Source organism: Saccopteryx bilineata, chromosome 12 (assembly GCF_036850765.1).
Source record: "Saccopteryx bilineata isolate mSacBil1 chromosome 12, mSacBil1_pri_phased_curated, whole genome shotgun sequence".
Classification (NCBI taxonomy): domain Eukaryota; kingdom Metazoa; phylum Chordata; class Mammalia; order Chiroptera; family Emballonuridae; genus Saccopteryx; species Saccopteryx bilineata.
Window position 1 is genome coordinate 23,231,971 of NC_089501.1, and position 114,053 is coordinate 23,346,023.

At 37.4% G+C, this 114,053-nt stretch overlaps 2 protein-coding genes and 1 non-coding gene across 16 annotated transcripts; 2 read left to right on the plus strand and 1 right to left on the minus strand.

Moving 5' to 3' along the window:
- The first annotated feature begins 8,993 nt into the window (after positions 1 to 8,993).
- On the plus strand, positions 8,994 to 28,976 carry RNF146 (ring finger protein 146). Of its 9 annotated transcripts, XM_066248193.1 has the most exons (6): positions 8,994 to 9,149; positions 11,229 to 11,333; positions 19,146 to 19,249; positions 20,702 to 20,839; positions 25,232 to 25,358; positions 27,245 to 28,976. In XM_066248193.1, exon 6 carries the CDS (start codon positions 27,246 to 27,248, stop codon positions 28,314 to 28,316), a length of 1,071 nt encoding a protein of 356 aa, XP_066104290.1. In that variant the 5' UTR covers positions 8,994 to 9,149; positions 11,229 to 11,333; positions 19,146 to 19,249; positions 20,702 to 20,839; positions 25,232 to 25,358; position 27,245; the 3' UTR covers positions 28,317 to 28,976. The 9 variants fall into 9 exon arrangements, with proteins under 9 accessions (XP_066104290.1, XP_066104289.1, XP_066104284.1 ...); XM_066248192.1 differs by lacking the exon at positions 20,702 to 20,839; XM_066248187.1 differs by lacking the exons at positions 20,702 to 20,839; positions 25,232 to 25,358 and having other exon boundaries at positions 9,001 to 9,149; positions 19,151 to 19,249.
- Positions 28,977 to 30,738: 1,762 nt separating this feature from the next.
- Positions 30,739 to 82,146, minus strand: ECHDC1 (ethylmalonyl-CoA decarboxylase 1). Of its 6 annotated transcripts, none has more exons than XM_066248264.1 (6): positions 82,060 to 82,146; positions 62,952 to 63,173; positions 57,872 to 58,014; positions 49,431 to 49,483; positions 47,549 to 47,629; positions 30,739 to 31,455 (listed from the first exon to the last, which is right to left on the minus strand). In XM_066248264.1, the coding sequence occupies exons 2-6, from the start codon at positions 63,169 to 63,171 to the stop codon at positions 31,047 to 31,049; spliced, it is 906 nt and encodes a 301-aa protein (XP_066104361.1). In that variant the 5' UTR covers positions 63,172 to 63,173; positions 82,060 to 82,146; the 3' UTR covers positions 30,739 to 31,046. The 6 variants fall into 6 exon arrangements, with proteins under 6 accessions (XP_066104361.1, XP_066104360.1, XP_066104359.1 ...); XM_066248263.1 differs by lacking the exon at positions 82,060 to 82,146 and adding an exon at positions 66,956 to 67,708; XM_066248262.1 differs by lacking the exon at positions 82,060 to 82,146 and adding an exon at positions 66,449 to 66,762.
- Positions 53,279 to 53,407, plus strand: LOC136316529 (small nucleolar RNA SNORA46). Its single transcript, XR_010727759.1, has one exon. It is a non-coding gene; the product is annotated as a small nucleolar RNA SNORA46 (small nucleolar RNA).
- Positions 82,147 to 114,053: the final 31,907 nt, after the last annotated feature.

Here is a 114,053-nt window from a genome sequence, read left to right on the forward strand (position 1 = left end):
ACTCACATAAATGCATAAAGCAAGCTGGCGCAAAGTCGGAGGTAGCAAGAACCTTGCCAAATTATAGAGCACTGGGGGGCGGGAGGGAGGTGGCACCACTCTTCTGTTCTTGCCAAATACTGCCATCTGGGAATGTGGGCCATTGTTGCTGTATCTTCTAAGTTACTTTTTCCCCAATCCTCTTTTTTTTAACATTTATATTTTGATAAAAATTTTTCTGATTTTTAAATATCAGTATGTTATTGTGGCCCAGTTATGGTACAAGGGTGGCCATTTTGCAATCTTTGCTGTATAATATGTGAACGTGATATATTATTTTCTCCAGGTAACCAATGTTTCCCCAAAACTGTTTGTTTATAAACAGCTTTTCTTGTTAAGAGCTTATTCTTTCTTCATTAAACATTGTACTTGTTTCTTAGCAACTGTCTATTATTTCCTACATATTTGGGTACATTTAAGAATAACTTGTCCACCTCTAACAACATCCTTTCAGATTTTGATTTGAAATTTGATTTTAAATTAAATCCTTATTAATTCAAAATTTTCAAATATTAAAAAATAAACATTCTAAATATTTTAATTAAAATATTTAATTATACATTTATTTTATATCTAAAACCTTTAATGAAGTTTTCCTGGTTCTGAGAATTTTGGCATTTATTTATAAACTCTAAAATATAATTAGATGACCAATCATCATTTTCTGGGCTATCAAACATTTTATATAACATAGTTTTTATTTATTTTTTTTCTATAGTTTTTATTTATTGAAAGCTTAGAAGGGCTCACAGTAAAACTGTTCTGCCTTGAAACTATTTTGTGAAGTAATTCCATAATTATTGGATATATATTTTGTGATTCTAGTCATTTTTAGTTTCTTAAAAAATTATTTTACTTAAGACTTTTATTGATACCAGCTATGTGATTGTGTTTTATGATCATTAGGCAATAAAGGTATACAAAGCCCCTATTCTAAAGCAACTTACATTCTCAGAAGCAAAGGCAGATAATAAACCAAGAACTAAATTTTTAAAATGTCAAGAAAAATATGTACTGGTGAAATTAAGTGTGATATGGCCTAACCAGGGTGTGGTGTAGTGGACAGAGCTTTGACCTGGGATGCTGAAGATCCAGGTTCAAAACCCCAAGGTTGCCGGCTTGAGTGTGGAATCATAGGCATACCCCATAGGCAACCTGGCTTGAGCCCAAGGTTGCCAGCTTGAGCAAGGGGTTACTGGCTCAGCTGGAGCCCCCCTGCTGGGTCAAGACACATATGAGAAAGCAATCAATGAACAACTAAAGTGCCACAAGTATGAGTTGATGCTTCTCATCTCTCTCCCTTCCTGTCCCTGTAGATTCCTCTCTCGCTCTCTCTCTCTCCTTCTCACTTAAAAGAAAAAGTGATATAATAGGGGGTGACAAAACTTAGGAATGTTGGGGAATCACACACAGGTAGTCAGAAAAAAAAAGAAAACTCTTCGAAGATGTGACATTTAAGCTGAGGCTCATTGACTGAACGAACTATCAAAGATATAGGGAAAGGAATTCATCTTAGTCCATTTCAGCACAATAACAATAAATCCAGATTGGGTAGTTTATAAACAACAGAAATATATTCCTCACAGTTTTGAAGTCTGTAAGTCCGAGATCAGGGTGTTGCTAGCAGAGCTGGGAGAGAGCCCCCTTCCAGGTTGCAGACTTTTCTGTTCTCATGATCTAATTAATCTCTTCCCCAAAGGCCCACCTACTAATACACCATCCATCATCTTTGGGAATTCGAGATTTCAACATAAATTTGGGGGGTTGGGGAACACAAACATTCAAACCATACCAAGAGTCTTTGTAGAAGGTACATTTAGTCCAATGTATAGAACAATTTCTTTGTGTACAAAGAAGACTGTTATGTTCCAAGTTACTTGTGTAACTGGAATTTTCAAATTTATTAATAGCATTTCCACAAATTATTAACTTCTTACATGTCAATGGCTGTGTTTCCTCCTCATTCTTGATAATGTTTATTTGTATTTTACATCTTTTTCTAATAAAGTTTGTCTAACATTTATCTGTTTTATTGTGCATTTCTTTTCAAATCAAACAAAACTTTAGGATTATTAATTCTATTGCAATTTTTTATTTAAGATTTTATTCCTGTATTCTTGTGTCCTATTTTAATTTTATTTTTGTTTGCTATTTTTAGTAATAAATTATAAGACTATAAAATTTTCTCTGGCATAAGTTTTGCTCACATTAAGAAAATATTAATGCTAATACATTGTGTTCTTGTTATTCTTGTTTTGATCTTATTGTTGGCACAAGATTTAGATCCTTTGATCTTTGAAATGGTAGGAAATTTTTCCCATTTCATACTTTGTTTTTTTTTAAATTATTTTTTATTTATTCATTTTTTTAGAGAGGAGAGACAGAGAAAGAGAGAGAGAGAGAGAGGAGGGAGGAGGAGCAGGAAGCATCATCTCCCATATGTGCCTTGACCAGGCAAGCCCAGGGTTTCGAACCGGCGACCTCGGCGTTCAAGGTCGATGTTTTATCCACTGTGCCACCACAGGTCAGGCTTCATACTTTGTTTTAATATCCAGTTTAACTACATTGTTATCAGAAAATATGACCCAATAAATTAATGATTTATGAAATTTATTGAGCCTGGCCTGCGGTGGCACAGTGGATAAAGCGTTGACCTGGAAATGCTGAAGTCGCCAGTTCGAAACCCTGGGCTTGCCTGGTCAAAGCACATATGGGAGTTGATGCTTCCTGCTCCTCCTCTTGCCTTCTCTCCCTCTCTCTCTCCCCCCTCTAAAATGAATAAAGTCTTAAATATATATATATATATATATATATATATATATATATATATATATTGAAATATACTTTGTAGTCTAAGTATACTAGTTTTCTTTTTCTTTTTTCCCCTCTTTCTCTGTTTGGTAATTATTACATGAGCACTTAGGAAAAAAGGTATATTCTTCTTTTATAGATATAAAATTTATTGTATATCTATTAATACAATCTTAAAATATCATGCAATTTCTCCTCATCATTACCTTTTCTTATTTTAATTTATGTAATCTACCAAAAATTGAGAGATGTATCAGTTGTGCAAAACAGGCCTTTTTGTGGTTTTGTTTTTTGTTGGGGTTTTTTTTTTTTCATTTTGCCTTATACTTCTGACAGTTTACTGTGAGAGCCAGAAATATGAAAATGGTATGGGATTTCTTTTTGTAAATACTACAGGAAAAGTTAACACAAACTGACACAAGAAACGGGCTATATGTGCTCAAATAATAGAGAAATTCAGAGAAAAGGCAGTCGTTAAGTGCATGTCAGCAAGGCCTCTGCCATTCTCTCTGTCCCACCGTCCTCCATCTATCACATGGTAGCATTTCGGTTGAGGCAGCTCAATGTATGAGACTTGTGTTTGATGCCATCCAGAGGAGAGGGACTGTATTCCAGAACTCTCTGCAAAAGTCTCAGAATTTCACACGATTGCACTTAGGTCTCATGCCTACATCTTATACCTACCGACCCCTAGATATCCGGGGTTGGTATCTACTCATCGACTTAGTCCAGTTTACACGTTCCAGTTACAGGAATAGAATGCTTTCCAGAATTTCATTATCTCTATGGAACCCAGGATAAGGGGGAAGAACAAAAAGGGAAACTCAGTTCTAGAGAGAGTAGCAGCATATTCCTTGTCTGTTGATTCCCAGCCTCGTGGAGCACTTGTATATTCCACTTTTTATCTCAGGGAGCTGGAAAATGTCATTTTCTGAACGTTGGTTTCCTATGTCATTCCACCAATGGCAGGGACTCAGAAGCAAACAAAAGGTGGGAGTGAGGAGATGATTCTTTTCTTGTTCCTGTCTCTGGCAGTGACAGGGGTAGGAGATTGCTGGTGGTCCTGAGACCCTGATTCCTGCAACCTCTGAGCATGTGGTCTCCCACTTCCCACCGCAGCAGCTCACAGAGCCGTGCCCCTGCAAGCTGAGAGGAGGCTTCTGGGACCCAGGAAACCCTCTGTTATTCCAGCCTTAGGAGAACTAGTGACTTGCTGCAGTTACTGGTATCAGGGTATCCTCGTCCTCCCTTTATTGGCTCATCCAGTTTATAATACTTGTGCAACAAATTCACTGCATTAAATCCCCTTTGTTTGAAACACTTAAGGTGATTTCTGTCTTCTAAAACAGGACACTGACTGACATACTGCTGTGAAAAATATTTCAAGTATCTAGGTTATAATTTTATTAAACTGAGAGAATTGATTTGCATAAATAGTTCATCTCAAGCCCAAATATGTGTGATTACAAAACAATTTAACATAGATTTGCAAAATCCTAATCCACTGTGAGGAAAACGTGGCATTGAAAACATATTTGCTTCCTGTACAACTTTAAGTTTTCTCCGATATGGAGTAGGGCAAACTGTTTAAGTGCCATTTTTATTAAAATAATAAAAATAACAAGTTATTCTGTCAAAAAATAAAATAGAGCATTTATCCTTATCTTTCAATATCATTCTCAGTGAGAGGTTGTGTCCTGTAATGAAATAAGCATGGGCTTTGAAGATAATATAGTAGACCATATTATCAATATAAGACAAAAATAAATACATATATGATGAATATATAAAACCAGGATTAGAAAAGGCATGTTTGACTCTATGGCCGAACTGTAAAATTTGACTCAGTGACTGTTTTGGGTTGGGTCATTTCCCAGACATACAATTCTCATAATTCACTTGTAACTTCTGGGGTTGCAGCAGGAACACTGAGAGCTAGTCGAAGAGAGAGCATCAATTATCACATTAGGTAAAGGAAAAACATGAGGAAAATTATCTATTATACTGTTATTTACAAAGAAATTCTACTAGAAAAGTAAGTATTATTTGATTTCTGTAAGTAGAAGAACATCAGATGGTAGGATAGAGACCAAGCGATGTATCAGCTCTTGGAGCGGAATCTTCAACTGAAATGGAAAAGTTTTCTTTCCAGACTTCCCTTTGGCTTTATTTCTATTCATCTGCTAGCTATAATGACTGGTACATTCCTGAATCCGGTTTGTTCTGTTTCCAGACATATGAGAAAGTTGTGTCCACAGTTATCAGATGATTGTTGGCATGTGGGAAGAAATTTAGCTTAGGGGTGGTACACAAAATAGCCTCAGTCCAATGTTCTCAAACTTCTTGGTCTTGGGAGTCCTTTAAACTCTTAAAAATTATAGAAGAGTCAAAAGAATGTTGTTTATATATGTTAATCTATCAAGATTTACCAAATTAGAATTTAAAATTGAAAACTGTTCAAAATATTTATTAATTCATTTAAAAATAATAAGCCCATTAAGTTAACATAAGTACCTATATGTTTTCTGAAAAATAACTATATTTTGCAAAACAAAGTTAACTTAGTGAGAAGAGTGGCATGATATTGTGTTTTGTAAAACTCTTTAATGCAGGTGTCCCCAAACTACGGCCCCGTGGGCCACATGCGGCCCCCTGAGGCCGTTTATCTGCCCCCCCCCCCCGCCGCATTTCTGAAAGGGGCACCTCTTTCACTGGTGGTCAGTGAGAGGAGCACTGTATGTGGTGGCCCTCCAATGGTCTGAGAGACAGTGAACTGGCCCCCTGTGTAAAAAGTTTGGGGACCCCTGCTAATGCCTGGCTTAAGTGATATAGGCAAATTCTAATATCTGCCTCTATATTTATTCAGCCTGTTGCTATATCACACATCATGTAGCTTCTGGAAAACCTGACTATACCCTGGAGATAGAGAGTGAGTCAGTGAACAAGGCAGCGAGAGTCTTAGTATTCTTACTGAAATAATGTTGACCTGTGAATCCCTCTGAAAGGATCTCAAGAACCCCAAGGACCAGTAGAAACAGTTTGAAGACCACTGCCCTAGACTAGCTACACCAATGGTTTTCAATACAGTTTCCACTATAAAACATAATTTTCTCAGGCATGTTTTCATGGATGTCTTCAGATGTTAAGGAAACAAAAAGAATATTTTGATCATTAAGCAAAACAAGTAACACAAACATTTTTGGGTGTTGAGAGGTAGGAGGAGGGGAAGGGGGGTGCCTGGAGGAGATGTGTGGTATTAATAAGAGCATTATATATGCTTGTGGGAAGTAGACAGTGGGTTATGAATAATGAGCAATTCTTAGTAGTCATGTTGCAACTCCTTTATCTTCGATTCAATGAAGCAAAATGTAATAGATTATCAGTGACAGTAACATTATTACAGTGATACCTTAAAACTGTTAAGATTTAAGTAAATCATTTGAAAGCTAGGGCATTTTACCAATTACTTTTAAAACACTTTTGACATTGTTGAGATGTGCTATCCTGTAATATTCAGACATAAAAACTCATCACTATGTTTCAGGTGACTAGTGGAGTTGGGGCCCATACCACTCCATACATTCAGTTCTCTTCTTTATATACAATTGCTTAAAATAACAAGAAGTTTTTATTCATTTATATATTATTTGGTATATAACTGTATGTGCACATATTCATTCATTCATTTAACATATAGTTACAAAGAGCCTCTCTAAATGTGTTGGGACACTATTCTAGGAAGTTGGAATACAAAATAGAATACCAATTCCTGCCCTGGAAAGATCTGTGTTCTAAAGATACACAATAAAGATGAATAAGCAAACTAAATCATCCCTTACGTTATGAAAAGTATTAGGGAGATAAAGTAGAATAAGAAATATTGGACCTGACCTGTGATGGCGCAGTGGATAAATCATCGACCTGGAATGCTGAGGTCGCCAGTTCAATACTCTAGGCTTGCCTGGTCAAGGCACATATGGGAGTTGATGCTTCCTGCTCCTCCCTCCTTCTCTCTCTCTAAAAATGAATAAGTAAAATCTTTTAAAAGAGGAAATATTGGTAATGGAAGATGCCATAATATAAAATAGGGTGGTAAGTGGAGAACTGACTGAAAATATGGCATTTGAGCACAGAGGAAGGAAGCCTTTATGGAAAAGAGGATACTAACTGCAATGACTGAGGTTGAGAGTTTGTGCAGTTTTCGTGGAACACTAAGCTGAGTATGCAGTTTGTGAGGTCAGAGAGGTAATGAGGGGTATCTTAGAGCCAATAAGGACTTTAATTTTCCTTTGTTTTGGGAAGCCATGGGAGACTTTGAACAGAGGGTGGTCTGATCTGAATTCTTTTTTATTGGTTTACTTTGACCTCTGTGTTGGAAACAGAGTCAAAGGAAAGTAAGGGCTGTAGCAAGAAAACCAGTTCCTGGGCTAAGGCAGTAATTCAAATAAGAGATGCTGTAGGTTGTAGCAGAGGTGGGAAGTAGTTGGATTCTCCGTGTGTTTTAAAACGAAGGAAAAACCAACAGATTATGTGCAAAATAGATATGGAACTAAAAGAGGGGAGGTAAAGATGGGTTTGGACAAGAAAAGGTGGAGCTATTCATTGAAAGAACTAAAATTATGGGTGTGGCTGAGAGAAGGTTGGAAACCTGGATGGATGTGTTCGTGGAATTCCCATTGGTTAATTCCTTTTTTGCTTGCAGCTGGATAAATGAGATTAGATAGATAGATAGATAGATCGATAGACTATAAATTATAATATTCATTTAGTGACCTGTTCTATTAAATATGTGCCTAGAGCAACTAAAGAACTCTGAATAAGTTCTCCTAAATTAAATATATTTATGAATCAGGAAACATGCTGTGTTCTGATTCTGGTTCTATCTTCAATAAAGTCTTTAAGTCATTTAACTTTGTTATATCTATTGTATTTCTTAATCAAAGAATGAAGAATTGGACGAGGTGAACTCTGACAGTTGCTGTCTGAATTCAAATCCTAGTGTGCCTGTTTCTGAAAGATGGGAGTAACAACAGCCTCTACATCATAGTTTATTGTGAGCTAATATGTGTAAAGCACTTAGAACAAAGCCTTGCACATTGTTAGTTAATAGTAGTATTATCTCTTGAAGCTGGAATCTTCAAGTATATAACAATTTTTTGCTCTTATGTGTTCTGGGGTATGTAGGGTAGAGGGGTAAAACTAAATGGTTAAGGTGAACATAAAGTTAGGTTAAGTTTAGAACTGAAAAAACATACAATTCAATATTACTGCATTTTAAAAAGTTAAAAAATACTGTTTTTACATAAATATGTAAGCATCACTGAGTTAGATGGCACTCTTCAAAAATTGTTACATATTAATATCTATAAATATACGTTCATTTCAGAGGAATATGAGAAAATGTATACATGTCTATATGTTTCAGGACACTGAAAATTTCCAAACTTGAATGATCAATGACATCTCAAATGCAACAGCATTGCAAAGAAGAAGGTCGTGGTACGGAATGTTTGATTTTTTAGGAGAAAAGCATCCTCTTCCGCACTCTTCATTTTCCTACCTACTCCGTCAGTTTCATAAAGGGAAAAGAATGTGCTAAAATGAAACGGAAGATATTGCCTAGATTTTGATGTTTAAAACCACTTGTTTAGTTTTAGATTCTTAGGCTAACAAATCTCTTCCTCCAGGTACCTATGACCTAGCTAAGAAAAATGAGTCCAAAAAGAAAGATTCATTTTTTTCCGATTAAGTTATCCAACCTTCCAGAAAACGAGTAAGTTGGGGCGTCAGAGAGGACCTTGTTTGTTGTTGTTTGTTTGTTTGGTCTCAAAGTTGAACAAACTGTGCTCTTCGCCCCCAAATCCAGCTAGGCAGCCAAGGGCTTCTTTTGGGTCTGGAAACAGGGATTCTAGGCAGCGCCACCTGCTGGTCCTGTGCGTGTCCTACTTCCTCAGTCCCAAATCTCTCTCTGCGGGACCCGCACTCCTTCAGACTTCTGCACACCAATTACAAACTAAAGCAAAATACAAAGCTGTTAGCAGGACCCAAGAAGTGAAAAACTGCAGATCCGCCAAGTCAGGAGAAAGCGGGCAGCCAGCAGCGCGCTGGGGGTGACAGGAGAAGGAGGGCAGCGAGGAGCCCGCCGAGCACCCCGCCGCTCGGCGCTGTTTCCGCCCCGCTCGGCCCGCCCCCCGCGACGCGACGGGCGGTCACGTGACGGCCGCGCGCGTCCTCGGCCGCTGCGGGCTCCGAGGCCGAGGAGAAAAGACTGCGAGGTGGCCGCAGCAGTGGCCCGAGAGGTGGGAGTCAGGACGGAGTCCTCGCGGGGGACGGGGGGCAAGTCAGCCCCGCCGGGGTCCTCCCTCGCGGAGCGGCGCCATGAGCCGCGTGTCACCTGAAGCCGCGCCACGCTCCGGGCCGGCCCTGCGCTCCGGGCCCGAGAGGGACGGCGCGGGGTCAGGGGCCGGGACGGAGGGGGACGCCCTTGGGCCGGCGCGGCCGCGGTTGTGCCCCGCGAGGCGGGCGAGGACAGGGCAGCGCGGCCTTTCCCGCCGCCCCCTCCGCGGCTGCTGTCGCAGGCACGGAGACTGTGTGGGCTCCGTGTGGCCGGCGACCGCCGCAGCCCCTGTCCCGGGCGACGGCCCGGAGCTGGTCACGGTCCGGGTGCGAGAGGCGTAGCAGCGGCCATTATTACTACGCAGCCTCTTCCGCTGGGGTCCTCGTCGCTGCCTTCGGTGGCAGCCGGGTTCCTCTCCTCCCCGCTCGGCAGAGGTGTCAGGCCTCCGCCCGGGTCCCTCTGGCCGCAGGACTCAGGGGCGCCTGTAGTCTGGGGGGTGTCCTGTTCCCTGTGGCCCGTGCGGAGGCCTCTACCGGACCTTGGCTCAGGTCGCAGCCTCGGTGTCCAGTCCCTGCAGTTTGTGTTTTCCGGAGTGTTTTTGGCTGCTTCTTTCTGTTCCGTCTCCCCCTCCCCCTGCTCAGTGTCTGGGTCTTGCCTAATACGAAGAGTAGTCCCTCCACCTTGTCCTGCTTTCAGCCCAGCGCTGCATATTCTAAGTTGTTTTGATGATTATTAAAACATCGGAACAATTCAGAGGCCTCGGAGTACCGGCCGAGCCTCCAAAACCTCAGTGCATCCTAAAAGCCGGGGCTGTTGCTTTGTTCTGGTTGCTGGATGCGGAGTTCTCTCCCTCCCCACCATCCCGTCTGAAAGAGGACGGGTCTTCCATTGTTGTCGCTGTTTTATTTTCCATATGCGTCTAGAGAAAGGTTGCAAAATTGTTTTTGAGTCTACACACACATTTTGGCAACTGGATCTCTTTTTCTCCCCTTGGTATCCATTTTCATATGTTTTTATTTATTTTCCCTAAATGCCATTTTAGTGAGCATTTATTTGGTAAGTTTTCGAAAGTACGTACATTTTGTTTAAATAATATTTTTTGCAATATTGAAACTAGAATTGAGAGCGAGAAGTAAGCCAAGAAATGTTAGAAAACGCTTTGTCTTTGTATGATTGACATTTTGAGTGCACCCCCACCACACACACACACCCCGTGTGTTGACTTTTTAAATAGGTATAAGTTGGCACCGAAAGCAAAGCCGTTCATAATACAGAACTTGGAAGACTTAATACTATTTTTAAATAAATTAATCTATATTTAGATTTTTAAAAGACATGGTGTAGTGTGTGGGACACATGAAGAAAATGACCTGCACAAATTTGATTTAGAATATTGGTTTTGAGGTTTTTGTGACCAGCAAATACTGTTTGTGATGAGTGCCTGGGTGTTCTAAAAATACATGAAAATAGGTCAAGTAAATCTCATTTTAAAGAGAAAACCAAAAGAGTGAAAGCCTCTCTAGAAATAGGGTTTGGATGTGTTTGTTTTATGCTTTTCTATCTTAAATTGGAGCATTTTGTTCAGCCCATTCTTTGATTTAGAATTTGTTTAAGATGGGGCACCCTAAGTTGTAGGCAAAGTGAAAATGGTAGCAATTGGAAGGTTTTTGTTATTTATTGGTTGTTTAAAACTTGTTAGTATCATAATCCTCCAGAAAATTATATTTCTAAAAAACTGGTCATTAGACAAGAGGAAGTAAAAAAAATGGAAATGTATCAAATGTTAAAATACTTTTAGTTTCCACCAACTTGAATTGTCAGAAGAATGGGGCAGATTTTCTTTTCTTTTTTTTTTTTTTTTTTTTTAATGATCCAAAAGTGATTTCTTGGCTTAGTAGAAGGAAAAAATAGTGTTAAATCTTTTCTTTTCATGATATTGATCTGTTCGATAACATTATTCTATGTGTTAGCCATTTACTACCATGAAATACCTGACACACTGTCAGTTGGATATTTGAATCCTTTTTATCTTTTTCCGCAGTAACAGAAGGTGCAGAGCCTTTTCCATTCTCTTGTCTGGTTTCTGATTGTGCGTAAGGACCTGAATTTGTGAAGCAACAGGCTGGATTAGGAGCAATCTTTGTGGGTATGGATGCCATCCTATTAACATTCTGCTTCAACCACTTGTGCATATTTATGGACTATTTAGTGTTCATGGCTTATTACCTTTGGGTTAATTGAAACAAAACCTGTTGTTAAATGACTGTTAAAGTATTTAAAATTTAGAATTACAGAAGTACAGAATGAGGTGAAGTTACTAAGACGCAGAAGTTATGACTTGACCAAGGTGGCACAGATAGCACTAGAGCCTTCCTTATCTACAAAGTAATTACAAGCGATGACATTTGTGTTTAATATGATTAAAAGACAGTATTTGTTCACATTTATGTTATCATGCCTTGTTAAAATGCAGAGCCCACATTTTTGGGGGTGAAAATATAAAGGTTTAATGCTTGAGTATGAAGATTTTGAAGGTTATAGCCACCCACTGATGTTTTTTTAAGGCAAGTGCTATACAATACAGAAAATAATTCTTTAAAGTAACGTATTGGACCCCATTAGTTGAAATGAGTTTTCAAGGTTCCCAATATAATCTGTGTTTTTTGCAAATTGAGTTTTAACAGGAAATGGGAGGGAAAGCTAAAAATGGAAACATTAGGACATTTAGTTACATCTCAGTTTGGGACTTTCTTAAGAAATACAGAGATGTATATGCTAAATTACAGCCCATCTCTATTTCTTCTTTACTGGTCCTTTCTTTAAATTTTATTTTATTTTTTTGAGTTTGTATATCAAAACTTGGAAGATTTGAAGTATTTTTCTTTTCCATCACGGATTGCTTCTATGTAGAATATTTCCTGTTTTAGGTATTGTGAATAAACAAGAGTAAATACTATTTTGTTAAGCATTAGCTGTTAGTAATTGGAAATTACAGGTAGTCTTCAAATCTCTATAATTCAGTGTTTTAACTGTTACATGCTTATCTATTTCTTTGGTTCTTTAAAAAGATACTTAATTGAATTGACTCTGAAAAATAAACTTGATTTTTTTTTAATATTTTTACTTTGTGACTGACTTGTAAAGTGGAATTGTAATTAATACTGGATATTGTCAGAAAAAATAACAGTATATAGGAATAATAGGAGTGTGAATTTGTTGAGTGGTCACAAGTTACAAATAATACAGTATAACTTCATTTTCAGTGATACACATTTAATTAGTTGAGTGGGTAAATGGTTTAAATTCACTGATGATCTCTAAACTTTTTTATTTATTTTTAAATGTAGTCTGTCTCTTCCCCCCACCCCCACTATTGTTAAGGGAGAGAAATATCTAATTTAGTTTTAAATCTTTTCTCTTTTTATGTTTTTCATGTTACTTTCCTAGTCATTTCTGTGTAAATTTGCACCTAAAGGAACCTTAAGCCATTAACTAATTGGCATTTGCATAAATTTTATATAGATTTTACTGTAGTGATTCATAAATTGTATTGAGTTTGGTTTATAATTTCCAAATCATTCATTGCAGCAGTAATTATGTATATTTGAATTATTTATGTTTGCCAAATTATTTCTGGCCTGTACTTAAAATTACACTATTCTATTTTTGGTGGAAAGTAATAGCCTCTCCCTACCCCCACTGAAGAAAAATCTTTTGTTTCAAATGTAGAAGTTTTCTGAGGCTACTTCACATGCTTGTTCTGAATATTACATTCCGTGTCCTGTTTTGTGCCCATTTCGTATTGTAATTTGCAAGGGTTACAGTTAGGTAATGGATCAGTTTGGCAGAATTGTGACCAGCTAAATCTCAATTTTGACACGAAGAATATGCAATTTTCTTTTTATCTGTGCCTGCAAAGGTATGGGTAAAGTAACATGGAGTTCATTCTTTTTTTTAAAGATTCTTGTAGTAAATGGCTAGTTTTGTGTTAAAAGGTAATTGTTAATATGCAGGACATTCTAAACCTGTATTGTTGTCCAGTAAGCTATCCACTAGCCGCATGGAATTACTGAGCACTTGATATGTGGCTGGTCTGAACTGAATTGTGCCATAAGTGTAAAAAAACATTGCTTTTGAAAGAATGTATACACACATATAAGAATGTAAAATATCACATTAAAAATTTCTTTATGGCCCTGGTCGGTTGGCTCAGCGGTAGAGCGTCAGCCTGGCATGCAGGGAACCCGGGTTCGATTCCCGGCCAGGGCACATAGGAGAGGCGCCCACTTGCTTCTCCACCCACCCCCCTCCTTCCTCTCTGTCTCTCTCTTCCCCTCCTGCAGCCAAGGCTCCATTGGAGCAAAGATGGCCCGGGCGCTGGGGATGGCTTCTTGGCCTCTGTCCCAGGCCCTAGAGTGGCTCTGGTCGTGGCAGAGCGACGCCCCGGAGGGGCAGAGCATCGCCCCCTGGTGGGCAGAGCGTTGCCCCTGGTGGGCGTGCTGGGTGGATCCCGGTTGGGCGCATGCGGGAGTCTGTCTGTCTCTCCCCGTTTCCAGCTTCAGAAAAATACAAAAAAAAAAAGTAAATAAAAATTTCTTTATATTGGATATACAGTGTGTCCGTAAAGTCATGGTGCACTTTTGACCGGTCACAGGAAAGCAACAAAAGACGATAGAAATGTGAAATCTGCACCAAATAAAAAGAAAACTCTCCCAGTTTCATACCTATTCAGTGCAGTTTGATGTGGGCTCACACACAGATTTTTTAGGGCTCCTTAGGTAGCTATCCCGTATAGCCTCTACAGACTCGTCACTGACTGATGGCCTACCAGAACGGGGTTTCTCCACCAAACTGCCGGTTTCCTTCAACTGCTTATCCCACTGAGTAATGTTATTCCTATGTGGTGGCGCTTCGTTAAAAACACGCTGATATTCACATTGCATTTTGGTCACGGATTCGAATTTAGCAAGCCACAGAACACACTGAACTTTCCTCTGTACCGTCCACATCTTGACTGGCATGGCCATGGGCTGCTCCGCTGTATACATGGTGTTACGTCATCATCTGCACATGCACACATGCTGCCACATCATCCTACAGAAGCTGGAGGGTTTTCCTTTTATGTGGTGCAGATATCACATTTCTATCATCTTTTGTTGCTTTCCTATGACTGGTCAAAAGTGCACCATGACTTTACGGACACACTGTATGTGGAAACGGTAATGTTTAGAATGTATTAGGTTAAATAAAATATATTTTAAAAATTAATTTTACCTATTTCTTTTTATTCTTAACATGGTTCATAGGAAACTTGGATTTACGTATGTGGCTTGCATTATATTTCTATTAGCTATTGATATCCTATACCTTTTCTCTGAGATATAGTACATTGAAGAAAAGATTTTTTAAAGGTACTTGAATTTGAAACCCATTTTCCAGTATTGATTTGGGGTTAAATCCTTGTGGACTTGGGTTTCCTCCTTTATAAAATGATAGAATCCTCTCTCACAGGGTTGTTTTGAACATTAGTGATGTGGGTCTAATAGTGCTTCCATCCTATAATATGCATGTGACTCACCTGAAGGTCTGATTCTATAGGTACGGGGTGGGGCTCCAGAGTTTTCATGTGTAAGGAACTCCCAGGTAATGCTGATATTGCATAGCTAACATCTGGACTACTATGTGGATTTGTGTTCATCTTTCTTACCCTAATTGTTGTTATCCACTTATAGTCTATTTTGAAAATTTTCCATGGGATATAGAAATTGGAAAAGTCACCATAGCTTTCAAGATTTACTAAAATCAGTTTTATTCATGGATTTTTATCTGGAGAATTCATTGTCAGTGAACAATAGCTGGGTAAATTTTGTGCTTTTCAAAAAATATATCAGTGAACAACCAAGGTGCTGCAACAAAGAATTGATGCTTCTCATCTCTCTCCCTTCCTGTCTGTCCCTCTCTGTCTCTGTCACAATATATATTTGTAAATGTAGTAGTAACTCCCACTGTTAGATTTTAAGTTCTTTAAAGAAAGGATTTTAAGAATGTAAAACTAAGGACAATGTTTCTCAGATTGTGTTTGTAGCACTACCTGCATTAGTATCACTTGAAGTGAGATTCCTGGGTTTCAACCCATGTCTGTTGGCCTAGATTAGAATTTCTAGGGTTAGGGCCAGAGAATGCGTATTTTTAACAAGCAGCTTTAGTGGGGCAATTTTAAGAACATCTGACTTATTATGTGTTAGATGATTTATTCTCAGGATATTTAAATAGTTTCATAGTGCTGTGTCTGGAGTTAGTGTGAAGAGAATAACCAATAGTAAGAAGATTAAGTCATTGCCTTAAAGGTTAAAAGAGAAGCACTGCAGGGGATTATAGCCAGTGGTAGAGACTGTTTTGTTAAGAGTGATGATGTTAGAGTAGGAGACTGTTTTCTTCCTGTAGGCACGCAGATGGTAAATAAAAGGGTTGGGTGGAGGGAATCAACAGTATAGTCCATGTCATGTAAAGACTAAGTTCTAAAGTCAGAGTAAAACAAAAAGGTTATTTAGAAACCCTTTTTAAGTTATTTTTGAAAATTCTCTGGTTTTGAAACATTATTATTCTATTAAACTTTTGGCAGGATAAGTTTTTTTTTTACTTTAAAGCCATACATCATATTTAAAATATTTATCTTTAAACACTAAAATACCAGATTGTCTAGTGAGATAGATTCCACACTATGAGAGGCACATGGACTAAAAGGAGATGAAAGGTTCTCCTGTCCTGTGGTTACTGTGAGGTTTGTCATCTCAGAGCGTTTGCATCATTCTGACTTCTGTGGAGTAGCACACCTCATACAGTGGGTGTGGTGAAATGGAAGGAGGAAATAAATGAGAAGAAAGAAGATTAGTGACTGAGCCTATCTTTGGTTGGTTACCCTGGATTCTTTGGACTAGAGGCTTCTTGAGAAGGTTGGCTTAATAGTTGTGAACTTGGACATACATGTAAATAGCAGGAGGTCTTAATGTAATGAGCTTTTCTTTGCACATACTACCTCCTTGTAGGAAGGCGATGGCTATAGAATACATTGCATATGGACTACTTTGTCCATAAAAAAGTTGTTTCACTTAAAAAAAAATTTTATTGTAGGCCCTGGCCGGTTGGCTCAGTGGTAGAGCGTCAGCCTGGCATGCGGAAGTCCCGGGTTCGATTTCCGGCCAGGGCACACAGGAGAAGCGCTTCTCTAGCCCTCCCCCTCTCCTTCCTTTTTGTCTCTTCCCCTCCCGCAGCCAAGGCTCTATTGGAGCAAAGATGGCCCGGGCGCTGGGGATGGCTCCATGGCCTCTGCCTCAGGTGCTAGAGTGGCTCTGGTCGCAATAGAGCGAGGGCCTGGATGGGCAGAGCATCGCCCCCTGGTGGGCATGCCGAGTGGATCCCGGTCGAGCGCATGCGGGATTCTGTCTGACTGCCTCCCCGTTTCCAGCTTCAGAAAAATACAAAAGAAAAAAAATTTATTGTAAAATATAACTAATGGAAAATTCATTATTTTAACCATTTTTAAGTGTATGTCAGTGTCATTAATTTCATTTACAATGTTGTACACCCATCACCATTGTATTCAATATTATTCCAAAACTTTTTATCACTTCTAACAGAAACTCCGTACCTCTCTAGCCCCTGGTAATCTCTAATCTACTTTCTGTCTCTGAATTTGCCTGTTGTTAATATTTCATATATGTGGCAGCATACATGTATCCGTATGTGTCTGGCTTATTTCACTTAGCATAATGTTTTCAAGGTTCATTCACGTTGTAGCATGTGTCAGAACTTCATTGCTTTTATGGCTTAATAGTCCATTATTTATGTGCCACATTGTTGATCCATTCTTCTGTTACTGGGCACTTCCCTTGTGCCTACCTTTTCACTTGTGAATAATTCTGCAATGGACATTGATGTACAGGTATCTGAGCCCCTGCTTCTAGTTCCTTGGAGATATACCTGCGAGTGGAATTGTTGGATTATGTGATAGTCTTACGTTTAACTTTTTTGAAGAACCTCCAAACCGTTTTCCACACGGGTTATACTATTTTTCATTTCCACCAGTGTGGTGCTTGAGGGTTCCGATTTCTGCATTCTCACCAGTGCTTGTTATTTTCTTTTTTTGTTTGTTTAAATTTTAGCCATCCAAATAGATGTGAATTGGCATGTAATTATGGTTTTCATTTACATTTCCTTAAGAACTATTAATAATAATGTTGGGTATCTTCATGTACTTACTGGCTACTTCTAAATCTTTGAAGAAATGTTTATTCAAGTCTCTTGCCTGTTTAAAATTTTTTGTGTTTTTTTGTTGTTGTTAAGTTGTAGGAGCTCTTTTTATATTCTGGTATTATTAAGCCCTTTTCAGAGACATGTCCTTTGATGCCAAAAAGCTTTAATTTTGATGAAGTCCAATTTATTTTTTCTTTTGTTGCTCTCCTGTTGGTGTGTAGTCTAGGAATCCATTGCCAAACCAAGATTATGGAGATTTACTCCTCTGTTTTCTTATGCAGTTTTACCTCTTCTATTAGAGTTGTTGATCCATTTTGTGTGAATTTTATATGTATAGTATGAAGTGTGGGAATCTGTTTTCATATTCTTCATGTGGAAATTCCGTTGTCCCAGCATTTGTTGAAGATACTATTCTTTCCCCATTGAATGAACTTGGCACCCTTTTTGAAAATGAATTGGCCATAGATATATGGGTTTATTTCTGTATTTTTTTTTTTTTGTATTTTTCCTAAGCTGGAAACGTGGAGGCAGTCAGACAGACTCCCACATGCGCCCGACCGGGATCCACCTGGCATGCCCACCAGGGGGCGATGCTCTGCCCAGCTGGGGCATCGCTCTGCTGCAACCAGGGCCATTCCAGCGCCTGAGGCATAGGCCATGGAGCCATCCTCAGCGCCCGGGCCAACTTTGCTCCAATGGAGCCTTGGCTGCAGGAGGGGAAGAGAGAGACAGAGAGGAAGGAGAGGGGGAGGGGTGGAGAAGGCGCCTCTCTTGTGTGCCCTGGCCGGGAATCAAACCCTGGACTTCCACATGCCAGGCCGACGCTCTACCACTGAGCCAACTGGCCAGGGATTTCTGGGCTCTTGTATTTCTAGTTTGTCTATTGTTATGCCAGTACCCCATTGAGTTAATTACTGTCGCTTTGTAGTAAGTGTTGAGATCCTGAAATGTACTTCTGCCTTGTTCTTCTTTTTCAAGATTGTTTTGGCTATTTAGGGCCCCTCACAATTCCATATGAATTTGAGGATTGGCTTTTCTATTTCTGCAAAAAAAGACAATTGGAATTTTTATAAGGATTATTTTGAATTTGTACATCATTTTGAGTAGTGTTGTCATCTTTGCAGTCTTCCAATTCATGAACTTTAGTTGTCTGTTCATTTACTTAGCTCTTTAATTTCTTTCAGTAGTGTTTTATAATTTTCAGTATACAAATCTTTTATCTCCTTGGTAAAGTCAACTCCTGGGTATTTTATTCTTTTAGATGCTGTTGTAAATGGAATTGCTTTCTTGAGTTCCTTTTTGGACTGTTGGCTGGTTGATATAATAGCAAAACTTTGTGCCTGAACTTGAAACCTGCTGCTGAATTTGTTTACTAGCTCTAGTAGCTTTCTTGCAGATTCTTTGGGATTTTCTACATAAATAGAAATGGTTTTACTATCTTTGCAAATTGAATAGTTTAATTTCTTTCTTAGCAATTTGTATGCCATTTACTATCTTTTCAATTCTGATTGTTCTGGTTAGAACCTCCAGTATAGTGTTGAATAGCAGTGATGAAACTAAGTATCTTTGTCTTAAATTTTTTCACTTATAAGTTAAAGTTTGCCACCAAATTATGTTAAATGAAAGGGTCATACATAATTGAATACTTTTGTTGATATTAATTAGTCCGTAGAGAATCTGATGTTGAAATTTTTTTCTTTTGCAGCACAGAATGAACCAGCAATGGAAGAGAAAATGTTATAGACTAGCTGATGGTGAAGATGATGTTTTATTTTTCTGACAAGCGTCTATGGGATCTGTGATAGAAATGTAAGTATGGTATCATGGTTTTTCCAAAGCTACTGTAAATTAAGTGTACTGATGTAAAATGCAATAAATCAAATATCTGTTATTTCTGATTATGCAAAATGAGCATTTTGTATTGATTTTTAGATGTTTTATTCAGTCAGCAATTTTATTTACATTAAATTATTGCTAATGTAGATTTCCAAAAATCCCATACAGAAAAGTATCTCTAAAAAGCGAAACCGAAGAAAGATAATTTGCTCATAGAAGGCTAAAAACCTGGAGATCTTCAGTTTCTTTAGATTCTTTCTCTTTATATAGTAATTTATTTACTTAAATAACCAAGTTAGGTAGACAATATCAGCTTTTATAAATAAGAAGGACTTATGGGTTATAAAATACTAGTTCCTAAAAACATTTAATTAAATTGAATTGATTTTTTTAAATGAATTGATTTTTTACAAAGTTTTGTATTTGTTGTATTTTCATTCATATTGGATTCACTCTAATCCCCAGTTTACTAGTTATTTTGTTATCACTTAGTATTTACGAAATATGCTGTAAAATGTTACAGTACCTTGATCTTGCCCATGTTGATCTTCATTCTATTCTGGATGAAACAGTTTTACACAGTAAACATATTTGCATTTTCCAAGTTAATATGTCCTACTTGATGTTTGTCATGAAAAGTGCAGTAAACATTTTACTGACTTTTGTAGTATTGATGGCTACAGTGTTTAAAATACAGGACAGATACTCATGTTCACATGCTCTTCCAGTTTGATATATAACTACTGGTTTTCGGAAAATTAGAATAGCTAATCATTGCGTGGTGCTCACAACTTATGTACCATATATTCCACTACAAAAGTGGAAATTCTCATGAGTCAAAGAGTAACTTTTATAAGGTCAAAGATGTCGTCGTTTGATCCTTTTTTTTTGCAAGTATCTCCCCTCGTGACTTTTGTAGTGGTGGTCTCCTTTTATTCCCTTTTGTCTCTGACCATTTATCTTACTTACAAATGTTGGAGTGATCCAAGGTTCTGTAATTGGCCCTTTTTTTTTTTTTTCCTGAAGCTGGAAACAGGGAGAGACAGACAGACTCCCGCATGTGCCCGACCGGGATCCACCCGGCACGCCCACCAGGGGGCGACGCTCTGCCCACCAGGGGGCGATGCTCTGCCCATCCTGGGCGTCGCCATGTTGCGACCAGAGCCACTCTAGCGCCTGGGGCAGAGGCCACAGAGCCATCCCCAGCGCCCGGGCCATCTTTGCTCCAATGGAGCCTCGGCTGCGGGAGGGGAAGAGAGAGACAGAGAGGAAGGCGCGGCGGAGGGGTGGAGAAGCAAATGGGCGCTTCTCCTGTGTGCCCTGGCCGGGAATCGAACCCGGGTCCTCCGCACGCTAGGCCGACGCTCTACTGCTGAGCCAACTGGCCAGGGCTGTAATTGGCCCTTTTGTCTGCTCTCTCTACAGGTTTAATTTGGGCATCCATTCATTTTCATGTCTTCAAGAACCTTGTATGTATGGGTGACTCATCAGACTTCTTTCAGCTTAGATTTCTTTGGAGTACCAGTCTAGTAAATTCAGCATTCTTCTACTTGTCTTTATCAGGTGACTTTATATGAGAGTCATTATATCTAAGTCAGAACTCTCTTTATATTTTGTATCTTGATGGATAGTATCAGCAACCATCAGTAACAAAATGTTTTTATTTTTGTTTCCTTCCTATTTCTCATATTCTATTGTTGGAACCTTATATCCACAACCTCCTTCCCATTGTCTTATACCTGGATTACTATGAGGAATGAGTAATCCAGGTATTTGTCCCATGCCACCAAGTCTTTCTCCAAACCAGATGATCTTCATAAATAACTAACCTGACTACCACTTCCTAACATGAAACTCTTCAGTAAATTCCTCTTGCCTCCTAAGGGTTTCTAGGTGAACCAGCTGTATAGAGATTCTTGAATCCTTGAAGTTGTATGGAAGATTTCATCAAATTCTTAATAAGGCTGTCACCTAAAAATGTTTAAGACCCATTAGCATGTTGAATAAATGTTTAAATGCATTAAGATGGCAAAATATTCCAGGGCTTTGTAGCACTTCTTGCATAGTACATTTTATCCACTCCAAATTTATTTATCCCCCTCCCTTCTAGTCATCTTTCCTTCCTTTGTGCTTCCTGGTATCTGTTATGCCTCTCATAAAACTAGTAAGTAAAGCATGTGTTCATTAACTTACCTGCCCCTACACTCTGATAGCAAGTATTATGCATCTCCTTCCTAATGCCAGGGCATTTTAGGTATTCAGATACTTTCTCTGTTCAAAATTGAAAGGGAATAAAGGGAAATACTGAAAATGACAGAGAGTTCTTGAGGCAGGTGATACAAATTTCATTCCTTTATCAGTCTGATTTTTTTTTTTTTTTTTGTGACAGAGAGAGGGAGAGATAGGGACAGACAGACAGGAAAGGAGAGAGATAAGAAGCATCAACTCATAGTTGTGGTACCTTAGTTGTTCATTGATTGCTTTCTCATATGTGCCTTGACTGGGGGATTATAGCAGACCAAGTAACCCCTTGCTCAACCCAGAGACTTTGGGCTCAAGCTGGTGAGCCTTGCTCATACCAAATGAGCCTGTGCTCAAGCTGGCAACCTCGGGGTTTCGAACCTGGGTCCTCCGTGTTGCAGTCTGATGCTCTATCCACTGTACCACCGCCTGGTCAGGCTGAAATTTCTTAAAGCTTTACCTTTCCTAAAATGATTGGTGGTACTTATATAAATATTTAGGTAGTCGTAATTATTTTGGAGACAATCTCTGTAGCAGTTAAGAGTAAACTGAAGTCAGACCACCTAGATTTGAAACTGGCTCAGTCACTTACGAAATGAGTCTGTGGCTTGGGGCTCTCATCTGAGTTTTCTCTATCTCAGTTGTGTTATCTGAAAAAATAAGGAAAATATTGGACCCTTTTAATAGAGTAATGTGAGGATTAGTTGTAAGGTGCTTTATACAGTACCTGGCACATAGTACACAATAAATACTAGTTGTTATACTTTAATGTAATAAAAATACACATCAAGAAACACAACAGTGATTAAGCACAGCATTTCCAAGACACTGTACAATATGACAAGTTAAGAATTTTTGTCTTAAGAATTTAAGAATGGTCATTGTTGTGTCCACCCAGCATGTGGAAGTCCCGGGTTTGATTCCCAGTCAGGGCACACAGGAGAAGCACCCATCTGCTTCTCCACCCTTCCCCTTCTTGCTTCTCTCTCTCTCCTCTGCCTGCAGCCAGCCAACGCTTGATTGGGTGCTAAGGATGACTCCATGGCTTCTGCCTCAGGCACAAAAAAGATGGTTTGGGATGCAACGGAGCATCGCCCCCTAGTGGACATGCCAAGTGGCTCCCGGTCGGGGTGCATGCGGGAGTCTGTCTCTCTGCTTCCCCTCCTCTCACTAAAATGAAGGAAAAAAAAGAATGGTTATTGTTAAATTTAAATTTTAAAGTTTAATTTTTAACTTGTATTAAACTTCAAACTGTATTCTATGAGGGCTAAAGATTTGAGGAATTTTTTTCTTTTAAAACTAGTCAAAAATTTGGGAAGTTGACATTCTTTTTTGATAACTCTCGACTTATCAAATGGTACTCTTTGTTCCCTTTTTTCTGTTTATAATTAAATTCTGAGCAAAGACTTAAAAAATTCTGATTTTTAACATTTGAGATTTTTATCTGTCTGAAAAGTTCTTCAATACCACATAAGCTAAAGACCATTTCACTTATAGTAATTTTACCTTTATTTTGACTAGATGTCTTCAAGAAGGTTAAGTAAAATCTGAGTACTTAGCGGTTTCCACTAACTCTGTCCATATCCCCCCGTCTTCTATGGGAAGGAGAATGGGATTGATGGTTACAAATTCAGTTAGTAAAAAGTCTTTGAAAATGAGTGCTACAAATTATTATGTTCATTAGAGTTGGACTAATTTTATTCCAAGTTTCTACATGTTATTCTTAATTCAGTAACCAGGAAATAGATTTCGTGGGTTTTTTTGAACAACCATTGTAGTAGTTTCCTAAGACATTTATTAGTTAGAGAATACCTCTCTTTAATTGGCGTTAATTCTTTATCAAACCCTTGCTCTACAAAAGGGGATGGGTGGGTAAGCATTTCTGATTTACATATTGGTATGAAGTTCTGTACCTGTTAGCCTCTGACCTAATTGAAGATCATTGAAACAATGCAAAATAGAGACTTTGTAGAGTAGATTAAAATGGTAATACAAATAACTTTGAAGTATGTATTATGTCTTACAGGCAGCCTACTGGTTTGGGTTCCTTTGTCTTTATCTTGTCCTATACCTTAGTTTTTATCTTGACCACTGTATGTGCCTCATCCAGAATTATGTAAGAGAAGTTTACTAAGTTTTCTCTCCATTTCTTCATTTCTTTCATTCTTTCTTTTTTGTTTTGTTTTCTTGATTGATTTTTTTTTTTTTTTTTTGTATTTTTCTTAAGCTGGAAATGGGGATAGACAGTCAGACAGACTCCTGCATGCGCCCGACCGGGATCCACCCGGCACGCCCACCAGGGGGCGACGCTCTGCTCCTCTGGGGCCTCGCTCTGTCGCCACCAGAGCCACTCTAGCACCTGGGTCAGAGGCCAAGGAGCCATCCCCAGCACCCGGGCCATCTTTGCTCCAATGGAGCCTCGCTGCGGGAGGGGAAGAGAGAGACAGAGAGGAAGGAGAGGGGAAGGGGTGGAGAAGCAGATGGGCACTTCTCCTGTGTGCCCTGGCCGGGAATCGAATCCGGGACTTCTGCACGCCAGGCTGACGCTCTACCACTGAGCCAACCGGCCAGGGCTTGATTGATTTTATTGAGAGAGGAAGGGAGAGAGAGGGGAAAGAGGGAGAAAGGAACAACAATCTGTTCCTATATGTACCCTGCCTGGGAATCGAACCAGCAACCTCTTGTGCTTCGGGACGATGCTCTAACCAACCAAACTATCTGGCTAGGGCTTCCTTTTTTTAGTTAGACTAACAGTATTCTTAGTGGACTAAAAAGAATCAGAATTTAAAATCCGCTGTGGCAGTTGGTTTAAAGTGCTTCATTTGTTCACTTTAGCTCTCTGCTGTTCATTTGTTTTGATGAAATTTATCCAACTTTACTTCATTCTAATGAGAGTACCTGTCCAAAGAGAATTGTGCCTTCCCAAGTATATGTTACTTTTATATATAGTTCATGCCTTCCCTGGAGATGGCAGTGATTGCTTTTTTTAGTTTTTAAATTATATGTTTAGGTTTATCCATGCATGCAAATGATCATATTAAGCAAGTGAGAGAGTAATGTTTTTAGGTTGAAAACTTTCTTTTTTATAGATAAGCTAACTGCATTTAATGGAACACTGACTTTTTGGGTCAATTTTACTTAAAACAGATGCAGCAGGGTGTGGGATTATGTATTTTTTAAAAGTATAACATTTGTCTTAAGTTAAATGTTAGATTTTTTTATATATATATTTTACTAGGCTTTTAGTTTTCTTTTTTAAATTTATCAGTCTGGCTTTTGATTTCCTTACAGCTTTATTTTCTTCTGTTTCATTGGTTATTTGCCTCACTGCCTTGTGTATGTCTCTGCCTTGAATCTGTTCCACTCCCAGCCTCCTCTGCACCCAGACTTTCTAATCTATATTCATCGTGTCACCTCTCATCATTATTACTTTTAAGAAATATCTAATACACTTTGACTATTGCAGGAATCAAGCCATACTGTGATTATCTGCTTGCTCACATGTATGTTTGCTTCTTTTGTAGAGTAGATGTGTGTCTTGTTCATCTTTAGATCTGTCAATGCTCAACATTGTACATGGACCATAGTAGTTGTGTAATAAATGTTTACCTGAATCAATAAGGCAGAAGTTCCAAATGTTATGCGCATATTTAAGCTTCATATATCCAGTCTGACAAATCTTGTCTTTTCTTGTTTCCTCTCTTTCTTCTTCAGGGCAACTTTGATATTCATGTCATTTTCTCCCTTGGTCTTACATGATTATAACATTTATGGAGCTTTAGTGATTACAAAGCATTTTTTTGGCTATTCTCACCTAAGTTTTACAAACTCTGATATGCAGGTAAGGAAATTTAGACAAAGGGTTGAACTGACTGCCGAAAAGTATATAAGTAATAGGGAGACTAACACACTCTGATTTTTAGATCAACTGTCTAGTATTGGTTTCATGTATAATAGCTGCCTTAATACAAGTCAGCCTTTCCCCCTTGGCTATCTTCAATTTTTCATTATATAGTCGTCACTATGCTGCTTCAGGGCTGATCTTTTAAGTGCACTGACAGAATTTTTATTCATTCCTAAGGTATGTGTAAGTGCTTTTAAAAAGTGTTTATCAGTCTACTGGTTTAACTTATTTAAAATAAAACGCCAGAATCTATTTTATAATATGATATGATATACCGTATTAATATTCCTCTTTAGAAAAACATGCTCGTTTTCTTAGCAAATATTCGAGTGTTCTGTATCTGCCATCTCCTGTATTGGAATACAGAGATGAGGCAGAAATGACCTATGTCTGTCCATATAAAGCCCACTTACCTATGGGGAAGACTGACATTAACAAAAAAATCACACAGATAAGTGTAACATTGCAATTCCAGTTAAGAGCTAGAAATAAGAAGTACTGGTAGTCAGAAGTTTAAAAAGTAGGGTGATCTGACCTAGTTATGGAGGCTTTGTCAAGAGTATAAGATCGGTGATAGTATGGGAGGTAGGAAGTGAGCAGTATTCCTTATAGAGAAAAGCTATTATTGGAGAAAGTTTTATGTGAGATTAGGCTGTCATAGGAGGTGGGGACCAGACCATACATGACTTATAGCTCCTGGTCTTTACCCTAAAATCAACTTTTTAGGCAAGGGTTAAGGTTGAACCAATTAAAAGGCATACATAGTAAGTAAATAATGTTTACTTGGTGAGTAGGGAAGTGTAGAGATGGGTAGTAGATGGTTCTGGAAATGTTTATCAGGTAAAATTGATAAGACTGGCTGATGTTTTGGATGGGAAAAGGGCAAGAGCAGTTTCAGTTACAGATTTCTAGCTTGGAAACGCAAACGGATAGTGGTGTCACTAGGGGTGCTTTTAAGGAGTAAATAGGGTGGAAACATCTGGAGTTTAGCTTTTGTGCCTGCAAGGCATCCAAGAAGAGATCTAAAATAGGTGATTAGAAATATAGGTCAAGGGCAAAGAGAGACTTGGGCTGGTGATACCAATTTGTGAATCATTGTATATGGGTAACAGTTGAAGCCATCAGAACAGATGAGGTCATCTTAAAAGGGTACAGCAAGAAGAACATGTGGTTTAGAAAAAGGTCACAACAACAAAAAGAGGCGATTAAAAGAGTGTTTCACAGAGAAGGAATGAAATGACCAGATTAACCAGTGTGTTCAGATTTTCAGCAGGGATAAGGAACCTCTGGGATTTCAGCTTTTGTCTTAATTTCATAAAGTATACTTGTCAAGTACTAAAAGGATATTAAAATATGGTAACTTTTGCAAAGTTGACAGTAATATCCTAAAAGGCTACAAAATTATCACTTTCTGTAATTGTCATGTGAATTGCTTTCAGCCATTTTCTGTTTCTCTAATTATTTTCCAGACTGATTGTCAAAGTTAGTCTAGAATGGACTGTACTTTGCATTTAGTTCTATCTTACAAGGTCTGTGACCGAATAGAAATGGTATATTTATTTAAAATCTATACCTTAGTTACATATTTTTTTTTTTTTGGCTTAACGTTTGTGTGTCTTATTACCCCCACAAGTAAAAATCAATGAGCTACAAACCAAAAAGTTTTACTACACAAGTTAGTGGTTTTTTCCCCCTGTATTTTCAGTTTCGAATTCCCATTGTCTGGCTTGCATATAATAGGTGCTGAGTACGTTTTTTTCTGAATTGTTGAATTAAGAGTTAAAACATGATTTTAATATATGTATTTTCTTTTATTTTCTTAGGATGGCTGGCTGTGGTGAAATTGATCACTCAATAAACATGCTTCCTACTAACAGGAAAGCAAATGAGTCCTGTTCTAATTCTGCACCTTCTCTAACTGTCCCTGAATGTGCCATTTGTCTACAAACGTGTGTTCACCCGGTCAGTCTGCCTTGTAAGCATGTTTTCTGCTATCTGTGTGTAAAAGGAGCTTCATGGCTTGGAAAGCGATGTGCCCTCTGCCGACAAGAAATTCCTGAGGATTTCCTTGACAAGCCAACCTTATTGTCACCAGAAGAACTCAAGGCAGCAAGTAGAGGAAATGGTGAATATGCGTGGTATTACGAAGGAAGAAACGGGTGGTGGCAGTACGATGAGCGCACTAGTAGAGAGCTGGAAGACGCTTTTTCCAAAGGTAAAAAGAGCACTGAAATGCTGATTGCTGGGTTTCTGTATGTTGCCGATCTTGAAAATATGGTTCAATATAGGCGAAATGAACATGGACGTCGTAGGAAGATTAAGCGGGATATAATAGATATACCAAAGAAAGGAGTAGCCGGACTTCGGCTGGACTGTGATGCTAACACTGTAAACCTAGCAAGAGAGAGCTCCGCGGACGGAGCGGACAGTGTGTCAGCACAGAGTGGAGCCGCTGTGCAGCCTCCAGTGTCGTCTTCTGGGAGACCACTGACGTCAGTAGATGGTCAGTTAACAAGCCCGGCAACTCCATCCCCTGATGCGAGCACTTCTCTGGAAGACTCTTTTGCTCATTTACAACTCAGTGGAGACAGCCTGGCAGAAAGGAGTCATAGGGGGGAAGGAGAAGAAGATCGTGAATTACCACCTTCAGGCAGGGTACCAGCACCAGAAACCTCCACTGAAGAAACTGAGTCAGATGCCAGTAGCGATAGTGAGGATGTATCGGCGCTTGTTGCACAACACTCCTTGACCCAACAGAGACTTTTGGTCTCTAATACAAACCAGACAGTGTCTGATCGATCAGGAACTGATGGATCGCTAGCAGGGGGTGGAACAGTGAGTACCAGTGTCAGATCTAGAAGGCCTGATGGACAGTGCACAGTAACTGAAGTTTAAATAGAAAAGTCTTTAGCTTCATGTGCAAGGTTAAAATAGTTACCTGTAAATTTCTGCCCACATAACATTATACTCATCCTAATAGTACATTTTGGGAGTTGGGGTGGGAAGGGATATAGGAAGGATAGACCTGTAATTAAAAAGTCTAACATGTCTCTTTTGAGAAATTTATTTAATATAAGGAACTTGCGTGTTAATAGTTGAGAGCCATTTAGTAATAACCCAATTTTCTTGAAGTCTGTTTATTTTATAGTTTTTAGAAATTTCTTCAGTTCTTTTGGAAAGTGCGTGTGTGTTATCTGTGCATTAATGGTCCCATCTGACTCTTGCATTTTTCTCTTTTTTTCTGCATGGATTTACATAAAACCATTACTAAAATTTGGCACCTATGAGATGTCTGGTATCAGTTTTAACAGGAAGCTTAATGTGAAAATAATGTGAATTTGGGATTTTAAAGTAGACAAAAACTCTTTAATAGTAAAGTTACTGAAATGGAAATGTAAAGAAAACACGTAATAATTTATGTTTCATAACCTGTCTGTAGCGCACTTCATGGTGTTCCCATAGGCTTTGCTGTCTCGTCCTTGTAGTTTGAAGTTTCTCTTGATGAAGTTTCTTTTTGATTACAAGATTTATTTAATAAAAGTTTATCAAAAATAATTTGTCTCTTATTTGATTCTGGAAAGGGGATGGAAACACTTTGACATTTATGGCCAAAGGTCACTAAAAACGTGGTCATTTCAGTTGGTGGTATTCAGCTTAAATAAGTCACCTGCTCAGCAGTGTCAAATATTTTTATAGAGTATTTAAACAGAATCTGCAGGCAGTGTGCATGGAATAAATATGTATGGAAATAAACCTAAAGCCTGTGAAACAAATTTCTTAACTGATTGTAGAGGCCATATGTATTTTAGATATTCTTGCCAGTCTTCACTAGTGGGCTAACACTCATCTGAATTAAATAGTAGACTTACTTATACAGTATTAGTAGATACAAATTCACTTTACACAAAATGTAGAACATGTTGCAAGGTAGGAAGTTTTGGGTTAAAGTTAAAAAAAACTTGGTAATCCAGAATTTGGTTCTGTAAAAAAGTTTGTCTTCTATATTTTCCTAACTTAAAATAGTAGGATAATGTTGATGAAGCATATGTAAGTTATTTTTAATATGATTTTGAAATGTGAACTGAATTTTACAAATAGCAAATAAAAACTCACTATGAAATTATCTTTTACCTCCTGTGATATGTTAGAATTGAGACTTATTCTTTAACTTAATGTTTTTTAAAGTCTGTTACTGAGATCATCATGAATATAAGTTGTGTATTTTTATGAAATTTAGTTTTTGGGTTTTTTTTGTTTTTTTTTATCCCTCTAGTTTTTTAAATGTTGTAAAAAAAAGAAAAGATAGCTACTTTTTGGGGGAAAAATAGAAATCTGATGTAAAATACAAATGTATGTTGGAGGATGCTGCTGAGACCCTTTAAAGTCTTAGGAAGTTTTGATGTCAAGTTGACTACATAAATGGTAATCAATTCTATGGCACACAAATGAATGGCCAGTTTTGTAGTCAGGAGACTTTCCATATGGTGGCTATCATTGTTTACTAGATTGTTGAAAATAGAAAACTATTAGATCAAGTAAGTCTCCAAATTTGTAGGTGGGGTGTCGTGGGAAGCACCTTTATTTTTTAAAAGGGGTCCATGCCACATGACTTTCACTCCATCTGCTTGGAACAGAAGAAAATGATTGATAATATCTTTTCTTGTCTCCATTTTGGTTCTTTAACTTCAAATTTCATTAAGTTTTTCTTTTTTGTAAATTACTTCTAGGTAAGTTAGAACAAAGACTTAAGAAAAATAACCCTAGGAATAGGTTTTCTTTTAAAAACTGGTCTCTGGGTATAGGTTAAGAATTAGTATGGGAATTTGGGAATTGGTAAGACTTTTTAAGCCAAAAGTGTTCTATATTTTAGGCAAATGTCCAGATTTACTTGGTAAATATCCAAATACTATAGTCCCCCCCATCTGTGCTTTCACTCTTGGAGGTTTCAGGTACCCACAGTTAACTGCCACCCGAAAATATTTAATGGAAAATTCCAGAAATAAACCGTAAGCTTTAAATTACATGTCGTTCTCGGCATGATGAAATCTCTCATTGTCCTACTTCATCCTGCCTTGAATCCCTTTGTCTAGCATATCTGCGTAGTATGCTCTGCACACCCACTGGTCATTTAGGTGCCAGCTCAATTATCAGACTCAGTACCCCAGTGCTTGTGTTCAAGTAAACAATAATGGCCCCAAAGGGCCAGAATAGTGATGCTGGCTATTTGGACACGCCAAGAGGAGCAATAACATGTTTCCTAAAAGTGTAAAGGTGAGTGGTGAGTATAGAACAATAAAATATTTTGAAAGAGGCCACATTTACATTATTATAGTAAATTGTTTATTATTAATCTCTTACTATGCCTAATTTATATATTAAACTTTATCATAGGTATGTACATAAAGAAAAAAACAGTATACAGAGGGTTCAGTATCATTCACATCCACTGGGGTCATGAAATCTCTCTGCCACAGGTAAGGGGGGGAGACGACAGTATACTGAAAATTATGCCAATGAGTTTAGGTATTCAAAAGAAGTTTTTAAACCCAAATACTAGTGGTATCCTTCAAAGTAACTTCTACAAATTATCAATCATTGGAATAATAAGTTCATCATATTTAAAAACTATTTACAAAATTTTTCTTTCTTGGCAATAGCCTCCAGATTTGCGGGTCCACCCCAAAGTGTTCTTAAAAGATCTCTTTCTGTCTGTAATGCCTCCTGGAAACAAAGCTCTTTGCCTGAAGTAACCGATTTTTTCAAGGCTCTAATTACTTCAGGTGGCCCTTTGATAAACTGCTTTAGCCACTCTCGTGCCTGTTCTAGACACTCAGTTTCATCCGAAGACTGCAAGACCTCATCGACCATTCCTAGGTTTAAAGCTTGTTTTGAATCCAGTTTGAGGGCCCCACTTAATACTTTGAGAGCTTGTCTACTGCCGATAATATCAGCCAGCCGTGTAGCACCGCCCCAGCTCGGTATTATACCCATCTCCTTGTGAACAAATCTGATCTCGCTCTCTCTAGTCATTAATCTGCAAAAGAGAAAAGGAAAAAAATCTTAATTGTAGCTAAGTATATATGCTTTAGTCAAAGTAATATCCATTCGTTATCTAATTTGAAATCACAGGTCTTTATAAGTAAATAAATTATATTAAAAACAATGTTTAAAACATCTGGCTAAGTATTGAATTCAATTTATACACAGTACTTAACACTTCCCTTTGAAAACAATGTCAACATCTTGTTGTGATTGCTCATCCTTTCGTTTGCAAAGAAGAATCAAGTCTTTACTTGTAAAAGCCCAAAGTTTATCTCTAAAGTAAGTAGTGGCCTAATGAAAAAAATCTAGGTTAAGTGAAACTATGGTAGTAGGAAATGTTTGGTGGATATGATGGGGGGAAATGCCTAGTGAGTTAGGGTCAAAAGTCCTCAGGAAAAGAAAACTTGTTTTGTAAACCAGCATCTATCCAGTCTCCCAGCAAGTGTTTATACTAAGCACTGCCAATGCCAGTTTACATTCCTGTTAGAGAAAGACTGAATGGTAGATGTCAGGGGTGGTAAGTGCAATAGGGAAAAATAAAATTGGGCAAGGATCTAGAGAATATGTTTGTCGGGGTGTGCTACATTAGATGGAAAGGCCTCTGAATATTTAAATACCTTCTTGAGTGAGTGTATAGTGAAGAATGGGGGGGGGCACAAGGTGTTTCAGGAAGAGGGATTGCAGGTGCAAAGGCCTTGAAGTGTAACTGTATGTGGTGACAGGCTACTGTGGCTGGAACAGAGTAGACAGAGTAATGGGAGTGGAAATAAGAGAGCAGACTTACGGGCCTCCCATGGGAGTTCAGACTTTATTTCATAAATGTGAAGATATTTAGGGTAAGTTACCCAAGAGCATAGTAGTATCTGACTTACTGATAAGGGTTATCCTGGTTGCTGTGTTAGGGACCATTTAGCATTCAATTACACACCAGTTGTTTATGGAACTGTAGGTCAACTAATCCTCAGAACAATCATGAGGTACAGTAATATCCTCATTTTACAGAGGGAAACTGCAGTAACTAAATAAATACCTCACTCACGGTCTCATGAGCAGCTATAGCAAGAGCCAGAATTGAAACCCAGGTAGGTGAGCTTCATTATGTGTGCTTTTAACCTCACTGTACACAAAATAGTTAACTAGACTGGAATAGAAGCAGGGATACCATTAAGAAAGCCAATAGCAGCTTGGGTGAGACTGAGAGCAGCAATTTCCTATAGCAGGAACTCACTCTCCCTAAATTTTGGGACTTTTATGATAGGGTGATTAATAAGCAAAGTGGAATAATAAAGGGGAGTTAACAAAGAATTTAGTGAGCATAGCAAACAGCTTCACATTTGCCAGTTAAATATTTGCACAACTTAATAGACGACATGGAGTTATATTGTGTAGAGAATACAGTCTATGAGTTTTATTTTGACTCCACGCTTCAGTAAGAAGCTTTCACTATGTTAAAACCTTACTTTGGACCAAAGGACATGTCTGAATTTTAATTTTTTAAGAAAAATTATTGCTTTCAACTATTCATTACCAAAAAAAAGACCACAAGTTAGTTGAGCTTTCCAAAGGCTTCATTCACTGCTCAGCTGTAGGTGGTTTGGTTCTATTAGCACCAAGAACAGACTCTTAGTCTTTGACCCTTTCATCAGGAGAAATATTCTACTAGAGAATCCTCACAAAAGCCTACTTACTAAACCACTGGGAAGGAGAACTTTCTCTTCACAGCCGTGAATTTCTACAAGGGAAAATCTTCCTCAATTATAAACTATTGCTTTTAGAGGCAAAGTAGTAGTCTTCAATACATAATTTTTAATTGGAAGTAAAAAAGAACAAGTCTCCTAAGAATCTTACTCTCCTTCTAAATTTAAGAGGGGTACTGCTCTTGTTATAATAAACAGAAAACAATGTCAAAAATGAACAGAAATTATAGAAATAATGCCAAATAGTCTTAGAGATATGAATATAATCAACATTAAACACAATGCTATAAAATAGCTTTTGACAGAATAAATTTAATATATCAGTTCTAAATTATAATATCCTGGAATTGACACAGACACTGGCTGGGAGCTGTTCCTACAACACAGAAAACTATCATGTCACTACTGAATTCATTGAGAATCGGCTGAACATAAAAAGTGGTTAAAGCACTAGATGTTAGGATAATGTAGATGAGCTTACAACTATCTATGTAAGCACATATGTATTTGGAATTCTTTGCTTCTAAAGAAGAATCTTTACCATCATCTTTATTCCATGTTTGTTTTTTCCTTTGCCGGATTTTACAAAGTGAGATCTGCCTTTATGAATTATATAATATTTTACAACTCTAATACATCCTGAGGTGAACTTTGTAAAACTACCTGTTGTGATCAAACTCTGACCTCCACTCATTATATATCATATGCATAGGGTGTGTTTGTGTACTGATATACATTTAATATACATTAGTTAATATGACCAAAAAATGTATTAGTGAGAAAAGAACACAAGTTATTTACTCTTAACAATGAGAGCAATATGTAACCTTTTATAAGACTCTTAGTAATCTAAAGATGAATATAAAATTTTAAACGTTGATAACCATAGTTTATGAAGAAAATGTCCAACCAATAATAAGATATATCTAAAAACCAGAAATGTTTCCTGATAGACATTACAGGTTACTTCTAGAGTTTCTATGCAGTCACCTGGTAATACTTGTAAGGTAACTAATTGCAAAGAATAATCTATTAACCTATTAGAAAACTGGAAGATCTAAATCTTAAAATTCTAAAGACTTAACAGCAGACTCAATTTCTAAAACCACATTAAACTCCCTTATTTTAAAATGTAAAAAATAGTATACGTATCTTTTGAATGTTTAATAGTGTAATTATTATTGGCAATGTTTAAAATTTCCTGTATTACCTTGGAAGGGGGGAAATGAGGACAATAATCAAACGTGGATGCATGGTTGTTACCTTATGAATGCAACAAGGGTATAGGGAAAACTACCCATAACTGGGTCAAAAGCATCACCTTTGACGGGTGTTGCAGTCAATGTTGACACCTGAAAGGATTGTTCAATGTGCTATTTTCTAATGGCTTAGCTATTAGTTGGAGGTCTTTGAACAAATGTATACAAGAAAAACAATTACCACATTTTACTAAAATAGGTTTTTAGGAAAAATTATAAAAGTTTTAAAATGTTTTATTATTGAAAAGGCTTCTTTTAGAGAACTCTGTGTTAATGAATGGAAACATATAATTAACTGTTGGGAAACAGTACAGTTTCAATGTCAACTGCATGGACTGAGCCAGACTGCCTGGGTTGGCTACTACACTGACTGCATACTACAAAGAAATACACATGGTATAAAGAGGGTAAGGAAATTAAATTATATAGCTTTGGGCCTCAGTGCTTGTTTATAAAATATAATAACAGTACTTACACCATAGAATTTTTATGAATATTAAATTAGCTAGTATATAAAAGATGCTTAGAACATATATACATATATGCCACAGTTCTTTAAACAGAATCTTAGAGGGACTGTATTTATGTATGTTTAAAAAAGTTAGTGTGAAATATTATGTCTCAGCCACATTTATTATGTTATACATAATTTTATTTGGAATATAGAAGTTGTATATATTTTGTACCCTCACAGTGCCTGAGACATTAAATTCTATATGTACTAGCTTTTATTATTATTAAGTTCGTTGCAGCTATAGGTAGGCCACCACAAATAAGAGTAGTATTCCTGTTAGGTAGTATAAAGTTGATCTGACCTAAAACCACTCAATCCCTGAAGTACTGAAAGTAAAAGGCTATATATAGTACCTATACTGGGTAGCCTAGCAAATGACAGAATTCTATTCTTTCTTAATATCTATCAATGGAGACTACAAAATATATACAATTTTTATATTTCCAAATAAAGGTAAAACTAATACTGTGTTCTATAGATATGGCTGAAGGAGAAAAACTTCAAGTTAATTAAGAAAAAAAAAAACAACCCTGGCTGGTTTGCTCAGTTGTAGAGTGTTGACCTGGTGTGTGGATGTCTCGAGTTTGATTCCCAGTCAGGGCACACAGCACCTGAGGCTGAGGCCATGGAGTCATCCTCAGCGCTCACTTGAACCATTTGAGCCATGGCTGCAGGAGGGGAGCAGGGTGGGGTGGGGGGTGGAGAAACAGATGGTCGCTTCGCCTGTGTGCCTGGACCAGGAATCAAACCCAGGACTTCTTCACGCCGAGCTGATGCTCTACTGCTGAGCCAACCTGCCAGGGCCTAACTTATGAATTAAAAATAGCACTCCTCGGTTTTTGATTATCAGGGCATTAAAACATTATGTTTCCCTTTTATAAACAAAATTGGTTTGAGGAAATGAAAAGCTAGAACTGTGATAAAATAATTTGCTTCTAATATTTTAATCTGTCCTGACTAATTAAAAGTGTTTAGAATGAAATATAAATTAGGAGAATAGTTGAGTATTAGTTTTCTATTACATTCATAACAAATTACCTCTAATTTAGTGGTTTAAAACCATCTATTTATTGGTGGTTACGGGGGGGGGGGATAGGGGAAGGGGGAGGGGGAAGGGCATGAAGAAAACTAGATAGAAGGTGACAGAGGACAATCTGACTTTGGGTGATGGGTATGCAACATAATTGATTGACAAGATAACCTGGACATGTTTTCTTTGAACATATGTACCCTGATTTATTGATGTCATCCCAGTAAAGTTAATAATAAAAATTTTTTTTTAATCTATTATCTCACAGATGTGTAGGTCCCATGTCGGGCTCAACCGGTTTCTCTAAACCTGATCATACAAGGCGAAAATCAGCAAAGAAAACCATTAACAAAGTGAAAAGACTACCTACTGAATGAAAGAAGATATTAATCAGTGATATATCCAATTAGCGGTAATATTCAAAATTTATATACAACTCATACAATTTAACACCAAAAAACATATAATTGTATTAAAAAAATAAGCAGAGGCTCTGAATATATACTTCTCCAAAGAGGACATAGAGATGGTCAATAGACATATGAAAGATGCTCAAGGTCACTAATCATCAGAGAATTGCAAATAAAAACCACAATGAGATATCACCTCACACTGGTGAGAATGGCTATCATCAATAAATCAACAAACAAGTGTTGGTGAGGATGTGGAGAAAAGGGAACACTTGTGCATTATTGGTGGAATTGCAAATTACTACAGCCACTGTCGAAAGCAGTATGGAAATTCTCAAGAAATTATAATAGAACTACCTGATGAATCAGCAATTCTACTTTTGAATATATCATAAATCCAAAGAAATCCAAAACACTATTTTGAAATGACATATGAACCTTTATGTTCATTGCAGCATTAGTTACAATACCCAAGATATAAAAGCAACCTAAGTGTCCATTAATAGATGATTTGATAAAGAAGAGGTGGTACTGATATACAACAGAATATTAGTTGACCATAAAAAAGTGAAATCTTACCATATGCAAGCACATGGATGAACCTAGAAATTATAATGTTAAGTGATATAAGTCAGAGACAAAAAGACAAATATCATCTGATTTCACTTATTTATGGATTCTAAAAACCAAAATAAAACAAAAAAAAAAACCCAAATTGACTCATAGATACAGAGAACAAACTGATGGTTGTCAATGGAAGGGGGGTTAAAAGGACAATGAAAAAGGTAGAGGAATTAAGAAGTACCCACTGGCTGTCACGGGGATATAAAGTACAGCATAGGGAATATAGTCAATAGTATTTTAATAACTATGCATGGTACCAGGTGGGTACTAGACTTTTGGGTGGAATAATTTTGTAAGGTATATAAATGACTAACCACTATGCTGTACACTTGAAACTAATATAATACTGGATGTCAACTGTAATTGAGAAATAAATTTTTAAAAAAGAAAACATATCTTCTATATTTTAGAAATGTATAAACATACATTTACCCATATATCACAAACATTGCCACTCAAGAAATTTGTATGTCTGGATTTTCTGTTTCATTTTTCCATTAATATATTTTTACTCTCTCAAAATATATATTTATATATAGTAATAAAGTAACATACTATATGTAAAACATAAATATATAGTAAAATATATTACTAGAAAATTTTATACTTATATGTAGTAAAAATGTTACGAGAAAAAAATATATTTGATGTAAATATATATCAAAAAGGTATAGTCAATAACAGATAAAATGGGATCATAACAACTAAACTAGAATGAGGCAGGTAGAGTAAGAAAGAATAAACAAAATGGGGCAAATATATAGAAAAGAAATACCAAGATGATAGATTTAAATCTAATTTCATCAATAACAACATTGAATATAGATCAGGGGTTGGGAACCGTTTTGGCTGAAAGAACCATTAACGCCACATATTTTATTTTATTTTTATTTTTATTCATTTTAATGGGGTGACATTGATAAATCAGGGTACATATGTTCAGAGAAAACATTTCTAGGTTATTTTGACATTTGATTATGCTGCATTCCCATCACCCAAAGTCCAATTGTCTTCTGTCACCTTCTAGCTGGTTTTCTTTGTGCCCCTCCACTCCCCCAACCCCCACCCTCTCTTCGCCCCCACACTGTAACCCCCACACTCTTGTCCATGTCTCTGAGTCTCATTTTTATGTCCCACCTATGTATGGAATCATATAGTTCTTAGCTTTTCCTGATTTACTTATTTCGCTCAGTATAATGTTATCAAGGTCCACCCATGTTGTTGTAAATGATCCGATGTCATCATTTCTTATGGCTGAGTAGTATTCCATAGTGTATATGTACCAAAGCTTTTTAATCCACTCGTCCACTGACAGACACTTGGGCTGTTTCCAGATCTTCACTATTGTGAATAATGCTGCCATAAACATGGGGGTGCATTTCTTCTTTTCAAACAGTGCTATGGTGTTCTTGGGCTTTATTCCTAACAGTGGTATAGCTGGGTCAAAAGGCAGTTCGATTTTTAATTTCTTGAGGAATCTCCATACTGTTTTCGACAGTGGCTGCACCAGTCTGCAGTGCAGGAGGGTTCCCTTTTCTCCACATCCTTGCCAGCACTTATTCTGTGTTGTTTTGTTGATGAGCACCATTCTTGATGTGGTTTTAATTTGCACTTCTCTAATGATTAGTGATGTTGAGCATTTTTTCATATGACTATTGGCCATCTGTATGTCCTCTTTGGAGAAGTGTCTTCTTTTGCCCATTTTTGGATTGGATTGTTTGTCTTCCTGGTATTAAGTTTTACAAGTTCTTTATAAATTTTGGTTATTAACCTATTATCAGACGCATTGTCAAATATATTCTCCCACTGTGTAGTTTGTCTTTTTATTCTGTTATTAATGTCTTTAGCTGTGCAGAAGCTTTTAAGTTTGATATAGTCCCATTTGTTTATTCTGTCTTTTATTTCAATTGCCTGTGGAGACAAATCGGCAAATATTTATATATTGTTGCGAGAGATATCAGAGAGCTTACTGCCTATGTTTTCTTCTAAGATGCTTATGGTTTTACGGCTTACATTTAAGTCTTTTACCCATTTTCAGTTTATTTTTGTGAATGGTGTAAGGTGGTGGTCTAGTTTTGTTTTTTTGCAGGTAGCTGTCCAATTTTCCCAACACCATTTGTTGAAGAGGCTGTCTTTACTCCAATGTATGCTCTTACCTCCTTTGTCAAATATCAGTTGTCCATAAAAGTGTGGGTTCATTTCTGGGTTCTCTGTTCTGTTCCATTGATCTATATGCCTGTTCTTATGCCAGTACCAGGCTGTTTTGAGTACAATGGCCTTGTATTATAGTATAACTTGATATCAGGAAGTGTGATATCTCCCACTTTATTCTTCCTTTTCAAGATTGCTGAGGCTATTCGTGTTCTCTTTTGGTTCCATATAAATTTTTGGAATATGTGTTCTATATCTTTGATATAAGTCATTGGTATTTTAATAGGTATTGCATTGAATTTATAAATTGCTTTGGGTAATATAGACATTTTAATGATGTTTACTCTTCCTAACCATGAGCACGGTATATGATTCCATTTGTTTGTATCTTCCCTGATATCTTTTATCAATGTTTTATAATTTTCCGAGTACAAGTCTTTAATCTCCTTGGTTAAATTTATCCCTAGGTACTTTATTTTTTTGGTTGCAATGGTAAAGGGGACTGATTCCTTAATTTCTCTTTCTGACAGTTCATTGTTAGTGTATAAAAATGCCTCTGATTTCTGAGTATTAATTTTATATCCTGCCACCTTGCTAAATTCATTATTCAGGTCTAGTAGTACTGCGACTTCAGGGTTTTCTATATACAATATCATATCATCTGCAAATAATGATAGTTTTACTTCTTCTTTTCCAATTTGGATGACTTTTATTTCTTTTTCTTGTCTGATTGCTGTGGCTAGGACTTCCAGAACTATGTTGAATAAGAGTGGTGAAAGGGGGCACCCCTGCCTTGTTCCTGATCTTAAGGGGACTGCTTTTAATTTTTGCCCATTGAGTATGATGTTGGCTGTGGGTCTGACATAGATGGCCTTTATCATGTTCAGGTATGTTCCCTGTATTCCCACTTTGCTGAGAGTTTTGATCATGAATGGATGCTGGATTTTATCAAATGCTTTTTCTGCATCTATTGAAATTACCATGTGGTTTTTCTCCTTCCTTTTGTTTATGTGATGAATCACATTGATTGATTTGCTAATATTGTACCAGCCTTGCTTCCCAAGAATAAATCCCACTTGATCATGGTGTATGATTTTTTTCATATATTGCTGGATCCAGTTTGCTAATATTTTGTTGAGGATTTTAGCATCTAAATTCATCAGGGACATTGGCCTATAATTTTCTTTCTTTGTGTTTTCTTTGCCTGGTTTTGGAATCAGAATTATGCTCACCTCATAAAAGGAGCTTGGAAGTCTTCCTTCCTCTTGAATTTTTTGAACTAGCTTGAGAAGGATAGGAGTTAGTTCTTCTTTGAATATTTGGTAGAATTCACTTGTGAAGCCATCAGGCCCAGGACTTTTCTTTTTTGGGAGTTTTTGATAACTGTTTCAATCTCATTTGTTGTAATTGGTCTGTTTAGGTTTTCTGATTTTTCCAGATTAATTTTTGGAAGATTATATGTTTCAAGGAATTTGTCCATTTCATCTAGGTTGTCTAGTTTTTTGGCATACAGTTCTTCATAGTATTTTCTTACACTATTTTGTATTTCTGTTGTGTCAGTTTTTATTTCTCCAGTCTCGTTTCTAATTTTATTTATTTGAGTCCTCTCTCTTTTTTTCTTGGTGAGTCTGGTTAAAGGTTCATTGATCTTATTTACCTTTTCAAAAAAACAGCTCCTGGTTTCATTGATCCTCTGTATTGTTTCTTTAGCCTCCATGTCATTTATTTCTGCTCTGATCTTTATTATTGCCTTATTTCTACTAGCTCTGGGCTTACTTGCTGTTCTTTTTCTAGTTCTTTTAGATGTAGGGTCAAGTTGTTTATTTGAGCTTTTTCTAGCTTCTTGAGTTTTGCCTGTAATGCTATGAACTTCCTTCTCAGGACTGCTTTTGCTATGTCCCATAAATTTTGAGTTGATGTATGGTCATTATCGTTCATTTATAGGAATTTTTTAATTTCTTCTTTGATCTCATTGTTAACCCATTCATTATTTAATACCATGCTATTTAGTTTCCAAGTGTTTGAGTATTTTTCTGTTTTTTTCCATTGTGGTTCATTTCTAGTTTCATGCCATTGTGATCAGAAAAAGTGCTCGATATGATTTCAATCTTCTTAAATTTGTTGAGACCACTTATGTGCCCTAACATGTGGTCTATTCTTGAGAATGTACCATGAGCACTCAAAAAGAATGTATATTCTGCTGCTTTAGGGTGAAAGGTTCTGAAGATATCTATTAAATCGAGTTGATCTTAAGTATGTCCTTTAAGTCTGCTGTTTCTTTGTTAATTTTCTTTCTTGAGGATCTATCTAATGATGTTAGTGAAGTATTGAAATCCCCTACTATTACAGTATTGCTGTAGATCTCACCCTTTAAATCCATCAAAGTCTGCTTTATTTATTTAGGTGCTCCTATATTAGGTGCATAGATATTTATAACAGTTATATCTTCCTGTTGGATTGCTCCCTTTATCATTATGTAGTGACCTTCATTATCTCTTATTATAGTCTTTGTTTTAAAGTCCATTTTGTCTGATATAAGTATTGCTACCTCAGTAATACTGAGGTATTTTTTTTCATTTCCATTTGCGTGAAATAGTTTTTTCCATCCTTTTATCTTCAATCTATGTGCATCTTTTGTTTTAAGTTGTGTCTCTTATAGATAGCATATGTATGGGTCCTGTTTTATTTTTATTTTTATTTTTCTCTTATTCTCTTTTCTTTTTTTTTTTTGTATTTTTCCGAAGATGGAAATAGAGAGGCAGTCAGACAGACTCCCGCATACGCCCGACCGGGATCCACCCAGCACGCTCACCAGGGGGCGATGCTCTGCCCATCTGGGTCGTTGCTCTGTTGTAACCAGAGCCATTCTATCACCTGAGGCAGAGGCCACAGAGCCATCCTCAGCGCCTGGGCCAACTTTGCTCCAATGGGGCCTTGGCTGTGGGAGGGGAAGAGAGAGACAGAGAGGAAGGAGAAGCAGAGGGGTGGAGTAGCAGATGGGTGCTTCTCCTGTGTGCCCTGGCCAGGAATCAAACCTAGGACTCCCAAACGCCAGGCCAACACTCTACCACTGAGCCAACCGGCCAGGGCTGGGTCCTGTTTTCTTATCCACGCAGTTACCCTATGTCTTTTGATTGGATCATTTAATACATTAACATTTAAGGTTATTATTGATATGTAATTGTTTATTGCCATTTTATTCTTTAAATCTGTATTCTTCTTTTGCTATATTCTTTTTCTCCTTTGATTTGTTTACAACAGGCCCCTTAGCATTTCTTGCAGCCTTGGTTTGGTTGTAGTGAATTCCTTGAGTTGTTTTTTTTTTTTTTGTCTGGAAAGCTTTTTATTTCTCTTTCAATTTTAAATGATAGCCTTGCTGGATAAAGTAGTCTTGCTTGTAGGCTCTTGTTCTGCATTACTTTGAATATTTCTTGCCATTCCCTTCTGGCCTCAAGTGTTTCTGTTGAGAAGTTGGAAGTCATCCTTATGGGGGCTCCTTTGTAGGTGATAGTCTTTTTTTCTCTAGCAGTTTTTAATATTTTCTCTTTATCACTTAGCTTTGGTATTTTAATTATGATGTTTCTTGCTGTAGGTTTCTTTGGGTTTCTCTTTAATAGAGTTCTCTGTGCTTCTTGAACATGTGAAATGTTTTCCTGCCATAATTAAGGGAAGTTTTCAGCTATGATATGCTTGAACAAAGTCTCTATCCCTTGTTCTTTCTCTTCTTCAGGAATCCCTATGATGCAGATGTTATTTCTCTTCATGTTGTCACTGAGCTCTCTTAGAGTTTCCTCAAACTTTTTGAGTCTCTTTTCTTTTTTTCTGCTCTGCTTCCTTGCCTTTATTTATCTTGTCCTCTAACTCGCTGATTCGATTCTCAGCTTCATCCATCCTGCTTTTTATTCCTTCCATTGTGTTTTTGATTTCTGATATTGTATTTGTCATTTCTGACTGATTCTTTTTTATTATTTCAATGTCCTTTTTATATTTGCTATCTCTTTATTTAGCTGTTCGTAATGACCATTTATTGTTTTAATATCTTTGAGCATCCTAACAATCATTATTTTAAACTCTGCATCTAGTAATTTGGTTATATCTGATTTATTCAGGTCCTTTTCTGGGGATTTTTCTTGATTCATTTGTGTTGCATTTCTCTGCCTCCTCATTTTCTCTGTGTAAAAGAAAGTTTTGGTCACTGGAGTCCACTGGGTGTGGTCTCTGTTCCCTAGGTATGGTCTGTCTGCAGGCCTGCCACCCCCTCTGCTGTTGCTGCCTAGGGCGTTTGGGTATGGGCGTTGCCAGTGCCTACCCACTGGGGCTGTTGCTATGGTTTCCGCCTCTTCTTCACAGGAGTGGCTGTGATCACGTGCTCAGGTATACAGGCCTTGGTGCCCTTGGCCTTTGCCCCGCCCCTATGGGTGGCTTTATGCTCGGCCCTGAGGGCAGTGGCGAGCACCTTTGCTCAGCAGTGGGTCTCCGCCTGTTTCCAGGCTTTCGCCCTGCCCTTGCAGGAGGAGCCTGCTTGTAGGATGGCTGCAAACAGCTCCACAGGCCAGGCGGGACTGCATGCCCATGCTCAGTAACGGGACTCTGCTTATTCTGGGTTTTTGGCTCCACCTCCACGGGAGGAGCCGGCTCCCAAGTCAGGCCACAATCTGGGTTCTGCGGGTGGGGCAAGGCTGTGCTCCTGCGCCCTTTCTCAAGGGCTGGTCTCCACCACTTCTGGGTTCCCGCCCTTCCCTCCACAGGCTGGATTGCAGACAGCCTGCAGCTGGGCTTGACCACTTTTGCATGCCCCGTCCTCCCCAGCTGGGCAAGACTGAGCTCACATCTGGGCCCAGTGGTGGCCAGCCGGCTTCCACCCTTGCCAACAGAACAGCGCTTCCATGTCCTGCCGTCACCCGCCCTCCAGCAAGCCCTCAGCCGTGCGGGTGGGGGTGCTGCAGCTCAGACCCTAACACTCGCTACTATAGTCCTGAAAGCTCCCTCCTTCTAAGCAACTTTGCTCTGGGTGCCATGGGAGAGCTTGTTTGGCTGGTGACCTGCTTCCCTTTGCTGATATTGCTGTTTCCAGGGGAAATATTCACTTCAGATTTGGGGAGTGACTCATCCCAGGGGTTAGGGTGGCTGTCTCCCAAAATGTTTCTCCCTGTGCCTCCTAGATTAAACTCTCTTCCTGCTACTCTGGTCCTCTCCTCTCTCCCTGTCCCCAGGAGCCCCGGGTGAGTGGTTGTGAGAGAGGTGTTCTGTGCAGTCCCTTTAAGAAGAATCCTGGGTCTGAGAAATCAGTCTCTTTCTCACAAACAGTATCCTGTCTTGTTTCCAGCTAAATACTGTCCATACGCCTCTTCTAGGCTCTGGGGCTGCAGGCTGAGGCTTTGCTCTTGGGATTCAGGATCCTCTCATCTCTGCTAAACTCACTTCCCGCCACGCCAGTCTCTCCCGGCTGCCATTTGCTCTGGGGAGCTGGGCAGCCCTCTCTGCATTTCCACTTTTCCTACTAGTCTCAGTGTGGCTTCGTTAGTGTTCATCGGTTGAAAAGTCCTCTTAGTTTAGTCCAAAGTTGGTTTTTCCAGATGATGGTTCTAAAATTTAGTTTGTAATCCACTTTGGTTCTGGGAGGTGGAAGTTGGTACATCTGCTATTGCCATCTTGTCTTAAACGCCACATATTTTAAAATATAATTCTGTGAGAGCCATACAACGACCCATGTACATTACACATTATTCAGTAAAAATTTGGTGTTGTCCCGGAGGACAGCTGTGATTGGCTCCAGCCACCAGCAACCACATGAACATGAGCAGTAGGAAATGAATAGATTGTAATACATGAAAATGTTTTATATTTTTAACAATATTTTTTTCATTAAAGATTTGTCTGCAAGCCTGATGCAGCCATCAAAAGAGCCACATCTGGCTCGCAAGCCATAGGTTCCCGACCCCTGATATAGATGGTATAAGCATTCCAATTGAAAGGCAGAAACTGTTAGACCAAATAAAAATCAAGAATCAAATATATATTGTCTACTAATTAGAATCTCCTGTGACAAATACAGTATAGATTAAAATTTAAAAATAATAAAAGGTATACCATGAAAGAAAAAGGTATGCCACAGAAATCTTAATGCTATATTTATATTGGACAAAATAGGTTCTAGATTGAATCCCTGACCAAACAAAGGGCATTTGTACAGCAATTAAATAAATTTAAATGATGTCTGTAGATTAGTAAATATACTGTAAAAATATTAATTTCCTGGATTGGTAATTGTCCTGTGGTTATATATGATATTTATAGTTGGGAAACTGAAAAGAAATAGGGATTATCTGTGCAATTTTTTGCTGGTTTTTCATAAGTCTAATTATTTCAAAATGAAAAGTTAAAATTTTTTAATTAAAATTTTCTGCTGTTCAAAAGACATTACTAATAAATTTAAAACGTTGAAAGAATATTCATAATACTTATGTTTGATAAAAAATGCTATGTATTTGTAAAAGGACTTTTTATCCAGACTACAAAGTAATAATAATAAATAATATACATTGAAAGGCATATAACTGAGCAAGAAAATGAACAGATCATTGACATATAGAATAACACAGATGAATCTCAAAAACAAATCTGGTATATCCACACAATGAAATACCTTTCAACATTAAAAAGGAATGCAGTAATGATACACAGTACATATTGATGAATCTCAAATAATTACACTGAATAAAAGAAGCTAGACACCAAAAGAGTACATACTATATGAGTCTATTCATATAAAACTCTAAAAATAAACCATAAAACCAATATAATTTAGAGTGAGAAGGTGATCAGTGTTTGTCTTGGACTGGGGAGAACTGACTGGGAGAAATTTCATGCAAACATATGGGGGTAAAAAAATGTTTTGGATCTTTATTGTGGAGGTGGTTACATGAGGTAGAATAAAATTATACCTCTTTAAAATTGATTTGACAATTATTAAAATGAAGGTTAGAAAAGATAAGTCTTTGATTAAATAATATACATCTTTTAGCATCCTTAATTATAGGTTTTTTTCCTTTTGATGGGTCTTTTATATTGTCATGAGTATTTTCACAGCATATTACTACAAGATAGATTACAAAAGTTAGTATATATATTGATACTTTAAAAATCTGAACTTTGAAAAATTTAGAATTCAAAGAACCAGATCTGAAAGGAAACTAAGAAGCTGAATTAATCACCTGCCTCCACTATTTTTCCCCTGGCCCACAGTACTCCATGCCACTGTGAAATGGTTTTTTCTTTCGTGTTTAAAAGGAAGAGTCAAAATCTTAAACATTGAATATGTCCGCTTAGCGTACATTCCAACATCTTTCTTTACCAGAAGGGGGAGAAGGGATAAGGCCAGGGCATAGCCTTTAGGTTAAAAATGAAAGAATTAATGCATTTAAAATATGCCAGAACATTTCCATTCTGGCATTTATGTAAAAGAGAGCAGTATAAGGTAATCTCTAATCACTATTGTGTATATATAAATTGATGTGTACTTTAGGCCAGTATTATGCTAAAAATCTACATATTTGTTAACTAATTTAAATCTATTTATAAACACTTAAGAAAGATTATTTTTATTTAATAGGTAAAGAAATAAAGACTTAGAAGAAATACTTACTTAAAGTCAGATTTTAAAAAGGCAAAATGGGATTGAACCTAAGTCTTTCTGACTCCAGTGCTCGAGCTTTTTACTCTTTATCCGTTTTATTTCCAATTATGTCATCTACAATATCTTACACACTCTACAGAGGCTCAATTGTGTAAATATATACAGCTCAAAGAACAGTGAACTGCTTCTCCTGATAACCAAGCTAGTAGGTCCTAAGAATGATAACTGAGAATGCAGTTTCAAGCACATGTAAAGCATTCGACTCGATAAGATGCCATTCCTAACGCTGGTTGTATGAGCTATCCAATACTAAAAAATATTCTAGGGATGCAAGGGTTATTTGTCCTAAATCATTTTATTCCCTAATCATCCCAGTAACTATAAATCACAGCAAAGATAAGCAAGTCTTTTTTCCATCCTTTTTATTTTATTTAGTTCTTTACTTTTCTTTGTATAGTTCTTTTCAATCTTGAAGTTTCATATATTTCCTTGGCTTGCCTCCCCAGGGATTTTACTAAAATAGATTTGATTTATTAAAATTAATTTTGTTTAGGTAACTTTTTGAATGAATGGTACTAAAGTAATAGTTGAGTTATTATGCTTGACTAAAATTATCTACTTTAATGATTAACAAAAAGACAGTTCACAAATTGACTTTGCTGTTTAAGAGTATATAAAATATTTACATATTGACATTCAGGAAAAAATAAATTTGAGCTATGTTAATTATATCTATGCAAGGAGTAATGCAATTTTCATCCTACCTGAAATCACATGCTGTAATAAATTCTGCTCCTCCACCCAATGCCCAACCTTGAACCAGTGCAACACTTAATAAAGGAAGTCTGTATATTGAAGGAAAAAGAAAAAATGTATATTAACATTTTTAATTTCAATATTATTTAAAAACTTAAGATGCAATATAAACAAAATTATTGAACTATGTTTAGATTAAAAAACAAAACTCAAAGGATAGCCCATGCATCATAAGGAGCAAAACAATATTTTACTGAAGATATACTAATTCATACTAAATGTCATGTAAGTTATCAAAATACTTCCCTGAATCATTACATATTTTAAAACTGTAGTCAGATTATAATTTTATTCCAACTAAATGGATGTTTTCAGGCCCTGGCTGGATGGCTCAGTGGTAGAACACAGGCCCAGCATGTGGATGTCCTGGGTTCAATTCCTGGTCAAGGCACACAGGAGAAAGGAGTGCCTTCCTCTTCTCTCTCTTTCTTTTTCTCTCTCTGCCCATACCTGCAGCCATGGCTCAACTGGCTCAAGTGAGTTGGCCCCAGACACTGAGGATGGCTTCTTGTCCTGCCTCAGGCACTAAAAATAGCTCAGTTGTCGAGCAATGGAGCAAAGTCCCAGATGGGCAAAGCATCACCCTAAAGGGGGCTTGCCTGGTGGGGGTGCATGTGTGAGTCTGTTTCTCTGCCTCCCCTGCTCTCACTTAATTTAAAACGATAATAATAATAAATAGATGTTTTTTAATAATATATAGTCCCTGGAATTTCTCAACTACTTACTGGAAATCAGGAATAATGAAATGTGATATTGTCTTGGTCTATTTTTGGATCAGTTAAGGCCATATCCCAAGGGAGGAAATGTGATACAGAAGAATGAATTCCAAAACTGTTATTATAAAGGTTCCTATCTTTTTACTACTCACTGAAATAATCCATAGACAATTATTATATAAAGGAATGGTTCTGTGGAAAAATAAATCTCTTCACCTTTTCTGTTGCAAAAACCCACTTTGCAGTGCAGGACTGTATCAGTATTAAAAGGTAAGTCTAAAATGTTTTGAAAGTATGAATTTTTTGTAGGTTCTAACTGAAATGCAAAGCTATAGCTTTAAAGTAACGGAATATTTCCTAGTATACACTACTCCCAATTAAAAATAATTATTTTAATAAGAAAACTTTAAGCCTGAGCATGAGGTGGCACAGAGGAGTGTGTTGGCCTGGGACACTGAGGAACTGGGTTCAAAACCCTGAGGCCGCCAGCTTGAGCACGGGCTTATTGGAATTGAGCATGGGATCACTAGCTTGAGTGTGGGGCTGCTGACTTAAGTGTGGAATCTTAGACATGACCCCATGACCACTGGCTTGAAGCCCAAGGTCATTGGCTTGAGTCCAAGGTTGCTGGCTTGAGCAAGGGGTCACTGGTTGTGCTGTAGCCTGTAGTCCCCTGGTCAAGACATATATGAGAAAGCAATTAATGAACAACAAAGCTGCTGCAACAAAGAATTGATGCTTCTCATTTCTCTCTCCCTTCCTGTCTCTCATTGTCCCTTTTTCTTTCTCTCTTGCTAAAAGAAAAAAAACAACTAAGATTTATCCAAGAAAAGGTCAACTGCAATAAGGGGACAGAGTAAACAGGAGCCAATACAAGAAAAAAGTATTTTAGAATAGTAATGTTATGATTCCATTATTCTTTCTAGACTCTCACATATGAAGAACACCAAAAGTACAGTGGTGTCCAGTTGGTAAAAATATACTAAATAAATAGTTCATCATTAGAAGAAATATAATGCGAAAATCATCTATTATTTTTAACTGGCAACACAGAATAATAAAGAGCTATTTTTGTTTTTTTAGAAATAATATTTTAAAAAGAAAAATATATTACCTCATTAATCTTGTTAAGGTGTTTTGCATGAACATACATAATTCCTGTCCATCCTTTAAATAAAAATAAACATAAACACAGTTATAATGCAAATGTATTTTACAAGAAATTAAAAATATATTTTTTCAGGGTTTAGAGAGTAATAAAGCCAAAAATACATCTAACTTTTTTTTATGAGGTTCTCATTTAAAGCTCTTTGATGCTGTCTGAAATGCAAATGATGCAGTTTTGGATTTTGTTGATTTTCTAGGATTCCTTGAGCTCAGCTTTACATGAGATATTAGCAAAGACTTAGATGTAACACTTAGATTACATACCCTACAAGCATATGAAGTTCTATTCAGAGTATTATAGAAAGAAGAGACATAAGACACACCCACCTATTAGCCCAAACTCTGATCCCCTAACAATATAAACAAATAAAAACCAATTTCACCTGACCAGGTAGTGGCACAGTTGATGAAGCATTGGCATGGGACACAGGTTCAAAACACTGAGGTTGCTGACTTGAGCATGGGATCATAGACATGATGCCATGGTCACTGGCTTGAGTCCAAGGTCACTGGCTTGAGCTAGGGTCACTGACTCAGCTGGAGCCCTCGCCCCCCCCCGCCCCCCGGGCAAGGCACATATGAAAAAGCAATCAATGAACAACTAAGGTGCTGCAGGGAAGAACTGATGCTTCTTCCTGACTGTTGAGCTCCCTTCCTGTCTGTTCTTCTCTCTGTTTTTCTGTTTCTTTCATTTAAAAAGAAATTCTTAAAAGTAGTCTAAATTTATTGCCTCTTTCTTCTTCTGCACTTACACTTTCTTCAGGCTAGTATAATCTCATCTTTAGCTTCTCTTGACTCCCTTTGAAAGTTTCTAATAATCTCCTGTTTGTTAAATTAAATGGTTTTTCCTTATTCTCTCTTCCTCTATTTCTCCATAACAAATGGTATCATGCTTTGACCAGTTTCTTTATATTTTGATATTCTCTTAGTTTCTAGTAACACTGTCTACTCTTGATTCTCTTCTGATTTTTGTTCTTTTCCAGTTTTCTTTTTGTCTCTTCTTGTTCAGATAAATCCTTTAAATGCATATATCCCAAAAACACAATCCATGATTCTTTTTCCCTTTTTTATCTACAATTTCTTCTTTGGAAATCTGATCCATTCCCATTGTTATAACTATTACTTTCATGCACAGTTCCAAAACCTACTAGAAATTTCACATTCTGCCAATAGTTCATATTCAGCATGGCAAAACCAATTAGGAATGAAACAGCTGAGTTTGAATCTTAGCACTATCACTTAATAATAACATAACCTTGAGCAGGTCATAACTATTAACTTCTTTAGTTCCCTCATCCATAAGGAGGAATAAAGAATAAAAAAATACCTGTTCTATTTGACTTAAAGGACAGTTAGAAAGTTGAAAATGTACCTAGACATAAATGTAAACAAGTTATGAGTTAATGGAAAAAGGTCTTCTTGTCAACAAGGCTCATAATTTTGGTATTATCTTTGACTTCCATTTTACAGTTCTTTTTAAATTATTTTTTTTTAATTTCATTGATCTGAGAGAGAGAGAGAGAGAGAGAGAGAGAGAGAGACAGGAAGGGAGAGAGGGAGGGAAGGAGGAGGGAGACAAAAAGCATCAATTCACAGCTGCTTCACTTTAGTTGTTCACTGATTGCTTCTCATATGTGCATGGAAGGTGAGGGGCAGGGCTCAAACTGAGTCAATGACCCCTTCCTTGCTCAAGCCAGCAACCTTGGGCTTCAAGCCAGCGACCTTGGGATCTGTGGATGATCCTACGCTCAAGCCAGTGACCCCACACTCAAGCTGGCAATCCCATGCTCAAGCTGACCAGTCCCTGCTTAAACCGGCTCAATCTTGGGATTTCAAACCAGGGACCTCAGTGTCCGGGCCGACCCTCTATATGCAATGTTTAAACCTGTCAGACCCATTTCACAGTTTTTCCACATTCAATTAGTCACCAGGCATGTCCCCCATTAATTTTCACTGCTATTACACTAGTTCAAACTTGTGTTACTTATGCTCAGATTATTACAACAGCATTGCTTCCTAAATGTTCTCTAAGTATTTAATTTCTTTTCCCTCTGCAATATATATTTCATTATACCATCTGATAAACCTTTCTATAAGATGATTATTTCATACCACCAAAAGAGAAACCTCTAAATTACTTGGGAAAAACTGATCCTAAACAATTTTACCAACTTTATTAATTACTCTATCACCTATCCAAGCACCTTAACTTCAGTCACAACAAACTACTTGCCATTGCTTTAAAAAGTTACACTTGTTCCTGGGTCTTTGTTTATACCATTTCCACTATTCCAAAGGAATAGCCTGTTCTTGCCTCCTGTATGTATTTTAGCAAGTGCCCAGATCAAAGTTTTCAAGCAGGATTTTCTAAATCCCACAGTAATAATTTTCTCCTTTGTGTATCTGTGATATTTTTATTTTTGTAATTTACATTTCCCCATGTATAAGACTCATCCCTTCTAGAAAATTTGGGGTCTAAACACTGGGTGTGTCTTATACAGTGGTTGTGGCATTTCAAGTGCCATAGATGGAACTGAGTCAAGGCAGTATATGAAGACTGATTTGTCCTCAGACAGATGAGGATAAGCTAATGGATGGGAGTTTTGACAGTGATGAGGAAGTTGTATGAATTTTATGATGATTAAAACTTGAGTTCCATAACTTTATGTAATAATTTTTTTTCAAATTTCAGGCCCCAAAATTAAGGTGTATCTTATACATGGGAACATCTTGTACATGGGGAAATACGGTGACTATAGTACTTATAGATTGCTTGTATGCAATATGTTTGGATTCATTATTAGATACATTATCTATACAAGTTAAGAGTTTGGGAATAGCCTGACCAGGCAGTGGCACAGTGGATAGATCATCATACTGGAATGTTGAGGACCCAGGTTCGAGACCCCGAGGTCGCCAGCTTGATTTCAGGCTCATCTGGTTTGAGCAAAGCTCTCCAGCTTGGACCCAAGGTCGCTGGCTCAAGCAAGGGGTTACTCGGTCTGCTGAAGGCCCGTGGTCAGGGCACATATGAGAAAGCAATCAATGAACAACTAAGGTGTCGCAATATGCAACGAAAAACTAATGATTGATGCTTCTCATCTCTCCGTTCCTGTCTGTCTGTCCCTGTCTATCCCTCACTCTGACTCTCTCTCTGTCTCTGTAAATAAAAATAAAAAAAAGAAAGGAAGAAAGAAAAAAAAGAGAGTTTGGGAATATATTAGTGAAATGTGGTTCCAGCTCCTACTCCTCAAAAATCTAGAGATTAAAAAAAAAAATGAAACTTTTTAAAAATTCTTGAACAGCCTGACCAGTGGTGGCGCAGTGGATAAAGCGTCGACCTGGAAGTGCTGAGGTCGCCGGTCCGAAACCCTGGGCTTTCCTGGTCAAGGCACATATGGGAGTTGATGCTTCCAGCTCCTCCCCACTTCTCTCTCTCTGTCTCTCCTCTCTCTCTCTCTCTCTCTCTCTCTCTCTCTCTCTGTCTCTCCCTCTCCTCTCTAAAATGAATAAATAAAAAATAAAAAAATATTTTAAAAAATTCTTGAACGGAAAATAGTACCAAATAACAATTCATTTCAATTGGGTTGGGGTAGTCAAGAAGGCTTTATAAAGAAGAAAGGGAGATGAAATTTACTAAGATGATTTGACTTTGGTGTAAGCACACAATGCAATATACAGATCATGTATCACAGAAATGTACGTACACACACACACACACACACACACACAAAGGATACTAAAATGAAACCAACTTCTTAAGAGGCCCGCTACGTTAAAAAAAATAGAATGTCCAGCACTATATTTAAACTTGTGGATGGGAGCTCTCCCCATTCTAGGATACGCTGTAGTGCGAAAGAATTCCTGGCTCTTTCTGTCACACAGGTGACATTTTGCTGGTGCTAGATGGAGTGAGAAAAATAATTTTAAAAAAAGTAGAATGAAAAACAAATATGCTAAAATGTTGGTGGTTGAGTATGCTATAATAAATACATGACGGTTGCACTATAATAGTTTACTATTGTTTATATTTGGTCATTTGAGTTAATAAAATACTTTTTAAAAGTGAAAAAATACAGTAGCAAAAACATCAACCTGATTTTCATTTTTTTAAAAAAAATGCCATTTAAGTATCTTATTATAATTAGAAAGGAAAGTAATCCTATTACTAAAATTATCATGCTCAGAAAGCAAATTCACCAAACAAGCACATGCTAGTGATACATCTGCAACAACCAAGAGTAAGTTTATTAGATGAAGAAAGCCTCACTGAAAGACTGTTCATAACTGAGTCATGTGCAGTCTCAGGATATCTTGGCTGTGAGGGGCAGATGCATTACACATGCAGCTGCAGCTCATACACATGTACGAGGCTTAAAAGTCTCTAGGCCATTTTAAATTTTAGTTTTACATATATTTATAGTTATTTCTCAGACATATAGAAAGACAGTTTATATGAGAAATAGAAATACTTATTAGGAACTTTATATATACTGTTTCTAGTCCTTGTTCATTTTAAAATCATCATGTGACAAATATAGCGCACACTTTATACGTGTTAGTGTTTCTTATTACCCATAAGAGAATTTTATTCAAATTACTTATTTCTATGCTGCATATTTCCCATACTATTAATAGGCAGATTTTATAAAAATACAAGAAAGGGTCCATTTATCTAGGAAAATGCTTTAAAGAAAATAAGGTTTTTGAGTACTGATGTGGGTTCTAAGCATACACATTATAAGTAAAATCACAAATCCAGATTTTTTCATGAGACTGTCAGATGTGCATAACTACAAGCAACGGACCCCTCTAGGCCTATTTCAGCATTAGAGCCACACCAACTGGGTTCTCAGCTGTTGATAAAAAGTCACTCTTACTCTACTCCAGGCATTCGAGAGCACAAATAACTTGAAGAGCGTCCATACTAAAAAATATTAATTTTTTGTAGTGATCCTTTATCTTAAGTCTGTATAAAACCTACACGTTTCCCTACAATTACTTGATCAGACCCACAATATACGTATGAAACAATCAGCATGTTTCTATTATACAGGGGTCCTTGGGTTATGACAGTGTCAACATAAGACATTTCTAGTTTATGACGCTCACTCCCATAAAAAGTTTTAAAAAAATTGAGACATGAGTGCTTCAGCTTCTGTCCTTAGCATCATACTTCCGGGCTACATGGGCGAACTAGTTTGGTTGCACGTGGCAGAATACACAGTACAGTGTACAGTACAGTATATTTATGTCCTTTCCCTTTTTCTGTGGCTCGGTTGTGTTTTTATGTTCTAGATTATGATTTTACAACCGTGTGAAGATAGGTAGTGGCTTAGGCTAGGGTGTGTTTTGACTTATACCAAAATTTGAGGTATATCACTGTTGTAGGAATGGAACTGTTGTAACCTGAGGACCCCCTGTAGCTTTTATATACATACATAGGGGGAAAATCCTGGCAGCGTGATCTAAAGATATAAAAACTACCTACTAACTGGACGAAAGCTGTGGGTCAAATAAGTTTGCAAATATGATATGTATGTTTGCTTGCTTATAGTTTGCATTGGCTGTGGGAGACAGGCAGTAAGCCTGCAAAGTCATTATGGCCTAAGGCTCAGTTTTAAGACTAAGCCTTTCCCGCCCTTTTAATATTAAGATCTTTTCAAAGCTAAGCTTTTCCTCGCACCCTTGACTGTTGCATGATGTAGGGTGCTACACTCTCATGAGGAATCCCATTTATGCCTCAGATAAGTGACTTTGTATCAGAGACTTCCTTGTTTGTATATTGGCTTAAAGGTTTTGATTTCTATACTATAAAGTGGGGCAGACCTGGGGCTCGCTCACTCTTGGTTCCTCAAATTAGCATTGCAAGGAGAAGCAGCCAAGACGGCAGAGTGCTGAAGGAGAAGCCAGTTTGTGAAGAGTTTATACAGAGAGAAGGAGAAGGGGAACAGAGGTGAATAAGGCTGGTGAGGTAGAAACCTTTGATTCTAGGAAACTCAGATAGGTCAGTGGCTTGCGGAGCCCTGAATGGAAAGGGAAGTGTTTTCCCACTGTGTATATTTCTTGCCCACCAGGTGCAAGCTAGGATTAAAGGTAAATGGCCCATCAGTTCTTAGCTCTGTTGTTTCATTACCGTCTGTCAGAATCAAATGCAAACCTGCACAGGCCAGGCAGCTGTGATGGTGGCCGCGGCTACTGGCTTTACAAAAGCAAAATAACCTTTCACTAAAATTTTAGGGATGCTTTCCTACCTGACTTATATGAGACCCAAAATAATCAATTATCTCATTCTATCTTTACAGTGTCTTTTGTGAACAATGTAAGATGCCTAGCAATACAATCATGGTAGAGATGAAAAATTATTGTCAAATGACTTGCAGGTCAAATATTTCATTATTATTGTAGTAAAGCTTGGACAAGAATCCAGACATTCACTAACTATTTGAACACATTACATATTTAAGTCTAGTAAATTATCAATCATCTCATGGATAATATAAGGTCTACCAGAAAGTTGTGTCTGTTTCTATCACAACAAGTTTCAACACATAAGCACGTTTATTTGGCGCATGTGTGCCTCTCTATTTTTATCACTTAATGTATACATACTGACGTAGCAAATTAACTAAAACAAAGTTGATTCACCTTAGTCTTATGTGTGAAGCTATAGTGTACCCATGGCTACTGATAAAGTTCATTTATGCCACTGTAATTTTTACAAATTTCAACAAGGAAGAAATGCTACAGAAGCATGTCTGTCGCATCCACCAAATTCCTCGGATTTAGCACCCTCCGACTAGCACTTGTTTTTGTCCTTACAAAATTTTTTGAAGGGTAAAAAATTTAAAAATGAAGAAGATATCAAACAAGCACTGGTTCAATTTTTCGCATCAAAAGATAAACATTTTTCAAAAATGGGATATACAAATTGCCCTCATGCTGGCAAGAAATCATTAATAATAATGGCATTATATTATTTAATAAAGTTTATTGACAGTAAGAAAAATTTATATTTTGTTTTATTCCAAAAATGGACAGAACTTTCCGGTAGACCTTATATTTCTTAGTATCAAGATCTTTGAAATAAAAAGATACATTTTTCAGAAACTGTGCTAATGTGCACCTCATATACATTAACCTAAATCCTCACAATTGTTCTGTGGAATATTTAATTCTCATTTATAGATTAGGAAAATAAGACTTAGAATAATATAAGATTAAGTGATTGCCTAATAAGTTAGCCAGAAAGTGTTGAAACCAGCATTCAAATCCAAGTCTATCAAAATTACCAAGAGAGAACTCTTTCCTCACATATTTATGTACGCAGAGATTATAAACTAAGTAGAGTGGTGTAAGAGTTATGTAATACCATTAAAACATTATTACCTAAATACAGCCCACATCTACAATTAAATTTAACACATACACTACTTCCTTCTTTTTCATTTCTTTCTCTTTCTCTCTCTCTTTCTCTCTCATTGTTTGTTTTTGGCCTAGGGGTTGTCAGTGGAAGGCGAAATTCAAGAAAACGAGGTTTTTTGGAGTGTAGGGGACTGCAAATTGGCAAAGTCCTTGCAGTTTGAGGCTTGGCCAAAGGCTAAGTTCTCCACACCTCCATATTGGCTATGAAGCTATTTGCACTCATCTCATCCCCCATTTCGCTTGCCTGCTTAAGTTGCTAGAAGCAATTTACATGCCCTTCCTCTGACCCTTTGCTTGTTCTCATGTTGGTTAATTTCAGTTATGCAGGGTGGAAGGTTTCTACACTTGGGAGATTTCTTGGGTTGCCTTGGAGATGTGAGACTTGGAGATGTGTGACTTTGTATCGGAGACTTCCTTATTTGCATATGGCTATATGATAAAGCAGCCAGGGGCTCTTGGATTTTTGCAAGCTATCTTTTGCGTTGCAAAGAGACCTCCTGATCGCATCTTTTTTCTCTTTAAGCTTATTTTCTTCATTCTGCACCGTTCCTACTCAGAACCTGAAATTACTAGCTGTGCTGGTTCGCAGCATTGGAGGACTGATAATGGAAGATATTAGGATTCTTCTTCTATCAGGGTAATAACTCAAAGCAAATTTTTTAATTGTTATCATTTGTTACTATGTGCCAAAGCCATGCTAGATATACTTCATGTGAAATTCCTTACCAGGAGATGCTAGGGGCTTCCGCTTAAAAAAATTCAAATTCTTCCTGGATTTAATAATATACTTTGGTTATTGCACTGTTGCAACCTTATCTATAAGAAGCAAAATGAACACTCTAATCCTTGGAAATCTATTAAAGAATAGTTGTCATCATAATAACCATATATGTAAAACAAATATCTCAGCCATAGATGTCTGAAAAACATGTATAACCTAGTATATAATACATATAGACTTGCCTCTGGAGTTGCTAGTGCTTTCACAGCCCTCAGATCAGATCCTGAGCAGAAAGTATTTTTTGCCCCATGAACAATGAGACCTTTCCCCTCTGTCCAATTTTCCAATTCAGTCACTTTTTCCAAAAGTTGTAGCATCATAACACCTGCCAGAGGGGAGGATAAATCACAAAAAGTTATGCAACTGGAAAAGGAGAAATAATTGAGAAACCATAAGGTGTCAAACAAGACTCTTAAGTCACATATTTTACAAATACGTACTGAATATCAAATACCTATAGTGTTGGTACTACAAAGTATATACAGAAATGGTATACATAACAGTCCCTGTTTTAAAAGTTTACAATTTTTAGTGATCACTCTATTTTAATTAAGAAACCAAACAAATGTATGGTTATGTAGAAAAATGAGAATACATCATAAATGTCCCAGGAATGGGAACACTGGAATTAACACTATGTAATATGGTTTTAAGAAAAAAATTTTACTTAGGGTAAAAATGAAATACAAGTCTGACTTCATAGCAGTATACATTCAGTTTCTCAGTCATCAAGCTCATAACAAAAGTTATGCCTATATCCATAACTCAAATGTAGTACTGCCTACCATAAGACTATGAGATCTTATGATATATAGGGCATACAGTATGCAAAGAGGTAATATTTCTACCCTACTTAAATCAATTGCATTTCTATACACCAAAATAAACTATCAGAAAAATAAATTTAAAAAACAACCTTATTTACAATTGCATAAAAAATTAAATAGGTAAGAATAAATTTAATCAAGAATGTAAAATCACTATACTTATAAAATTGTAAGACATGGAGGAAGAACATTGAAGAATAGATAAGTAAGTGAAAGCATATACCATATTCATGGATAGGAAGACATCATTAAAATGTCAATCCTACCAAAAGCAATCTATAGATACAATTCTTATCAAGATTAGAATGGTATATCTCACAGAACCAGGACAGATATTCCAAAAATTTATATGGAACTACAAAGACTCTGAATAGCCACAGCAATCTTGAGAAAGAAGAACAAAGTTGGAGGAATCATGCTACTTGACATCAAATTATACTACAAGGCCATAATAATCAAAAAAGCTTTGTACTGGCATAAAAAAGACATGTAGGTCAATGGAACAGAAAAGAGAGCCCAGAAATAAACCCATGCCTTTATGGTCAATTAATATTTGACAAAGGAGGAAAGAAAATACAATGAGGTAAAGAAAGTCTATTCAATTAATGGTGTTGGGAAAATTGGACAGAACATGTGAAAAATAAATGAAACTAAATCACCTTTTTACACCACATACAAGAATAAACTCAAAATGGATTAAAGACTTAAATGTTAGACTTGAAACCATAAAAATCGTAAAAGAAAACAGAAACAATAAAATCTCAGAAATTTCTCATAGCAATATTTTTCTGCTATATCTCCTTCAGCAAGGGAAACAAAAGAAAAATAAACAAATGAGAATATATCAAACTAAAAAGTTTTGCACAATAAAGAAAACCCAACCCATTGAATGGGAGAATATATATGCCCATGATACATCTGGTAGGGGGTTAATATCTAAAAATTGTTATTATTTTTAAAAATTTTTTTAGTGAGAAGAGGGGTGGCAGAGACTGACTCCCACATGCACCCTGATCAGTATCCACCTGGGAAGCCCACTAGGGGGCAATGCTCTGCCCATCTGTGGCCCTTACTCTGTTGCAAACTGTTGGACAGATAAAATATATTATGCTCACTTTGTTAAAGATGGCGCTGCCCACGTGGAAGCCCATCGCCCAGGTAATATTAATGTGTGTTGGGGGTGGGTTATGGGCAGGCAGGATTCTTGTAGCCTGGGGCTTGGTTTTAGGACTAAGCCTTACCCACCCTTTTTGATATGGAGTGGTACAATCCCATGCCTCAGATAAGTGACTTTGTATTAGAGACTTCCCTATTTTGTATATTGGATTAAAGGTTTTGATTTCTGCACTATAAAGTGGGGCAGACCAGAAACTTGTTCTCTTGGTTTCTGAGATTAGCATTAGAGGAGAAAGCAGTGAGGAGAGCAGAGAGAGGCCACGTGGAGGAGGCCAGGAGAAGCAGCCAAGATGGTGGAGTGTTGAAGGAAAAACCAGTTTTTGCAGAGAGAAGGAGATGGGGAACAGAGGTGAATAAGGCTGGTGAGCTAGAAACCTTTGATTCTAGGAAACTCAGATAAGTCGGTAGCTTTGTGAGCACTGAATGAGTGGGTTTTGGAGCCCAGCCAGGTACAAGCTAGGATTAAAGCTAAGGGCCCACCAGTTCTTGGCTCCATTGTTTCATTATGGTCTGTCCGAATCTAATGCAAACCTGCATGGGCCAGACGGCTATGATGGTGGCCCGGGCTACTGGCTTTACACAACCAGAGCCATTTTTTAGTGCCTGAGGTGGAAAACATACAAGAAACAACTGTGCCGGGGCCAACTCGCTCTAATCAGGCCATGGCTCAAGAGGGGAAGAGAGAGAGAGAGAAAAGTGAGAAGGGGAGGGCTAAAGAAGCAGATGGGCACTTCTCTTGTGTGCCCTGACCAGGAATCAAACCTGGGACATCCACACGCCAGGCCAATGCTCTACCATTGAGCCAACCAGCCAGGGCCAAAATCCAAAATTCATAATGAACTTATAAAACTAAACACCACAAAAACAATCCAATTAAAAAATGGGTAAAGGACCTAAATAGACATTTCTCCAAAGTGGCATACAGATGGGCAATAGATATATGAAAATATGTTCAACATCACTAATCATCAAAGAAATGCAAATGGAAACCACAATCACATTATCTCCTCACACCTGTCAGAATGACTATCATCAATAAATCAACAAACAGGTGTTGGTGGAGGCTGACTACTACTGTCCAAGATGAAACAGCAGACCTGCCTAAGTATGTCCTAAATCAGTGGTAGTCAACCTGGTCCCTGCCACCCACTAGTGGGCATTCCAGCTTTCATGGTGGGCAGTAGTGGAGCAACCAAAGTATAAATAAAAAGATAGATTTAACTATAGTAAGTTGTTTTATAAATTTATTCTGCCAAACTTAGTGAAAATCTGACATAAAGTACTTGGTAAGTAATTATTATTATATGCTTTAACTTGCTGTAACTCTGCTTTATAAATTTTATAAAGTAAAGTTACTTCCCTACTTTATAAATCACCATTACTATGGAACCAGTGGGCGGTTAGAAAATTTTACTACTAACAGAGATACAAAAGTGGGCGGTAGGTATAAAAAGGTTGACTATCTCTGTCCTAAATGGTTTAATAGTTCTTGCTCTCAAAATATTTACAGTCTAATACATTTTACAGAAAGGGACTGAATCTATATAAATAAATATGGACCTTCAATTATCCCTAGAATCTAAGCTTCAAAAAAAAATAATGCTAGCCTTGAATATGAGAAATCTATACCAGTGGTTAATTTTGCACTCATCTTTTTGACTTTGTAAAATACATGTTAAGAGTTGGAAGGGACCTTGAAGAGAATCTGGCTGGGTGATTTTCAAACAAGGGTTTGGGGGCTATGTGATAGGGGTTCACTCATCATCTGCCAACCCTACAAAACACCATTATACACATTAATGTAGCTCTGTTTGTATTAGTTTTAAATACTAGGCATCAAATTAACATTTAAATAAAAAGTTTTACTAATATGTTATTTGTAGCTATTCAGTAGTAAATTAAAACTATTAATCCAATTCTTTAGAGAAGTCTTGCCTTTCTAATTTTAGTTTTTATAGACTAATATTAATTTCCTAGGCTTTTTTTCTCTGAACTCATTGAAGCTAAGAAACTGCACTGTCTAATAAAGTAGCCTCCACCACATGTAACTACTATTAAATACTTGAAACACGCCTAGTCTAAACTGAAATGTGCTGTAAGGTTAAAATATATACCAGATTTTAAAGACCTGGTATTAAAAAGAAAAAAGAAAAATGCCTCTTCATTTTTTATATCAGTCACATGTTGAAATATTTTGAATATAATGGGTTAGATAAAAGTTTTACTAAAATTAATTTTACCTTCTTTTAAAACTCTAGCTAATACAAAATATTTAATTACAGATGTGGTTGACATTTGTGTTTTGCATTATATTTCTGTTAACACTAATAGAGACTTCTCTGAATTATGCTGAGTGGAAAGAAAAGTCATCTTTGGTTTAAAGACAAATCATTGATAATTTACAGTTTACAGTCTTTTGAATTATGTCTATAGATATAATTATTTATATACTAGATACATGAAAATGTACTGAGATATTTTTGAGCCCAATATTTCAAATACTACTACAGCATATAATTTACCCCCACGAAGTACATAAATGGCAAATAGAGAAATTGCCAAAAATTACCTTGAAATACAAGGGCTTGGTAGTCAGCAATTACACTCATTATCTCTTGCATAAATAACATCATGGTAGCATAATTCAAATTTGAGCTTTGGCATAAAATTACAAGTTACCATATGTTCTCGACATTCAGGCCTCTTAAATATAAAATTCTTATATACCAAGAGTGCTGCCTAGCAAATAGAAGGTATAATATCTACCAGTAAGGAAAGGAGCAACAAATAGACAAGTGCAGTGTTTTCTCTCATTATTGGAATGACACAGTTAAAATCATCCTTATTTCAATTCACACACACACACACACACACACACAAAAGAAGCTAAACAGTAACTTATTTTTATTTATAGCTTTTCTCTTTAGCATTTAAAAATCTTTGAAACTACCTTTCCTTTGTCTGCAGGGGGACATTAGCTGAACATAAACAAATCAAGTTGTTAAAATAATAAATTTCAGTGGACAAAATAATCAAGATTAATGTGACAGTTTCCTTTTCATCAACATCTGAATTCATGGATTTTTTTTAAAAAATATTAAAAATGTTCCTGGTTCATGTGATAGTATTGTTTTGTTTTGGTGTTTTACAGAGTACCATGACTTTCAAGAATTATATCACCAGAGTAAGGATAAGAGTCATGTAATAGCAGATTAGATTAAGAGTCATTCTTTAACAAACAAAAGAAAGCTCTCTATACCAGAAAAGGCATTCCTTTTACTTGGATTGTTCAGAGTAAGAATGCCAATGCCACTGTCTTCCTTCTGAAGGTCAATGGATCCACCAGGAAACTGCTTTAGTTTTTTTTTAACTTCTTCCTCATGGAAGCCATGAGAAGTATTATAGAGTGACAATCCCGTTTGATGTAGAAGGATTTTCCTTATAGACATAGATGATGTCTTCAAAAGACTTCTTGCCATTTCTGGAAAAGAGACATAAGTACACAGTAGTCCAGATGAACATCCACTTTTTTTGTAGTAGTTTTTTGTTAATAGGTCTTTCTGTTTAATTGGGAGTACTTCCCTACTTCTAAAAACACTCTTTGAAGAGATGGTCAGTATGGAATTCCTTTCTTTTCCCCCATTCCTCAAACCAAATAATTCACAAAGTATATCATTTCAGTGAACCATTGAGAGATGATGGCATATAGTGCATTTACTGGGACCTAATACACTAGGAAGGTTTAGAACAGGGGTCCCCAAACTTTTTACACAGGGGGCCAGTTCACTGTCCCTCAGACCATTGGAGGGCTGGACTATAAAAAAACTATGAACAAATCCCTATGCACACTACACATATCTTATTTTAAAGTAAAAAAACAAAATGGGAACGAATACAATATTTAAAATAGAGAACAAGTAAACTTAAATCAACAAACTGACCAGTATTTCAATGGGAACTATGCTCCTCTCACTGACCACCAATGAAAAAGGTGCCCCTTCCGGGTGTGCGGGGGGGGGGGGGGATAAATGGCCTCAGGGGGCCACATGCGGCCCGCGGGCCGTAGATTGGGGACCCCTGGTTTAGAAGAATGTTGCTGTTGTGTATTCAGCAGCATCTCCTGCCTCTAGGTAGTCTTTCTCATGATCCTTCTTTCCAACTCCAGCTTTTCCAAAATTTAAGACAACAATCAGTCCAAATGTCCACTTAGAAACAGTCTGAATGCATAAATGTTATAAGAGCAATCCCATTCTTAGCATTATCCTTACTTTCTGTCATGTTTTCACAGAAGAAACTGGAAGAGATCCTGAGGAAAATGGGGGGGGGGGGGGAATAGAAATGTGCATGTGTGTGGTTTCTGCGTTCCCCAGGGTTTTGACAATCTTCTTATTTTATGTATGCATCCTGGGTAATCTCAACTCTGCCCAAAGAATTTTTTGTCTTAGGCATTGTTGTTGCCATAAAACATACATTCAGAAAAATATACAATTCAATGAACTTACAAGGTGAACACACTTAATAGCATTCATAAATAACATGAATCCCAGGTTTGTCATGCCACCTTTTAATCACCACTTCAAATGAGGGTAACAATGATCTTGACTTCTAATATCCAAAATTATGTTATTGCCTGTTTTGAAATTTAAATAACTTGAATGATCTAGTATATTCTTTTGTCTGATTTCAACTGTTTCTGACATCCATTATGTGTACTTATAGTATAAAGGTTCTATCTCCATATCACTCTCTCTCCCCCTCTCTAATATGGACAAGCTTGCTTTTTTCTGGAGTATGTTCTAGGCATATTTTCCCCCTGGTAATATATCAGATATATAAGAGACAGCTCAATAGAAAATTAATCTGTGGTTGAGGTGTTGATCTTTTCCTAATTGACTATTTCAGTATAAAAAAAATGTGCCAAAGAAACCTGGTAAGGACTTGGATGACTGCTTTAAAACATAAATATGCCTAGGCCCTGGCCAGTTGGCTTAGTGGTAGAGCGTCAGCCCAGCATATGGACATCCCAAGTTCAATTCCAAGTCAGGGCACACAGGAGAAGTGAACATATACTTCTCCATCCCTTCTCTCTCTCTCTCTCTCTCTCTCTCTCTCTCTTCCTCTCCCATAGCCATTGCTCAATTGGTTTTAGCATGTTGGCCCCAGGCACTGAGGATGGTTGGTGGAGCTTCTGCCTCAGGTACTAAAAATAGCTCAGTTGCGAGTATGGCCCTAGATGGGGAGAGCATCAGCCCCAGGGGGAGGGAGTACTGGGTGGATCTAGTCGGGGTGCATGTGGGAGTCTGCCTATCTCCCCTCCTCTCACTTGGAAAAAAAGAAAATAAATAAATTTGTCTATGTTTTCTACAATATTCTGTTGACGATAGAACAAAAATGTAAACAAAAAAATTATGGAGTATAGTTTATGAAATCATTAGCTTTTTAAATGATTATTGTGGGATAACAGCTTCATTACCTTCCAAGCTTCATTACATGTCACACACATCCAGTCCACACACAGTCCAAATTAACTTCAGTCCCTTATATCATTCAGGTTTTCTCTTCATTCCAAGCCTCTGTATATGTGAGCCCTTGCCTGTTACACTTTGTCTTCCTCAGGGTAACTCCGGGTTATCTCCTTTAAAACGCTTCTACGTAAAACCCTGTCTGTACTTATTTATATTCTTTACTAACTCTCAATCACACTCTCCTGTAACTACTTCCCTAACCAAACCTTCCCAGTATATTTAACTTCAGGAAAGCATTAGCAGTGCAGAAAGAAGTGCCTGTCAAAGGATACTGCCAATAATAATTTGGTCTACAAAGCTTAAGAATCCATAATACGTAAGAGGCTTAAATATCTGTCCACAACTAACCACCTTACTTATTATTCCCACCACTCACCCTGTTCAGACTCCATTCCTCCTTGCAAGCTGGTTTCTCTTACTGGAACAAGATCACTGCCTGTGCCCCACCAGACTGTTAACACATTCCTCTTTCAAGTCAGACCAGTAAAATTTCAAGAAAAGGTCAGCTGCTTGACCTGATTACTATGCCCCTCCTTCCCTCATAGGTTTCACAATTTCTCTTTCCCCAAAACGTATTTCTTCCTAGAGGGTTACAGGTCTTCCCTGAGGGGGATCCTCTGTTATTCCTGTCCAAGTCCAGTTTATTAGTGCCTAGGCATTTAGTTGGTAAACAGTAGTAGGTAGGCTTGCAGACATGGAAGTGAGGGAAAACAGGGTGAGAAGGGATCGATGTAGATTTTCTCTCAAGGTACTTTTGGTTGGAAAGTTGGTTGTACGAAGCAAATGTTATTTAAGCAAGAACATTTAATACATAGGTAGTGAGAACGATTATGAAGGCTCTTGGGAATATTACCCACACATCAGCAAACCAAAACAGAAAACTTGGCCATCCCACAAATCCTGCCTGTTTCGGAAACGCAGTATAACGAGTCAGCCAAATCTCCGAACCCCAAGCCAACTCTAGGTTTCTCAATCCACACAAGGATGACCTTGGCCCCAGCCAGTCCAATGAACGTTTTCTGTTTACTTTTTCTTTATTCTTTGTCCTAAAAGAGCTTTGGGCCTTTCGCCCCATTTTGCATTTGTTTGCATCAGCTAAATTGTTTTCTTTAGTCACTTATTATAATACTTAACACGGGGCCTGGGAAGTATTCCTAATTTAAATTAGTGCGTTGAAATAATGTCTCCCAATCCAGCTATTTCTCTCCCCGTTCTGAAGAGTTTTTCCTACCCGCTCTCTCATCAGGTAAAGTTCGGCGACAGCGCTGGGCACTGCGTCCCCACGCCCAGCAGAGGGCAGCGGGCTGCAGGGCGGCTCGGCTACGGCCTCGCCGGCCGGCCCGGCCCGGTTTAGAGTTCAAATGGAAAAACCCTACAGTCCATTATACAGCGACACAGCGTCGTGCTCGCGTTCTCTCCTAGAGGACACTTGAAGTACAGCCCCTACGGCCAAAGTCCTGGAGGGACCCCAGCTGCGACTTCCCTTCCGCTCCCCGCGCCGCCGTCGCTCCCCCCGCGCGACCTTCTTCCCCGACCCCATGAGCCCCTCTTCCGGCCGGCTCCCCGCGCTTCCGGCTCCGACGCGCCCCTCTTCCGGCTCCCTGCGCACTCGCCCCCGACGCGCCCCTCTTCCGGCTCCCCGCGCCTCGGTCCCGGCGCCCTCGCCGCCGACGCGCCCCTCTCCCGGCCCCCCAGGCCTCGGGTCCCCGCGCCTCGCCCTCCGCCGCCTCGAGTCTACCTGTGTCCTGCCTGGTGTCCCGAGGAGCCGAGACCCGTGACTCCTCCTGTACGTGCTTCGCGTTCTCGGCTCTCAGGCGCAGAGCTGGTGCAGCGATGCTGCCCAACCCCGTTCATTTTCGGGCTCCGATGTTAATTTCGGAAATATGGAAATGATAAATGCTAACTTGAATGGCCACAGAGAAGATCCACAGTATTTGATGGCCGTGAACTTGGGTCGATGAGTACCCACAAAATTGGCAAAAAAAAAAAAACACCTTATGTGGCCTGAGTGAAAATGTGGCCTCAGAAAACCGGAAGAGGTCGAGCACACGAGGTTGCGTGAATGTCAGCGCGAATCAATGTATTTCTCTCGCAGGCACTAGGCTGCCCGCCTTTGCAGGATTATGTCAGCCTCCCTCACAATTTTGCCACAACATTAGGACAAGGAGGAACAACCCTTAAAATCTGGGAATAAAATTGCCCACCATCCATGCAGAACTGGAGCACCAAAATATAAGTGAAACTGAATGAAAGAAAAATATTCATTTTCTTGCATAGACCTGTGTTTACTGTTTATAGCTTGAAACTTATACGTGCTATGTGTGCTTACTTTTCTTTCCTTTGTGAATATGTATGTTCCAAATTGTAGTTTGTGATATGAACCGTTTCATATATTTTTATTAATGCTTTGAAAATTATACATTCTGATTTTCATTCTACCGCGGTTACTTAATTTTCCCAAGAATCTCCATCAAAGTATTTGTTTTTACCAACACAAAGTATAAAATTTTTGTTTACTCATTACTTTGTAAAATAATTTATTATACTTTCTCTTCCATCTTCTTTTCTCTTTGTTTTAATTATATAATCTGGTATTTGTGCCCTATTTTACATTACAAAAATTTTCTACATTATGGTCATTTTTTTTCACTAATTTTTCCAAATGTTGCATTTCATTTTCTAGACCATATTTAAATTACTTCAAACTTAATCATATGTTTAAAAACCATTGGTTGTTTTATAGACCTACTTCAACCCTTCATTTTGTTTACCTCTTATTTGGTTACAAAAGGGCTTAAAATTAGTGGGGGGGGGTTTGTTGTTTGCTTTTTAAATTTTTTCCCATTTGTCGGTTTTCAAAGGCTATGCAGATTTGAAATTGTCTTTTGCTTTCCCACAAGAACTTCAATTGACTAGTGATCAATTCTTAGACCGTAACCTAGTGGTTCTCAACCTTTTTGAAGTCAGGGCACATTTAAAATCTTACAAATAACTGTAGGTGCACTATATACAAATTTATGATAAATATGTTATAATAAAGTCAAATATTAAAGAGAAATATATAAAGTCCAAGCGTGCTTTTATGGTAATTAAACAAAATAAATACAACAAAATTAAATTTCTTCTGACATTAAAAACATTTTTATGTTACATTTTTTTATGCTTTTTAGAATTTGTAAAAAAAAAGGGGGGGGTTAAAAAAATTTTAAAAACAACAAAAAAAGTTATCTTTTTATATTATATAGATACATCCTTAGTAAGATTTAGTAAATTCAGCAGGTCCCGGCACGAATGTGTTAAGTTTTTTCATTCTTGTGATTATGAGAAACATGAGCCTGATGTGTCCTAGCGATTTCTTCAATGTTTAGGCATATATTTGAAAGGCGAACTCTCATTTCCTCTCAATACATTGAAGAATTCCATTCCTCTCTTTTTACTTTTGTGTTGAGTGCAGAAAAACCCCACCATACATATCATCTTAACTTCACACCAAAGGATAGAAGAAACTTGCTTCCAGTCTTTTCCAGGGAACATGGGGGTAGTGTAAACAATCTAGCACCACAGCTTAACAGCCTTTTGCAACCTAATCAGGCAAGTGAGGTGGGCAGTTGGGCAGACTGTCAGCTTACAGCCAATTCCTCACACCTCTGTCCCCCAAAAATCTAAACTCCAAAAACCCTCTTGGTTTTTTGGTCCCCAACAGGCACATATTTCTCTGGAATACCATAGGGCACACCTGGAAATCTTCTAGGGTGCACCAGTGTGCCCTGGTGCAAACTTTGAGAACCATTGCCATAACCTCTCCCTTTTCTCTAGACCATACTCTTTTTTTCTACTAGAGGACAGGCCTGACGCTAACCTGATATTTGCTCTTTTATTTGAAAAAAAAAAATCCTCTTTTCTCCTAAGTGTTGGTAAGACTTCTGTGCTATTCTTGTAATGTTATAGATTACATTATATTTTGTTATAGATTACAAAATATTATCTTAAGTTTATATCTATTTTTAATGATTATAGGTGGGCCGAATAGACATTTTCATTGATATATGCATATTTTATTTTCTCCCTGAGGAAAGTTTTCCTGTTACTATTATTATTTTTTGCAGTAATACCTCAACTGAAGTGAGCTTTCTATTTCTAGCTCCCATTTTTACATCATTGTAGACCCCTTTTTAAATTCTGCATTACATAGTTTTTTTTAGTGGGGGAGATGAATAATGAAGAACTAAAATAGTAAATATGTAATAGAATATTAATAGATAATAATACCATGAGAACATATAGAGCATGGTCAACATAGTGTTGGAAGTTAGCATTTTAGGCTGAAGGAAGAGGTGTATTTTGTACACTGCTAACAAAAATTAGGGGATAAGGAAACGTGGAAATACTCCACGTTCAGCCTCTTGTATAGTGCATTTTCACTAATGAAATAAAAGTTGGTTTTGCATCTCACTTGCATAATCAAACGACTTTCTTTAACTTGTCGTTTGCTTTTCTGATCTTCTTGTTTAATTAAAAAAATCAAATGCTTCTTTTTCTATCACTTCATATTCATTTCGAAATATCCTCTAATTTTTGTGAGCAGTATATTTACGCATTCCTGTTCTTTGTGACAAATATCAAAGTTACTCAAGCATCGTTGGGCATGCAGTCTCTTTAGGAGCTAGGTAAATGTGTTGATTCCTGGCTCCACTTCAAGATACATGATTCTGAGGAGGGGTCCTTAAGTCAAATGTTGAGAAACAAGGATGTGATGCCTATACTTAGATTATACACTTGAAAAAATTTTATTTTTATTTTTTTAGTCAGAGAAAGGGATAGATAGGGACAGACAGACAAGAACGGAGAGAGATGAGAAGCATCAATCATCAGTTTTTCGTTGCAACATCTTAGTTGTTCATTGATTGCTTTCTCCTGTGCCTTGACCATGGGCCTTCAGCAGACCGAGTAACCCTTTGCTCGAGCCAGCAACCTTGGTCCAAGCTGGTGAGCTTTTTTTTTGCTCAAACCAGATGAGCCCACGCTCAAGCTGGCGACCTCAGGGTCTTGAACCTGGGTCCTCTGCATCCCAGTCCTACACTCTATCAACTGCGCCACCGCCTGGTCAGGCGAAAAAAATTTTTGAATGTTGGCTATCCCCTTGTGACAGACAGCCTTTTGCTGTCTGTGTGTTTTTAATTCAGCTTTATATTCATGTGTTCTAATCTGTTGTTTATGGCCTTGCCACAATAGAATGAGCTTTTTAGAGATTTTCCTTAGGAAATGCAGAACACTTTTTTCACTCTTCATGGGGGGAGGGATGGAAGAAAAAAGAAACAAGAGAAATAGATTTTGAATATCATGCTTTTCTCCCTTTATTCTCTGTTTTGTAACTCAAAAGCCAACAATTTGTTTCCTCTGTATTCACTGTAACCTTTCCCCAGAGACTATACATGGCTTAGACTGATTGGGAATAATTTCCTTCATTCTTTCTCTCCTCCTTTCCTTCTTATTTCTTTTGATAATATATTCAATTTGTGTTTTTTACAATGTCATATAAAATATACTGGAACAAATGTCTCAGACTGTCAACAGTTGTCAATTCCAAATTATGGAAATGCAGTGTTTGTTATATTATTTAAACATCCTTACATGTTTTCAAATTTTGGAAGATGAATGAAGAATGTATAATAATATGGTAGAATGCTCAAAATATAGCATTAATTTTTAAAGTCTATATATATACACACACATATATATATACTATCATACACTACATATGTACTATATCCACACACTTGTATGTATATATGTGTGTTTATATTTTAGAAAAAAGAAAATATACCAAAATGCTAATGGTTTTATTTGAACTTTTTTTCTTTATACTTTTATGTATCTGTCAACAACTACCATAAAATTTATTACTTCTGTTTTTGGGAAAAAAGCAAAACTACCATCATTTATAAAAATAAAAAATTCCAACCGATGGAAATTGAATTATTAGGCTAGAGAAGCTCTTCTTTAGCTTCCAGCATGACACCAAATTGCTGGATATAGTCAGCCTTTGTTCCTCCTTATAAGATTGAACTTGCTCCCTAGCAAAGAAGGGTGTTTGTGTTTCTCCCTTGAAAAAAACTGTGTGGCATGGTGAAAAGCTGTGATCCTACAGACAGGAGACTCCAGACTTCAGCAATTTGTTTCAAGGGGAGCTTCAATACAAAAACTACCCTATATCTCAGAAAGGGCTTTACTCTGCCAGCTATTAAGGTATAATTGACAAATAGAATCATATAAATACATATTTAAGGTGTCCAACTTGATATACATTGTGAAATGATTACCACAATAATGCTAATTAATATATCCAGCAACTCACAGCTACCATTTGTGTGTGTGTGTCGTGAGAACAAAGATTTACCCTCATAGCAAATTTCAAGTGTACAATACACCCTGTTAACTAGAATCACATCCCTGTGCATTAGATCTCTAGAACTTACTCATCTTGCATAACTGAAATTTTGTACTCCTTGACCAACATCTCCCTGTTTCTGCCTCCCACCAAACCCTAGCAATCACCATTCTACATTCTGCTTTCACTATTTTAGATTCCACTTCCACATATACATGAGATCGTGCAGTATTTTTCTTTCTGTCTGTCTTATTTCACTTAGCAGAATGTCCTCCAGGTTCATCCATGTTGTTTCAATGGCAGTATTCCTTTTATTCTTTTTTTAAGGCTGAATAATATTCTGAAGGATTTTTCTTTTTCTTTTTCTTTTTCTTTTTTCTTTTTTTTTTTTTTTTTTTTGTATTTTTCTGAAGCTGGAATCAGGGAGAGACAGCCAGACAGACTCCGGCATGCGCACGACCGGGATCCACCCGGCACGCCCACCAGGGGCGACGCTCTGCCCACCAGGGGCGATGCTCTGCCCCTCCGGGGCGTCGCTCTGCCGCGACCAGAGCCACTCTAGCGCCTGGGGCAGAGGCCAAGGAGCCATCCCCAGCGCCCGGGCCATCTTTGCTCCAATGGAGCCTCGGCTGCGGGAGGGGAAGAGAGAGACAGAGAAGAAGGGTGCGGGGTTGTGGGGAAGCAAATGGGCGCTTCTCCTATGTGCCCTGGCCGGGAATCGAACCCAGGTCCCCCGCACGCCAGGCCGACGCTCTACCGCTGAGCCAACCGGCCAGGGCCTGAAGGATTTTTCTTAAAGCAGCAAAACACCCTTACTTTTCTCTTGTTTATGTAATTGAATGAAGCTTATAGTTCCACAGGTATGGTGAGCCTGGGAACAGACTAAAGTTTATTGTGCACGCAGCTTTGTGCTCAGATTGAGAATGTCTTGACTTCTCATTTTCCTTAACTTCCTTAATACAAGTTTCGAACACAAATGGAACATGGTTCTATGTCTGAGAAAAATGCTTAAACTAATTCGTGCATGAGATTTCAAAACAGAACAAAACACTTTCTATGTAGATTGCTTCTTGAGAGATTGATCAAAAATTTCTGAAGAATGCCTCCTACTGTCTTTCTTCTGTGAAAGCTGAATTTCATTTGACTAAGAAAGATTTGCTTTTTTCTTTTCAGTATTCTTCAGTATATACTATGGAGTTGATAATAAAAAATGTTTCTCATTGAATAAGAACAAATGGGTCCCTGGCCAGTTGGCTCAATGGTAGAGCGTTGGTTTGGCGTGTGGATGTCCTGGGTTCGATTCTCATCAGGACACACAGGAGAAGCACCCATCTGCTTCACCCCTCCACCTCTCACTTTTCTCTCTCCCCTCTCTAAAATTTATAATTCAAAAAAGAACAAATGTATGGCAGAACAATGTCAGGAGCAATACTGTTTTTGACTTTCCACTCCTCACCTTGTAAAAACATACTTCCCCCTAGTGGCAGTTCTCATGTATAACATAAGTCTAGAAATTTATTGGGCTAAGAAATCGGTGCCTGGTAATACAATTCTTTAATCTGAAATACAACTTTTCCTAAAATTAATATCCTGGAAAGTAGCATACCATGTCCTTTTTAAACTGATTTTCGTAGGTGTATAGTGTTGTTGCAACTTCTGCTGCTGCTGATTTTTACAATTGATTTTCAATTTGCAGGGCTCTCTGCCTTTTTGGCTTAATTTGGATGCTAATGCAATACTTTTGTTCAAGTATCTTATTAGCAGAGAAATATATGAATTACTTTTCTTTAAGTCAAAGCAGATTCACAAGGACAATATATACTGCTCATAAAAATTAGAGGATATTTAAAAATGAATACAAAGGTATAAAAAAGCATTTAACTTTTTCTTATTAAACAAGAACATCAGAAAAGCAAACACAAGTTAAAGAATGTTGTTTGATTATGCAAATGAGCTGCAAAACCAACTTTTATTTCATTGGTGAAAATGCACTATACAAGAGCCTGAAAGTACGGAGTATCTGCACGTTCCCTATTCCCCTAATTTTTGTGAGCAGTTTACAATTAACTGGAATTATGATGGACTTTGTTGTAAGACAAAGTATTATTTTGAAAAATAACTTTTAAAAATTTCATTTTGGAGTAGGTGATACATGTATACCTACTCCAAAAGTTAAATGGTACGGAATAATATACAGTAAAAAGTTTTCTTTCCCTCCCTCTTTTTCAGAACTGCTTGGTTTTCTATCCAGAGACAACTCTTACTAAATTAATTTTTTGTATTTCCAGAGATTGTCCACTCACACACATTATTTGTTATATGTATTAAACATGTACATGCATATGTGTTTTATGTATTCACCTAGAAATATATGCATTATAATGCATTATAGATATACATTATAAGTAAATACATAATTATGAGTATATGTATACATACAAACATATATTTATAGTGCATTCATTCAAAGGAATATTATGCAGTCATAAATAAAAGAATAGGGCACTACTTCATACTGAAATGGAATTACCAACAATATAAACTTGAAATATATATATATACATAAAATATTTGTATTTTTATGTAATGTGTGTATACATGAGCTAGCAAAAGTAGATTTACAGTTGTGAGTCAATTTACAGTTGTCAATGAACAAAACAGTGTATTCCTGTGTTGTTATATATTTATTAATTATTGTATTATTTATTATTAACCTACTTTTGCCCACTCCTGTCCATATACATCTGTGTATATATACAATTATATGCTTTTTCTTACCCAAATAGTATCACTCTAAATATCCTGTTCAGCACCTTGCTGTTCTATTATATTTTTATTTGATAATATATATTTCTGAGGCGCTTCTGCAGAACAAGCCTTGAGGTGATAAGCCAGCCAGAAGAACCTGACAGTAGAAGAAAGAGGGATAAAAGGACACCGTTGAGAGCTGGACAGAGGCTAGGCAGAGGGTCATAATTTCTAGTAGGCCAAATGTGGACCTAAAGAAGTCTGGTATGGGCTATAGTGAAAGAGATTCTGTCTAACAAGATCCGTTGAAGGAGTAAAGTGACCCAGTAGAGAAGTGGATACTAAAATTCCAGGTCAAGGAGGAGAGGCAGAACATCTAGATGAAGGGTGTTTTTCAGCACACACTGAGGTCTTCTGTAGGTTGATCTCTGAGAAATCAGACTGCGACATTTTTTTTTTTTAGTCAAGACCATGCATATTGATAGAGGACTCAAAAGTTAGGAATTTAGCTTCAGTAAGAGTAGCTTTTAGTTGTAATTAATACGGGTTAGGAAATAGTTAATTTGCTTGCTATTCTTTTTTTTTTTTCCTTGCTATTCTTTCTTAATGACTCCCAGGTCTTCCCCTTTGAAATGCAGTGAAAAGTTTATTTTTTCAGGAAAGTCTACATTGGCGTGGGACCTGAAGATTAGAAAACTGTAAGTCACAATAGTTGTTTTTAAAAGCCTACTCACAGAGTTTTCTGTGAAAAGTTAAGGCCTATAAATTAATTAGAAACTTAGTTCATCAATCTTCCATCTTTACTTTGTCTCCTACGGAAACTGGGAATCTTTTTCAAAGATAATTCCCAGAAACAGATGGTCTCAGAGGTGCCAGGTCCTGGCTTGTTTCTCAGAGACACCTGACCTCAGCTGTCTTGAAGATTTGCCAAGGACACCAAATGGGCCGATGCTAATTGGACCTTTGTTAACATCAGAACAACTTGTCCGGAAGACGTTCCTGCCCACCAAACCCCCACCTCCTGCACATTATTACATGACTAACTGCATGAACTTTACGCCTTGCACCATTACCAATAGCCCCTGAACCTTATAAAAGTTACGCCTGTGAAAGTGTAAGGCAAGATTTGATACATTGCTAAGGTCCCTGCTTTCTCAACTTGCTGGCAATCTGAACCGAAGACGCTTTTATACCACTCAGAACCGGTTTCTGTGACTTAGCAACAATGAGCAATTTGAACCCCGGCTTTTTCCTGTAACAATAGGTTATGCTAAGAGCAACACCACAACATTACAGCAATACCTGGCTCTGCTCTTTACCCCTGATTCCCTTTTCTCAGGCTTGGCTCCGGAAGTGTCTAAGCAGTGTGTCCTCATAAATGAAGTAGGGGAGGAAAGAGAGAAGCAGGTCCGTGGGTTTTTCTTGATCTTGGGAAGGAAAAGTTTTACACAGAAGGGGAACATAGAGTGTAGGTATTGCAAAGAAAAAAAAAGAAGAAAGAAAGAAAATGTTTGTTTTTTATCTTAGAGTGACTGGGAAGCTGGAATATCTGTCTGATGTTGTTTTTAGGAGTAAAGAACTTGTGCACAGCTTAGCTTCTCCTCGGGCAATAGCTGAGTATAAGAGTAGCATTTGTCTTACATTCCACTGAGTTATAGTTACACAGATCAGATAAATATCTCTGGTGGCCGCAAGGATGGTAATATAAGAGGTTCTTGAACTTTCTTCTTCCCACGAACATACTAAATGTACACCTACATAGGCACCAATTCCCTCTGAAAGAAATCCAGACACTCAGAAACCAGCTGAGTGACTTCTATCCATCAGGCGAACAAGACACCCCTACATGGAACCAGAGGAAAGGCTGAGGCACACTCTTGCCGTTGGCACAGCACCATATAACCAGGAGGGAACCTCTAACTTCCAGCTTCTCCCTGACAAAGGAAGGGCTTGGCCCCCACAGCAAGTGCACCAACTTGTAAGATTCTCACCCGAGGCATGGTTCCCCAACACACCTAATTCTGAAAATCAATCAGGCTTGCATCGCCAGGACCCCACGAGACTGTCAAAGAAGCAATTCTTAATGGGCACAGAGGCTCTCAATGCGGCTATCTCCCCCTCCCCCACACCAGAGCTCTGTGTGGAGGCAACAGGCAAAACAGAAATGAATGAATGAATGAATAAATAAATAAATAATGTTCATCTTCCAATCTTTCCTGAATGGGGTCTTTTTGCGTACTTTAAAAACCTGTTGCCAATGTCATCCTGTTAAAGTTAATTTTCTAAATAAAATTTAAAAATAAAAAAAAGATAATTAAAAGAAGCATATTTAACATTAAAAAAATACCACTATTGCCTAAGGGTCTCCAAGAGTCAGGCTTCTCATTTCTCACACATATCAAGGGCTAACTGTGGTCCTCCTAGGAGACCAGGGGAGCCAGAAGACACCTACCTCTTCCGACCTCTCAGACTGCTGCCTGTCCCAAATCACCAGGATCTCCATACAAAGAGCTTATACATCCCAGCTCTCAGCTTTTGCAGCTGAACCCAAGGAGCATGTCCTCAGCCTACTTGACTCTGATAACCAAAGAGACTTCCATTTATGAGTCCCACAGAACTATAGCAAACAGAAAAAGTTTTTAATGGGCTTAGGATCCCTCCCCTTCCCACAGCTATATACCCAGGCCATCACAGAAGGACGAGGGAAAAACAGCCCCTGCCAGTTTCTCCCTGGAAGGAGTAAACTACATACTTTCTCCTTCTGCTCTCTGGGGTTCAGGTTCCAACCAGGCTACATCTAGGCGCTGACTGGAATCTTCCCTTTCTGGACACTGATGGGCCTTAGAACACCCTCAACTACTGGGGGCCACGAAGAAGGCAGCTTGCACAATCACAGTGTTTTCAGACAATCAGGATCATGGGCCAGACTAATTGATGAGGCTCATATACAGTCATCCCTCATCATATCGCGGTTCACTTTTCGCGGTCTCACTGTATCACGGATTTTTAAATTGTATATTTTTAATTTTGTATCATGCATTTTTCGCTATATTATGGGATTTTGCAGTATATAGATATTTCTATGTATTTGTTATTTTAACTATTTTTGTGGTAAAATAAGCAAAATAAGTGTAGGAAAGGTTAATAACAATGTGGGAAAGGTTTATAAGAGTGTGTGGGGGGTTTATAAAGCCTTTAAATATATATAAGTAATAAAATAAATATAAGGTCACTAATACATGGATTTTCGCCTATCGCAGGGGCTTCTAGAACCTAACCCCTGCAATAGACGAGGGACCACTCTAAACTAGACTACACTGTCAAGAGTGGGAGAGGTAGCTGTTTTAACTAATTTTCAGAAATCAACACTGAGTCAAAGAAAATAAGAGATAAAGGACTATGCTTCAAACAGAAGGACAAGCTAAAACTCCAGAAGCAGATCTTCATGAAATGGGTTGAAGTGATTTAACTGATAGTGAGTCAAAATAACAGTCATAAGGATACTAATCAAGATCAGGAGAACAATGCATAAACAAAATGAAAATTTCAACAGGGGATAGAAAATAGAAAGAAAGTGCCGAACAAAAATCACAGAGCTAAAGAATACAATAATTAATATTTCAACAGCAGACTATATCAAGTGGAAGAAAGGATGAGTGAATTTAAAAGCAAGGAAGTGGAATTAATCTAATTAGAGGAGCAAAAAGAAAAGAAAAACCAAATAGAAAAAGTAAAGATAGGCTACATATTGTCATAAAAAAGACAAGATAAGTGTTAGCAAGGAGAAAAGGGAACATTTGTACACTGTTGTTGGGAATATAAGTTGGTGCAACCACTGTGGAAAACAGTACATGTAGCGATTCTTCAACAAATTAAAAATAGAGCTACCATATGATCTAGTTTTCCGATGTCTGGGTATTTATCTAAAGGAAATGCGAACAGGATATTGAAGAGATATCTGCACTCTCTTGTTCATAGTAGCATTGTACTCCAAGATATTGAAACAATCTAGATGTCTGTATGTGGATGAGCAGACAAAGAAGGTGTGGTATATGTATATACAAAGTGGAATATTATTTAGCCATGAGAAAGAAGGAAATCCTGCATTTGCAACAACGGGGATGAATCCGAGAGAATTATAATAAACAAAGTAAATCAGACTTATCTGTGGACTGTAAAAAAGCCAAACTCATAAAATGAAAACTAGAATGGTGGTTACTAGGACTGGGGGATGAGGAAAAGGGGGAAATATTGGTTATAAGGTATACTGCTCAGTTTTATAGAATATATAAGTTCTGGAGATTTAACATATCACATGGTGACTATATCTAATAATACTGAATTTTTTACTTGAAATTTGCTAAGAAATAGACGTTGTGATCTGACCACACAGACATCCATACACACAAAAGGTAACTATGTAAAAAGATGGACAATTAGTTTAACTGTGGTAATCATTCACAATGTATGTGTATTTCAAAGCATCAGACTATATACCGTAAATTTGACAATTTTTATTTGTAAATACCTCCATTAAGTTGAGAGAAATAAAAAGTGATAATGACATCTTCAACTAGGACTATTGAATTTCTATTTTTCTTTCTTTCTTTTTTTTTTTCAGAGACAGAGAGAGAATCAGAGAGAGGGATAGATAGGGACAGACAGACAGGAATGGAGAGAGATAAGAAGCATCAGTCATCAGTTTTTTGTTGCAACACCTTAAGTTCAGGGGTCAGGAAACTATGGCTCGTGAGCCAGATGTGGCTCTTTTGATAGCTGCATCTGGCTCGCAGACAAATCCTTAATAAAAATAATAATGTTAAAAATATAAAACATTCTCATGTATTACAATCCATTCATTTCCTACTGCTCACGTTCATGGTTGCGGGTGGCTGGAGTCAATCACAGCTGTCCTCTGGACAACACCAAATTTTTATTGGATAATGTGTAAGGTACACTTGTCGCTGTATAGCTCTCACGGAATTACATTTAAAAATATGTGGTGTTTATGGCTCTCTCAGCCAAAAAGATTCCTGACCCCTGCCTTAGTTGTTCATTGATTGCTTTCTCATATGTGCCTTAACAGACCGAGTAACCCTTTGCTCCAGCCAGCGACCTTGGGTCCAAGCTGGTGAGCTTTGCTCACACCAGATGAGCCCGCGCTCAAACTGGACACCTCAGGGTCTCGAACCTGAGTCCTCGGTTCGAGAAGGCCCACGGTACTCTAAATTCCAATTTGTCTTATATTAGTGTAGGCATTTCAGTTTTCTTATTATTACTGTTACATGATAAATATTTTCCATCTTCTTACTTCCAACCTATGTGTATCTATAAATCTAAACTTTGTCTACGCTAGACAACATAGTTGGTTCTTGTTTTTTCATCCAATGTGACAATCTGTCTTTTTATTGGATTAACTCACTCACATTTAATGTTATTATTGATATAGTTATAGCTGCAGTTTGACTTTTTGTTTTCTGTGTCCTATTATTTTCTATTGAAAGACTTCTTAGTTTTTTACTAATGAATATTTCCTAGAGTTTTACATTTTACATTTACATTTTACATTTTACATTTACAGCTTCATTAGTTATTAAAGAAATGCAAATCAAAACTACAATGAGATACCACCTCACCCCTGTTAGATTAGCTATTATCAACAAGACAGGTAATAGCAAATGTTGGAGAGGCTGCGGAGAAAAGGGAACTCTCATCCACTGTTGGTGGGACTGTACAACCATTATGGAGGAAAGTATGGTGGTTCCTCAAAAAACTGCAAATAGAACTACCTTATGACTCAGCAATCCCTCTACTGGGTATATACCCCAAAACCTCAGAAACATTGATACGTAAAGACACATGTAGCCCCATGTTTATTGCAGCACTGTTCACAGTGGCCAAGACATGGAAACAACCAAAAAGCCCTTCAATAGAAGACTGGATAAAGAAGATGTGGCACATATACACTATGGAATACTACTCAGCCATAAGAAATGATGACATCAGATCATTTTCAGCAAAATGTTAAGATCTTGATAACATTATACGGAGTGAAATAAGTAAATCAGAAAAAACAAGAACTACATGATTCCATACATTGGTGGAACATAAAAACAAGATTAAGAGACATGGACAAGAGTGTGGTGGTTACCAGGGGTGGGGGGAAGGAGGACGCAGGAGGGAGGGAGGGAGAGAGTTAGGGGGAAGGGGAGGGGCACAGAGAACACTAGATAGAGGGTGATGGAGGACAATCTAACTCTGGGCGAGGGGTATGCAACATAATTTAATGACAAGATAACCTAGACATGTTTTCTTTGGATATATGTACCCTGATTTATTAATGTCATCCCATTAACATTAATAAAAATTTATTTTAAAAAAAGAATAAAATAATGATATATCAAAAGGTAGTTTATTATTTCATGCATTTAAAACTTTTATAAGAATGGCCCTGGATGGTTAGCTCAGTGGTAGAGCATCAGCCCGGCATGTGGAGGTCCCAGGTTTGATTCCTGTCAGGGCACACAGGAAAAGCGCCCATCTGCTCTCCACCCCTCCAGTTATCCTCCTGCAGCCATGGCTCAATTGGTTTGAGTGTATTAGCTAGAGCACTGGGGATGGCTCTGTGGAGTCTCTACCTCAGGCACTAAAAATAGCTCAGTTGTGAGCATGGCCCCAGATGGGCAGAGAATTGGCCCCACATGGGGTTGCTGGGTGGATCCTGGTTGGGGCGCATGTAGGAGTCTGTCTCTCTATTTCCCCTCCTCTCACTTGGAAAATAAGAAAATAAATGCTGTTTGAGACCCATGAAAAAAAGAAAAAGAATAGAAGAGGCATACAAAAATAGATTATATGAGTTTTAAAGTATTAATGAAAAAATATTAAATAATACCAAACAAAAAAATAAAATAATTATTTAAGATATTTCCATTTTGCTTCTTGATAGACGTCCTCACTTGCATTTTTTTTAACCTATGGACGGAATGAACATTACTACAAGCACTTAGAATATGCTGCTGCATAGATGAATGTTAAAAAAGAGTAAGGAATGTAAATTTGTGATTTCTACATTGGGCAGCTATCCAGGTGCCCACCTTAGAGAGAACTCTGATTACAAGTGTCATTTTAACAACTGGTTTGCCAAACTCAACAAAAAATTAGGTATCGGTTCTGCTGAACCAGTGCAAACCAGCTGAATCCCAACACTGGGAAGGGGTCGTCCATCCTTGTGCATTCATTCACCTGGGATGAGAGTGGTTTTAGCTGGGCTGTCTTTGGCTGTCTCTTTCCCTGATCACACCCAGATATTAGACTCCTTGAATTACTGGCTGATCTACTCTATTGTTTTCACAATGCCCTTGAGCGTACATTGCTCCAAAGTTTGGCACAATTACAACTGGGTCTCAATTTAGAAGTAGTTTCTGAAGCCAATGTATGAGAATGGCTCTGATCAAGGAGTGGTTTACTCAGGTATCTCTTCTGTCTCTCTCTCACAAACTCACCGGCCAAACTCTTTGGCTTCTCACTCTCACCCCAACTAACAGATCCATTGTTTGTAAGAGCATTTTTAGATTTGATCTTTCCCACACTCTGTTTCAAATAAAACTAGTTCATTTGAAAAAACTTTATAACTCTCTGTTCTCAAGCCCTACTCCTTCCCCTTAGAGAACAATCTCTTAGCCACGGAACTGGGCGTGGGGACTTACCAGTGTATGGTACGCTTATTTTAGGAGGAGCGTGGTGGGTGTAGGCAGTAGTCCGAGGTCCTCTTGTCTTGCCTCTCCCACAGTAGAACTTCCGCCCTACAAATAAGCTGGTGTGAGAGTGAACACAGCCCAGTCTTCTCAGCTGACAACAACTTGTGCAGAGCCACCGGCCTATAAATAGAGGCTAGTCGCAAGAAGGGAGTCTCTGACTTCTCATGCAGTCACCTGGAATTCAGCTTCTGCAAATACAGCCAGGGTATTTGATAAACGCTAGCAGCCTGCCCCTTGTGTAACAGTTACGTGGAGAGGAAACCCTACGTTCCTGGCTACGCCTGTCTGGAGGGAAGTTTCTCTTATGTGGAGCTGGAACAAAGGGCAGAAGAAACAGGTTGTAATTCAAACGCTCCAGATTCTCACTGATCTTATTGAATTCAATAAGAATTTGAGTAGATATTCTTGAATAAATGTCTATTTATTATATGCCCTTTACCAAGTTCCATATGCATTAAATGTTTAATTTTATTTAGCAATTATGCCTATTTGACTTGGGAATGGAACCAAGGAGTTCCTTATGCTGCCATTCCAGAAATAGGACTCCTGAAATGTGTTACTTTTAAGAGAGCATCTTTAATTAAGTTAGGAAGAAAGAGAGAAAATGATTAAAAATCTCAAAGGATAGTAATGAAATGAAAGCAAAGATTATGAAACTACTCTTTTTATGTTTTGATGCAAGCTAGGGTAGCTATAAATTCATGATAAAAAGTATAAGTTTAGAGAGACACTTTTAAATAAAGTCAACCTCTTAATAGTCTATGAATTTTAGTGTTGAAAGTAGGTAAGACCCTCGCTGGTTGCTCAATGGATAGAGCATTGGCCTGGTGTATGGATGTCCTGGGTTCAATTCCTGGTCAGGGCACACAAGAAAAGCGACTATCTGCTTCTCTATCCCTCTCTCTCCCCATGCTCTCCTTCTTCACCTCCTGCAGCCGGTGACTCAGTTGTTCCCAGAATCAGCCTCAAGTGTTAAAGCTCAGTTGATTAGAGCATTGGCCCCAGACAAGGGTTGCTGGGTGGATTCTAGTCAAAGTGCATGCGGGAATCTGTCTCACTATTACCCTTCCTCTCACTTAAAGAAAGAAAGAAAGAAAGAAAGAAAGAAAGAAAGAAAGAAATAAAGAAAGAGAGTAACAAGTTTTGATGATGAGAACAGATAGCTTTTCCCCAAATTATAAAAAATGGGGGAGGTGAGAGGTCACTATATTTTTTGAAGAAGTGAAAGGTGTGGCAATGTGTCTTGAGATTAAAAAAAAAAGAAACAGGAAAGCTGAAATGAAGGATGACAACTGGCTTTGATCTTTTTGCTGAAGCATTTACTCCCAGAAGTGTGTGTGAAAGAGAATTGCTTTAGAATGTTCCTGTGTCTTTTCTTGCCTCCCCCAAAAGCTGACCTGAACCCAAGAATTCATGTGTAAGCAGCGTATTGAAAGTGCTAGGAACATAGGTGTAGTGATATAGAAGAGAAAAGGTAGTGTCACTGAACATGCTAACAAGTTGGACAATGGAGCCTAATTCTTGGGGAAGCTCTGGCAAACAGTGCAAAATGCACATACAAGAATTCTCCCAGCCAGGGAGTGATGAGAACCAGAACACCAGTGAGTCATTGATAAATATCTCTGGAGATGTCAAATTAATTGCACTTCTGTCTTGCTGTGATCTCCAGAAAAATGAATTCTGGCAACCCATGGGTAGCTCTCTGACAAAGATGCAATGACTAGTTGTTAGAAGCCATGCTGGTATACATGGAAACCATGGTTATGGACAGGGTGTTAACTGTGCATGCTACACTAGGAATTTTTCAAACAAACTAGTCTGTGCCCTTCTCTTTCCTTTAACCACTATCCCAAGTTCTGATCATCCATGTAAAATGGCAGTATTGAGAAAAGGTGCCTGTAGATATATCACCTTTGTAAAGAGGCCCAGTAATTAACAGCCACAGCTTATTAGTTAAAGACCATAGAAGTTCAATGAGAAAAGATTTCCCCCAAACTGAACAAGTCCACAGTGGGCATGGACAAGTAGGGAGGAGAGAAGAACACTTTTTAAGGTCTTTTTGGGGGAACATAATTGTGAGTCCACAAGAAATGAATTAAAAGATTCCTGGAGTTGATGTGACAATTGCAAGAACTCATATGATCTAGTCAGCGCCATCTTTGACATAGAGTGATTTCAGGCATTCTAAGGGAAAGAGGTGAAGGTTGTGAGAGTGGGAGTTATCATGATCAGTTCTGATGAGTCATGAACTGATTTTGTTAGTTGGTGAAAGGTTAAAGAATCTAGGGATCAAAGGTGCTAAGTAAAAGGGCAGAGCTGAGATGTTTGAGCACAAAATTAGGCTAGAAAGGTAAGAGAAGTCGAAAGGGACTCTAATGTACTGAAAGAATACAGAAGGGGAAAGGAAACCAGAAGTTTTATAATCACAAAGAACAAATGCAACAAATATGGGGAAAATAAATCAGGAAGAAAGAATTAGACAGAAATGGATACTTGCAACTTAATTTTTTTATTATTAACATTTTAGATAGTGAGAAAGGGAGACCAAGAGAGAGAGAAACATTGATTTGTCGCTCCAATTATTTATGCATCCATTGGTTGTGTGTACCCTGACCAGTGTGTGCCCTGACCAGGGATTGAACCTTCAACCTTGGCATAACCAGTTAAACTACTCAGCCAGCTACTGTGATTTAATTTTCAAAGCTGAGCAATTCAAAGTGTCAGACTGTGACAGAAACGAAATGGTGATTAAAGTTTGGGAAATCTGGAACTTGAGAAATTATGAGGCCAGGATTTCTGATGAGTCATTTATATATATCATGGCAGGGGATAAAAGAAAAAAGAAAATTATCAGCCTTGTAGTAAAGTTATGAAAGAAGATGATGTGGGAGTGATGTATGTGTAACAACTGGGGAGAGATGCTGCAATAAAGATTTGGAAAAAATAACATGATTTTTCAAATTACGCATCATGTTCAAAATTCTTTTGGTATTTGACACAGAGATATAATTTGTCTTCTGTCTTGTTACCCACAACTTTAGTCTCTCTGATATGCACAGAAGAAACTCACCCAAGAGATCTTCATTAGTGTTAGCCATCATTTTAAGATTTGCTTATGTGAATGATAACTTTTTGAATTTTATAGTAAGCTCCCATTCAATAGATTTAAACTGTCACCTAAGTAATGCAGTTGAGAGAACTGACTACTCATCCAGTGAGCATTGTGTCCATAAGGCATTTGCTCCAATATGAAAACAGAAGGCTCAATCTTTAATCTATGGAGATATGTAGGGAAGCAATCTTTAAGTTTGGAACTGCACTTACCAGCAATCTAATTATTTCAGAATTATCAGTTAAGCAATGAATGACTAAAATGGAGCCTCCATTTCAATATTTCCAAGACTCTTTCCGTCTTAGGATGACCTGTCTTAGCACACTGACGATCGAGAATGGAACAAGAGAAACATGACTGTAAATTTCTAGGAGAAGGAGGAGATGACAAGCCTTGAACAAATAGTCCCAAATGTGATTATTGTTGAGAAAGAAGAAGCAGAGAGTTTTTTCTCTACATAACTTTTTAGTTTATTCTAATTGGCAATAGATGAATGAACACAAAGATTGGGATGACAGAACAAATAATTTTTCTGTCAACATCTACTTGAATTCCAAATGAATAAGCATCACACAATTTTATTTAATAGGTTATAAATATCAATATAATAAGTTTGTTGAGCACCTACTGTATATCCAAGTGGTTAGCATACACGAACTTCAGTTGGTGGTAGTAGCAAAGCAGGCTTGCTCTTTTCTGTGCAAACATGAGTTTAAGGCCCCACTCTCCCAACCCCAGACTCCCACCCCCTAAGTCTCTGCTATATAAAAGTTTTGGAGCACAGCTCCAAGGAGGTATTGTTAACTTCATTTTATACACAGGGAAACAAGTTGATTAAATCAATTGCCAAAGACCTCAACAGCTTATAAATGTAAAAGATATTATTTGAACCCAAATATTGTAGGGTTTTTTTTTTCTTTACAGTGCTTCAATAATGATTACATTTCTTCTTTATATCTATACTGAGCACTTGGCTATATATAAAAAATGTCCCCTCTCAGCTTGGTTTCTTATGTCAGTTTTTAGAGCTTCCTCTACTTCACTTTGTTTCTCTGCTCAGATTTATGTCTGAGTATTTTAAGACTGCCAGCAAACAGTTTTGATTGTGCAGCTACACAGCTTGGTTGATGCAGAGGTAGGGAGGGAGTAGTGGGTTTGAAGCTGATATTCCCAGTATTAGGTTAGATATTTCTTATTTCTGTTTTGTATTTCCTGTGTAGATCCCGGGCCAATCTGACCTCAAACACCGTCTTGGTCTGCTCTGTTTTTCAAAAGGATGAACCCCTATGCCAGCTGGTGTATTGCCAGTCACAGTTACTGGAGGGAAACTGAAGAGTGGGAGGAAGATGGAGGCCGTGGCTGTTGTCCATTTACTTGCCACAGTGTCGTAATTGGCAGCGATTTTTAAATGAGACTCCAGCTCCTGCGAGATGACCCTGAACCCCGATAAGTGCTCTGATCATGCCACTTCTGCCTTTTGTCTTTTCAGACTGAGATGGGGAAGATCATGGTTTCTCACTGTTGCTAAGCTCTGGATTGTCTCAACTGTCCTCTCTGTTGTGCTTGTCAGTTTTTCATTGCTGTTATAACCATTCCTCTGCAGAAAGTCCTATTTTAAATACTCCGATTTTTTTTGTTTGTTTTTCTGATATTTTTACATAAACCCAAAATGCTTTATATTTCATTATAAAACTCAGTTTACTTTTGAGTATATATTTAATAATGTCTTCTTAGCCAAGCTCTAGGTTTTGTAAGGGCAGACATCAGGCCTCTTCTTCACCTTGTTACTGTGTGGTGGTTGCCAGATGAAAGGTGCTTGAAAGGATGAATGAATAAACAGGACTGGCAGAAAAATTTTTCTCTCTTCAAACCATGTCAATCCCCTCCTCAGTTCTTATTGTTGTCCTGGAACAATGAGGTGAAACAACAACAGAAAAAGCAAAGCTGTTCTTAGTCCATAAGCACTGACGTATCTTCAGGTTGTTCAAGTACCAAGAAAAGTCAACTCACACACAGAAGGAAACGAGTCACATCTGTCCAAATAATTAAAATAAACGTGGAATCTTTGAATATACCAAAGGAAAAAAAAAAGAAAAAACTTCATGAAACTAACTTTAGAAACTGATAGTAGGGACACTAAACATGGTGTGGCATTTTACAACCAGAGGAAAATCAAAACGCATTACTGTTTATTTTTTTTCAGTTAGAAAGAGGGAAGAATTAAATTTGGACATTTCAGAAATCCTAAAAGGTACATTAATTTTTTTATTGTTTCTCTAGAAGTCGCAATTTGGGCAGCCTCTGCAGATTTTTCAGATGTTTTCATCACGAAAGGGCTCACTGTGTATCTTCCTGACATTTTTGGAGGACTTTCTATTCTTCTTTCTTCTCCTTCTTTATGAGGACAGCTGGAAGGCACCACAGTTAGGGAAGAGGGATTTGTCAGTTCAGTTTTGTTGCCATGATTGTGAGAAAGTAACTCAGTTCCTGCAAAAAGAAAGTGGAAGAACAAAGAAGTACTCACACTAGGCAAAAAAATCTCCTAGTCAGCACCAAAAAGCAATGAGTTGGGGATGATTTATTTGTGTAAAGAAATTGCACAACATTAAATGTTTGGATTCTTCTGGGTCCAAGTATCTGAAATGCTGCTCTGTGGTGGTCTTTTGATAAACTTAGGATAAGGGACAGAGAAATTCCAGCTGTTGTTTTTGTTTAAAATATACACACAAAGTTAAAATAGGTGAACTGCATACAGACCAGAGAACGGCATACCAGTGTGGTTCCATTTAGTACATGAGAAATGAGGCAATAGAGGCCTGTAAAAAAGAAATTCTTTAGGCTCTCCCGGTTGGCTCAGTGGTAAAATGTCAGCCCGTCATGTGGAAGACCCAGGTTCAATTCCCAGCCAGGACACAGAGAGGCGACCATCTCCTTCTCCCCTCTGTTCTCCTCCCCTTTTTCTCTCTCTCTCTCTCTTCCCCTCTGGCAGCCATGGCTCAATTGATTCAAGCACATAGGCCCAGAGGACTGAGAATGGCTCTATGACTTCACCACAGGCGCTAAAAAAGCTCTGTTGCTGAGCATGGGCCATTGAGCATCAGCCCCAAAAGGAAGTTGCCAGGTGGATTCTAGTCAGGGTGCATGTGGGAGTCTGTCTCTCTATCTCCCCTATTCTGTAATATGATTTATGAACTGGAAATATAGTTCTGTAGCTAAAGTGGGGAGAATAAGTGATACTTCAATGCTTACCAAACTACCTGCATTTCTTTATTTTTCTTGATTATAATTACAGTGGGTGTCAGAGTTTGGTAGATTGAATTATTGACTCTTTTCCTTGTCTCTCCCAGTACCCACCCCTTTGCCACGTATGTGGATGTTTCCTTTCTCTAAAGCAAAGCATCTTTCCCAGCCTCTTACTTTGGCCTATAGGATGTGAGTAGATGTAAGGCAGGCAGGCAGTTGAAATGCACTTGAGGATGTGGGTTTGACACAGAAATCTCCATATTTCTGTTTTTATTTTGGGGAGAACGTCCTTTGAGTAGCTGCTACCCTTTTTTCCTGCAATGAAAATGAACACACAGAGAAGAGCCACGGCATCTAACTGATAGATCCAGGAGTGAAATAAATGCTCATTGCTGTGATGTCACTGAGAGCCTGTGCCTCTTTTTTGAGGCAGTGATGTTGCCATCCTTAGCTGACACATAGAGGATAACACATAACACCTCTTTTTGCTGCCTAATTGCAGAATCAGTTGAAAGAGAGAGAGGAAGAGAAAAGAGTAATTGGGCAGATAGAGAGCAGATGCTATCTTTATTATAAAAGTCCTCCTTTGGAGGATTGAGCTTAGGTGTATTTGACACTGGCATTGTAATACTCACTCCTGAATCATGAAGTCCTCCTGATTCAGCTACAGCAGAACTGGCATGCAGAGGTGGAACCTTTCCCTTGATACTCTGCCAGGAGCTGGAGAGCAGAAGGCTGAGTTTGGCAGGTAGACCCCAATGGCAGGGGGATGGAAGGTTATACTGTTAAGAGTCAATGACTAGGCCATAGCCAGTTGGCTCAGGGGTAGAGTGTTGGCCTCGTGTTTGGGATATGCATAGCTAGCTCTCACTCTCAGGTTTACTTAGAAGATCATTTTCACCTCTAAAATGGACTAATTAATGCCTACTCTTCAGATTTCTATGAAGTTAAATTAAAATATAAATGAAGCACCAATACACTACCTAATATAGACTGCTCTCAACAAACCCCCTTGCCCTTATTCCTTCTCCACCCTAACCTGCTTCTGTTTATGTCTTTGTTTATCTGTTATTCCTTGTTTCTCCTCTTCCTTTCGATTTTTCTCTAAATTAATGATAATCTATACTACATTGTATTTTTACCAATTTTATGGGGTTTTTAAAATTTATAAATCCAATGCATTAAATATTTATACCCTTCTATAAATGTCAATCAAATTAAATTTCTTTAAAACATCAGTTTTGGTATGCAATTGATTTTCACTTCTTTAAGTCATTGACTTTTTTTTTCTTCTTTTCCAAATGAGAGGAGGGGCGATAGAGAAACAGACTCCCGCATGCACCCTGACTGGGATCCAACCAGCAACACCCCCCACACACCCCATCTGAGTCTGATGCTTAGTCAATTGAACTATCCTTAGCACCTGGGGCCAATGTGCTGAAACCAGTCAAGCCATGGCTGTAGAAGAAGAAGAAGAAGAAGAAGAGAGAGAGAGAGAGAGATAATGGGGAGGGATGGAGAAGCAGATGGTTGCTTCTCCTGTGTGACCTGACTGGGATCGAACCCAGGACATCCAAACACAAGGCCAACACTCTACCATTGAGCCAACTCAATGTGTGACCTGACTGGGATTGAACCCAGGACATCCAAACACAAGGCCAACACTCTACCATTGAGCCAACTGGCCATAGCCTAGTCATTGACTCTTAACAGTATAACCTTCCATCCCTCAGTATGTTTCTGTCAAATATTTTTTTGGTTATTTTATGTTTTTTTTTATTTATTCATTTCAGAGAAGAGAGAGAGAGAGAGAGAGAGAGAGAGAGAGAGAGAGAGAGAGAGAAGGTGGGGAGAAGCAGGAAGCATCAACTCCCATATGTGCCTTGACCAGGCAAGCCCAGGGTTTCAAACTGGTGACCTCAGCATTCCAGGTCAAGGCTTTATCCACTGCGCCACCACAGGTCAGGCATGTTTCTGTCAAATATTTTCTTAATCATTTTTCCATTTGCACTTGGGGTTTTCTATAGAGAATTTACTTATTCTAATTTAATATTTTTTTTTGTATTTTTCTGAAGTTGAAAATGAAGAGGCAGACAGACGCCCGAATGCGCCAGACTGGGATCCACCCGGCATGCCCACCAGGGGGCAACGCTCTGCCCATCTGGGGTGTCACTCTGTTGCAACCAGAGCCATTCTAGCGCCTGAGGCTGAGGCCATAGAGCCATTCTCAGCGCCTGGGCCAACTTTGCTCCAATGGAGTCTTGGCTGCGGGAGGGGAAGAGAGAGACAGAGAGGAAGGAGAGGGGGAGGGGTGGAGAAGCAGATGGGCACTTCTCCTGTGTGCCCTGGCCGGGAATCAAACCCGGGATTCCTACACACCAGGCCAATGCTCTACCAGTGAGCCAATCTGCCAGGGCCTAATTTAATAATTTTTGAGTTGACTTTACTTTTTTTTAATTCAAATGTTTCTAGATAGTTGTAAATCAAAGCACTATGTCTGTCACTAAGCAACACTGTTGAATTTCTATTTTCATTGCTTATCTCATTTTCTGGTGGATATTAAAAATCAATGCTGAGGGACTAACACATGAGAAAGTATACAACAGCTCAGCACAGAACTGAGATGAACTAGTCACTCAATGGCTGGATAAAAGAAAGAATGAAAGAAAAAAGGGAGTGAAGGAAGAGTAAAAAATAGTAAAGGAATAGTAAAGTAAAGAAAATAAAGAATAAATACAAGAGCTTGTTACTTGGCTTGGTGATATAAACATAAAAGGGGTGAATAAAGGCCACCTGTTCTGCAAAGACAAAGGGACAACCAGTCTCACTTGCTTAGAGCCTGGTGAAACATGAGCAAAGGCAAGGGCACCACCTACGAAGTGATGGCGTGTGGGCACAAACAGCATGAGTCCATTTACAAGAGGTCTGAGAATGGGATCAATATAAAACGTCTGAATCCATCAACACTTGTCATTTCCAGCTTATTTATGACACAAAAACAATGACGTGAGTAAAAACTGAAATAACTTAAAAATTGTGTATACCAAAATAGTTTAGAAAGGCAAAACAATGGTCACAGTTAATCAGTATGGGAATGTCAACCTACCAGCAACATGTACTCTGGAAGCTCTTTGTTAGGCTAAGGAATCTCTTAACATTGGAGGAAATTCTTTTTTTTTTGTTCCTTAGCTTATTTTGTTGGCTTTTAATGGATGGGGCTCCATGTATTTCTTTTGCATACACTCCTCTGTGGTCCGCCTACGGCACCCTAGGCAGTGGAAAAGGGAAAGGCTGAACCTTCATCCCTCAACAGCAATAACACTCGCTTCCTGTAAGGATCTGCTTCTCTGATCTTTCCTTATTTAGTAAAGCAGGGAATAACCGAGCGAGAGGCATTAATAACACTGGCAGGTTTATATAGCTGCTCCTGACGGTAGAAAAGGAGGGAAATTTTGAATATTGTGTGCATATTAGGCAGATCAGAGGAAACTTTTGAAACTTTTTATTCGAACCATTTTGACAGCTTTTTGGAATGTTACTTGTGTGTCGGACTGATGATTGGATCTGCCTTTGGTCTGTGTGGCAGGCTAGCATTCATTCTGGTATCCTTAAATGGTGTAAAATCATGGGTAAAAGAAAATTTTCTTTTTGTCACTCTCCTGAGCACAGTAAGTGGGGGGACGTGTACTCTGTTCTATTTCAATGAAGTCTTCTCTTTCCTCTTGCCTGAGTAGGAAGCCTTGTAGCTCTCCTACAACATATCCAGGAGGGGATCAGAAGCAAACTAAAAGGAGATTATCCCACAACCCAGAGCCAGCTCACAAAGAAATATCACTGTAGTGCACCTTATATTCTTATCTAGCTTTTTCCAGTTCTTGACAAGAGAGCTAGTCTCCAATAAAGGACTTTGCTAATACCAGAAGTGGAAACACCATATAAATATTAGTTAACATCTGGAGAAATCATATTTTAATTGTATTCTTTCAGTTACAAAGAATATTAAATTTTGTTTGACTCCCAGTGAGATAATTATAAATTTTTGTCTTTGTTTTATTGATTTAATTAATTATATGAATAAACTTTCCACCATTAAACCATTTTAGTATTTCTTGATTAGAGCCACTTAAAGTGTATCACTTTTAGCATATGATTGCATTCATTTTACTTAATTTTATTTTGGTGTTTATGAATATATTTTATAAGGAAATTATTGTTTTAATCTTAAGGGAAGGTTTAATTTTTCTTGGATAAAAATGTGATGAAACCTTTGACTTGTAGATTTTTAAGTGATTAACACTGTTTTTTTGCATTACATTCAGAAAATGTATTCTATGTTATTTATATTTTTTAAACTTTGAGACTTACTTTGTGGCTTCATAAATAATCAATCTTTGTAAATTTCCCATAATTATTAAGAAATAAATTGTGTTGTTTTTAGGGAAAAAGTTTGAAAAAATGAGTAAATTTTATTAATTGTATTATCAGATTACCTATATTATACTTTCTTCCTGCTTTACCAAAGACTGAAAGGTCTATGTTTTCTATTACTACTTTGTTTTATGAGGTTTTCTCTTTTAATTAAAATAGTTTTGAAGGGAGACAGAGAGAGAGAAGCACCAGTTTGTTGCTCCCTTTAGTTGTGCACCCATTGATTGCTACCTATACCTTCCTGACTGGGGTTTGAACCAGGGCCCTCAGGATGGAACCAGAGACCCTGGCATCAAAGCAGTGACCTTGGCACTCCAGGACTATGCTCTATCCACTTCATCACAGGCCAGGGAAAATTGGTAGTATATATTTTTTGATGGAAAGAGGTGTAATATATTGACATTACTGTTATTCCTGAAGTATTTAATTTTATTTAAATTATCTTCTTTTGCTTTCTCATTGGGCTTATAATTTTTTTTGCTTTCTTTCTTTTACTTTGTATTTATTGTTCTATATTTTTAAATAAAATATATATTCTAAAAATATCCATTTCTTTCTGTGACTTTATTAATGTCACTAGAAAGGAATCAAAACTCCATGCAATTAAGTAAATCTTTTGCCATAATCATCCACACATTGTGAAGGATTTACATTTTGGAAATATTGGCCCTGGCCAGTTGGTTCAGTGGATAAAGCATTGGCTCAGTGTATGGACATCCCAAGTTCAATTCCTGGTCAAGGCACACAGAAGAAGTGACCATCTTCTTCTTCACCCCACCCCTCCCTTTCTCTCTCTTTCTCTCTTTTTTTCTCTCCCACAGGCATGGCTTGATTGGTTTGAGCTAATTGGCCCCAGGTGCAGAGGATGTCTCCTTGACCTGCCTCAGGCCTAAAAATAGCTCGGTTGCTGAGCAACAGAACAATGGCCCCAGATGAGCAGAACATTGCCAGATAGAGGGCTTGTGGAGTATATCCCAGTCAGGGTGTGTGTTGGAGTCTGTCTCTCTGCCTCCCTACCTCTCACTTAATAAAATTTTTTTTAAAAATTAAAAAAATGAATTTGGAAATAACATCCTTTATAAATATCATACATCATATCAACTTATTACCTGGCACTTTAGGCTGAATAGTCTATCAGTATGTCATTCTCATAATACTGAAGCAAATGAAAGGTCATTAGAATGATCCTAATTCTACTATCTCCATATATTAAGCTCATATTTCAGCAACCAAAATTTATAATAATTAGCAAATATTTAAATAATAGTTAAATATTATATAAATGTTTAAATTTAAATACTATTTGAACATTATATGTGTTCTTAAGAACAATAATCATATCAGGTCTCTTTTTTCAAATAGATATTACATTTCTTAGAGAAGCATACTGAAATATTTATGTATGAAATGATTCATATGAGGTTTGTTTTGAAATATTACAGAAGACAGTTAAATAATTCAGAGGATGGGGTGCTATGAAACAGCAATGGGAGAATTCAACTTGGCTGTTTATCTTGTTGTGTATGTATTTCTAGGTAACTTCTGATCCAAATGTTAAAGCAGTGTTACCAGAGAATTTTTCTGGTTACATTCCAATGAGCATAGTAACTGGAAATTACTTTAGTTTAGGATGTCATATATTACCTTCTAGAAAAGAAATATTTTACACCAAATATGTATGACACATTTTCTCTCGCCCTTTATACCAAGTCTGATTTACAAGAAATTTAATGGAAAGAATTCTTGCTACTTTACTATCCCCTTTTAATTCCTTTTTCTTTTTTTAAGTGAGAGGAGGAGTGATACAGAGAAGACTCTTTCATGTGTCTCCACCTGGATCCACTTGGCAACCAGAATCTGGAGCCATTGCTCTGCCCATCTGGGGCCACTGGCAACTGAGTTATTTTTAGCATCTCAGATGGAGGCTCCATGAAGCTATCCTCAGCATTGCCAACATGCCATGGCTGTGGGGGGAAGAGAAGGGTAGGAGGCTGAAACAGATGACCACTACTTCTGTGTGCCCTGACCGGGAATTGAACTAGGAATTCCACGTGCAGGGTTGATGCTCTACTGCTTAGCCAACTGGCCAGGCTCTCCTTTTTAATTCTTAACACTGATATGATATTTCTCCACTAGTTTCTGAAAAACTATTGCTCTTTTAGAAGAGTATCCAGAAACACAACACAGAATCTTTTATTAGTATTATGTTCTATTTGGTTCAGTAGAAAGAAATCCTTTGTCCTGGAAACAAGTGGTCTTAGTCTAGATAATAATTGCTTTCTTACTACTGACACCCAAACAGCAGTTTATCATTCTATATAATACAAAGAATGGTTTATATCAGTGGTTAACAAACTTTTGTTTTAGAAATAGATCTTTTTCTTTTCTAGGTTAAATTTTATGTATTTAATTATGTGCCTATGTAGTTGCATGTAAATATATATTCCAGAGAGAACTTATTTCCCTTCCTACTTTACTCAGGCCTTGAAGGATGGGCAAGGAACCTAAAAACTTTTTGAAGAAACTGATAAGCATCTTATGTATAACTTCTTTTAAGTCTATAAAAATTAAAATATCTTTTACAAATATTGATCAACTTATGACCTATGCAACTTACGACCATTCGACTTTACAACCACAATTACTAGCCACGACTGCTCCGCGTCTGGCAGCGCAAGCATTGCCCAGCTGGGCGTACGACAGTGCTGGCCGATAAAATGTTTCGTACATGTTTATATATTTTGATATGTTTTGCAATTGGGAAAATGTTTCTTATGGTATTTTTTACACCTGTATTTTGTATTTTTGTATGCACCTGTATTTTGTAATTTTGTATGTTTTGCAAATATTAAACCAGTTGTACTAATAATGCAGTGTTTTACTTAAACCTGATGAATGTAAAAATAAGAAACAAAATGATGTAGAGATGATACAAATGGCATAAAATGAACAAAGAAAATTATGATATATAACAATAATGAAAGAAAATTATGATAAAATATGACTTAAAGATTTTTATAACATCATTTCACAGTACTGTACATATAGCCTACTCAACTTATGACCAAATCGTGTTACAACTGGTCTGTCAGAACCAATCATGGTCGTAAGTCGAGCACTAGCTGTATTAGATTTGCAATACTTATTTCTACACTTGAAAACGAGTACATTGTAAAGTTATATGTTGAAATATTGATGAAGAAATTTGGAATCCATAACTATACTGCCTTAAGTGAAGGAGATAAAAGAGCAAAAAAAACCAAAAACCAACAAACCTAAACAAACAAGAAGTAGCAAGAGTTCCTTTTGGATCAAGTTGTTGCTTAACTGAGAATATGCTATTTACAAGATTCAAAATGTTGGTTGGTGCTTCTGTTGCATCTTGTACCAGTTAGTAATCTTGCTCTCCAAAGTTATAGTACATATTTGCCCTCCTACCACCAGCATATCAGGGTTCCCATTCATCCACATCCTTGTTATCACTTTATAGGATTAAATTGAAACCTTATTTATCTCATAGTTGTGAAATTTAAGCATCTTTGTTATGTTCATAATCCATTCTTAACCTCTCCGAACTATCTGTTCATGTTCTTTCCTCATATTCTAATTTTTTTCTTTTATTGATTTGTAGGAAAACATTTTATATTCTGGGTATTAACCACTTATGAATGATGTGTTATCAGCAGCTGAGCTGAGCTGGGAGAGTGAGCTCAGCTGTTGGGTGCCAGAGCAATCGACTAAAACAAGCCAGGAATGAAAGAGCCAGGCCTTGAATGACTTACTGCCACGCTTTAAGCAAGGGCTAACACCTGAGGTAGTGCGGAGTCCCTGCTTCCCTTCCAGTTTTCCTCAGTGCGAAGGCACTTTTGAAGGTCAAGTCGAGCAGTCTAGACACAGGGGTTTGCTGTGGCAGCTGGGGTGTATTTTTCCGTGGAGGGAGCCTGAATAAAAGGCTTCATCAGTTTTGACCCTTGGGATGGGGAGAGTGTGAGGGGAAAGGACTACGAATGAAAAAATACTGAGTCAGAGTGAGGAAATGGGTCTTCAAGGTTTCCTCCTCTTTTAGGAGATACGGTCTCAACAGAGATCTAAGAATGAAGGGAAGTTTTCAGGGAACACCACGCACCAGGGAGGCCTGAGTCCTTGACCGCAGCTCCCTTCAGAGACTGTCCAACGAATCTAGTGAGGGGTGGGAGTTTTCTACACGTGGCCTTGAGAAAAGGTAAAACTTTTGTAGTTGCCCGTGGCTGGGTCTGAACAATCCCACGTAGGGTTTTAATCAAGAGCAGGACTCCTCTTATGCTACAAGTGACTTCACCCTTTATACAGTTTATTTTTTTAACTCCTTAAATAAGGTAAAAGTTTTTATTTATTCTTTTTTTGTTCCAAAGTCATAATAAAGTAGTCTCTTACCACTCCTAAAAATCATATGCTTTTGCATATATTTAGAACTTCAATCTGATATTGACTTTTTGTATAATATGATGTGAAAATAATTTATTTTTCCATATTTATAACTAATTATTTAACAGCATTTATTGAATTGCTCATATTCTCACTGTTGATCAGCAGTGCCATTCTGTTTCTAGGCTTACTATTTTATTCCTTGGGTCTTTTGTTTGCTTCTGAACCAGCACAAGATGGTCTCAGTCATAGATTATAGTCATAGTCATATAATAAGCACTGGTGTTTCATTGCGAAAATCCCTCCATCTTGTTCTTCATTTTCAAAATTGTTTTTGATTGTGCTTATCCATTAGCTAATTCATACACATTTTCAAGCCAGTTTGTCAAATTACACAGAAATGGATGGGATTTGGATAAGACTTCATGTTAAACTTAGAGGTTAAGATCTGATAGTAAACATCTTTACTGTATAGGAGTCTCTTCTGCATGTACTTGATTTATCTTTTTAATGTCTTTCAATACAGTGTTTTTATTTTCTCCACTAAGGTTATACATTCATTTTATTAGGTGTTAGTCTTTTTTTGATATTTTTTATTTTTGTTGTTACTATTAATGCTAGTATTAAAATTATCTTTTAAAATTGTTTTTTTGATATATATATACACATATGTAATCTGTATATAATCTTATATTCAGTTATTGCTCCTTTATCTTATTAAATCAAATATTCTTCTGTAGATTTTTTGTATACACACACATTATTTTCAAATACTGAATGGTTGATTTTCTTTTTATTTTTTTAATATGACCTTTCAATTATAGTTTACATTCAGTATTATTTTGTGTTAGTTTCAAGTGGATTGCACAGTGGTTAGACAATTATATACTTACTAAGTAGTCCCTCTGAGATTTCAAATACCCATCTGGCACCATACATAATTATGTTTTTATTTCTTTTACTTGTGTTACTGCACTTGTATGGCTTTCTTTATGGTATTCAATATGTTGATAATAGTAAACACTGTTTTCTGAATCCTGATTAATGGGAATTAACCTGACATTTCACCATCAAGTGTGGTAAATTTCTGTAAGTTTCTGATAGGTTCAATTTATCAGTAAAGAAATTTTCTTCTATTTTTAAATTGCCATGAATTTCGTGATATAAAATAAGGAATTTTATTAATGCTTTTTCTCTGTTTAATGAAATGATCAGATAAATTTTTTCTTTAATATATTAATGTGGTATATTCTATTAATAGATATACCACATTTCAAATGCTAAAGTGTTCTTGTACTCTTTCCTGTGATTAACCCAATTTGATTATGATGTATTATTTTAAAATACTGTTAGTCCAGTTTCTCGGTACTTCTATAATATGATTTTTTTGCATTGACTGGTAAGAAACCAGATTTCTTTTCTTGTTCTGTTCTTCACTGGTTTCCATATTAAATGTTCCGTATTTTCTGCTTTCCTTAGTGCTTGAATTTTATGTTCCCTTTACACCTCCTTTCTGAATCTTTTTGGAGGGTTACTATACGTTTTAAAAACCTTCTACATTTCCCCTCCCCCCTCTGACTTGGAAAGTATAACTTCTATTCTTCTCAGTTTTTTCTTTGTAAATTATAAAAATATTTATAGCTCTAATTATTATTATGTAATTGTCCACTATTTTTGTTATCTTCTTTCCTTGCTCCCAGAGTTAACCATCGATATTACTGTTTTATACAGTCTTTTAAGAAAGACTTATCTACTTTTTTATTTTTATCAATTTTTGATCATTATTCCTTCTTTTATCAGGAACCATTTTTCTCTTTTTTATGAACTGTGGTTTGGAATTTTCTTTGTTGAGGATTTATTGAAGGAGAATGACCCTATATTTGGTTGCCGTTCTGAAATGTTTTTTATATACTGACATTTTTAAATTCTGTGTATATAATTACAGGATAAAATTTGTATCAGTACCTCAAAAAATTTCTGATTTACAATGTTGAGACTGAGAAGTCTGCATTGAGTCTGTTGTTCTTTTCTTCTTTCCTTCCTTCCCTCCTTTCCTCCCTCCCTCCTTCCCTTTCTCCTTCCTTCCTTCCTTCCTTCCTTCCTTCCTTCCTTCCTTCCTTCCTTCCTTCCTTCCTTCCTTCCTTCCTTCCTTTCTCCCTCCCTTCCTCCCTTCCTCCCTTCCTTCCTTCCTTCCTAATTTCTTTCATTCTTTCTTTCCTCCTTTCTTTTTATTTATTTATTGATTTTAGAAGGAGAGGAAGGGAGAGAGAAAGAGAAACATCAATTTGTTTTTCCACCTATTTATTAATTCATTGGTTCTTGTATGTGCCCTGACTGGGGATTGAACCAGCAACCTTGGCATATTGGGATGATGCTAGAACCATCGGAGTTATCCGGCCAGATCTTAATTGTTATTTCTTTGTAAGTAATTTTTTTTCTTTCTGACTACTTTTTAGATCATCTCTTTGTCTTTACTTTATTTTTACTATGATACGGTAATTTTTTCTTTATTTTTATTATGAGGATTTGTTTTTCATCAAATTTATCACTAATTATTTCTTTAAATATTGACTTTTTCTATTTGCTTCTTTCTTCTAGAACATCTATACCCATAATAAATGTATATATACACCCATGCACATGTACATATATATGCAATACATACATATTTTCTGTCATTCTAATTTTTATCTTAATTTCTCTATCTCATATTTATTTTTTTACTATATACCAAAAATTAAATCAGAAGTAGTTTCCAGTTCCTCAATTTTTTATAAGCTATGTGTAGTCTCTATTAGACTATGTTGAATGTTTAAATTCAATGTTTATAATTGTTTCTACAACTTCTATTTGTTTACTTTTTAAATCTGCTCATATTCAAAAGCATAATATCTGGTTAATTGCATAGGTTTTATTTCTTCCTAAAACTTCAAGCATTTATACATTTTAACTTTGTGAGTTTTGTAATTTGCGAGGTGTGAGGTCATGTTTGGCCTGACTTTATCTGCTTGACTTCTGGACTTCTGAGAACTTGGATTAAATTTATACCCTTTAGTGAAAATGTTTTGCCAGACACCAGGGTTCTGCCAATGAGCCCTATATGTTGCACGTATATTCCTCAACTTGGCACTTGCAACACCAGTCACGCTGTCCAGGTGGTTTAAATTAAATCCCTAAAACAGCCTAAATTAGGCCCATGTTTACAAATTTTCAAGGAAGACTTTTCCTCTCTCATAGCTCAAGTTAAAACAGATACATTTTCTGGTTGTATAGATTTTTGTCCCATTTATCATTTTATAGCCCTTCAAACATCACAATTTTGTACAGGGACGAAAGGGCAGGACTCAGGTTTAACTCTCCACCTGGAATGGTTCCAATGTCTTCGTTCTTTTTCTGTCCTGTCCTTAGAAGACAGACCTCAGCAAATACAGTGTATCCGTAAAGTCATGGTGCACTTTTGACTGGTCACAGGAAAGCAACAAAAGACGATAGAAATGTGAAATCTGCACCAAATAAAAGGAAAGCTCTCCCAGTTTCATACCTATTCAGTGCAGTTTGATGTGGGCTCACGCACAGAATTTTTAGGGCTCCTTAGGTAGCTATCCCGTATAGCCTCTACAGACTTGTCACTGACTGATGGCCTACCAGAATGGGGTTTCTCCACCAAACTGCCAGTTTCCTTCAACTGCTTATCCCACCGAGTAATGTTATTCCTATGTGGTGGCGCTTCATTATAAACGCACCAATATTCACGTTGCACTTTGGTCACAGATTCTAATTTAGGGAGCCACAGAACACACTGAACTTTCCTCTGTACCGTCCACATCTCGACTGGCATGGCCGTGGGCTGCTCTGCTGTATAAACAATGTTACGTCAGCACCTGTGCATGCGCACATGCTGCCACATCATCCTACAGAAACTGAGAGGGTTTTCTTTGTATTTGGTGCAGATTTCACATTTCTTTCATTTTTTGTTGCTTTCCTGTGACCGGTCAAAAGTGCACCATGACTTGACGGACACACTGTGCTCTGAAAGTTACTTTAAATCACCATAGTAAAGTATACAGTACAGTAACCAGCAGATAGGAAGTATTATATCTATATAATGACACATCAAATAAATAAATAAATAGAAAATGTCACACAAGAAATGGTTGAGGGGACCAGGAATGTTTAAGTCACAGAAATTGTGACATTTTGTTACGGTTGGGAATGAGTAGATAGATCATGTGGTAGTTCTTTCTACCTGGCTTCAAATATATGAAAGGTATAAAAGTAGAAATTTATTTGTTCTATGTGACCTAAATGAATAGCATTAAGACTGATCTATTAATAAATGTAGCAACCATTATTGTCTGGCCATATGAAAAATAAAGAACTAAAATACCTTCATTTTACTTATTTATTTACAAATTTTGATGGTCACATGTAAAATTTTACCCATATTCAAAGGGTTAGCATTAAATTATAAAACTGTAAAAATAATATTAAAAGTTTTTATAACGTAATTATTGGTTTCACAGTATTTTATTTGTGGAAATGATATGATTTATCTAACCATTCCTTTGTTATAGAGTTAAATTTTGCTCTTCAGAATACTGTGAAAAATCCATACAATTTTTTAAAAAGATTTCTGATAAATTCTTTAAATAATTGCTAAAAATGCCAAAAGGTCAAAAGTACATTTTAAAGGCATTTGATACTTGTTTTCAGAAAAGGTTAGACCAACGTACACTTCCACTAGAGGTACATAATCATGTTTGTTTCATTTCTGTAATTTCTTTCCTGGGTATACTTACTATAATTTTTAAAACAGGGACTCATGTTTGCAATATCTAATACTTAAACTACAGGTGTTACTCATAAAATATATATACTAGATTTATCTTGTAACACGGATACTCAGATAGTTACCAAATTGATTGTTTCTGTTGAACAGTCCTTTTGTTTCTTTGCCTACAGGAAACTGACTATTCATAGTTCCTTATGGGATCACTTGAAAGCTGTGTTATTTTAGATGCCAACTGCTACTTCCTTTTGCAACAATAGACAGAATCCAAATGTAAATCCATTTTAGATCCTTCTCATATGACATTTTATCTTCCTACAATAGCATAACATCTTTTATGGCTAAGAAATGGTGCTTATTAAAGATCAGAGATTATATTCTTTGGGATGAAAATATTTTCACTTTTTATAATTTTAAAGCTTTGGCATTAAAATTTAAATTGTACTCAATACACAAATTATGTTGTTATGGGTGGTATAAAAAACTGAAACTGCATTTGCTGATGTATTTCAGTGTTATTTAAATAAGTAAATCAGTGATCCAGTATATTTGTTGCTATTCCATATCCAGATTTTCTATGCAAGCTTTCCATGGGCAGAATTGTGATATGTGATCAAATTATATCATTAGATCAAAAGGGAGTTTTCTATTGGCAGGAGTGAATCAGCCTCGTTCATTTATACCTTGAAGTAATTTTAAACCAATTGCTTAAGCTGCACAAAAAAATCTTGGTTTTGTTAATGTAGGTAGCTAGTTAGGTATTAACAAAAGAGAAGAGAGCCAGATATCTAATTAAGCCTGAATAACTAGGAAAGGGCAGCTTTAGGGACACCCCAGGGGACAGTCACATCTTCCACCAAAGGTACATTAATCCCCAAGCAGGAAGGAAACCAACTTTCCAAACTGCCTGGGAAGAACTGCCCATTAGTCTGGAATACCAGCAGAAGGGATAAATAGTGAGAGGGAAATTCCTTTGCTGGTTGCATGCACTGCAGAGACCAAGATTGTACAGAGAAGATCCTTCCACTAAGTGCATGTGCAATAGAAGATAAATGATAAAGCAGAACTTGGAGGCATGCACAGTAGGAACCAAAATGTTGACCATGAAGATGAAGAGTCTAGCTTGGCAAAGGCTAAGGGCTCAAAATTCTAGAAAATCCAGAAAACAATCAGGTAGGGGGAGGGCCCAGCATAGCTTTGGGGAAGAATCAGGAAAGAGGTTGGATAGTTTGAAAGACAATCTGCTTGTTCCTAAAACTAAGAAAATATATGGAGGATTAGTAAGGGCCTCTGGAAAGCTGTTACTAGAACCTGCCTGCTCTCTATATCCCCAAAAGTATATTATTTCTTTTTATCCCAATAAATCTAGCCACTATGCTTAAACTTCTCCTATGCGTGTGACCCTGAAATTCCTTTCTCATGACATTGCAAGAGCCCATTTTCTCTGGTAACATTTTAAAAGTCTCTTTTTAGATAGACTGAAAGGCTTCTTTCTCTATAAAGGCATCAGGAGTCAGTCTATAGACAGAGGAGTTGTTTTGAGTGACAGACAGCCTTCCTGTTATCCCTGAAAGAACAGGGCACAGGCAGCCATTTACTCCTCAGACAAGTAAAGCTGGCTTTGACCTCAATGCCTCTTGACTTCATGGCTATATCAGATTTGGACAAATATGCAACTGGAATGCATTTGTTTTTACAGTTGAGCTCAGTAATCAATATGATGAAATACAAGGTGCTTTTTTCTCTATATAATTTATATTTCAGAAACACTAACTTTGAGATCTTTAAAAATTGAATTTCAAGAAATAAAATATAACTAGGAAAAAGCTGTACTTGTAGGGATAAATGTGCCTGTGACAACTGTCCTTAAATTAATCACCAACTGATTTTTGTCTAGGTGAATATAGCAACTTATATTTGAAAAGACAGTGAGATACAAACAAAACATAACTACCAGCTATTTGAATATTATTTAAGTGAAATATTATCTCTTATGACCTGAAATTGAAGGTGCTTTGTTGCTCAGCCTCCGAGATTTTAACTCATGTTGTTTGGCTGCAGAACTGGGGCTCTTAATCCCTGTGCTATGCTAGTGTCCACTGTCCCACATCCTTGGCTAGTTTACAATGGCTCATGATTCTTTGTTCCCTACTATACTTCTCAGGGAAACTCTCTCCATGTGAAGACATATTGCAATTTATAAAACTCAATCCATACATAGGCATATCATTTGAAACTACACAGCACTAAGGACAAATAACTGTTTACAATTAGCTGAAGAGGAAGGAACAGACATTTGTGCATGACCACAAAGACTCAAACTGTCTAACTCACACAAAACACTGAGGGTGTCTTCAACATCAGGAATCCCCAAACTGTCAGATCTTATTTCCAGAATCCCTTAACCTTACCAGTATATACTTAGTTTTAGAGTATTGAGTGGTGAGTATGGGCAAGTTAGCACAGAAAAATCACCGTAAATGCCTTCCATTCTTCAGTGCAAGTCAGTATATAAACTGCAGACTATTTACTATGACCAATCTGGATGGAACAGACACACCAGGCTAAAAGCATCCTTAGCTCTGTAATTAGTACGTGGAACGCTAACATGATTCCCATGTATACTTTAGTCAGTAAATTTTACTAGTCAACACTTGCAAGGAATTCTCTCCGGGGTCAAGCTTACCTCTGATGTCCACGTGAGAGGAATGGGTTACACATTGTCATTCTTTTTATTCCAAACTACAAAGGAATAACAATGTCAATAAGGTTACAACAAAATTTTCAGCAGCAGCAATGAAATGTAGAATAGATTAATATTGAGGAAAAAACCCTGAACTTAGAATTGCATGTTTAGCAAACCATTTAAGAATGAGGAAAAAATAAAAATAATATTTACAAATAAAAAACTGAGCTTACTACCTACCCACTGTCCAGCATAAAGCAGCATTTAAAGGTGTGCTTTAGAGGAAGTAAGATTATCCCAGCTGGTTTGGGAAGCAAAAGGATTATTGAACAAATAAAATTGTAAATTTTATTATTCTATTTTGTGATACATGAATTAATATGATATTTTTTAATTAAATAAAAACAAGAAAGTGACAGAAAGATAAAGACTGCTCTAGTATGCTTCCCTTCAAAAAGCTGTATGAAGATATTCAGTACTATTTGATTCTAGAAGAGGAAAGCCCAGAATTTACTGGCAGGAAATGGTAAGGGGCTGGGGGACATCTTAGAGGAGCTTCAAGATACTCAGTCACAGCGGAGCATGAGCGACATGGTATGGCGTAAATGAGTCTAGAGAGACATGAAGGGGCCCTCTGATTGGGGGTCTGATCAACCATGCAAAGCAGTGTGAATATTATGCTTTTTATATGCCATTGCTGTTTCTACACTGTTTCAAATATCCACTTCTACAAGAGTACTTACATTAGATCACAGTCATTTACACACCTATGTTTCCTATTATAATGTAAAGCCCTCTACAGAAATATCTACGATTATTTTGTATTATCAATACTTAGCAATGGTCCTGGCCAATTTGCTCAGTGGTAGAGCATTGGCCTGGTGTGTGGATATCCCAAGTTTAATTTCCAGTCATGAAACGCTCATGTGCTTCTCCATTCCTCCCCTTTTTGCTTCTCTCTCTCTCTTCCTCTCCCGCAGCCATGAATTGATTTGACCAAGTTGGCTCCAGACTCTGAGGATGGCTCCATAGCCTCTGCCTCAGGAACTAAGGAGAGCTTGGTTGCTGAGCAACAGAGCAAGGCCCCAGATGAATAGAGCATCAGCCCCTAGTGGGCTTGCCAGGTGGATCCTGGTTGGAGTGCATGTGGGAGTCTGTCTCTGCCTCCCCTTTTTTCACTGAATTAAATTAATTAATTAATTAATTAACTAAATAAATAAATAAAGTAAATAGTGCTAAATAAATAAATAAAATAAAAAATGCTTAGCAGTTCCTGGGACACAGTCATTGCTAAAAGCTTGTTCATTAAATCATTAAATAGTTAACATTGTATTCCTTGGCTGCCTCAGATAGATTTAAGTACTTTCCTGTTTGTAGTCCCATATAGCCTACACATACCTCTAATATGACATGTTAAAAAACTTGTCTCTGTTAGACTACTAACCCTCAAGGGATAAGGTTAATCTTTTTATCCCCCATTTCTGTCACAAGACACTTCATAGATGTTAGTTTGGTAAATGAATATAAGTATACATGTAAGATGAAACCAAACTCCGTGACTGGCTGCGTCATGTGACAGACACTTAAGTGTCCAGGAGGAGAGCTAGCAGTGCACTGGAGTTTACTGACATCAGTTCACGGGAGTCATTGAGGAATATTCTATAGGCTAGTAATAACACATTGGTAACTGGAAATTGACCATGGTAGAAACAATGTACACCATAGAAATCAACAAATGCCATAACAAGGGTGTTTTCAGTTTTTCTTTTCCCCAGAAAGCTAGTTGTAAAACATTCATATCCCCTATCCTTAGGTCAGATGTTTACACATGTTGTATCTTGGAAGAAAGAAAGAAATTTGTGAACAGACAAGGCAGGATCCAGTTTCTCCACAGCTGTTTTTATACAGCCCCAGATCACTCAGCGGGCATCACCTCTCTCACTCCTTTCTGCCAAGCCCAGGCTGTGAGATCACTGATTCTAATGCTTGGCAAATTGCATTAGCTACACTAGATGCCTACAGACAGATGACTGATTTCCCACAGACTGAGAGGTTCAGATGGAAAGGGTTCTCCCCCTTTTCTCACATGAAGGAATGGACCAGAAAGAATTATTTGTTCAGCCACCTGTTTGTAGGTCCTTGCAAGTTACATTATTTGTTATTTTTTGTCAGTCTGTACTTTGTTTTCTGCATTTTTCATGTTTGAAACAGTTTCTGAGCAAAGCCTCAGCGATAAGATGGGCTTTGCTATCAGAATTAATTTAGCTGCACAAAATGAAAGAATTGACTTAAGTTTAAGATTTAGCAGAAGAAAAAATTGTAAGGCAATGTAAATGGAAGCCCTAAAAGAAATTTTAAAAATAGTATTAGTAGTTATATTGTGATAATACAAAATGAATTTAGCCAATTTGGCCAAATAGACCATGCTGAGGATGACAAGGTATCTAGATCATTAACTCTTTTTCCCAGTAAACAGTATTGGCACAACTACTGCAAGTCAGGCTCTGTGCTTAGCGCATGGGGTTCATTAGTATGCACATCAGTAGTGTTCCGTTCTTCCATGAAGCTTACAATCCAGTGGCAGATCTGACAACAAAACGAACAATTACAATACAGGTATAGTTAGGTGTTCTGATGAAGGGGTACGCAACCACTGGCTCAAGCTGCCACTGTAAAACAGGAAATGCTAATTCTACTATGCGCCCTCCAAGGAAGGTGTTTTTCTTGAACTTCAAGTCATCTCCATTGTAATACAATTCATTAAATGCTCTTGGTTGGGAGCAGTAATCGAGTATATCTGATGAGCATAAATCAAACCAGGGAATTTGTTGGAAGACTATACACACATCTCACAAAATCAAGAGAAAAATCAGAAAACAAAAAGGGAGGGAAGAAGGCAGATCTAGGAATCCAGTATCAGGAGACTGAATATTTTTGTTTAGATTGTCTCTGCCGTTTGAAGAACTGAGCTCAACTAACTCCCAGGCTCCCCATCTTTTGATTGGTGAGTTTGGTTTTGAAATCCATCCTTGGATCAAGTAGCTCGGTCTATGTTGAAAATGACATTTTCTACCGAATTAACCCTTAGGAACCATTACTTCCTTCCTACTGTTGGAGTTGACTCCCAGAAAGAGATAATTTTGGGCGTCTGTTAATCACCTTGGAAGGTGCCAAAAGTATCAATGTTACTAAGGATGCATGTAGCAAAGAGGCAGATAAGCAGGTAAGATAATAGAGGTTGAAGTAGAAAGCTCCTGACTAGCATTGTCACAGGGGAAAGATCTCTTAATTAGCCATATTCAAGGCCATTGTATTCAGGACTGACTTGATGAATCAGGAGTCACACAGGCTTGTAGTGTTCACCCTGTTTTCTCCTCAAAACCAGCTGTATTCTTTAGACTTACTGAGTTCATTCATTCAATTTTTTTTTTACACATTACTATAATTCACACGAATAAAAAAAGCCCCAAATACTTGAAGGGAAAAAATAACAAAGACAACCTTGTGTAAAACACAGCACTCAAACCATTTAACAGCACTGAACCCCATAGATCCTGGGGTGTGAGTACTATGAATCTGCTGCAAGTTGCCTGAGTTGTCACGCTAGGTTGTGCAGTGGGCCAGCTAATGACAGTTAGCTAAAACCTAACTCCTTCCCTCTGCATGTGCTAAGGATTAGGCAAATGCCCCAGGCAATCAGGGGTAGTGTAAAAGTTTATCTTTTCTTTCTTTCAGAACTCCCTACATCCTAATACTATTATATTTTTCCAATGGAAATTGAGTCCTAATTTCTCCATTGAAACCATCCTTGCTAATTGCTAAATTCTCATTGAGTGTGACTTTTCCACACCCCAAAAAGCTTTGTTAATTAAGCTTTTAAAAAAGTCATATTTTCATACGCAGTTTTACCATTTTCCTTAATTTTAATGTTTATAGATTATTTATACATATTCTCACTTCTATATCTATAGTTTAGACATCTCATCTTAGCTCTAAAAAGCCTATTAAGTATGTCTTACTGTCTAGTCTCCCTAAAATTTATTTTATTTTATTTATTTATTTAAGTGAAGAGAGAGAGAGAGAGAGAGACAGACAGACAGGAAGGGAGAGATGTGAAGCATCAATTCTTCATTGTGACACCTTAGTTAATCATTGATTACTTTCTCAAACGTGCTTTGACGGGGAGGGGGACTTTAGCCGAGCCAGTGACTCCTTGCTCAAGCCAGTGACCATGAGGTCATGTCTATGATCCCATGCTCAAGCCAGCCACCTGGCACTCAAGTTGGATGAGCCCATGCTCAAGCCTACAACCTCGAGGTTTCGAACCTGGGCCCTCTGTGTCCCAGTCCAATGCTTTATCCACTGCGCCACTGCCTGGTCACGGATGTCTCTCTAAAATTTAAATTCAATATTTCCAGGTGAAATTTCATTGTACGTTGAAAATTATCTTATAGTTTTGCTATTGGGTGGACATTTGTCATCTATAGTTGGACTGCTCCTTTGAATACTTTCCTTTATTTTTGTAATTCTCACACTATAAGTCCTGCCTTCCTAAGGTAGAAGCCAGAAAACTCACACCCACAAACTCCTCTGTATCTACAGTATAAACGTAAGTACTAGACTATATACATTATATATAATAACAGAAACTTTAGAAACTTTTATAGCACCGATTATTCCTTGTTGAAATAGTCAAATATTAGATCTGACTATGGGGTGAGATGTATACTGTGACATTTAATTGGGTTCCAGAGTTTCATCATTTCCCTCATTATAATATATAGTGTCCTTAACATGGTTGGTCCTTTATAACTGGTCTTTTCTAGTCTATATAAGTTGCTACCAAGTAGCAAGGAGTTATTGCCTTCTTTAAAATTAAAAATATAATTTTTAATTTTTAAAGTTTTTTTTTATTTTTAGAGATGGAAGAGAGAGAGAGAGAGAGAGAAGCATTAACTCATAGTTGCTTCACTTTAGTTGTTCATTAGTTGCTTCTCCTACATGCCTTAATAGGATGAGCCCAGGATTTTGAATGGCGACCTCAGTGCTCTGCATGGATGCTCTAGCCACTGCACTACTACAGGTCAGGCAAGGAGCATATAATGCTTACATTTTAAACAATATCTCAAGGAACATTACTCAAAGGTAATCACCTTTTTAACCTTTAATTTTCAAAACCATATTTTCTATACAAAATATTTTACTATTTCTAACATGATGAAACAGGTTTGCAGACGTTATTTTTCCTGTTGCAGAGTTAGTAAGTTAAAAAACCAGGTGCCTTTCTTGTAAGATTTGTTGTCATAGTTTTGGGTTTACTTTCTTTTAGAAACTAAAAAAGCTCACTTAAAATTAACTCCCAAGGTTCATAACTTACCAATTAACTAGTAATTCCCTTCTAAGGCAAATGAAAATTAATAAAATAATATTCGTAAAAACTGCATGCTGGTGTTATCATAACATAATTACTGAAAATGGAGAGAAAAGCTTGAACATGTCAATTTTTTTTAGATATCATAGAAAGAGATATATGGCAGAATATATTCCTAGCTTATTAAATATTTCCATTATATAAAAATGTAGCAACAAACTTCTTTTAGAATTGAATTCAACATCTCAGACAGGTTTTGATATCCTTTTCTCTCCTAGAACTAATAAAATAAATGAACTCAAAATAGCTTTTGTGAAAAGAGGCCAGAGACAAGCCAGAAATTGTCTGTGAATGAGAACACACGCTTTATAGGGCCAAGAAATCCCTGGACACTTTAACGTGACTGAATAAGGAACAGAAGGCACTAACTATAGTGTGGGCTAGAGGGTATCACACATTTTTGCAATGCTGTAGCTATTTCCATGACTAAGAATATGATGTCTTGGAGTCATCACAGAGCCAGGAACCCCTCACGTACAGACTAACTGGCAGGACAGGTATGTGATTCATTGCACAGACTGCATGCTAACAAGCTAGGTGGAAACTTCACAGCCATCAGGCCAACCCAACTCACCGACAGCCCATTCACCAACCTGTCTGTTTCCCAAAGCTCGTGATTTCCTTTGAGTAGTTCACTGCTAACAGAACCCGAGGCCGCATCTGTGTAATGCCAAGAATGATCTGTGTGAATGTGTAATGTTCTATCAACCACATAGCTCTTTGCCTGTAGAATGAAGTTCAAATTACTAGCATGATATCACCACCTGTATATAAATAACAGGCATATCAATTATCCTGTGCCCGCCCTCACACAAGGCAGATGACAAACTCTGACTCTTTCTTTCCAGTAGAAGCTTGTGTTTTGGTATTTCAAGTTCATGGTTTTATAAACGACCCCATTCAACATTGTTCTTCTATTCTTACTTTTACAAAAGCTGAGCCTCAGAGACATAAGACCTAGTTAGGGTATTTTAGCTTTGCTGGGCCACATTGAGAGGTCTAGTCTTCTGTGCTAAAGTCTAGCACACGGTTTCTGACACAGCTTCCTATCAGGCCAGGTGGCTCACTCAAAGTATGGCTTCTCTCAGCTCAGCCAGTGCAGAAGTCACCTGCAGTTATTAGGTAGCTATCAACCTCAGAAACCTTCTATCACGGTACAGACTTGAGATTTTTAGCTGGCAACCCACCAGATAACCTGTGTTGTCATTACTATTATTAACAGAAAATTGTATAACTAGAAAAAAGCTTCTAGATAATTCAAGTTCCTCTTCTTCATATTAGATATAAGGAATCAGAAACCAGGCCAGGGGTTGGTAGAGATAGAAAGTTGTCCCATGAACAAAGGTGAAGTGGTAGGGTTTCATAGATACATGACTCAGAGTGCTAGGCAAGGAATGAGAAAGGACACAGAGAGGTGGTCTGCACCATAAAAACACATGGAAAGTGAGGATTGTCACATGCCAAAAATGCAGCTCCCGGAGTTGCTAAGAAGGAGGGGCGTCATTTTCAGAGGAAGGCCTTTCCTGCTAGGTGGGACCTGGCTGGCTAGTTTTACCTGGTAAAAAAAATAAGGCTCCTACACTTTCCTTCTGGCATTGACTTGAGGTATTCCTAAGTTTGATCTAGAATTCTTCTGAACCCCAGAGATTTCCTTTAAGAAAATGACAGCATATAAAATATATATATATAACATATATTTATATTGATATTCTGTACACTGCATATGGGTAAAAATGTCTAGTTCTTATTTTTTAAAAAGTCTTACCTCTCTCCTCTCTTTAGCACTTGAATTTTTTCTACTATAACTTATCCATTTGTTTTTTTTATTATTATTATATTCATCCATTTCACATTTATTGAATGTACCTTTCACATCCTGGGTGATATATAAAGATATCTATGTTCCCTCTTCTGAAGGATTTCACAGTCTCCTGTGTCAGACACGTATGTAAACAGATACATTACAATACTAGTACACCACAAACATTACAGAATTGCTGTTGGAACACAGACAGTATTGTCTACTATGTTTGAGGACACCTGAGACAGAACTTGAAGAATGAGAGAAGTTGGCCAGACAGAAAGAAAAAAAAAAGTTCCTTGAATGTAATAGCATGCACTAAAGCACCAAGTTATAAAAGGGACCTGTGATGTTTGGGCAAATGATAAGCTGTTTCATATGGGCAGATTAAAGAGACACTTTTGATATAACATCACAGAAGTTGTTTGACTGGACTGATGTTGGGAAAAGAAAGATAGAATTTTTAGCTTAGAAAATAGGATAAATAGTGCGCATTGCAGATGCATCTTTAAGCAAGTCCAAGAAGATAGCATAGAGCTCAGTTTGGGACACTTGAGAATGTATAAAATACAGAAGTAATTTGTAGAACAGTTATTATTCTACCTTTTAAAACTTTTTTTTTTTTTTTTTTTAAATTTTTATTTATTCATTTTAGAGAGGAGAGAGAGAGGGAGAGAGAGAGAAAGAGAGAGAGAGAGAAGGGGGGAGGAGCTGGAAGCATCAACTCCCATATGTGCCTTGACCAGGCAAGCCCAGGGTTTCGAACCGGCGACCTCAGCATTCCAGGTCGATGCTTTATCCACTGCGCCACCACAGGTCAGTTATTCTACCTTTTAAATAGTTATAAAAACAGTTTTTACCAAAATATGTGGTCTTTTTTGTTCTCAATAATCAGGAGATAAAAGAAAAGGTAAATACAGTGGCAGTTACTAACTTAAAAAATACTTTATTTCCTGCTATTTATTATAATACTGGAAACCTGAACCACCTTTTAACTACACTTAGTACATTAACCCAGGAGACCTAATTAGAATGTGGTCCAGACTTCCAATATTATCAAGTTTTTAATTAATTTAAAACAGTTACACACCTAACTTGTAATACAAGTTATTAAGATAATTTTTATTAGAACAAATACAGATAAATAAAGCCTGCAGAAAGTTGGAACACATATTAAAAATAAATTAGATCATGATAGAAGAAATAAAGCCATTATATTAAAAGAAAGTTAATTGATTTACATTAGTAAGTAATTTGGCTTTCTCCTTATTTGATGCCAATGTCTTTTGTTCTATGAATCTATCTACATAATCTATTATAAAGTATTATGAACCATTGGATTAGAACACTATTCTATATTTCTCATGTGTTCTTTTCTTTTTTTATTTTAAAATTATTTCAACTTATAGATAGATTGTAAGAAAAACTTGAATAATGTATATTACCATAGTATAGTTATCAAATTCAGTAAATTTAGCATCGATGCAATAGTTTTATCAAATCTACAATCTGTATTAAAATTTTACAATTTTCTCATAGTGTTCAGGTAGGATTTTCCCCTTCAGTATAAGACCAATCTAGGGTTATGCATTGTGAAGTTTTCTTGTCTCTGTGTCATCTAGAATAGTTCTCCAGCCAATGACACTGTTATTTTGAAGAATCAGGCAAGTTATTTCACATAACATTCCTGAATTTTTGTTTAACAATGTTTCTTCACAGTTAGAATCAGGTAAGAATGTTAAAATAGTGATATTTTGTCTCTTTTAGAGTATCATACTTGGAGGCACATGACACCCACCTATCCCCTGTTGGATAATATTAATTTTGACCACTGGTCAATGTGTTGTCTGGTTTCTTCATTATATAATTACCAATTTTTCTATTAAAACCTTTAAACAATCTGTGGGGAGACAATTTGAAATAACGAAGACACTCTTGCTCTTTGTTAAATTTATTTCCTGCTCCCTGCCTTCATGTCCATCCATTGATTATTCTTATGCAAAACAATACTTACTATAATGAGGGCAAAATGATGATTTCACAACACTA

Coding starts and splice junctions, on each gene's coding strand:
- RNF146 (XM_066248187.1), top strand. CDS start 19,230: ATGGGATCTGTGATAGAAAT. Junction 19,250..27,244: donor ATGGGATCTGTGATAGAAAT/GTAAGTATGGTA, acceptor TTATTTTCTTAG/GATGGCTGGCTGTGGTGAAA.
- ECHDC1 (XM_066248261.1), bottom strand. Junction 47,630..49,430: donor ACCTTAACAAGATTAATGAG/GTAATATATTTT, acceptor TTCAATATACAG/ACTTCCTTTATTAAGTGTTG. Junction 31,456..47,548: donor ATTACAGCATGTGATTTCAG/GTAGGATGAAAA, acceptor TCTCTTTTGCAG/ATTAATGACTAGAGAGAGCG.